The sequence below is a fragment of the Ictalurus furcatus genome, chromosome 10 (genome assembly GCF_023375685.1).
Source record: "Ictalurus furcatus strain D&B chromosome 10, Billie_1.0, whole genome shotgun sequence".
Classification (NCBI taxonomy): domain Eukaryota; kingdom Metazoa; phylum Chordata; class Actinopteri; order Siluriformes; family Ictaluridae; genus Ictalurus; species Ictalurus furcatus.
In genome coordinates, this window is record NC_071264.1 from 17,399,414 (window position 1) to 17,521,309 (window position 121,896).

The window sequence follows — 121,896 nt, forward strand, 5'->3', positions numbered from 1 at the left end:
GTGTACTCACTTTTGTTGCCAGCAGTTTAGACATTAATGGCTGTGTGTTGAGTTATTTTGAGGGGACAGCAAATTTACACTGTTATACAAGCTGTACACTCACTACATTACATTGTAGCAAAGTGTCATTTCTTGAGTGTTGTCACATTAAAAGATACAATCAAATATTTACAAAAATGTGAGGGGTGTACTCACATTTGTGAGATACTGTATATATATACACAGGTTTGTACTATAACCACCAGGCATTTGGGGAAAAAGCTGATGCTTGTCTGTTTTAGTTAAGATGGACTCCCAGCTTCACTGGGATTCAAACTCACAATGTCCAGAGAATAGGGCAAACACATTTCTGTTGTGCCACTCAGGAGAATATTTTTGATTGATAATCATAGCAGCATACAGCAATGTTAAAATGTGGCGCCTATATGCAGAATGTACAAAGGTTTATCAGGTCTGGTTTAGTCCAGTGCTATGCTATGTTTATCTCAGAGCTGGATTGTTAAGCTCTACTGAGACAGAATTAATATTATTACAATTCCCTCTCATGTTCATCATGATGACCGGTATTCTGAGCAGCTTTATTTATCTTTGAATACGCAAATCATCTAGTTATATGGGGGGGAAACACGCCCTTGGGGGGCCTATTTAGATTTCAACATAGATCAAAACCCGTGGAAATGGACTGCACAGTTCAGGAAATGCAGATATTTACTTTGTTTACTTATTTACTAGTGAGATGATGAGTAAGGTTTACTGACACACTTCCTCTAAACAAAAACATTTTAACCCCTTACACATCAGGCTTATTATTCAATTGTTTGTATTAAAGCATATTTAGTAGCCATTATTAATTTTTATTTAATAACAATCAGAGGAAAGGTGTGCAGTTGCAAGAGTGAGAAGTTTGGACTTGCTGGCAGCTCCCGGGAGGTTAAGGTTTTAAAGTTAGCATATTTCTTTAAAGAAACTTACATATATGGGAATATAGAAAGGATACAGAAATTAAGTACCAGGGTGGGAAAATCCACTCCTCAAAACTTTTTCCCTTTAGGGGGGAGCCATTAAAGCTTCTATGTAGAAGTTTACACCAGAGGAAGCCCACACCCTTTTGGAAGCTAAGTACCCTCAATTATCCAGCAAACCCTTAAGAATCCCCTGAAGAACTATTGTATTTTAAGGACATATCACAACATTAAATGTCACAATAAATAGATAAAATGTATGACTTGCCATTCTTTAATAATTAAAAACAAATTGTAATTGTTAGCAAATTACTGTGGTGTAAGAGGAATAAACACTTTGGCAATTGTTGTTATAGGAAAATAATCAACTAAACGGTCACTCTACAAACTAGCAGTCACTCTAACCTGCATTGGGCTGGATCACACCACCCTACTGTTGATTATTTCCAGTAACATGCCTAGTTATGCTGAGGCATGTCTAGATACATGCCTCAAAAGTTTTATTCCTTACTTAGTGAATAATGTTAAAAAGTATCATAATGTAATTAACAAAACATGAGTCATGATATCTGACAATGGAAACATACTTGACTAAGAGAATGTGTACCTTTTCAATTTTTCTCAAGTGTCCTGAAATTCTACTTAAATATGAAACAATGAAATCTAATACTGCAATTACTATACACTTCTGCTGAGTACAATGCAAAAGCAAATGGCTCCTCTCTCCTTAGTCTGAGATTTCATTGGAGCATTATTAAGCTTCTTAGTGCATATTTCAGGTGTTGCACTTGCACACACAGTCTATTCAAATATGTGGCCCTGATAAAACTTTCTCCAGTGTTTTAGTGTATGTGTATGTGTGCATGCATGTTCAGTTACATAATACTTCTGTTGGTATGCAGTCAAAATGGTGAATGGTCAGAGTAGAAAAACCTCACATGCTCATATAACAACACCCCCACCTCACAGAGGGCCTTGGTCATGGTGGGGTTAAAATGTCTCAACTCTGCAGTGTGCCTATGCTCTGCTCACCACTGTCCAGCCAATCAGCTTCAGTGTTTTCTCACACACCCATTGACCTGCACCCCAAACTCAGAAACTAAGTTCTATTACATTCTATCTCTAAGTTCCGAGATCAAAACAAGCTCCTCACTACGGTTCAGCCCCCACACTGCAGTCACCCTCACTGTCACTGCCCCTGCTGGGAAATGCTGGTGCTTTTCTTCTTTTACACAAGTCAAAATGTCACATGATTAATGAAATAAACAGTGTGGAACCTGGAAAAACACCTGGTGTGAGATTTTTTTTTTTTTTTATAGATTATTTAGATTTAGTATGCATTTAGTAGTCTAAACTACTTGAATAAACAGGACTGATTTTACTCATGCTGATTCATTCATCCATATATTTATATGTTAATGTTTGTGAAGCACAAATGATATTATAGCATTGTAATAATGTAGCTCTTTATGAATACACACACACACACACATATATATATATATATATATATATATATATATATACATTAAAACAGAGTGCTGCCATGTACTGTGTTCATTTCATTTTTAATTTATACATAATTTTAAAAAAAACAAAAAAACATTACTTATGTAAGTCAGATTGATTAAAAAGCATATAATTAAACTAAATATTCACTGATTATTTATTATTATTATTATTATTATTATTATTATTATTATTATTACATTAAAAATGTGACTATTCAGTTAACAAAAATAGAGTGCATTCTTGCTGCAGTGTCCAGTGATCATTTTTAGAAGAAAGAATAATCTTAATCTTAAAATATTCTTTATGTACAACAGATCTTTTCATATAAAATATCCGTCTTCGTGTTTATTTAATTAGTTAAACGAAAAAGTTTCAAAGATTACACGCCTCCTAATAGTGAACGATAAAAAGACTGATGGTGGTGAGCGTCGAGGCTTTTGCTGCTTTTGCCCCGCCCATCTCCGCCAACAGGGCCAATAATTTTACATCTTATTTGCATATGGACCAATAGAAAGGGAATGATTTGCATATGAGGTCCATAAAAACACGCGTCTAACGGCGACTCTTTCAAACTAGTGGACGTGCTCAACTCACTCAGGGCTTTCACCAGGACTAAACTAAACTTTAGTTTGCAATTATTATTTTATAAAACCTGAATAAATATTTAGCACTTGTCCTTAAGCGAATATGGGAAGAGAAAACACTGTTTTGCTCATCATCTGGATGTATTTTTTGAGTCTTTCTTCCAGTTTTTCAACCACAATTGCTCCAACAGTGGAAACAAGCGCATTCAGTAAGTAGAAATGGTTCTAATTTTATTATTGTATTACATTATATATAATTTCCTTCAGATTGGAGTAACATTGGTTTGGAGTGGAGGTTGTGCCCTCTTTCTTGCAGCTGTTAGTGTAAACTGAGTGAAATGAAGGGAGTTGCTCAGCTTAAACTAAACAGATTGTGGAGCCCTCAGTGCTGAATCAGTGTGCTGGGGCCCTGCACAGACTCTCTGATTTTGCACAAATGCAAGAAAGAATATAAATCTATAAGCTTTATTATTATTATTATTATTATTATTATTATTATTATTATTATTATTATTATTATTATTGGCTCAATTTATGCAAATAAAATTCATGCATGAACTAAAAGCATTTGCATTACAGACTTTTAGAATGTAATGCAACCCTGTGTGTATTGTGTTCTGTTTTTATTTTGCTTTTCTCTCAGCTTTTCTGTCTAAATTTTTTGTATTGCGTCATTAGCTAGTTTTTTAAAATAGTAAGTCTGTAGGTTTTCAGGCGCCACATGCTACTATTTTTCCAATTCTAGTTTTAAATTGCAAGGGTTGCAAGAACTCAAGCATTTAACGAAGGTTTAAGGAAATATGTGTATTTGACCATTTAAAAGTGCACTGCTGCATTAAACAGTTTGTCAACTTGTGTTTAAGTAGGCAACATCACAACCAACTCTACAGACTGGATGGTGGACTTCAGCGACATTGAGTCCAAATTTGCTCTGAGAACAATCGAGGAACCAGAGGAAGATCTATGCTACATCGCTCCTGGCCAGCAGGACACCATTAAAGAGTGCAATTTCAATCCAGACACCAAGACTTTTATAGTCATTCATGGCTGGACAGTAAGTCCATAAATTCAAAAAGTGTGTTACAGCAAAGTGAGTGTGAACATGTTTCCCACAGACTGATCACCTGATCTGTGTACAGGTTACTGGCATGTATGAGAGCTGGGTTTCCAAACTGGTGACGGCGCTGTTTGAACGCGAGCCAACGGCCAACGTTATTGTGGTGGACTGGCTGGTCCGGGCACAGCAACATTACCCAACCTCAGCTGCCTACACCAAGCCGGTGGGCCGGGACGTGGCCAAGTTTGTCAACTGGCTACAGGTCAGAAACTAAGCTCAGACTCCCAAGAGCTGTCACTGTATTTAGATTTGAATATGTGCATCTGCAAAGTGGCAGCATATTATGTTAAACATATAGTTTAGAGCCAATAATATCAATACAAAAGTTTGCATCTCCCTTTCTAAATGTTGCAGAAATCTTCTCTAATAACATTTATGTCCTGCCTTTGCCTTTATAACCACCTACAAACTTTTTCACATCCTCTGAAGAGCTCTTGGGGCTTCCTAGTTGTAATAGTAATAATATATATATAAACTACTCTTGTATAAAAATTCATTTCAAAATCATTTTCTAATGGTTGTACTAGGAGCTGGTGATATTAAAAAAATATAATCTAAAAGGCACTTCTACGATACACAAAAATGTATCTGAATATATGTAAATATATATAGAAACAATTAAAGTTGAAAAGGAGAAAAATATTTCACAAAAAAACTACATTGTTTTTAACATTTTAACAAGTACACAATTTAAATATTAAATCAGATACTGTCTGACATTGTAATTACATTTATCTAAACATTTGTATTAGTATTTGTATTTTTTTTTTTTTTTTTACAATTTTATAAAAAAGACATTATGATATCCATGAAACTGTATTGTGACATAATATATCACAGTTTAGAAATTGCTCAGCCCTAGATTGTGCCTTGTGTTTTGAGTTTTGAATCTTGTTGCAAAATTCACCCACATTTTGTTTTTACCATGCTGACATTGTACATTCTCTGAAAAGAGGATACTAGGAAAGACTAGGGAAGTTTTTTTTTCTGAAAGTGGAGACATATTTTCCTATTTTTCTATTAAAAAGCTACAGGTAGTGCAAATATTTGCACCATATAATTTAAGGTTAAATAGAAATAGCTATTCCTCTATAACACCCATATAAACCATTTGTAATTAAAGCATCTTCCCTGTGAATAAAGGTCTTGCTTTGCTCATTTCCTGATGACAGGCCGAGCTGGAGTATCCATGGGAGAAGCTTCACTTCCTGGGCTACAGTTTGGGTGCTCATGTAGCTGGCATCGCAGGACTCCTCACAAAGAACAAAGTCAGCAGGATCACAGGTAACCCCATCAACATTCATCTGTCCTGCTGGACTAAATTGAAGTTTTAATTCTGCTGGTTTGGTTACGCCTCTATTAAAGTCATTATTAGATTACAGAGAACCCATGATTGTCTTTAGGAGGACAGATTAGAACTGTTAATCCTTCAGAGGACTTCTGCATTTTTACATGCAGTTTTCTTTTTCTTGTGATTTAACTTCTTAAACACCCAGGAGCTGGTAGTGGGTTCAGATATACATTCTTTACTCTCATAACTGCTTACATTTTCTGTTATTTTCACTGTAGTTACTAAACATTATGCTGTGCTTTAGGATGAATATTTGAATAATAAACTGTGAGTTTTGCAATGTAAATTATTAACATTAAGAAATATGTTTTGTATATAATTATGTAAATTTTCAAGTCAAAAAGTGTACATAGTTTGTGATTAGTGGTTAAGGTTTAATTTGCTCATATCAAAGATGTCGTAACTGTCAGTTATGACACATCAAATGGCAAGAATTCTTCAGAGGATTGACATTGGTGCTGCACAATATATCATTTATTAACTGATATCACAGACCACAGGTTATTATTATACCCTGTGAAGGTTCCAGATAGATTTTATAGGTGTTTTGATAAACGACCAAAAAGTGAAAGTCGTACATGCTGATATAATTTAGCCAGTTTTATAGTGATAGTTATATGCATTAATGGTTTGATTATCATTAGTTTTCAAGCATTTTTCATTTCTGTTGCTCCAGGCATGGATCCAGCTGGCCCAAGCTTTGAGTATGCTGACGCCCAGAGCACGCTGTCCCCAGATGATGCCCAGTTTGTTGACGTACTCCACACCAACACACGTGGCTCTCCAGACCGCAGCATCGGCATCCAGAGGCCCGTGGGCCACGTGGACATCTACCCCAACGGAGGGACGTTCCAGCCAGGGTGTGATCTGCAGAACACCATGATGATGGTGGCTACTTCAGGGTTGAGAAGTGCGTTCTCCTCATTATACAACAAGCAATTTACAGAACCAAAACATGAAAACAATTACGTCATCCTAAGACGCGTTCTATGACCTAGATTAGAGTGTTAAATACAAAAGCTATTTAAAAAAGTTAATAGTATGCTTAGATATGTAGCTTATCTTATTCTTGCTGAAGAAATGGACCTCCACTTCCAATTTTTAAGAAAATTTTCTTATACAAATATATTTGGCATAAATAGAATGTCAACATTACATGCACTCACAGTAGAGGTGTGCATTGAGACTGAGATTTCATTGGGCCCAACAAAATGTCAGAGAGTTGGACAGATTTATTGCCATGCAGACAGCAGTGGGTGGTCAGATATGAAAGTTGCAGGACAAAAAAGTTCACTTCCATTAACATAGGTGCATACTGAGTACTTTGTGTGTCACAATTACCACATTCGTTCATCCTTAGTATCTGCTTTATCCTGGTCAATAAACTACTAATTTGTGGAATTTTTGGAAACAGAACCAGTTTCATTAGAAAATATCTTGAGCAGATACAAACAACAATAAAAAAAAAATCTGTAGGACTGGGTGGGATTGGTCAAACTTGCTCAAGGTGTAGACGGGATTGGTCAAACTGGCACCAGGATTGGGTGGGATTGGTCAGACTTTCTGTGGGAGTGGGTGGGATTGGTCAGATGTTCTGTGGGAGCGGGTGGGATTGGTCAACTTTTTGTATGAGTGGGTGGGATTGATCAAATTTTCTGTTGGATTTGGCAGGATTGCTAAACTTTTTGTGGAAGTGGGTGGGATTGGTCAAAAGTTCTGCAGGATTGGGTGGGAGCGGTCAGATGTCCCTTCGGAGAGGGAGGATGTGGAATTAAAATTCTCAGAATACCTGTCTAGTTCACAGCATACATAGAAATACATCAAAGTACAGAAAATATCAAATCTGAGCCAAAATTGTAGGCCAGAATAGGTCAAATTACAATACGTAGTGCATTCATAGTAAGAATGAGGGGCCGTTAACAGGTAGCACCTTACCACTGTTAGCATTTTACACTAGTAACTAGTAACAGAACTTGTTACAGATCTTGTTCGTTGTCTTCACTAGACATGGACCAGATTGTGAAATGTTCCCATGAGCGCTCCATCCACCTCTTCATTGACTCCCTGGTCAACATGAAACAGCAAAGCATGGCGTACCGCTGTAGCTCCAAGGAGACCTTCAATAAGGGTGTATGTCTGAGCTGCCGCAAGAACCGCTGCAACAAGGTGGGCTACGAAGTCAACAAGGTGCGCAGCCGCCGCAGCAGCAAGATGTATATGAAGACCAGAGAGATGATGCCCTACAAAGGTAAAACATTAGACTTGTAGCTTTAGTGCAAAACTAAAATGTCTTTTATGCAAGAGGAAACAATTGCTGCATTTCTTATTGTAATTATAGTTATGAAATTAATTTTAGTGTAGGTTGCGCTTTTTAGGCCAAGTCTTGGGCCAAAAATTGCATAAGAAATTGTTTGGTTTTAAATGTTGATTGTAAAGTTACATATTGAAGACTTGAGATCATTTTTAGAGCTTTGTTTTGTGCTGTTATTTATAAAATGACAAACAATTGGTTGTAATGAGGTTGTAATTACTATGTTTGTGACATTAAAAGGTTAGTTTTACAACAGAGGCGCCTACAACACTACAATAATGGCTGTAAGCCAGCAGGTGTTTCCTTTCAAGATAATTCTGATTACTTCCTGTCTCTACATGGCAGGATTTTATGTCTATTTCTGTTCCTCAGAATTATTTATTTATTTATTTTTACTCCTATACAGTTTTCCACTACCAAGTTAAAGTCCACTTCTTCAGCAACACCAAAATAAGCTATACAGATCAGCCCATGAAGATTTCCCTGTATGGCTATTCTGGGGAGAAGGAGAACATCCCCTACATTATGTAAGTTGGTTTCAGTTTCTCAGGTCAAATACAAAGCATGAACACTTGTCGATGGTGGTGCATTTCATGGTGTGTGTGTTGGATGTGACCCTGCAGGCCTGCTTTGAAAACCAACACCACCATCTCCTTCTTACTCACCACGGATGTAGACATCGGTGAGCTGCTGATGGTGAAGCTGCTCTGGGAGAAGGACACCATCCTCAGTTGGCCCTGGTGGAATCCAGACACTTTCCACATTCGCAAGCTGCGCGTAAAATCTGGGGAAACACAGTCCAGGTGATTAAAATGGGAATAGTAGGGGTGGAGCATAATTAATATGTATGATACAGTTGTATGTAGTTATGAAACAGTGTGTATTGGGTAAATGTTGGAAGACAATTAAGACTTAAATGGAGCATGCAGGATGTGCCTGTCAGTTCCATGGAAGGAGGCATGGCCTCACATTCAAAATGATAAAAATCTAACAGTGATAAAAAAACAAACAAATGATGCAGTACTGACTCACGATGTAATGCATCATAATGTATTGTTAATCAGATTGTTGATTACATGTTAAGATGTGTAACTCAGGAAAAGTTACAAGCTTGCACATTTTTGGCTCTGTGCTGCCATACATCATTTCTCTACCCACCTCTGGTGGGTGTCTTTACATGGATTTGGTTAAGTTGAAAAAATACCCTTTGTGTTGATGTGCCATTTTAGAGCTATACACACCACTCATATTTTGCAATATGTTTGCATAATTTCAGAGTGATCTTCATTGCCAAGGAAGGTGAGTTTGCCTACCTCACCCGTGGAGGGGAAGCTTCCATGTTTGTGAAAGACAAAGAAGCTCAGTCAAGCCACAAAAATAAAAGGTAGCATTTTGATTTATTTCCCAACTTACTGAAACACAGTAGCATCACAAAAGAGTCCTGCATTTACTACCAAGAATGTTTCATCATGTAACAAGGCTAAGATAAAATGTTATTAGTTGACACTTTGTATATTGTATAGATATATATCAGTAGTTTGTTTGACTATGTCTTTGACTTTGACAGATTGCACAAGTTGAAGATACACGGCAGCTCATTCAAAAATACTGCCATAGATGCTTAGAGATGCCCTCGCACTGCCACCATTTTGCCGGAAACTGAGAGGAACCTGCTGAAACCAGCCTGGGAGAGAGACGGTGCAGTTTCTGTACATTCTGATCCGAGCAAGTTAGCTCAGATAGTAGCATTTATGTGACCTTCACCCATAAGCACATCCTGTAAGGAATTCTACTTGTGATAACCTTTAACTGCTGAGCAGTTTAAATAAAAACGCCTAACTTCTGATTACCACTCAGTATTATCGATTAGTTGAACTTTATCTGAGGTCACTGGCGCTCAGAGTAGAGCCAGAACTTGATGTGACTGGAGCCTAACCACTTCTCATTGGCTGTAAATAGGCATGTGACTATGATAAAATTGGACCATTCAACAAATATCATGAAGGAAATGCTGCTGAGGTTTGTTTATAGTTGACAAAGCTGACCAATGAGACCAGCAAAGATGTTAGTGATGGGCAATAATGATAGGAAAATCATGCACATGCCTAGATGCTTAATATTTCTTTAAATGAAAGATAAGAAGTCCTTTATTGTTATGCAATATATATGTGCGTATATGTAAGTAAACTCTTACACTGTTATAATGTGTGTATTGAATTTCTGTCAGCGTTGGTCAAACCGAAGCGAAAGGAATAAACAATGTAGGGCAAAGTGGGCGTTATATGGGATTGTATTCAGCTCACAGGGGCATCGTATGCCTAACTGACTGACTCACTGAGTCACTGACTGACTGATTGACCCATTGACTGACTGATTGACTTAATGAGTCACTGACTGACTGATTGACTCAGTGAGCGACTGACTGACTGATTGACTCACTGACTGACTGGCCAATTGATTTGCTGACTGACTGATTAACTTACTGATTGATTCACCGAGTCACTGTCCGATTGACTCACTGCGTCACTGACTGACTCACTGACTGACTAGCTCTGAAGGTGAAACCACCTGATGAAGGGAAATCAAATATGTTTATGTCCCTGTTTATCTGCCTACATAACAATCAACCACTGAGTGTCCTTGATCACAGTGACGTGCTTGACATTGCCATGTTCAGGTAGTTTATAATGCCGTGACACTAGGCTTTGTGTATAAGATGTCATGGTGAAATTTTATAGAGTATAAAAGATGCACAACACTCAAAATCTCTTTCAAACACTGAAGCCAACTAAAACCTATTCATTACCTATCAGATACACTTAATGGTGTAGGCATGTTGACCACTTGCTAGCATGGGACCAAATATTCTCTTAGCTGAATCTATATACAGAAATGATCAGTGTAAATATGTTTAATTGTTCTATATTCGGAGATGTGCAAGTTTAAGTTGTTTTTGTGTCCGTGTTTGAGTTACTGTGTTTGGCACAGGTCACTTTATAGGCTTGGATTAGTTTCCTGTTTGATCCATTCATCACTTAATGTCACAATCAGATGTTTTCATTCATTTGATCACTTGTTCACAATTCAATCAAAAGATCACTCAAGACCTAAAATGTATTTATCTAAACTGTTTGAGGCATGCAAAAGTTTAGGTTTTGATTGATTAATCATACACTTAATATTGCCTCATAATGTGATCATCTGCCAGATTGTTGAGAATTAAAGGAATTCTGAACATGCTTCTGAACACTTCCTGATTGTGACTTAAATAGGTAAACTATACAGAATTCATTATCTGTGCTGTTATAGTTCCCAGCATGCACCAGAAACCTAGTCCTGAGGAAATCATAAATTAAATAGACCTCATGAAGATGAATTTCCTCCATAAGAGCTATAAATACAACAGGATTATTTATTAAATGTATATATTTGTACATTAGCCTTGTATAAACAATGTATACCCTTGAGATCATTCATCATATTAATATGCAATGCACTGCATAAGTATATTTTAATAAAGAGTATGTTGCATTATAACTGGCTAAATCTGTCTTTCTTTATGAGTTTTAAGCAGAAATTTTAAAATACTTTATGATTTGGTCTGAATCAAAGACAAACATAATTTGATGGAAACTAGCAGCTGCCTGACCTTGTCTGCTATTTTGATACAGATCAAAACAGTTGATTAAAGAGATGATAAGTTATGTGTAGGATTCATGACCACTGACAAAAACTGGAATGAATTTAAATGCACAGAAATTACTTAGAATATTGTGATAAATTTTATTTTAATGGCTGTTTAATCCTCTGAGGTCTGTTATATATATATATATATATATATATATATATATATATATATATATATATATATATATATATACACACACATACTGGTGTTCAGACATAACAAAACATATGTTTGGTCCAAAAGTTCTGTTTGAAATCTGTCCTTCTGTTTATAGGGCATCTGAAATCAAACATCAAATAAAACTTATTTGAGTCCTATCTGTCCTCTTCTACATATAAGAGCTAACAGATGCCCACGATTGGTTAGTGTCATTGTGACTGACAGGGGAAAGAGTGTATGCCGCTCCCACTCCGACAGCAAAGAAAACGCTGCTCTCTTGGTCTCCCAGTTTCAAATGGCTGTAGCATCAACAGTATTCAGTATCTCAGTGTTAAAGCCAGCACCTTTTTCTTTTGCACCATTCTGAATCCCCCAATTTTTAAAAACAAACCATCACTAGTTCTTCACATCACTTATGTGGATCCTCTGTTTCAGTTGATCCAATCACATGCATTTAAGTAAATGGTGTAGCTTTCATAGATTTTTAAAAAATTTTCGTTTACCCTCTCTGGTCTGATTACCGAAGTGATTACGTGACTTGTTAAAAATAAAACCAGCCACGAAAACCGGATGTTTACAGATGATTGGACAGAGAAGTGTTTATTCTCTACTTCTAAACAAATGTTTCATCTGTTTCAGAGTCTGTGTTGTTAGTCGAAAGTGGTCATTTGAAGCGCCACAATGAAATAAATCAAACACTTCACATTGTCTTTGGAAACAAGAACTTCTTAAATTTGAGTTGAATACCTTTGCTTTAAAGTTTAGAAAATAGTTTAATAAACAAGCCTGCATTTATTTAAATGAGGCCATTGACCAGCATTTGCCAGGGCAGGTCTATGACCACAAGGTTGTAAGTTCCCAGGACAGCCAGAGAGCCAGTCCTTAATCCTTAACTCCTCAGCGTGTTTGGACTGTGTTCACTCTCTGAATAAAAAGCATCTGCTTAATGAGCTGATGTAAAATATAAATGTCCTAAAGAGGACATTCAAATGCTTCTGCTTTAAATAACTTTGTTATTTCAGTACAGCATGTTTACTACCAACATCTACCAGGTTTAATCTTGAGGCTACAGCTTGTGTTAATAAATCATTTATGTGACATCAATTACTTAATCGCATTCCCTAATCTATAGCGTCTTTCAGTTTTACTGACATTTCTTTGTTAAATAGGCATTGTTTCCTGCAATTATGGGGACATTTGGTCTCTGATAAAGACAGTAAACAAAACACACATCTATATGGTCTTGTGAAATTTGCTTTTAATTTATCCCCAATCCTTCAGTCCTAATGGTGAAAACAACAGTTTCCTCAAAAACAGGAGGTGATTCTTGGCGCAGATCCGCGTCATGTGCCTTTTATTGGACTCTCCAAATGGAATTCCTGGAAAGTCAAGGAGAGTTTTGGACTCGTCTCAGGTCCTGGCAAGACTTGATGTTCGGACTGGAAACAAAAACTCTCAGAAGGCCACTTGCTGTATTTCTGCACTTGCACACACACACACACACACACACACACACACACACACCAATGCATACCCACCTCACAACAACCACAACAACAGCATCAACACTGTGACTCAACTGCATGTGATGTAAACACAGTGGTAATTATGTAGAGATTTCTCAGGACATGTTCTTCCATGCTCTGGGTTGCTTTTCGAGGAAAAGAGGAAGCTTGTCTTAGTAATGAATAGAGTCTATTGAAGCCTGTTAAGGTGAAGTTCAATTCAGAGTACAATTCCTTGATGCGCATGGTTTAAAAGGAAATTGAGCATTCAATAGAACTGCCAGGACTATCATAGAACCAATGTTGGGCACTTGAGCCAGACACTAAACCCTAACCCTTGGATTGGATTGATTTCATCCTCTAACTTACTTACTTTAAAAAAAGTTCTGTAAAAATAAAATACGATTTAGACTATTTTCCTCTCACACCTAATGTAACTACTGATTAAATGACCAGCCCAGACATACTGTATTTGGTATCTGACATTTAAGTCTTTCATTTCTTAATCATCATAATCACGAGAACTATGATTCTAAAGTAACTAACAGTGTAACATACTAGGAGGAAAACACTAGCCACCTTCTTCTGTATACAAAGTTCTATCCACTCTTTGGCATACAAAGTGCTATCCACCCTCTTCTGCATACAAAGCGATATTCACCCTATTCTCCATACAAAGTGCTATCCACCTTCTTCTGTATAGCTCACACTCACACACAATTGGCTAGTGTCACTGTGCACTGTGACTGACAGGAGCGAGAGAGAGAGAGAGAGAGAGAGAGAATGTCACCCAGACAGCATGACCAATATGGCTCCATTGCCTCCTGGTTACGGATAGCAGTAGCATCATCAGGATTCAAACTTGCGATCTCCGGATGATATTTTCTGCTGCATCACTTTATGGAAGGAGTCTGCAGTGTCAGTGCCTTGTAAGACTCAGAGGTAAAGCTGCAACTTTAAGTTTTCCAACACTGGAAAGTCTTCGGGACAAAGAAGCACAGAGCAGCATGACACCAAATGTTTTATTCCTTACTTATTATTAAATAATAAGTAATGATTAATAATTATTAAATATAAAATATTTTACATAACTGCTATTGCTGCAATATTCATGTTATTTCCCCCCTCAATGTTCTATGCTTGGACCCTTTGTCTTATGGAGCATGTAGTATTGTTTTTGCAGGTGACACTAGCCTCCATCCTCAAAACAATGTACATTGTCCAAAAACTATTTCAATGATGAAACGTTTCTTGTTACAGTGCTACAGAATACATTTGTCATTACGGCTCCACCGGGCACTGGCATGCTGACTCTCACAGAGGATTTGATGTCCTAAAAACCTCCTGTTATGTATTTAAAGCCTGCAGTCTAGGAATGTCACTTCTATACTTGTAAGTGTGTTAAGCTGACATTTCTGAAAGCCAGAGAAGCTCACCCTCTTGATCTGGGGAGAATGTGTGCTTCTCTGGCTTTTAGAAATGTCTGATTTATTGTCCTCTTTATGTCACATTACTGATCCAGACTTCTGAATTGCAGCTGAGTGTGCATGATGTCACAGGTCATGTGAGGGACAACAATAAGCACTTTCCAGGCTGTTCTTCAATGCCCAGGTTGACCCCTTGAAATGTTTTTTAATCACTTCACAGTGTTTATTGTAAAATGTCTTGAAACAGGACAAAGGCCAATAACTCTGCTGACTACAACACACATTTTACTTAGATAAAAGACTGTGTTTGAATCCTTTACTGGTTATTGATGGATTATACCCGAGTGGACTAACGCAGAGAATAACATTTTTTATATGGTCTGGCTTGTTCTTTGATTTGCTCTGTATGTGTAAATTTCTACAAAGATGTGATAGTGCTAATGAATCATAAAAGAGCTATTTGGAAACAATTAGCATCGTGAATGTAAGACAAAAGCATCCTATACCAAAATCCAACCCTTGGGCCCCTGCTGTTATAGGAAAATAATGAACAACAAGGTGGAAGTGGTGTTATTATTTTCCAAAGTGTTTTATTCCTCTGATACCCCAGCAATTTTTTCTTTAACTGATTAAATAATGACACATTATACTTTTTATGTTTGTAAATACATATACATTGATCAGCCATAACATTAAAACCACCTCCATAATATAGTGTAGGTCCCACTTGTGCTGCCAAAACAGCTTTGATTTGTCAAGACATTGACTCCACAAGACCTCTGAAGGTGTGCTATGGTATATGGCTACAAGACATTAGCAGCAGATCTTTTAAGTCCTGTAAGTTATGAGGGGGGGCCTCCATGGATCGGACTTGTGTGTCCAGCACATCCAACAGATGCTTGATCGATTGAGATCTGGGGAATTTGGAGGCCAAGTCAACACCTTGAACTCTTTGTCATGTTCCTCAAACCATTCCTGAACAATTTTTGCAATGTGGCACAGGTTGTCTTTCCTTGGACCACTTTTGTTAGGTACTAAACACTGCATACCGGGAACATCCGACCAGACCTGCCATTTTGAAGATGCTCTGACCCAGTTGTCTAGCCATCACAATTTGGCCCTTGTCAAAGTCGCTCAGATCCTTACACTTACCCATTTTTCCTGCTTCCAACACATCAACTGTGAGAACTAACTGTTCACTTGCTGCCTAATATATCCCACTCAGTGACAGGTGCCAACATAATGAGATAATCAATGTTATTCACTTCACCTGTCAGTGGTTTTAATGTTATGGCTTAGTTACATGTTGTGGAATGTCTATGAAACAAGTAGTCCCTGTTATCACTTACATTTTAGCAGCTATTAACAGTCACACTCTCACTTTGTCTTGACGTGAATAAGAAAAAAATGCAGCCATTCATGTTACTGAGAAACTACAAAGTGTAAACTCCTCTGTCCTGAAGACTTTACTGTGTCAGAAAACTTAAAGTTATAACTTTACATCTGACTGTTACAAAACCCTTACAGTGGAGATTCTTTCCAAAGATGGTAAAAAACATCTCTTCACAGAAAACAATGAACACGAGCTCAGGGGTAAATGCCATTTAATAATATAACATTACTTTTCCAATAACTTAGCTGAATTTAAAAACAGGAGCAATTGTGACTATACTACTTTCTCTAATAGCTTTGACAGAAACGATAGCTTAGACACAGGCCGATAATTATTAAAGCAACCTTCATCCAAACCCTGTTTCTTAAGCAAAGGTTGAACAATAGCATGCTTAAAACAATTTGGGACCACCCCAGCATCCAAAGGTGAATTTATCAACACCTGTATATTGGGGCCAATTTCAGAAAAAGTTGCTTTCATAATCACAGACGGAACAACATCAAGTGCCGTGGCCGTTATTTTCATCTGGTTAACCAGATCATACAGTTCCTTTAGAGAAACATGTTGAAATTGATCAAAGGAAACCGGTATAACCAGAGAATTCAGGGACTGGTTTGAGAGCTGCGAAGTGAAGGAAGAACGAATGGTAATTACTTTATCAGCAAAAAACTTTAAAAACTTCTCAAAGAGTTCAGAAGAGGGTTCCCCATGGAATTGCCAACTCGGATTAATAAATGAATTTATCGTGGGGAATAAAATCTTAAGTCTATGACATTGTGTAGTAATTAAATCAGAGAAATACCTAGACCTAGCTGACTTTGCTGCGTTCTGAAACTTAAACAAACAGTCTTTAAAAATCAGAAAGGACACAGTTAAATGATCATGCTTCCATCTACGCTCGGCTTTATGACAAGCCTGTCTGAGAGAACAAGTATTATCATCCAGCCAGTAATAAAATTTATGCTTTGTTTGTTTCAGCTTAAAAGGTGCAATGGAATCTAAAATATTAGAGCAAAATGTGTAAAATAAGGCAATCAAATCATGAGGCCCAGAAAAAGACTGCAGCATCCAAGATAGATTTTTCAACAGCATTAGTTTGATAACTTTCACTGAACTGAGAGGCAGTGAAAGAATTAATAAAACGGGAGTAATAACCTGAAGGCCTAGTCACAAGGGCAGAGCCGGCAGCAGGGACAGTAAAAACAATGGGCTTGTGATCAGAGAAGGAAGCATTGTCAATATTAACATTATCAACAGTAGTTCCATATGACAATATAAGGTTTAGACTATGACCAAGGACATGTGTTGCCTGATTTATATGTTGAATAAGACCAAAGGAATCCAAGATATTACAAAATTCAGTAACCAAGGGTCGACCAAGGCAGCAGACATGCACATTAAAATCACCCAATAATTACATACGATCATACAACGGAACAATAGAAGTAAAAAAAAATCACTTAAAAAAGCAGTGTCCAGGTTACCTGGCCTATAGATCAAAGCACAGAAAAGCGTGGAAGAGGTCGACTCTAACACAACACACTGTACCTCAAACGACGAGTAACTCCCAACAGAAACTGTCCGTATGTTAAGTGACTGTTTAAAAACCATAGCAACCCCACCGCCCTTGCCAGAAGGCCTTGGAGTACTAATAAAACAACAGTTCGCCGGACAGAGTTCCTCGAAGACTGTTGACTCACCAGGACTAACCCAGGTCTCCATCAGGAATAAAATATCCAAGTTATGTCTGGCAGAAAAGTCATTTCAAATGAAAGTTTTGTTGTACACGGACCTAGCATTAACTAGGGCCATATTCAGAGGAGACTGAGATAACAAGGTCAGATCCAGTAAAACAAATTCCAGTTGGCGAAGATTTAAACAGTTCACTCTTCTCTGACGAATCCGTAATCGTGGAGGAGCAGAGCAATTAAATGAGTATAGGAAGTCCGGGAAAATAGGCAGATGAAAAACATATCTGTAATCCCATGACCATTGCGTCAAGTGACCTCCAGGTTCTTCAGTTTCTTCCCACCAACCTAGCAGGTGGATTGGCTAGGATAAATTACCCCTAGGAGTGAGTAAGCATGTGAATGTGTGTACATCTGATCGCAGATGGATCAGCAAACCAAAACAATGTAGTCTAGGCTTAAGTATTGTGTTCAGCAATCTTTCAAATCCCACACATAGTACACACACATAGTATCGTGGGTTTATTGGTTACAACTACAATACATTCCATTTAGGGTCAGAATAGTTCACAAAAAACAGTAAAGGTATTCAGCAATGATTAAGCCTACATTAAGGTTCTGGTATACTTAGGGTTTTTTTTTTTACGTGTACGCTAGCATACACGCACAGTCTTATGCATAGCCTTTCAATGTATATGCCATTTGACATGTACACGTACACAGGCTGTCGACGCATGCGCATTACAACAACTTGCACAACCCCTCCTGGCCTACAAGAGACAGTACAGAGCAGTAAATCAGGTCTTTTATTATGAAGAACGACAACGAAGAAGAACCACAAGAACACAAAGAACAATGCTCTCGCCACGATTAGCACCCATATACAAATCCTTATACTCTTTAAGGTTAGAATTATACAAATGTGGGTAGTTTCTAACCTGCACCCGTTTCCGTCTCTTCCGTTTATTCCATTTTTTTCTTCGACTACGTTGAGAATCAACGGCCCTGGATCACTGTTGCCACCTTGTGGAACAACTAAATAGTGTAAAAGAATTAAATGCGCATGTATGGCCTATGCATACAAAGTTTTATAAAATTACCAAATTCTTAGAAACATCGGGAGGCAAGCATATAGTACACGTGAACTCTGCTGATGTCAAAATTTGCGTCACGCGTACTGTACACTGTTCCTAGCGTACGTGTAAACAGTGAAGTATACTTTCTACTTTAGACCAAAACTCAACAGTGCAGTATTAAAAACTACAAACAGATAACTTAAAAACCCAGTGACAGTTCCAACCTGTTATGTTATCTGACCTAAACAATCAGACAGTTTGATTGAACTGAAGGAACTCATTAAACACATTCAAATGGGGGAAAGTTTTTCAAATGAGATCAATGCATTACTGAACCAGGTTATAGGCTACACAACAAACGCAATTTAGGCTATTTAAAACTTAATCTTCTTCACCTTTTCTTTGGTAAATCTGGCGACTACCTTGTCCTTGTCAATGTCAATGTCAATTTCCCTTTCGATGTAGAGCAGTGCTAAATTTGACAGCCGTGACTCACCTATGCTTGACCGCAAGTAACTTCTGGTGAGTTTCAGACGGCTAAGTCCTCTCTGCCTGTTATTGTTCTAAAGGGAAATGACACATGTGTAAACAAATTGCAATGCACAATTTAGTAGCCAGCGACTACCAACCCATTTTGTAATAAAATGATTTGGAATGGACATTTGATCTATGTTTTGTTACTAAAAAAGAAAATAAATGTAATAAATAAATAAATAAATATTCGTGGTCAGTAGGGGCCCCCATAGAAGGCAGGCCCTGGGTTATTCGTGCCCCTGTATAACCCCCAACCCCCCCCCCCCAAAATTCTTACCTTACCTTATCTTATCTTAAACCTCTTGCTGTAATGAACATAATATCCTGTTCTCTTAACTGGATTTTAACCCCGAGAAAATTACTAAAATAAATTCAATATCCAACCAAAAGATTTTGACATACAGTACATACAATAAAGGTGAGAAACAAACTCAAGCCCCAAACAAATCCTGAGCTTAGGGTTAAAAAAAAACACCAAAAAACAAAAAAAAACACACACACACACACAGACAGAGTGTAAAACTGACCTGGGATCAGCATGAAATAATTCATGTGAAATTCAGAACAGTAGGCTACTGGAACAGTACATTGTTTTTTTAATCTTAGTCCATATAGTGCAGAAATGTAAACATATAATATAATCTTACTCAGAGGTTCTCATACATTTTGCAACCAGGGACCCCTTCCAGAGTAAAACCATTTCCAAGGAACAACAGTCCAAATGTACTATCATATTCATTTATTCGAGACATTAGAGATTTTCAGCTTTTTTAGAACTATATACTCATTCAGATGTAGAATTGAAACACTGTATCATATTAACATCACTGCCTGGTTTAAAAATTGCAGCTGGATTAAAGTTAACATTATTTATATTGTATTATAGGTGAGCTTTAGATCAACCCCTTTCATTTCAAGTGACCAGTCAATTAGGATTACAAATATAACAATTAAATAATAACCATAACATAACATAACCTTTAGGGACTCCCTTGGTACAGTATACTGTACATGATGGACGTCTGGGGGTCAGTGATCCCCAATTTGAGAACCATGGCTCAAATCAATTCCTAAACATTTTATTCTATCCTGTGAACATACTGACCAATCTCAGATACTCCAAATGATATTCTCTGAGGGTTTTGGGTGGTTTTAGTGTCTGTTACGGCTACATGAAGTGGACAAAAATAACATATTGTGATTACTACACACTATTGTGATATGCCTTGCAATATATACAAACAACTCTTTATTAAATTTATCAAAATTATTATTATTATTATTATTATTATTATTATTATTATTATTATTATTATAGTTTTGTTATAGTCCACAAATAGAAAGGACTTCATCATGGGTGAAGAATTCCTTGGACTAGTTGCACATTTCTATACAACTCTTCAGTTGTGCATGTAGTTTTTTGCAAAACGGGAGACTTTGTTCTTATTCTTGTTCCTCCATTCCGTTCAACGACATCAACAATTTGATCATCAGTTATATCTGGTGTGAGATGACTCCTCCTGCAGGAGAGCCTCCAAGCAACACACCTTTTCACCTGAGAAGATTTTAAGTCTGTTAGGAGATGTGCATTAGTTGAACTAATTAAATTATTTGACACTTGACACTATGCCCTAAATTTTGAACTGTTTGCTACTTCTAAACTCATTAATTCATTCAAGTTCAATAAGTGCTTTATCCTGGTCAGAGACCCAGTGGATTAGGAGCCTATAATGGGAAAACTGGATGCAATTTAGAAATCCACACTGAATGGGATGCCAGTTCATCAGAGGGCATTGTCCACTCAGTCACACCTAGAGTCACCAATACACCTACTGGCATGTTTTGGGAGGTGGGAGGAAACACACATGGGGAGAAGAGTAAAGGTTAAGGATTGAGCTCAGGACCCTAGAGCTGTAACGCAGCAATGCTACCCTCTGAGCCACAGCCCTACTTCTGAACGTCTTCCCAAATAAAAGCTTGTTATCTGAAAGATAAGCACTCAAAGTGGTGGCCGCTACGCCAGGGGGTCAACAATTTGGTGTGAAAAATAAATTCTCATTCTCAGACAACCACACACACACAATCAATTCCTAATGTAATGTAATGTAAAGATGTAAGATGTAATTATTAATAATAAAAAAAAGGGGGGATATATTCAGAAGTTTGTACTTTTAATGTGTTTTAAAGATGTTTTAAAAATGTTAATGCCATTTGGGGGGCCTTGCCCTGAAAAGTTTGGGAACCCCTGCCTTATGGTCTTAGAAGCCTTGTGGATACTTGCAAATGAAGGCCACATGACGCCATTTGGACATCCGAGTCACTCCCATTATCCTCAGCAAGTCCTCATGTCACCAGACTAACTCAGGACCTGTTTACACTAGTGTGTTTTCATTTTAAAACGGCATTTTAAAATGAAAACGATCCTCGTCCACACTGGCATTTCCGCTGTGTTACAGAAACGATCTCCGTCCACACTACACGACCGAACATGCATGTCACAAGACCATTCATGCACACTGGGCAAAGCCACGCCTTCGTTTTCAAAAGTCTTTGTTTTGGTCTGCTTACACTGAAACGCGTGCCCGGGGTTTTCAAACTAAAACGGGGTCTTCGCGTTTCCAAAAGTCTCCATTTTCAAGGGTCAAAAACGCCAGATTAGTATAGATTACAGGTGTAACATAGCAAAAGTTATGCATTTTAAAATGAAAACACACTCATGTACACAGGGCCTGAGACGTATCAATTCAGAACAATCGACTTCTAACAAAGCACACCTGTACACACACACTCCCATTAAATAACCCAGACTTTCATTTAGCATGTAACTGTGACATTTCTGTGCTGTTTACATTCCCCTTCTAGTCTGACTGTTTGTTTCTGGATTTCTCTTTTGATAATTGCCTTATTCCTTTGGTGTGTCTACTTTGGAGGGCTGAATCTACACCTGCATCCTTCTGTCTGCCCTTCACAGAGTGCTGGATCTTTCTCAATCTCTTTTTTTCTCTCCATTATATTCAGGTTCATCGCTATGTCTAGCAGTTTTCTGATTCATAATCTCCAGGAGCAACCTCATGATTCTAAGTGTCTGATTTATGAGTTCTGAGGGGACCATAACTTCTAACATTGTAATTGTGAATAAAGGTAGCTGACTTATTAAAATGTATCTTTTAGAGATTGATCCAGATATTGAATTAGACGTTCTTGAATAGTCAACTGTCGATTTGGTGTGGTTGTTGCCAAAAACACCTAGTTTTTAAGGATGGTCTGTTGATATGGTCTCTTCCTGTTGACTTGAAAGAATAGATAAGAAGGGCTTTCCTAGATTGCCCAGATTTGTCTTCGCCAATCACTTGAACAGCAGTTAAATCCAATTATATATTACAAATCCAAAAAATCTCAATCAGTTGGCATGTTTGTCATTCTATCACTTCATTGCTCATGTTGTATCCTCTATGAATTTGTGTCTGTCCTTTTTGTCTTTTTCAATTGTTTTACCCAATTGTCTTCCATAGTTACCACAACCATGTTGTCTGTCTACTTGTGTGCGTGTTTGAGTGAGGGTGGGAGGATGGAGCAGAGGTAGTCTTGTTATTTGTTTTTCTGATTTACTGAAATATAAAATTGTACATGTTGACATATAGCTTAACAAATAAAATACATTATATATTAAAATGACTACATTCAGTCAGTGCAAGAGACACATTTTTCCCGACCCAGATTTTGACAAAGTTGGATAAGTGTAATTTTAGAAATACAAATTATTTATTACATTGTCCAACACATCTGAGGGAAATGTTGATGTTATTGATTAGTCTGTTTTTTCCTCTATTACCATTTTGTATTTACATTGTATGTTTAAAAGATTTAATAGCTAAGTATTAGCCTATGTAATAGCAAAATATTAGCCTAAGTATTAGCCAACTGCCTAGCAACAGTGTTCTCACAGTGATCATGTTGGAAGAGGTTAATAAGTTTGTGATGTGATTTTTGCTTTAAAAAAAAAAAAAAATTACTTCTTTTTTTTTCTTTCACCAGGATGGTATTTTGTTCAAAGGATCTCCAAAATACAAATCTGCTTAATGAGGTGATTTTTGTGGAATGCAAAAACATGTGGAGGAGATCGTCTATGAGGTACAGTAAGATTTCCACCATTAATTCATATGCAATCTGTAGCATAAATTATTTTATTTATTCAAAATACTGATACAAATCTTTAGATATTTTTTTTTTCAAACTCTGCAGGTGCAAGTATAAAAGCCAATGAGAAAACAAAATGCAGCCCACTGGTATGAAGCACTTGAATTATTATTTATTCTGATCTTATTTATTTACTCTAGTATTTGCATTTGACCTTACTGTAATGTACATACTTTATAGTATTGTATTGTATTATTGTAATGCATTCAAACCATTCTTCTTCTTCTACTTCTCTTCTTCTTCACAAGCACTTCAATTTGAACTCATGGTTGTTTGATGCATAATGAAAAGGTACACATTTAGTAAAGGCCAAAGACTGGATGCTAGCATGTTAAACAGCAGTGCTGTGCTCTGCTCCTGAACCTAGCACTCAGAGAAACTTAGTCTCAAACCACGTGTGCCAGAGCTGATGAACCAAACCTTAGAAGACTGAACTGAATAGTGGATTCAGTTAGAATAGATATTAGGTTAAATTATATTATTAGAGATTAAATTCGATATTGGGATAGATTTGATTATATATTATATTAGATTACATTAGATATTAGATTAGACATTTGTTTATATAAGATTAGATATCAGATTAGATATTAGGTTACTTTAGGAACAATTTACATTGTTAGAAACCTACACGCTCCACATAAATGGACTAAAATATATGTGTAATCATTGATAATGGTGAAGTTTTCTGAGAGGATATGTTTATTTAATGTTTGTGGAAGGAATGTCCAGTGTCAGTGCCATGCAAGTCATAAGAGTAAGTAACTTGAATTATTCAAAAAATTGTTAGCCTGCTTTTAACACATACACACACGCGCACACACACACACACACACACACACACACACACACACACACACACACACACACAAAGTGGAGGGAAGTAGAAACACAGAAATAAAATGTGAGCTGCATGCATAGGCTAAATTTAGTCAACGCATAGTCAGAGTTACGAAGATTAAAAATCAGTGCCTATAATGAGCGTGAGCACAGTGCACAGAAACTCAGATATACTGTCAAATATATAACATATATACAGTACATGTGCATGTATTAGTGTTTGTATTGTCCAACAGACATATTTCCAGCTCAGTTAATGTGTCGTCTTTTCTCTGTTGACACTCTCAAGTGTGTGTCCAAACAGACAGACAGTGCCAGCCATTACTGCCGAGACTCCCAGGACGCCCAGCAGGATTGCCCACCAGTGGGCCTGTCAAACACAGCACAAAAGGAAGGTATTAATATAGAGCAAGGATGATTGGCTAACCTGAGTGACAACTGGCTAACAATACAAATTCACAATTTTATTATTGACATCTGTACATTTTTAACTTTACTTAATTTTTCTTTCATCTAATACATTGCAACATTGCAAAAGAAACCTTTCTACTCACTACATTTTCAAATATCTCTACATTTCTCTATATATTTGTAAAGTCCAAAGGTGACTTTTAGCATCAGACCACTTTAATGATTGAAATTCCTAACAAATCTTAACCTTGAAAGTAAGAATGACATCTAGTACTCATCTCTGAAATCTCTACACTGTTACATGCACTTCGTTTTTATCACAGCAGTTTGTATTATGACAGATAACGATTGGCATTCAGTGAATTGTCACTGTCACAGTCAGAGATATTATAATGCTAGCTAAAATTTGAGAGATTAGAAATAAAGTTGTTAGTTAGCCCATGTTTCTTGGTTCCTTGATGAAAGAACTAAATTTTTCATCAGGAACTAAAATCAGTTATTTTAAATTTCTTGTACTTTTACTTTCATACATTGAACTTTATGAATTGAAGTTTCTAATTTTCTACTTTAACTTGACTGAAGAATTTGAATCTGTACTTCAACTTATTTTCTTGTCATTCATTTATTGAATAAATGAATTTCTTAACATATGTAAATATTTGTATGAACATAAGATTCAACAACTGAGACATAAACTGAACAAGTTTCACAGACATTTGACCAACTGAAATGGAATAATGAGTCCCTGAACAAAGAGTGGGGTTGGGGGTCAATATTAAATGACTCCAGTTGTCCAAAATGGCCACCTGCATAATGCCCAGCTACACTGTGAAGTTTTTTTCTTGTTTTTAGATAACAGTGGATCCCACTGTCTCTCAAACCACATCAGGAAGTACTGGATGTGGTTTGGGGCAAATATTTATTTAGAGAAAAAAAGATTTTGAGTAACCTAACTTTAGAGTAGCTCCACTGTAGCTGTAGTACATTGTAGTTGCAATGCTGAGGACTGAAACAAGCTTCTAAAACATGTCAAACCTTCATCCAGTCTGCTACGTCATCGAACTCGCGCAGGTTCAGGAAGGAGTTTTTCAGTCTGGCGATGGGGCCGTCTGCATCCAACACACGACATGTCTGGAAATGATCGCAGTAGCCCTGGTTTTTGTAGCATGGAGATCCAGGCACCAACGCCACCCGCTGTCCCTTAAAGTACATTGAGAGCACTGAGGAAGTGGTGCTTGCACATGTGTTGGGGTTTCCTAATCACAAAGATTATTGATTAGCCTGATTAGTAATGAGAGACAGTAAGATTATTATTAATAATCAGGGGTAGGGGAAAAAATGAGTAAATGTACTTCTTCAAAATACTTAAGTATCGTGTACATTTTTTAGAGATATGTAATAGTAAAACTTATACAGAAGTTGTACTTTGAGCTTTAAGAGCATAATTTATTGTCCAATGTTAAGTCATTGATTGTCTATACACAAGCATATAGACATCAGTTACGAGCAAGATGAAAATAACTATGCAACAACAACAAACAAAAACAGATGCTGGTGTTCATAAAGTTGGTTGCAAGAAATACTATAAGTTTAATGTTTCGCAGTGTTAACCTCTCTGTTGGCAGCACAAGTGACATCTTTCTTTCTTGTTCTCCCCCGGGCAGTCACACTGCTCCAGGCCGTGTAGCACACACAGGGAGCCTGTACATTCCTGCGCAACACATGCAAAAACAGCAATAAAAAAATCACAAATGCCAGATTTGCTATGACCTTTCCAACTTTTTCAACAGCTCCATATTATATAATTCCCATTCGTATTTCTCAGGCCATTAGACCCCCACTCTAAAGAGTCATATGTTCATATATTCACACTCTCTTACAGGCCCATATTTCTCACATAGCCAATATTTACTACTTTCCTTGCCACTCTTTTGGATTAATTTTTTTTTAAATACAACAACAAAGACAACAACAGGATATTGGTGATTTAAGGACACATTGTGTATATTAAACACACAGTCTGAGACATGAGATAATGTTGGACACACCCCGTTAAGACAAACCCGTGTGCCCAGACTGCACACTGTCATGTTTGGCTTGGCAGCAGGTTGAGGACATGTGGCAGAGGTTCCTGTGCATACGCTTTTCATCCGACACTCAGAGTATTCCTCACACAGCAGTCCAGAGGTTTTAAAGACACAACCAGAGCTGCAGCACAGACCCTGACTAGGACTGAGGGATGGGGAAAAAAAAACAGAAAGACATAAATCACTGTTAAATGAGAGTCTTGAACATTTCTCTGTTCACTTATATCTATTTCTTCTATTTCTGATTTTCTAATACTAGAGTATTTATCCAAGCCAAAATGTTAATAAAAAAAAAACACTTTTGACTAGCAGTATCTATGGTACTGTATAGCAACTTTCAGATATCCATTGCTAAGCTGGTATGGAGAAAACCTGAGCTAAGAACCATCTAAAAGGAATCCTGAATGAAATGCTAAATGAAGGCTATGTGTGGACCGACCAATGAGACGGAATACCAGCCTGCATTGTTTGTTCGGTTTTAGCCGACATTGAATTCCTATTGGCTCTCTTGAACTGTAGCAACACGGATCACTTGCATTGAATCCTACATCACATTCCTCTCCTTTCTCCACGATCCGGTTTCCACAGATTGGTTGATCGCTGACTGGTGGGTTACAACACACACACACACACACACACACACACACAGTTCATGTGAGTTCTTTTCAAGTCAATCATTTGTAGAGATTTCATTTGCAGATTTCTGTGTAACAGCAAAACACAAAGACAAACAAAAAAGCAACAGCAAATCAGAAAACAAAAATGAAAACACAACAGCAAATTAAGGAACACATCAGAATGAACATCAGAATGTTTTGGACATGGCATATATATGAGTATCACAAGGAGAAAAATAAAAATAACTTTTCGGTTATCTAGTTAGCCTAAAAAAAAAAGATTCAATGCGATGTTACTTATGTTATTATAGTGAGGACTAATTCTTTCTTCTGACTAAAATGGCTTGGTTTTTTTTCTTTTTTTTTTGGTTTTGCTGTTGCGTTTTCTGATTTACGGCCCTGTTTCCAAAATAACTGTACAGTTTCTGAATTTGCTGTCCTGTTTTGTAATTTGCCATCATGATTAAGAATTTGAATTATGTTAGGTAATGTTTCCAAATTTGCTATTGGGTTTCAGAACTGGCTTTCATGTTTCCAAATGTACTTTTTTGCTTGTTGTATTCTTGATTTGTCTTATTGTTGTTGTTGTTTTCACATAAAGGCCAACTTCCAGATTGTAAACTGAGACATGTTCAGACAAATGATCAAGATCAGGAACGGGCCGTACAGAGGTTTGACTCATTGTTTAATTGACAGATTTGTCTAACGAGTTTGAATCAAGTGTGGTAGATTATTGATACACAGAAATATGCAGCGATGTGGCACTCCAGGTGTGCATGAGCCAGCCCATCCCTAATCTAGCAGCTTCTTCTGACTTGTTGAGTTTGATGTCTCACCCACAAAGCATTTGTCCTTATTGATCTTCAGCAATCGGCTCATGTGCCGGAGGCTGCACAGTGAGAAACGTTCGCTGTTCTCCTTCACCTCGTCTGCAGCATGTGGGAACATCAGGAAGTGTCCTTTACCTTCAGTGATTCCCAGATCACCACAGTCTGCACCTTCATCATGCTAACATGCAAACATAGAGACAGTGACCTTGACACTGAGTGTGGGTTTACTCGGGTTATTAATTGAATCAGGGTATTAATTTTATATAACAACAGCTCTGACCATAATGCAGCTTCAAATCACAGGTTTATATTAGTGTACTTGTTCTAATATAAGTTAAATAGTTATATATAATATGTAACTTAGGATGGATGGATGCTATTCAAAACAATTTTTTTCAAAAGCTGTCACTGTTTTTTATCCTTATGCTGCCAAATGTGTCAAACACTACAATAACAATTTTGCTCATCACAAACATTAGCTGTGCTTGTTAGTGCACAGGTTCTGAAGTTCTCTGCTCAGTTAAAATTTGGCAATGATAGGTTCGTGCTGTGGAGTCTATTTTGTGAGATCATTAATTGCGCTTCCCAAACCAGTTTCATACAAAATAGTAGGAGAATCTTTAAAAAAAAATAAATAAATAAAATAGAAATGTCACACCCCCTTTAAATGTCATACATTTTGTAGTATTACAACCTGGAACTGAAATGGACTTAACTTGTATATAAATTTTATATCATGAATCTACACAAAATAGCCCATAATATTAAAGTGAAATTAAAAATGTGTATAGTTTGCAATTATTATTTATTTATTTATTACAAACAAAACATAAAAGATGACTGCATAAGTATCCACCCCCTAAATTAGTTCTGCAACCACGTACCATCAGAACTCAAATAATTGTTGAATGGTGTCGACCTGTGTGCAATTAATGCAATCTTAATATAAATACACCTTTTCCTGCACCCCGAGTTTATTAGAGAACAAGCCTAAACAAACAGCATCATGAAGATCCAGAAGATATCAAAACAAAGCTGTAACAAAGTTCTGGAAAAGTATCAAACAAGGTTTGGTTAGGGAATAAAACTCCTGGTGAATAATTATGTAAGGCACTTTAATTGCAATCATGAACAGCATCCAGAAGAACTAACCATTTAAAAACGTTTTTGAGTATTATTTTTAGATGAATATATTTATTTTGCTGAAAAACTTAGAAAAGACTTCACAGAAAGGAATAAGAGAACTGGGACACAGAAAAACAGCTGGACACAGTTGTGCATCAGTGCCTTCTAACTACTGACACAAGTAGCTTAATTTATATGGGACCCCGAGAAGGCAGGGTAAGATCAGGCAAAGTCATGGAAGGAATCTTCAGTCAGCACTGGTGTTGATGACGCAGGTACAGTAGAAAAGCGTTTAAACAGCTCGGGGATAGGTCACATCACAGAACAGTGGACAAACAAAAGGCACATGACAAAGCACCCAAATGACCTTTAACAAAAAACTTTCAAAGTACAGGACAGTTTGCCAACATTACTATGGAACTGTATTTTTTCTTCCCTTCCCCGCCCCCTTTTTCCCCTTTGTTTTCCACCAAAACTGTACCAGAGGTTCCAGCTGTATGTCGTTTGGTACCAGCTCAAAATTGCCTCCAAGTACTTGAGGACCATGTTGTGCAAGATTAATACCCCAAATAAGTAAGCAACAACAATCTTATTTTCACCAAATCAGCAGAAATTTAAATACTTTTTAGTTTTATGTAGGCTTTTTTTAACTTGTCATTTTTCAAGGAACATCTTTTATTAAACATTCTGAACTGATCTGTTAACTTGTTTTTAAACATGACATAGACTATGAAAAAACTAAACAAAAACAAACAACAACAAAAAAAAAACACCTAAGTTTTCCTTAAGGCCATGGTTCTCAAAGTGGCGTCCATGAAGCATTTAGCTGCATCACTCTCTTAAATTAAGAAATCTTACTTTAATCCTCAGAATTTAGTTCATGTGTTAATGTTAATGTGAGTAATGTGTTTTCTGTTTATGAGACCAGTTACTGTGAAACAATTTGTTGAAATGGAGAGAATAAGCTTTTTATTTGCATTTCTTTCAGAATTGTGGAATTAATTATTATGAATTTAAAAGAAAGTATAAAAGGCAGAACCACCAAACTATCAGTATTGGTATCGGCCGATATCACTCTGAATATTCGGTTATCGTATCAGCTGAGAAATTTAGTATCTGTGCATCTCTAATTATTATATTTTTGATTTATATTCATTATTGATTTAATATAGGTGACTTGAATAGGTTTAATCCAAACCTCAATAAATAAATAAAAAACAACACAGTTTTTATTAAAATTACTTAAGATTCAACTACATATTATTTATAAACTGTGTTCTGTTACTGAAACCTCTATGGCTTCAATGAATACCCAGAATAGTATTGCACACATTTCAATAATAAGCTTATTTAATCTTATTTAATAACAGCATGGCTGCAAAAAGTTTGGAAACCACTGTCCTAAGGAACCATAAAATTCTGGTCATCTCATCGTTTGATAGTGAGAAGATGTTGGACTCACAGGAGCTCCCACGCTGTGGCCAAGCTCATGAGCGAAGGTCAGTTGGACGAACTTTGGCAGAAGGTAACGTCCAAAGTTCTTGAGGGTGATCATACCAGTGTTCAGGCTGGATGTCTGACCATCCATAGTGTGTATGGGTTTGGAACAGATCCCACCCCAGTTATCTACAGAGGACAGAGAAAAATGAAAGGAGGTATGAAGCTGCTGAATTGCAATTCCCATTCCTTCATGCATGACAGCCACAGTTACAGTTAAACACTCAAGTTGCACTGGCTGACACAGCTTGCTATATTGTGCAAAAACAACAACTGTGTGTGCAGAACTGTAAGAATATTTTTATGGGATTGCTCTTTCACCATTTTTTGGCCATGTTCTTAACAAATCCTTTTGGTGTAATTCAGCTGGAGAATTGTGACTCTCTGTCCAAGAAACAGATCAGTTGCATTTCCAAGAAACAGATCTGGCATTTCTTCTCTCACAAGCAATTCTAATGTATTTTAAATAATACCTAATATATAAAGCCATCCAGAAATCCACCATAAATCACTAACAGATGGGCTTTTTTTCTTTTCTCCACAGCACCATTCAATGATGTCATCCATCCTGGGGGAGGGGGAGCTTGGGTTCAATCAGTCTCTCTAAACTGGAGTCACAGTTATTGATCTGTTTTTTGATAATGAATGCTAATGGCTACACTGATCTACATACGCTGGGGGTCAGATAAGTCTGTAATCATGGACTACTTCCATTATTATTTTACAGATTTGAGCCAGCTAAATAATGCAATCAATCAGGGTTGCCAGATCTTCAAGACCAAAGATATCCCCACAAAATTAACTATGCCAACAAACCCAGTCCAATTCCAACCCAAAATCGCATAATACAATTTTAATGAAGCAATGTTTATTAAAACTATGTATATTTTCTAAAGAGTTCTTTTAACCAAATCGTAATATGGTCCCAAAAGTACCAAAAGTTCACAGTTCACAGTCTATTTTTTTTATTCCACAACACTGTTGAATTCTCAATTGGTTTGAAGCTGTGGTCTACTCTTCAACAAAAGCAGCTCTAACAGTAGTGTAGCTGCAAATCACAAGCTTATATTAATATGCTCCTTCTAATGCATTATCATTTCTATAGTTACAGCTTGCACAGAAACATGTATGATAGACCATCCACATAAACAAATGAGAAAGTGTATGATAGTACACATAGTATTGTGAAGTTTTCCATGAAGAGACATTTAACATTTAACATTTTTGGAAGGAGTCCCCAGTGTCAGAACTTTGTAAGAGTCAGAAGTAAAACTGTAATTTTAAGCTTTCCAGCACAGGGAACTCTTCAGGACAGAGAGCCTAGCGAATTCTCTGTAACATGACAAGTTGAATGATTTTGTCTTATCACCTCCAAAAAATGGGGGGAAAAGAGAGAGGCTGGTGAGGGTACAACTGTTTAAAGCTGCTATAATGTACTATAACATAGTGTAATTGTACATTTTAATGATACATAAGTAACAGACCAAGCATTACATGGCATCGGCAGTTTAATACAACAGGGAAAGTGTGGATCTGGCAACCTTTTCACTGATAGTTCTTAATTATAAAGCCAGGTGTGCTGGAGCTAAACTCTGTGGGATTGAATGTCTCCTAGTATGTCGTTCGGCTTCCGAATGAACCCTTCAGAAGATTTTGCAAATTTTTACAGCATATTTGTTTCCACAACGTAGCTCTATCATGTTGATTTGAGTAAACAGATGTACATTAGCCACAGTTATGGAAAGTACCTACTTAGTATACTTCCGTTTTATTTTGGTGTATTTGTACTATACCAGAGAATTGTTGAAAATGAGTACTTGTACTCTTACTTAATCAATTTCCAATGAAAAAAAATTAATACTCATTACCATTTTTATTTAGACCTTAAAAATACTAATTACAAATCTCAAAGGTCTCTTCTTGTCTTATCCAGCCAGTGACTATGTGTTATTTATCAGTCGAATGAGCTCCCTAGATGACAAACTCTGTCTAATTTGAAAAAAAACATGATGGAAGTTTTGATAATTTGCTTGTATTTGCTAATGCCAGGTTAGACTAGCATTGATTCCAGTAGCCAACATAATCAGCTAGGCAGCAAGTTAAATTCTAGCTAATGGTAAATATTGCTGACTTACAGGATATTTGACTTCTGATTAATTCATTAGCAAACTATGTAGTCTTAGTCATGCATATGAGCAGCAAACTTACAGAGACTGAATCATGCTTTCAGACAAAATGGCATAGTTGCTTTAAAATGAAAATCATCTTCTAAAAGTTTTAAATAAGTATTGAAAGTTACTTTTTGCATGAAAAAAATTACATTAACTTAATTTAATCAGTAAAAGAAAGATTTTGCTTTTTACTCTTTAAGACTTGAGTACATTTAAAAATAACAACTTTTTACTTTCACTTGAGTAAAGTTTTTTTTGCTGGATATTTCCTAGTAAAATTTCTCCATACTTTTTCCACCCTTATCATCAAATAATTATCTTGCTCATGTGTTTGACATTTTAAATTAAGCTACTTGTCTCAGATGACTATTTCATACCAATAAATACTGGGATATACATCAAAATTCAAATAACATCCATATGGCTACAAAATAATAAGTACTTCAACTACAAGAAAGTTCATTTGAGGTATTGAAGGTTGAATGCATCTTTCCCATGGCCAGGTTTACCCCCTTTCTCTACCCCCTTGGCAAGCTTTTCGAAAGCATTCATGTATCTTTGTACCAGTTGCCTAAGAGAACAACTGGGCAGCTTGTGGACACTCTTCTGTACCAACAATTTCTTTCTCTCATCCCCTTTACCAAGCCAAGATGCACTAAACAAGATGGATAATTTCTTCACTTTTACATAAAATGTCTACAGATTCATAGGAAAGTGTGTTCATTAGAAAGGGAGCTGATGGCAGGCTGACAGAATTGAAAGGGGTACAAATCAGGACATCTATATTCCTGCCCAAATTTCTTTTCCTCCATTTTAAATGAGACCTCAACTCATTAAGGAAGTAAATTTAACATGAGATGACAGGAGAATAGTGTGTGGCCTGGGTCAGGGATTCAGCAAGACAAGGGTCGTACTGTTACAGGAAAATAATTAACTGTGTGTTGTGCTGAAACAGAGTTACTAGGACTACCCCACTGTTGATTACTTTTCAATAAATGTGTGTCTTGAAGGGTTTTATTCCTCTTATACCCTTTTAACAATAAAGAAAATAATTTATAACCATTTATTAAACAATGGCATGTCATATGTTTTATATACTTATAGTTATATTTAATGTTGTGGAACCTCTGTTAGTTCCAGCTTTCACCTACATTTTAGCGGCTATATACAGTAATTCCCTTGACAGCCTGTCTGCTTGTTCTCTCTTAAACTTTATAGGACAAATAAATGCAGCTTGTCAGGAGATCAAAAAGTGTCAACTCCTTTGTCCTGAAGACGTTTCCAAGCCAGAAAATGTGCCAGTTACAGCTATACCTCTGACTGTTACACTGGAGACTCCTCCCATAAATGTTAAATAAACATCTCCTTACAGAAAACTTCACCAAGGATTACACACATTTTTATCTGTTTATGTGGAGCATCTGTTATACAAGTCCCTGTGTAAGCGGTTACTACAGAAACAATAACATATACAAGTAATTGAACAATAACATAAGAACGAGTGCATTAATATAAACCTGTGATTTGTAGCTGCACTACTATCGAAATTAGAAATTAATCAGAAATTAATCAACACCTTAAGACAAATCAGATTTGAGGATTCAAAAGTGCTGTGGTATAAAAACCATTATCATGCTTTTGATGCTTTTAGGACATTATGAGGCATAACTTACAGCCTAGCCTTCAGCGAACCTTTTGAGTAGTTACAGAATGTTGCAACAACATTCTCTTTTAGCTGTGAAGGGCCACACTAGAACAGGTTTGGTGATGTTTGATGAAATAAATAAATAAATAAATAAATCCTAAGAGACTTTTAGGATTCAGTGACTTTTCAAGGGCATTACCACTGTAGGAGGGAAGAAATCACAAGCTGTGCAGCTTTCCATCATTTTCTTTTAAGGGCATGCTAGGATAGAAAAAATCCACAAGGTGCCACATTCCAGCTATATGAGTCAACGATGCGTGAGGTATAGCTGCTCCAAAATGGTTGGTGGGAAAACAAAGTGTTTCCACTGGGATTCAGAGTTATATCTCAGCTACATGGTATCTATGTAATGTATCTTGCGAGATGGTTTGCCGATAATTAGTTTGTTGTATGTTGTCTCTTAAGGGTGTTCATTTGTCTGCATTTATCTAAATGGTATCTTCTCAGTGCTCAGAATGAACATAGATACACTAGATAGATGGGTCTGACTTTGTATCACTCAAGATTGTTTTAAAAATTCGAACTGAATAAGGAACACAACAAAAACTTCCGGCTATCTCAAACAATCCTGGTTTCCAGAGTGACGTTATAAACTAGTTGTTGGTGTGTGGGTGCTAAGCATTATATACAACCCCATCATGTTAGTCAGCGTGATATGGCAAAGTATAAATAAGTCCCGTTGCTCATACCAAAGCCATGAAGGTCCTTTGTTGTGGTAGAACATGGGATTGTTCATGGGAGGTCTGTGGGTTTACTTTTCAGTACCAAACCCAGATTAATCCAGTTTATTCATCCAAAATGCAAAACACAACAATTCTGCCATGCCGATATGAGAATCACGTTTGATCATTTAACCAGTCTGGAAAAAGTCATGACAAAGGCAGTGGATGGAAATAAGTTTACTGCAGGTTTTGTGCATAAACCTGTCCATGTGAGCCTCTCACCATGGAGACTAATCTGTCGTGAGGAATGCGGTCATTCCTTGTTTCTTGTTTCTGATTCAAATTTGGGAATGAGGGAGGCAGGGATGGTAGGTCAGGCCGCATACCTTTCTCAACACTTCAACATTTGTGACGGCTCACGCCCCTGTTTTCGACCAATCACGTCTTGTGTAGGGGACAATGATAGTCTAAGTAGAGTATAACCTCCTGCTGAGATGACAAGAACAAAACAGCTAGCATTGTCACCAAGCCATAACAGAACAAAATCTAATCTGTAATCAGGATCAAAATATTAGTGAGGTCCACACTGCAGAAATGCAGAAGTGCATACTACATCAACTGCTAAATTGTAATCTCCATTATATTATGCTTCCATTCTTCCATAAACTGCTCACTCCTTGACATCATATTAAACGTACATAGAGTACAGTATAAGAGGTCCATTGAAATAATTTTTTCTACTTATTGAAACCTTGATTTTTTTTTTCAAAATTGAAGATATACTGTATCTCTATTCCTTACTTTATTTTTCCTTGCATATTTCTATTTTAAAGAACAATAGAGTAGAGATCTTACTATTAATACATCGTCTATTCTATCTTATAGATAGAACTGAGTTCATTGTTTTGTAAGAAATAGATTTTTCATTTAACAAACTTGTACAATATGAACAATATATTCCAGGAAAAAGATTACATATAGCAATTACTAGGAAACAAATAAACAAAGCTTCAAGAGGCTTAATTTCCTCAAACACTGACCAAGTGATAAAAGCACAAAGCACAATCTAAAGCCCAAAGAACAAATCAGTAATTGAAAAAGAACACACAAAAATTCACATCACGCATTTTCGTCTCTGTAGAAAGCCATTAAAAGTTAAGTGTTGTAGAATGTCCCGTCCCTGACAGCACACAAACCCCATCTGTAGATAAAAAAAATGCTCAAGATTCACAGTGCCAAAGCACAAATCATAACTAAAAATATAACAACTCATTGACTTGGATGGACCAACCATTCTCTGTTGTTGACTTATATTATGACATTTCATTTCTTTTCTATCACCACTATAATCAAGTTTATGTGATATTTATGGCCTTGAGGATCTAATGGGCAGATCAGATGATACAGTGGTGCTTGAAAGTTTGTGAAACCTTTTTCTATATGTCTTCATAAATATTGCCTAAAACATCATAAATTTCCTAAAAGTAGATAAAGAGAACCAAATTAAACAAATGAGATACAAATATTATACTCGGTCATTTACTTATTTATTGAGGGAATTGATCCAGTATTACATATCTGTGAGTGGCAAAAGTATGTGAACCTTTGCTTTCAGTATCTGGTGAGACCCCCTTGTGCAGCAATAACTGCAACTAAACATTTCCAGTAACTGTTGATCAGTCCTGCACATCGGCTTGGAGGAATTTCAGCCCATTCCTCAGTATAGAACAGCTTTGACTCTGGGATGTTGGTGGATTTCCTCACATGACCTGCTTGCTTCAGGTCCATCCACAACATTTCAATTGAATGAAGGTCAGGACTTTGAATTGACCATTCCAAAACATTAACTTTATTCTTCTTTAACCATTCTTTGGTAGAACGACTTGTGTGCTTAGGGTCATTGTCTTGCTACATGACCCACTTTTTCTTGAGTATAATTCAGAATTCATAGTTCCATCAATGACGGCAAGTCACGCTGTCTCAAATGCAGCAACAGGTTCAAAAACGATACTATCACCACCATGTTTCACACATGGGATAAGGTTCTGATGCTGGAATGCAGTGTTTTCTTTTCTCCAAAAATGCTTCTCACTTTTATTTTGGTATCATCAATCCACAAAATATTGTTCCAGTAGCATTCTGGCTTGTCCACGTGATCTTCATCAAACTGCAGATGGGCAGCAATGTTCTTTTTGGGAAGCAGTGGCTTTCTCCTTTCAAGCCTTCCTGGCACACCGTTGTTGTTCAGTGTTCACCTGATGGTGGACCCATAAACATTAACATTAGCCAATGTGAGAGAGGCCTTTAGTTGCTTAGAGGTTACCCTGGCTTCCTTAGTGACCTTGCAGACTATTACACTTCATTTTGGAGTGACCTTTGTTGGTCGACCACTCCTGGGGAGGGTAACAATGGTCTTAAATTTCCTCCATTTGTACACAATCTGTCTAACTGTGGATTGGTAGAGTCCAAAATCTTGACAGCCTGATGAGCAACAACAACTATTTTTCTGAGGTCCTCAGAAATCTCATTGCCATGATACACTTCCATATATATGTTGTGAAGATTAGACTTTGATAGATCCTTGTTCTTGAAATAAAACAGAGCACTCACTTACTCCTGATCATCACACTGTTTGATAAACACCTGACACTAATTTCATCTTCAAATTAACTGCTAATCCTAGAGATTCACATACTTTTGCCACTCATGGATATGTAATATTGGATCATTTTCCTCAATAAATAAATGATCAAGTATAATATTTTTTATCTGTTTTTATTTGTTTAATTGGGTTCTCTTTGTCTTTTAGGATTTGTGTGAATATTTTATGATGCTTGAGGTAATATTTATGCAGATATATGGAAAATTCTAATGGGTTCACAAACTTTCAAGCACCACTATATGTGGATGCATGAAATAACGTATGAGATGGTATAAGGTATAGGTATTAGATTAATATAATAAAAGCACATAAAGGAATTTCTGACAAAGGCTTGACTTCAACAGTAGAATGTGAAAAGGACCTGAGGATGTCAAGTCCTGGCATGTCGTTAATGAGGAATGTTAATAAGGGTGACTGGCTCCAAAGTACAAAAACGGCCCACAATGAACACTCATAAAGACTTTGTCTGAACTGTGAGAAGGCAGACAATGATCAGATCACAGTGAATGTAAATAGACCAGGGCTTATATGGAACATCTGGTTAACTTGTTTAATGATGTTGCATGTGCAGGATAGTTCCGTAATTAGTTACATAAGAAGTCTATATGGGTTGTTTCTTTGAACTTTACATTATGCCTGCTTTTATCATAGAAAGTCCCTTATCACACCAGTTTGCAGGAGGAACTATCTGAAGGTGGATGATGTTATCAGCTTGCATTCTTTCCAATATAATGTTGCCTCAGGAACAACTGCAGACAAAAGGAACATTCCAGAAACTTTTCCACATTGAACTCTAATTAGGATCTGAAAGCAGGAGCACAGTTTGTAATTCGCCCACAATCCTCGTCTGGAGAAATTTCCCACAGTTATCATAAATCAGAATGTTATTGATAGAAAATGTTAATGATAGAAAATCATTAATTTTTCACACACCAGGGAAAATGTCATTTCTTAGATTTGATATTCACACTCATTGTCTGCATTGAATATTGCAGCTAAGCAATGTGATTACATTCAGTACTGCATGCATATTCATATAGTTATACTAACAATGCATGAACATTTGATGTTACAGGGAAAGAAGTAATAAGTGCTAGAAATGTGATGATGGGGACGTATGATGAGGTCAACTTTAGGATGAGTTTCATGTTTGTCCAGAAAATTTTATTGTATTTCAAACCACAGATGAATAGCTACATGTAGATACACCCTAATAATCTGACTGATAGCTCAGTCAGAATAGAGTAAACTAATTGAGGTCAATGAAAAAGATATTTCTCATTTCTAATCAAACAAGCTGGATAATCCTATAAAAAAAAAACTGTTGAGATAAATAATAGCTGTATAAGACTTTGTGCCTGATTACTTTCACTACCTGTGCATGTGTCTATGTGTGTGTCTATCTGTGCATGGCTTTTAGTGTTGATAGAAAATGAGTAAAATCATTATACCAATGGATAAGGTGTGCATTTTGTGTTATTTTCAACAACCAGAGCATCCTTGCTTGGGCAAATATGAAATTGTCAAGCAACTTTGTGGTAGCCACAAACCCTTCTTCTCGCTGTCCATTCAATAAACTTTGTTGACATTATGCTGAACCAGAATTAATTCAATCTTGTTAAAAACAGAAGCCATTAACAGCTGCTACTCACTCCTTGTTTTTATGATAAAATTGACACTAAAGCTTGCTCCCTGTACCTGCATAGCTTTGGATTGGATTACATGTACCATGCATATAAACAGAGATCTACACACTGCCAAGTTTAGGATCCATATAAACCAGGGGTCTTCAAACTCATCTGCAAAGGGCTGGCTGGCAGCATTCATACCAGCCAAACACACTTGATAGTTGATGGAAGACCAAGCCGAACTGATTAAACAAGAGGAATCAGCTGTGGTTCCTGCCTGGTTGGAGTGACAGCCTGCAACCATTCCAGCCCTTTGTGGATAAGATTGAAGTCAAATTTCAGATTTAATTTCCTGCTGCTCTTTCCTACTCAAATGCCATATGCAAAAAAATTTATGTGACACGTGTGTGAATAAATTTGCATATGATCATAAGCTAATGATACTTGTGAGGAACTGAACACAATCATCTCACCAGGTTTCCCCTCCCAGGCCAGGCCGAGGACGCCGCTGAAGTCACGGCTGGTCAGCAGGTAGGATAGGCAGTAGTTTCCCCAGTTCATCTCTGAATAAAGACTCAGTAGCTTCTCAGGGCCGATGAAAGTCTCTTGCATTGGGTCAGCTGGGTTTTTTTCTGAAACAAACTGAAAACAACACTCTGTATGCTTCCATTTGTTGCTATGACAGTGGAATTTTCAAAACATTTGTTGTTACAGGAACTGAACAAAGCAACTTAGGTGAATGTTTGTGAAATAAGCAAAATAAGAATAGATCTTACACTCATCGATTTCACCTTGAAGTCAATTACTTCAATCCCATCAAACTCAGCCTTGTGAAATATATTGTTTACTGCTTTCATGTATGAGGCGACCTGTGAAAAGGCATGGAGTTCAAATATAGGCATAGAAATATATAAATATACAGTACAGTACACTATAAGAGCACTAAAAGCCTGCTCATGAAGAACTATATAATCTCTTATTTTTTATTATCTTTATGTATTTATTTATTTTTTTTGTTAGAAGATTTACTATGTCAACTTTATCAGTGATAGTAAAGCCAATGAGCAAGACTGAAATTTTACAAGATGTAAATTATTTCCACACCACAGTGTAATAATGATAATAATCTTTATTTATGTAGCACTTTTTGTTTTGATTCAAAAGCTCAGAGTGCTTTACATAAAAGATTAAAAATTACACAAAGAATAAAATAATAAGCAATGCCTATAAGGATAGAGGAAATTAGACAACACTTTAAAATGTTTTTTACAGAACAACGCATCATACTCATGCTATATCAGCTATAAACCGTCATTCCATCTACAACCTCTCTTTTTTTCTTGTGAAGTTTAAAAGGAGAAAAATGCAGCTTGCAGCATAACTGAGAAACAGCAAAAAATAAATGTAATACTTTCCACCTCTGTCCCCAATAAAAGCCTGTCCACTGGGATTCAAGTGAATTGCAAAAAAAAAAAAAAAAAATTTATGATTGCAGTAGGTTTTGCTGAATGGTTTGTGTCACAGTATAACCCAATTCTCCTCACAGTAAAGGCTAATTGATGGCCTGATTAGTATGACTGCAAAAATTATGGTCAGTCGCTGTTATCAAAAAGGGTGTTAATGTTACCAAACAAGTAAGGTATATGAGGACATCTTTCTCCAACTTCAAAGGGTAGCAGATGAGCTACAACCAGTAGTACACTTAAAAAGTGTCATACAATATACAATAGATGTGTCTAATAATGTAGATAGGTATACTTAATAAACTGATAACTGAGTCAAAAACTGACAGTAGATAGTTAACAAAAACTGCAGTCACTTTTATCAGGTCATTTGGTAAAATGTAAGAGTAATTATATGAATGAAAGCTCTGTTGTTGTAACAGACCTGTGACGGAGGTAAACAAACTACTGGAGTACAGAGTGAGCCAGCGAGTGGGCGCTGAGCCCATGAATGAACTTTTATCTGATATTATTAGGATAGCAATATCCTTACATAACGCCCAAACCAAAAATAATACACGGATAAGTGACCTCATGTGGTTTGGAAGCGATTAAAGGGACGCGAATGCAACATTCCTAATCACCATGGAGCACACCTGTCTTATCTTAAGCATACAAACATCGCTTGATGTCCGATTTTTATGTGATTTAGTGGAGACAACACTGGGTTCCCAGAATCACAAGGACGTGGGGGGTAATGAACTTGGCAGAACTTGAAAGAGAAATTGAGAGACCTTTATGTTCTACACCAACCATTTCCATGAATCCTCCATTTAACCATTATGGAAAGCATTTTTATATAATGCAAGGCGAGGATAAATATACACAGGCATATATAAATACTATAAAGTACTTAGTTTTAACTGAAAGAACGGTTTATGGTTAGCACCCTGAGGTCATGATATCAAGGTTGCATTTGGGTTGAATGACCAGTGTGTACTGGATTTTTGATTTCACCTGGGCAACGACGGCCTCGATGCTGCCAAACCTCTGATAAAACAAATAGTCCACGTGCAGATGGAGGAGACAGCTTGTCTTGGACTGGTCTACTGTACGTTTTGACCTGGGCACTGGTTCATCCTGTGGGTTGCAGGACACACAAATATAAGTGTCCAATTTTTTGCAGAGGAGTTACTATAAGACAAGTAGGACAAGGGAATTGTCCACATCTGTTTAGACCATATTTACAAAGGATCACAAATACAGTGGAATTTACAGGTCGCCAGACAAGAGGGTTTGTTATTGTCATTAAAATACCCCAGAAACAATGGCTTTTAAATACTGGAACGACTTCATAGCCCATTTATGAACAATAACTACTGTTAAAGTCATTAGCATCTGACATAAAAAAAAAAAAACCTTCAGTTAAGGGATTGCATGAAGGTGTGACAATATATTATAATGGAAATCTGGAAATGTTAATAAACAACTAAATGTGAAGAATACATTCAAAAAGATAAAGATGCCAACTAAACTCATTTCCTAATTCTACCTAATGCTATATATTTGCCTACATTTGTTTGGCCTTGCAATTATTCAAGCACAGATTGGAAAAGTAATTTTAAAAATTGTTGCTGTGTACAACAAACTGAGAAAGCGTGTAGCTTGCTAGAGTTTCACAAACCAGATTTTTAAAGACTAGGATGCAGTGAACCTCATGAAACATTTGGATTCAAATAATGAACCAAAACATGGCTACAGCAGGATCCTTGCTCAGGTATGAAAGGCTGATCACACTTGAGGGGAAGGCTTCGAAGTTTAAAGAGAGGTTAAAGGTCACATCCCGTAAAACCACTGGACGATGTATATGAACCCTCTTTGAAGGGGTCTCATCTCGTTACTTGCATGAAAGAAACAGGAAGCTCAGACTTTGGTAGAATTTGTTATTTTGACAGGTGGATAAAATATCTATTTAGCTTGGGTTTTAGAGTGTCTTCAGCATGAGAGTAAAAGCTTAAACATTAACTAAGGTGCAGTTTTTGAGCTTACATTGATGTAAGATATGTTTGGAGAGGAATCTGACCTAGCAGAAAGGTTACACACACATAATTTTGAAGCCTAATAATAATTTACAGGATAGTCCAATTTAGCTAAAGTATTCATTTTACATGGTTAAAGCAGCTGTCTAATGTAGCTATGGCCATCAAGAGTTAGATTTAAACAAAAAGAAAAAGGATTTTATATATATATATATATATATATATATATATATATATATGTGTGTGTGTGTGTGTGTGTGTGTGTGTGTTTGTGTGTGTGTGTGTACATATTTTTTGGGGGGGGGGGCTGACATAATTATTAGTTAAATCAAATTGGGTCACATAATGGTAATAAACATCGATCAGAGAAAATGGGAGAAGACTGGGCCACAGACACAACTCTCTACACACCCTTCATGTGCTGAAAAGCTGACAAAAAGTGTGCATACAGAAATACACAAAGTGTCCAGCTAGTTTAACAAATACAAGATACCCTGGATATGCCCAAGGTTCATGAGAGAAGCTTCTGAGTTTATGTCCTGATTAAAGAATTACTTCTTGATGAAACTGTTTGCTGTTTGTAGCTATTAACGCACACAGGATGGGAGTAGAGTCAGTGGAATGAAACAGAGTCTGTATATAGTGTGTGTGTGTGTGTGTGTGTGTGACAATGACATCATGTCTGACCTGTCTGAGGCTTTGTATGAGACTCTGCAGCCGGCCCGTCCCACAGAATCCAGCACGGCTGCCTTCCATGGGAAAGTCATCTGCAAACACACACATGCATGAGATGATGAGAACATGATCACAACATTTTCTCTACAACTTTGCTCTCTTGATTTTACTACAGCAGCATTTTTACAGCCCCTTCAGTTTTAGTTATAAATTGGGTAAGTGTGAGGTAGAAACCCAAACTTCCAGTTAACTATGTGTAAGAAAATAGTAAGTACCAGGGTAGTCTAAATAAATTTCACTAAAGTTTCTGACCGGTTCTTCCAATTAAGAAAAAATGCATATAACAAATTCCCCACTAGGGTTGTAACGCAACATCACTATCTGTGTCTGTGTTTGTTTAGTGCATCAAATTTCTGTGTCTCTAATCGGATTTGAAATGGAAGTGGATGTGGTCTCTACCAGATGTCATCAGAAACTTTCTGGAAAGCTTTCTACTTAATGTAACTGAATAAGCTAGCTAACTATCTTTCAAAACAAAAACATTGTTCCCAGATCAGGAAACAACAATAGCAAACTAGTAATATTTTATGAGATTTTATAAGATTTAAGAGATTTCTGGGGTTGTCACATTCTGCAAAGATTAGAAAACTTCACTGGACATGCTAACATAATCTACTACAAAACTAGGATGCAGTGCTTCTGCTCTTCAAAATGTAAAATTCCTTTACTGTAAGTAAATTTCATTATAAATACCTGTATGATTTTCTGGGAAGATTTTCTTTTATTAATGATGGAAAACATTCATTCTGAACAAGCATTAAAATTAATATGCTTAAAATTATTTAAAAGGTGTTTTTTGGAGAACTCAGAAGAGAGATGCTGCCCTGTGTACAGTTTGAGGTCTACATGGGCTATGTGGAGCTGTGGCTCTATGAATAAACCATATTTCTTTGATGAATTTCAGGCCAGTTTGTATAGAAATACACTATATGGCCAAAAGTTTGTGTACACCTGACCATGACACCCATATGTGCTTTTGAACATCCCATACCAGATTTAATCCCCATGTGCTGATAACCTCAAGTTACCACTGACGATAGAACAAAAAATTTAATAGTGCCTTCTCTTTGAATCCATTTTGAATGTACTATCTGTTATATCCCTATCTCTACAGTATATCCCACAGACTAATCTGGCTAAAAGCTCTTGGCTGACATTCCAGTGTTCTTTATTTAAAATATCTGGGTATTTATTATTTTACCTTGCCAATATGTCAAACTTAGATTACTGTATGCTCATTACACCATAAAGGTACAAATTAAATAGAACAATATTACACAATGTACTAAAACATGTTATAGTGTTATGATTGGGTTTGTATTCAGACAGCAGAAGATCCCATGCCAAATATACTCAAGTTTAGAGACATCAGGGTTATTATGGAAATGGCAAGTGTATTGTCTGAACATGGCTCAATTTTAAGCAGACACATTTATAGTTTTCATGGCATTTTGAACCAAAAAAATTGCCAATATGTAACCAGCCATATCTAATATGTGTTTCATTTTAAGGCCCTTTACTAACCCAACTGTATCTTCGGTCCATGTCATGCCTAAGATTTTGCTAAAGCAGCTTTGTTCTGGCAGCTAGATTCTGCTGGATGAAAGTTGAAAGCATGATTCAGCACTCATTTGCTATCTGGGGTTTCTCAATTGTATCACAAAGGCCTCAATGCACATTGGCAAAAGTCTTTGGGCTTTTTGAGAAATGTTCCAGCTCTGATTGCAGGGATACAGAATGAACTTCAGTCCTGGAATGTTGCGTAATTGGAATTTGTTGCTTTGAAAAATGTTGCTTTTACTTAAAACAGATCATTGTAGATAATAGATCAATTGATATTGGCCCTAACTTACACTGATAACAAAAATTTTAATGGACTTTCATCAACCTGTTATATATTATCTAATACTACATCAGTGCTCATACACACTGAGAAATTAATGGTTATAAAAGACGTATATCAATAGCCCACAAGCAGACCCGGCAACAGTTTCTCTCCTGAGGCAGTCAGATTACTCAACACCCTGCTGCCTCCTAATGCTCACCTGTGCTAGTCAAACACCTAACCCAGTAGAGCACATACCACTGCACATGCACTAACCCAGTAAGACTCTGTACTACTGCACACTGCACTTTAGCTGCATCAGTCACTTTATATTATAGAACTGCCAGTATTGGTGCTATACTGCTACATTACACAATAGCTTACTGTTTACAGTCCATGTCCTGTGTATTAATTGTCTTGTGTATTTACTGTACTGTGTATTTATTATTTTGTTCTGTGTATTTATTGTTTTGCACTCAACTCACACTGTTGTGTATTTGCAGTTTATGTAGTCTTGCATACTGTTCTGTGTTGCACTATGATCCTGAATAAACGTAATTTCATTCCAATGTATATAAGCGTAGGTGTTAGAGCGAGTTGTCCACCAATCATAGGGTTGGTGGTTCGATTCCCGGCCCACGAGTCCACACTCCAAGTGTCCTTGGGCAAGACATTGAACCCCAAGTTGCTTCCAATGGCAAGCTAGCATGGCAGCTCTGCTACCATTGGTGTGAGTGTGTGTGTGTGTGTGTGTGAGAATGGGTGAATGAGAAACAGTGCAGAACCGCTAAGGTTAAAAAAGCACTATATAAGTGCAGACCGCTTAAATATGGTTAATGGAGATCTACTGTCGATTATCTTTTGAAGTAAATTATAGCAGTAGTTGGTAGTCATAAATCCTTGTTGAAACCACTTTATATCTTTAAAGCCTCCTAATACATTACAGCAGTAATCTGGTAAAGGTCTGACAGACTAGAAGTTGGCAGAACAGCAATGTCATGATGCTCCTCTCATAACTGACCATTCAAATAGAGAACAGGTCTGAACAGATCATGCCACCCCAGTGTACAGCAACCAGCCAAAATAAATCTATTCATACTAATGTGGCAGGACTGAGTGAAATGGAACAGAAGGGGCTGTACCTTGATCTGGAAAGTGAGCCAAAGAACATGAGGGTTACTCTCAGCCACTGACCCATTTATAAAAATGACTTCCAGACTGTGGATTGAAGCAGCATGCCTTTGCAAGATGGGACCTAACTATTTGCCTGAGCAGGGAACACTGGAAATGGGGGGGGGGGGGGGGGGGCTTACATCCATAATCATAAAATGAAACTGTTGGCTAGTAAAGATGGCCCTTCCATTTTAAGTATTGACAGCATAATTTGTGTTCTGAACCAAAATGCTAATGTGGCTATTAATGATACAAGACTATTATGGTATTGTTTGAAGCAAATAAGAGAGGTCATTCTCATGAAGCAATATGAAGATAGAAAGAAAAAAGAAAGAAACAAAGAAACAAGAAAACAAAAAAAGACGTTAATGAATAGAAAGAAATAAAAATATAGACATGGAGAAAATCTCAAAAAGATGAAAAGTATGGGTCTGCAAGAACAGATTGACTCAGAGAAGAATAAAGCAGTGATGTTAAACCACTGTAAACATCTGTAATTTAATGAACCCATGTTATATATACATATATGTATATGTATATATACAGTATCTCACAAAAGTGAGTACACCCGTCACATTTTTGTAAATATTTGATTATATCTTTTCATGTGACAACACTGAAGAAATGACGCTTTGCTACAACGTAGTGAGTGTACAGCTTGTGTAACAGTGTAAATTTGCTGTCCCCTCAAAATAACTCAACACAGCCATTAATGTCTAAACTGCTGGCAACAAGAGTGAGTACACCCCTAAGTGAAAATATCCAAATTGAGCCCAATTAGCCATTTTCCCTCCCTGGTGTCACGTGACTTGTTAGTGTTACAAGGTCTCAGGTGTGTTAAATTTGGTATCATCGCTCTCACACTTCCTCATACTGGTCACTGGAAGTTCAACATGGCACCTCATGGCATAGAATATATATATATATATACACACACACACACACACACACACACGTATAGAATAAAGCAGTGATGTTAAACCACTGTAAACATAACATAATTTAATGAACCCAATGAACCCATGTTATCATATATATCATATATTACAGTCTGAGACAAAGTGGTAAAGCAGAGAGGAGGAATATGATTAGAGTCTCACTGAACCTGCTGACCTGGTGTCTCTGAGCCACCAGTGTGTCAAACAGCAGCCCGTGTGATCGAGTTGTGTTCCTTCCACATGTGACAGAAACCTGGCAAGTTTTTCCATCCGGAGATTTCAAGGATGTGTATACATTAGAGCAAGTCTGTTCAAGGGCATTTGTACATTTAATAAAGAATCATGTGCTCTTAAAGTGAATAGGTTTATAAAGTTATACATTAAACTATAGGCTTTATAGGGACTCTTTATGGACAGGAGCCAGAAGCTGAGATGATTAAAAGGGTCTCATGGGTGTTTATGTAATGTATAAGTCACTAGAGCCAGAGCCTGAGAAATGCTCGAGATAAACCTGCATGAACTGGTGGTGGTGTGACTGCAGTCACATGACTGAGTATGACCATCACGTCTCACACACTCCAGTCATTGTTTACTTTCAGCTATACAGTATTACAGAGTTAAATTTCAGCACACACAACACACACACTTATTACCCTTGTGGGGATCTTCCACTGACATAATTATTATTAATTAAATAACAACATGAATAAAACAATCTACAAATATCAACTATAAACTCATAGATTTATCACAGTCACAAATTTTACTAACAGAAACCTTATATAAGTCAGTTGGAATCAAACCACCAATCCTAAAGGTGTGAGGCAAATGTGCTAACCACTAAGCCACTGTGCACCCAACACTGGCTCTCTGACAGTAGTTACATTTGAACAACAAATCAATAGTCCAAAACCTAAACTGCGGAGCTATGATGCTTGTGTGTGCAAAGTGATAACATGTACACAATTATTCATTTGCACTAGGTGTAGTAAATCAACCAAAATACTGTCTGAATTTTGTTTCTTCAGTTTTGAAATTGAGCCATGAGCTATGAGGCTAAAGATTTTCAAAAGAAGACTGAAAACCAGTGTGGTCAACATGAATCAGGGGAAGGTAGCTAATGCATGCACAAAAATTTTTCACTGGGTACAATGGTGAAAAGTGATTGGTCGTTAGGAACAATGGTAATCAGGGATTGGTTTTTGGGAAAATGGTGATCAGTGATTGGTCATTGCAAACAATGGCGAACACAGTAAGCCTTTCATTTTGCTAGCTAATGAATTTATAATGTCCCCCGCTGTGCAGTGCAAAACTCAAGTAAACAGCCAACACCAACCATGTTTTGGCTGAACACCATAATTTTATCTGAAGCAAGAAATAAACTCATCACTTACCAATATCATCCTCGTGGTAGATTACAGAGTGATTATCTGTTGACTCAGATGTGTATCTCTGCATGGATTCGATGTAGAATGTCCCATTGGAGGTTTTGATGGAGCCTTCAAACTGGCCATTGAGGACTGACCCCTGGCATGAAGATCCGACCTCATCTATGTGTTAAAGCAGAAAAGTGTTTTTTTGGGCTTCAGACATTAGGATGATTGTAGGATTTCAACAAATTTAGGTCAGGTTTTTAAAAAATGCAAGGAATTCCAGGGGGGCAATAAAAGGAGAAGACTAAGCATGTAATTTTATTAATTAAACAGTATGTGTAAAGGTGCAGAGAATCTGTCAGCCCCCTCTATTCCATCCATCAATGGTAATGGCAACATGTATCTGATTAACCCTACTTTCACACTAGCAAGCAACAAGTCGCTTGTGCCATTTATAGTTTGTCTCTTGTTGGTGTCTATAAGCCATTACTAGACCTTCTAAAGCTCAGTTGTTAAACCCAAATTAAATAATGCACTAATCAGTATGAACATTGTTTTTTTATTTTTTTTATTTAGGTTTCATGCTCAGCTTTGTTCTAGCTTTGTTGCCAGATTATCACAACAAGCTGACTGTACTGACGGCGGCTGTGGCTCAGGTGGTAGAGTGGGTTGTCCATTAATCTTTGGTGGTTCGAGCAACAGGCCACATGCCTCCTCCACATGCCTTGGGCAAGACACTGAACCCCAAGTTGCTCCCAATGGCAGGCTAGCACCTTACATGTGAGTGTGTGTGTGGATGGGTGAATGAAAAAGAGTTTAAAGTTCTTTGAAGAACTGCTAAGGTTAAAAAGTGCTATATAAATGCAGACCATTTACCATTTACTAGCTATGTACAATCACCAGAAGCACCAATGCTCTCTGCTAATTCCTTCCAAGCTTTATTTTTCTTCATAATGTCTCTATACACAATTAGTGAAAGGTCATATATGACAGGATCAGACGAAACCACATCTATCTACCATTTTCACTCATCATATAGTAAATGGGGACTCATTGCTGGTAGAACTGAAGAAACATTGGACTACATGCGCCATAGAATTGGTCATGCCTAATTTGTATAGAACTGAAAAATATCATTCAAATGTCTCTTGTTGCTGAAATTGTGGCTCGATGTCGCAGATGTTCCTAGAAAATTAATGGTCAGCTGTCGCTTGCTAGTGTGAACGTCAGCTGAAGCATTATTACAACTTTGACTACTTATTCCATTGTGAAAAACGCTCATGTATCCTTTGCTGTACCTTCCAGCACTCCTGAATATATGTGAGAGAGGTCGCCTCTCCTTGACTGGTTGCTGGATAGGACCTTGAAATCTTCTGCAAATCCTTCAAAGTCTGGCTTGAGTCGTAAACGGAAAACCCTAAGATAAACAGCCACTTTATGAAGCATCTTCATTAACGATGAATGGATATGGTGGTGTCATGGGAAAGAGTACCTACTTCTGAAAAGCTTCAAAGTCCAGACAAAGCACCTGGGTTTCTGGATCGAGATGGCGCCTTACTCGCTGATGCTGCTGCAGTAACATGGTTCTGTCATAAGAGAGGCTCTCATAGTACCTTAGGAACTGCCGGATATCTCTGAAGTTCTCTGGAATTGCGAATTACCATTGTGTTTTCAATTAAAACAAACATGTGTGTGAATAAATAGTCTGGAAAGTTTCAGTGAAATTAAACAAGGTTAAACATAGTGCATATGGAACTAATTCTTGCATGACAAATCAAAGACATACCAAAGCAATGGCATCGAAATATACCATATGTTAATGCTGAGTTACTGTTACCACCCTGAAGCTGATTATTTTCTTTTAAAAGCAGTGTTTTTTCTCCTTATACCGCACTGATTTGTCAACAGTTTAAATTTTGTACTTATTAAAAAAACAACATATCTTACTTTTTATCAGTGTGTACTTGCATTTAACATTGTGGAATGTCTGCAAAACAAGTTCCTGTTATCACTCACATTATAACAGCTACACTTATATAGTCAAAAGTATGTGGTTCTTCCCCAAATTGTTGCCACAAAGTTGGAAGCACACAATTGTATATGAAGACGTCATTCCCTTCACTGGAACTAAGGGGCCCAAACCCGTTTCATCATGACAATACCCCTGTGCACAAAGCGAGGTCCATGAAGACATGGTTTGCCAAGGTTGGTGTAGAAGAACTCAAGTGGCCTGCACAGAGCCCTGACCTCAATCCCACTGAACATTTTTGGGAAGAACTGGAATGCCACAGGCATTCTCATTCAACATCAGTGCCTGACCTCATTAGTGCTCTTGTGGCTGAATGGATAAATCCGGTCTGATGGTCATGCATCCACAATTTTTGGCTATATAGTGTATAAACCTTCATTTCCTTAAAAGCCTTTTTTCCCCTCTCTTGTCATGTGTCACTTGTCATGTGACTTAAAACATAAACTGTCCTAAAGACTTTCCCATGTTAGAAAAATTACTAACTGTTACAAAGCACTGACACTGACTCATTCCATAATTGTCATATAAACATCTCCTTACAGAAAACTTCACACTATCAATGATTTATGTTTTACTTTGATAAATAACAATATTTTTAAAAAATCGATTTATATGGAGTGTCTGCCATAGAAGTCTCTGTGTAAGTTGTTACTATGGACAATAGTACATTAGAATGAGTGCATTAATATACTCAGCAAAAAAAGAAACATCCTCTCACATTCAACTGCTTTTGTTCCCAGCAAATTTCTTAACATGTGTAATATTTGTATTAACATAAAAATATTCAACAACGGAGACATAAACTAAACAAGTTTCACAGACATTTGATGAACAAAAATGGAATAATGAGTCCCTGAACAAAGGGGGGGGGGGCAATATTAAAAGTAACAGTCAGTATCTGGTGTCCTCCAGCTGCTTTAAGTACTACAGTGCATCTCATCCTCATGGACTGCACCAGATTTGTCAGTTCTTGCTGTGAGATGTTACTCCACTCTTCCACACATGGTTACACATAATTTTACACTGCAAGGATGATCAGCTGTCCTTCCTGTCTCCCTGTAGCACTGTCTTAGGCGTCTTAAATTACAGACATTGCAGTTTATTTCTCTGGCCACACCTGTAGTCCTCATGCCTCCCTGCAGCAGGCCTATGGCATCTTTCTTCTGGTGTTTTTCAGAGTCAGTAGAAAGGTCTCTTTAGTGTCCTAACTTATTGTAACTGTGACCTTAATTGCCTACTGCCTGTAAACTGTTCGTGTCTTAAGGACTGTTCCACAGGTGCATGTGCAATAATTGTTCATGGTTCATTGTACAAGCATGAAAAACATTGTTTAAACCCGTTACGATAAAGATCTGTAAAGCTTATTTGGATTTTACAAAATTATCTTTAAAATACTTTATTTAATACAATTTATTTGCTGAGTATATAAACCTGTGATTTGAATTACAGTTTGAACTAGAAAAGTAATCACATTCTGACCAGTCAGACTCAAGAATTCAACAGCACTGTGGTACAAATATGTACTATATAATACAAATAATGTAAGAACATATAACTACAGAAAGCATATCTGTGGAAGGCGTGCTTACCCTGTGCTAACCGCTTTCAGTTGGCCCAATCCCAGCATCCGTAAAATCAGTATCATGTGTGAATATGACAACAAAGACAAGCCGTCATACCTGCACAATGTCCTGTTAAAGCCAGGCAAATTATCAGCATACAGATCTTCAGAGTGAACAGAGCTTCAGTGGCCATGTTGACTTCGCAGTTTTGAGTGATTTCCTGCGAATGCGAGGGGAAAGAATGCATATATTTCTACAAGCCTAAGCAACACACAGGCAGATTCAGACATGCTGATGAAATCATGGCAGGGTTTTATCCTGGAGTTCCAAATATCTCATTAAACCATTTTGGAGATGACACTTTTATCCAAAGAGATTGAAAAAAAAATTAAAGCAGTCAGGTGTTAAGTTCATAACAGGACAAGTTCAGACTCTTAACCTCTGAGCTACCATTAGAATTGATAATAATTCTTTTATAATTCTACTAATATGCCAAACACATGCACTAGTTAGGCAATCTTCAACTCAGTTCTTGCTTAGGAAGTTCTTACCCTTTACACCTTTCTTCCCACATGTGATTAAGCGAGTAATATGTGATCAAGTGAAAAATATGTGAAGGGGCACTTCAGTATGTTATGCCCTGAAATTACATGTGTGAACTCTAGAAAATACATCGTAATGTCATGAAAAACATCTAAATACTTGTAATATTTTATATATGACTCCACTATCAGAAAGACATTGGGGAAAAATGGCTCCATGGAAGAGTGACGAGCTGAAAGCCACTGCTAACACAGAACAATATTAAGGTTCAACTAAATTTTGTGAAAACACACCATGATGATCCTCAAACCTTTTGGGAGAATGTTCTGTGGACTGATGAGTCGAAAGTGGAACTGTTTGGAAGACAGGGGTCCCGTTATATCTGGTGTAAACCAAACACAGAATTCCACAAAAAGAACATCATACCTATGGTCAAGCATGGTGGTGGAAGTGTGATGGTGTGGGGATGCTTTGCTGCTTCAGGGCCTGGGCATCTTGCAGTAATTGAGGGAAACATGCATTCTGCTCTCTACCAGAAAATCCTAAAGAAGAATATCCAGTCTTCAGTCTGTAAGTTGAAACTCAAACGCAATTAGATTATGCAGCAAGACAATGATCCAAAACATATTAGTAAATCCTAGCCCTAGAAGTAAGTGAAAGACTGATCTCCAGTTATTGGAAGCTTTTGGTTGCAGTTATTGCTGATAAAGGTGGGACAACAAGATTTTAAGATTAAGGGGGCAATTAATTATTCACATTGGTGATAGGTGTTGATAACTTTTTTTTTTTGCTTCAATAAAAAAAATAAAAATAAAAACTATTGTGTGTTTACTCAGGTTGCCTTTGTTTTATGTTGTATTTCATTTGAAGATCTACAACTATTTAGTATGAGATATACACAAAAACAGAAGAATCAGGGCTAGGGTTAGATACTTTTTCACAGCACTGTACCTAGGTAAAATTTATACAATATATGTTTCACTTATTCACATAATCAGCCCTGCCATCATGGGGGACAACTGGGGAAGCTGTCCCAGGCCCAGGAGGGTTTAGGAGTACATTCAAATGCAGGATAAAACTATTAAAATATGTTCATTTGATCAAATTACAATGGTTAAAAAAATTAAGTTCATATTTCCAACTTTGCAAAAGCTGCTTTTTTGTGTTAAGAGCTTCCACACCCACTCAAACTTTGGCTAATTACAGACATTTTCTTAACTACAGGGTCTCTAGCTCTTAGTTACTTTCCTTCATACAAGTTTGCTAAGATGTTACCTAACCACACACAAAAAAAGAAAAGGAAAAAAGGGAAGAAGGATGGATTCACTAAAGGGAGTGTTTAGCAAAGCTCTTAAAGTAAAACAGAATTTCACATTAGGAAGAGTTACAGTTTGATTATGCATTACCGCTGTTTATATTTCACAGGTTGTGCATGTATGTTTTCTTTCCATCATAATGATAGAAAAAAACTTGACATGAATGTTCAAGTAAAAGTGTCCTTTAAACCCTAGAGTAAGAATATAATTATGTACAGCCATAGGAATGTAAACCTGATCTTGGCTCCACCTCCATAATATCCTGCTTCACTCTGATTGGTCCACAAGAAACAGCCTGATCTTGAAGCATGACGATCAAACCAGCCCTCCCGTTACCCAAGGTTACTCAGGCCTTCCACACAGCCCGCTGGATAATGAGTTCCAGTCGCAAGGTCAGGAAGAGACAACCTGAAAACTTGCAGAGCTGAAATCTCTCCTCAGCCTTGAGCAAGAGTAGGCTTCAGAATGCCTTACTCAACCATCCTCCACTGTGCAACAGGATCATTTTTCATTCTTAATCTAAGAACTTGTCAGATTGCTGCACAACTGACCCAAGTGACAAATATCTCATGTCCGAAAGTGGAGGAAAGACATGATAAAGGGCTTCTTACTTTCTTACCTTCCAAGTCTGTTTGAGAATTAGTGAGAGAATCAATAGCAGAAATTAAAAGTGGTATCAGAACACTGTTTATAATGTTTTGTGTTCATTCATTCATCTTCAGTAAGCACTTTATCCTGTAAGGGATGCAGTGAGCACAAAGCCAATCCCAGGAACACTGGGCATGTATACACTCAGGATAGCACATCAGTCTTTCACAGGGCACCATAAACACATTCACACTTTAGGGCAATTTAGCGTTTTGGGAGGTGGGAGGAAACCAGAGAACTCAAAGGAAACCCACATGGCCATGAGGTAAGCATGACAAATTCAACACAGACAGTAACCTGAGCTCAGGGTCAAATAAGGGACCCCAAAGCTATAAGGCAACATCACTACCCGCTGCACCACCCCGGTATCATACATCCCGTTCAAATTGACATGTTGATAAATACTTCGTTATATTCTTTGGGAAAAGAGATTTTACCTTTTTTCTTCAGCATAAAGGTACTATGGGAAACTTTTTCGATCATCTCCTGACAAAAGCAATCCAAAAGTTAGCATTGGCCAAGTTCAAAATCCAGAACATTAGAATATAGATGACATCTACAATGACATGTAAGAGAAGTGACACTTCACATGACCATAAAATAAGAGACCTTCTAATGAGAAGGCACAAACAAAAACAAGCACATGTGTATATTATATATATATATATATATATATATATATATATATATATATATATATATATATATATATATATACATACACACACACACATACATATATATATATATACACACACATATATATATATACACACACATATATATATATACACATACATATATATATATATATAAATAAAAAACTCAAGCAAGACCATCAAATAAATACGATTATTTGCTCATTTACTGGTTTTGAAAGTAATAGGAAATAGTTAACTATTAAACTGAGTGTGATGAACATGTAATAATAATCTCTTCCAAGAATGTGGCAGATAAAGCCAAATGCAGCTGCACCTACAAATTGGAGGTCATATGAGAATTTTTCTATTTGCCTTGCACAATGTGCGTCAGTCCAGAGAGGGCAGCTAATCAAAAACACCGAGCCCAAGGTCATACGAAGCAGTAAGGATTTGCACGTGTACACAATATTAACCCTTTACTCATTAACGTGTCAAAATAATGCCTTAAGAAATTCTCTGGGATAAACTGGCTCCTTATAACCCAAGGAAAGCTATTGAAATAAAAAAAAAAAATTCAAATGGTGAAAGCCGACTCATTACGCACACCATAGATATGCAAGCTTTCCATGCAAAATAATAAGAAATCCATGTTCACACACACAAAATGGACTAGGACAGATCGTGCATGTTTTATGAAACAACTTTATTCACTCATCAACCAGAGGGAGAAAATGCTGAGCATGCACACTGTCATGACTGTAAGAAGTGTTACGGTTGTCGTAAGGAAATAAGAACACTACAACAGCGCCATCTGTCAACACCACAAACGCAATTCACTTCACTACAAAGGCTGAGGAACAATTCCACATAACCTGAACTAAAAGAAAAATCACGTTCGGCATGTCATTTAAATAAAACAAAAATGTGAAGACTTCACTGAAACTTGTCTTTTCTGCAACATGATTTCAGCTTTGCACAACATTCCTGAGCATTAGAAAAAAAAACAAGACATTCTAAAAATCGTGAATTTGAGGGGGGAAAACAAAACAAAAAACATAAAAAACATGACATATTGTACTTTGTAATAGTTTAATCAGTCTTTATAAGGTCAACAGAAAGCATCTTTAAAAAGCTGAACAAATTTACAAAGCTTTAGATGCTATATACAAGCTGCAAGATCACAATTAAGAAGTAAAAAAAAAGGCTGACAAAGGAGGAAAAGTGGATCAGTAACGCCGGCCGAAGGCTCCGGCCCCCTGCATACCAGTACCACCCCCCTGCATCATCTGGTTCGGTCGGTTCATGGTTCCGGATAGAGACTGGGACGTCCCCGTCTGCATGTATCCACCCCGGCTGAGTACAGATATAGAAGTGTTAATATTTACACTGCTAGCAACAACCGACTTTTTTTTTTTTTTTTTTGCAAGGTACTATTTTTGCTAATTTGTAGAAAACATAAGATTTACAACTAACCCAGACCTGCCAAAAGTCCCACCAGGGGGTCAGGGCCTTTCACAAATGGCTTGTTTAAGCTAGAAACAGGAGTGAGAGTATATACGGGGTTTTATGTTAACTACCAGCTGCTTAGGGGAAAAACTGCCGCTCGTCTGTTTTACACTACTAGAAAAGTTTACATTTTACATACTAACATACGTTCACACTTTCTTCTCCAGGAAAAAGTGCGCATGTAAACTTTACAATGTTTATATTTCAGCTAAAACAAATGAGCAGCAGCCATTTTCCCCTGAAGCGCCTGGTGGTTACCATAAAACCCCCAATATACACACACTCCAGATTCTACTACAACTGCTTTGAGCATGCTGTTTGAATGCATCTGTACTCCATCTAATCTTTTATATCTGGGGGGGTTGGAGTGACTGGGAATATTGTTGACTGATAATTCATACAAGCATACAAAGAAAGTCGAGCTCCTACACAAAATGTGTAAAGATTAGCAGGTATGCTAACCTCACACAAAATAACAAAAGTAGACCGCTGAGGACTTCTTCACAAACAGGAAGCCATGAAGATGTCTCTCACCTGGCCATTCCTCCTCGGGCCATGTGACTCTGGCCTGGCATGCCCCGGTCTGCTCCTGGAAGAAGTGAGACGTTATATTAAAAGAGATCCCGTATCATCCTTACATAGGTTTCAAGTGTAAATGAAGCTGCGTGTACCTTGCCAGGGTCTGTCTCCATCCATCTTACGTCCGGGCTCCCAGTCTCGGCCGTCTCTGTGCCAATAAGAAAGCGATTTACAGCAGGCTCTAATCTGAATCTAGCAGTTAAAATCTAATATGTATTGCATTTATCCGTCACTGTACTCATTATTAACAATTCTTTTAAAAAATGTGATTGGTCCATCACTTTGCATTACGCAAAAGATCTCAGTGAGGTGCTCTTTTTTTTTTTTTTACCTGCCAGGGACCGGCCTTGGGGCATTCATTGGCCGCTTGTCATAACCACCTCCACTCCAGTTATCCCGAGAGTCTCTGTTGTGCCGGTCCCGATCAGAGAAGTGCTGCAGAGAGAGAGGCAGAGAGAGAGAGGACACCATTTTCACACAAACTTACACTCCATGTATTTAGTGCTCTAACTAAAATGTGCATGTACTTAATTATTTACTGATTTCATTATAACATTCCAAATGTTCTTAAATTTTCGGGTCCCATGTCCTAATTTAGCCACCCAGTGTAAATCTGGCAAATCACACAATCCTGTCAATGTAAGAAAAAGGCTCTGAGGAAATTCACATCACTTATGATGTAATTAATGTAAAAATGCATTGTGTAATAAATCTGTCAGCCCTGCAGTGTCACCTATAGTCTGTGCTAGGATATTAACAATCGCATATTAATAATCCTATATTTAATAGGAGAACATTTTTACCTGGCCGTCTCGGTCTCCAGGCATGCCTCCTCTGGGACCATCTCTCCTAAAGCAAACACAATAACATCCAGATCAACAACAAGTCACTGATGTTTGTATTGATTATATATTAAGTAAAGAATAAAACATTTGGAGATGTGCTGTTATGAGAAAATCATCTTAAATCATCTGTGATTAGTTGATTAACTTTCTGTAAAAGCATGTTATTTTTTATTAATTAAGTTACCATATCTGCACCAGCCGCTCATCAGTAGTGTGTCAACGCCTTAGTGGTAGTTTTAAAAAATAATAATAAAAATGTATAAGACCACACACACAGTAAGACCTACCTGTCCATAAACATGTCATCCTGGTAGCGGCTGCGATCTCTGTGATCAAAATCTTGGTAGCGTTCCTGACGACCAAATTCTGAGCGTCCATATCGGTCATCCATTGCCATCCGCTTTACCGGCCAATCATCTTTCCTATGAGCAGCACAACACACCAAAAGACCATTTACTGCTTCAGATATTAGTATTAAGCATTATCAGATATACAAATGTACATGTATACAAGATTGAGGTTTTAAAAACAAAAAAAAAAAAAAAAAAAAAAAAACACATGCTTTACTATAATACAGCTACTCAAAGCATTTATTAAATAGTAATCTGAATGCTGCCGTCCTAACCTGCCATCCATGTCGTAGGGTCTCTTGATGGGGCGGCGCTCCTGTTCGAAGCGAAGCTGCTCCTGCTGTCGACGCAGCTCCTCACGTTCTCTGTGAATTCGCTCCTGCTCACGTCTGCGCTCGTACTCCACTCGCAAGCGTTCACGCTCCAGGAACTCGCGCTCCATACGATCAGCGTCCAGCCGCTGCTTCTCCACCTCCAGCCAATTACGCTTACGCATCAGTCTCTCGCGCTCCTCACGCTCACGGAACAGACGGATGCGCTCCCGCTCGCTGCGACCATCACGGTCATTGCTGCACAACAACGATATGCAAAAGGTTACAAACTAACAGCCTTTCAGACACAAACATGACACTGGTGTTTGTGCGTGTATGGGGATGCATACCCAGAGTGCCTACGTCTCTCCACCTCTCTGATCTCTCTCTCGCGTTGCCTCTGCCTCTCACGCTCTCGCTGCTCTTTGATTTGATCAAATGACAGGATGTCCTTCCTCTCTCGGCTAGACGACTTGCGGTCACGGCTCTTGGAGCTCTACAAAATACATAAATGTTCTTATTTGGAAGAGTAACCAAGAACAAATATAAAAATCCTTTAATGACCTTATAACAACATTCAAGACAAACACATCCAACAAGTCATAATACAGCAATGTTCAACACTGACACCCAGCGAATAATTTTATACACTGCAGTTCTGTTGTTTACATAGTGGTTTTCTTTAATCCGCTGCAGAGCTTAACAATGTGAACATGAAAATCCTAACCGAGAGAGAGATTTCTATCACAAAATCCTCTATCATGTCAGCGGATGAGACATCTAATAGTTTTTTAGTTGTGCATCATGTAACAGTAAGGGAAAAAAAAGTGAGACAAAGTCTAAACACTACTTAATAACGAGCAGCTACTGCATTCTTTTAAGTGACCAAAGTGAACACAGCCCCAACCCCTTGTTTCATACTGGCTCACAACATGAAAGCTTGTGAATTCACCTAGATAAAATCGGCTTAAAATAAATCTCAACGCAAAACATCTCCGGTGTATTTTCCCTTTCCGTTGGGCGAATTTAACTGCCCCCCCCCCCTTCATGAGGCTCCTGTACCACCACAACAAAAGGTCAAAAATCATTAATACTATGTAGATAAACCAAAGATGATGGCACATCAATAATGCTAATTACAGTTACAATCACTATGGTAGGGTTCATGCTTAAAAAAAAGTCAATTGCTCTAAAAATAAACAAAAAACAACAAAGGCAATCTTGTGATTTAAGAAAAAACTTGGCTAAACACTGAGCAACATAACAGTTAAATAAGTAAATTATATATATATATATATATATATATATATATATATATATATATATATATATATATATGAACATAGGACTGCTAGTTAATAATTACCTAAAATCTGCTCACAATTCCTTCAGAATTAATCATCAAAGTAACATCAACTTTTCTCGTTCCTGCATTGTTTCCTATTTTTTGGCTTTTTTTTCTCTCAACATAAATCGCGGTTACATTTGGCATTCGTGCTCCTTGCCTGTAAATTTACTTATTTATTGTTCTTTTAATACCATGTCAGCATCAATGGCTATTTTCAAGACAAGATGAAGGTAGCCTTTCCTATGAAACTTTCATTATTTGTTAATGCAAAACCATCAAGTGGTGATGCCGCTTCACTATACCTAACCTGCTGTAGAACATATAGCCTAGAAATCTGGTCACTGCTCTTCCTGTGCCATCTTCCCTAATTCAGCAGGAGAACGTTAGAAAAAATGTCTCAGAAACACAAAGGAGCCATTTACCCGCTCCTTGCTCTTGGTTTTGACGCTGATAACAGGCTCTCCTTTTGATTTGTCCATGACGACGGTCCTCTCTCCAGCAGCTGAGATACAAAAACAGCCACTATTATACCCAAATACACTAATTTCACCTCAAATCTTTAGAGGGTTGAGAAATTAACTGGTATAATTAGCTGACTTTTCTACTCACTTTTATCATCTGAGCCTTCAGTTTTTTCATCCTTGCCATCAGATCTATAAAAGACAAAACATCATGGTAAAACTCTGCTCATTCATCCTACACCACTTCAATGAAATGAAAACACATCTCACTTTTCAGTCTTGGACTCTGAGGAGTGTCTCCTGTCGCTGCTGGTCTTTTTGGCATCGCTTTTGTCTGTAGGTTTCTTCCCAGCCGGCTCGTTCTTGGCCTACGTGGGAAAAAGTTATAATAACCTTTATTTCTATAGCACTTTTCATACATTTAAAAGAGAAATAAGGAAAGAAAAGATAATCAAAATGAAATGGTAACGTATACAAATAAAAATGCAATAAAGACCACCAGTGGCAGAAAGCAGGAAATAATACAAAATATAAACAACAAATATAAATAAATCGGGAGGAAAGAATAAAACAAGATATAAAAAACATAGTACAATTAAAATAATAGTAATATAACAATTATTTGTTAGTGAATGTAGGGTAAGTAAAGTAGCCAAATGATAAAAGTGAAAAATATTATATTTAGCTGCACATATTTTAAATCACTGATATTTGGAGCCTGACAAAGGTTTACTGGAAATGTGTCCCATATCTTCAGCAAAAATTTGAAAATTCAATTAAAAAAAAGTTGTTCAGTTATCAAACACTGACAATGACTAATAGAACAGTGCCAAGTGCTAAGGTGCACTCCTAAACGCGCACACACACCGCTTGTACTCTGAATGCAATAGTTTAAATTCACTGATAAGGCGGCAGGCCAAAAAGAATTATTAAAAGCATGAACATTTGAATAATTATTAGTGACATTAGGCTACATTTAGCTGACAGGACACGGGCTGAATGGTGATGTATGGTGGCCCATTAGGAGGTAGTTTATAACATTGCAATGCGTTAGTATCGTTAACAAATAACTGGCTATCGCAAACATTACATGGAGCATAACCTTAGCTGGTTTCACGGCCACAATGCCAGCTGCCTCAAGCAATCATAATATAGGACCGTCTTATAGGTGCTTCACCAAATTCCAGGTGTTTCCTCGCATCATTTGAAATGAACAATAGCATCGGTTACACATCGTCAACCGATGCTACCTTTCCTCTCTCTCTTCCCCTCAACGAGTCGGGGCGGAGCAAAACTTGCTTAAGCTAAGCTAATGTTCTGTAGTTTTTCCCGTGTGCTTGTAAGCATTCTTCTTCTTCTTCTTCTTCACCACTTGTGGACCAACTAAAACACTTACGTATATTTGCTTACGTATATTTGCTTCAGTTTCGGAAGAATTGCAACCTTGGTACCTAGCTACTACCGAAAAACAAAAACGTTGGTACTGACATGGTACCGAAGAATCAGTTTTCGTAACATCGCTATGTACAAGTGCACTTACCCTCTCTACAGAGATCATGCGGCCATGCAGCTCGGTCCGGTGCAGGTGGTCAATGCACTTGGTGGCCTCCTCTGTTGAGCACATAGTCACGAAACCGTAACAACGAGCTCCTGGGCTCCGAGCGTTCGTCACCACTTTAGCACCCACAACCTGCAAATTCACAAGAAAATCAAATCAGTGCAGAGAAATTAAATGCCACCCACCATCTATGCTCATTCATGAAATATCCATAACTCTCCAGTGGGACCCACAGACTCCGTTGTTGCCAACAGTAACTAATAGCTGATTGGAGGTTAAAATACACTATTTTATACACCAGAGCTGTTGAATTCTGGATTCTGATTGGTCAGAAGTTGCTGATTAATTTCTATAATAGCGGCTCTGACAGAACTGTAGATGAAAATCACAAGTTTATATTAATGCACTCATTCTAACAATATTAATCCTACAGTAATGTAAAGTTTTCTGTAAAGAAACATTTATTTAGCATTTATGCAAAGGAGTCTAAAGTGTCTGTGCTGTCTAGGTTTTTACACAGGAAAGCATTCATGCCAGAGGATTTTACGCCTTGCAGCTTCTTGTTAACATGACAAGCTATGTTTTTTGTCTTATTAACTTAAAAAGTGAAAAAAAATGAGACTTGTGAGTGAACGAATTATAGTTGGTATGACACAAGTCATAACACTAACATGTTTTGCAGTCATTCCACATCATTAAGTGCAACTATAAACTGATAAAAATGAGTTTGAATCCTGAGAATGCCACAGCCTTCCAAAGTCCAAGAAAGTAAAGTTTTCAATACTCTCTGGGTGGGAGGGATGGCGTTATTCCCTCTCATATTACAGTGGCACTAGCCAATATAAATTCTTTATACCACCCAATCATATATGTAGTCTCACCGGGCAAAAAAAACCTCATTTCAAATGTTACAGCGTTATATTTTTGTCATGTCGCCCATGCCTACCATTTAATTAATGAGATAAAAGAACATACTTAATCACAATGATTAAGTGATAAAACACAAACCTTGCCGTATTTGCTGAACAGATTCTTCAGATCAGTCGCTCTTGTGGTTGACGAGAGGCCGCTGACCCACAGGTTCCTTCCGCTACTCGTAGCACCACCTACTCGCATTTAACAAAGCACACCATCATTTCATCAAATATAAGTTAATTAAGGGGTATATTTCTCCGAATTCAATATATTTACCTTTGTCATCTTTTGAGTCGGTCTTACTTGATTTTTCATCACTGCTGGAAAAAAGAAAAGGGAAAAAAATGAAACATTTCAAAAAGGTAATGCATGCGAAAACACTGGAGCTTAACAAAAATACCTACCTGGTCAAAGACACAGCCTCAGGTAGTGAACAAAATACTTAAATGTGGACTCTACGACTTGAGAAAATTTCTCTAAGCATGCCACTAAGGCGTCTTAGATGGCAATCAAACCGTTAAAACAGTTAACAAGAGGGAAAAGGGGGGAATGGGGGGTGACAAAAACAAAATGAAGGACGAAATGCGCAGTCCATTACACCTCCCCAAGAGCACCCAAACTTGTTAACAAAGGAGCCAAAGTAACAAGATTCTAACAGCCATTTTTGTTCTAGTAGACAGAAAACAACAAACCTCTTTTTCTGATCACCACCCTCTACTGAGGACTCTTTCACTTCTGATGATTCTGCAGCACTCTCTTCAGTCTTCGTGTCTTCCTTGGTCCCCTCGGCCTTCGCCACGCTTTCTGAATCGGCGCTTTCGATTTTGTGCAAGCCCGTTTCATTTGCGTTAGCTGCCTGAGCGGAGGCGCTCTCGGCACCCGGCGAATTGTCCTTAACGCCTTGTTGGTCCTCACATGGCGGTTGGACTTCGCTATGCTCTGAGGCGTCAATGTCTCCTTCCACATTGCCGGCCTCCTCAGCTTTACCGAGGTCGGACACATTGTCCTCCTCTTCCTTGCGAGAACCATCCCACAGTGAAGCGTTCTCCTCTTCAGTCAGCTCCTCGTTAAGTGGCTCTGATATACAACACCCGGCTACTTTCTCACTTTCTACGGATGTAACAGGAATAGAATGGCACAGAGTTTAATCACTTCTGAGACATTGCATTGGTTAGCGTGGAACTGGACTACGACGCCACCCACTGCTTCACATAAGACAGTTAGTTAAGCCTAGAAAGAGACTGGAAAAACCAGAGAGTCAAAAAGTAAAACCCGTTTCCTGGCTAAAAGTCGGCTCTTGTTAAGTTTCACCTGATGCCAAGCGTGTGGAAAGCCACATGGGCAGCACACAGATCCCGAGTGTCCATCGTCGGTGATTTGGTTTGCAGTTCAAGAGTCCGTGATAGAGAAGATGGAGACTTTTGTGCTGCCTTTAAAAAGCCTTTTTTTTCTTTTGAATCAAGCAATTGGTCCATTTAGTGAATCTCCATAAAACAAACTGAGTCCTATATGTGATTTTGCTTCAATGTGATCCGTGTCTTCATTTTCTCTTCTGAAGTCTTCTTTAGGCAGAAACTGAACTGCACCTGCAAAAGCTAGCAAGACATTGCTTGACTAACTAACCACTAACCGTTACTGGCTCTGCGCATAAGCTTGTTTAGCAAAAAGCATTTTCTGAGTACTCAATTTGTTCCTAAGACACAGGGAATGGTGTTAACTTGCACACAAAGCCAGTAACCTCTGGATTTCCAGTCTCTGTCAAAATTAGGAGGAATTATTAACTGCTAATCGAGTTGTAAAATTCACCCTGAAATTAAGGTGCTAAACACCTCCATACTGTCAGTACCTGTCATGTCTTCATGTTCCTCCAGTGGCTCAGAACCCTACAAAATAAAACAGAATCGATACGTATTAGGGCCTGTTCACACCGGGAAATTTTTCGCAGCGCGTTAAACGATCTGTTTTTCTGTGTTCACACCCAGGCATTAAATGCTGGCGACACGCTGAATAAAGTGTAAATTCACTCCCTGACAGTAGATGGCACTTATTGAAAAGCAGAAATACCCCAGTACACAAGGCGGCGCTGCACATCATCTCGTTTCTGACACCGGCTTATCACTGAAGAACAAGAGAACCAGTAAGAACAAGAGAACCAGTAAGAACAAGAGAACCGGTATTTAAGTCTTTATGCCGTTCACACACACTTTTTGCAAACTCGCTAAAGCACTTGTGCGAAATGTAAAGTATTTAGTGATTTGGCCTCTGCAATAAACACTTCTTTAAAAGCTAAATCCTTAAAGTTCTCCTTTTAAACAATATACTCTCTTTAAATAAGTTAAATAAATAGCCACAACATCATAAATACACTTATATAATATTTAGTGTGCAATTTTTAATCTGGTGCTTTCAAAGGACACCTGATATATGTGTGTAGGCAGAAGGATTTATTAGCAGTGAGCATTTTATTTCAGTTATGTCACTTATGCACTCTCACTAAAATGGTGGGTGCTGTCATCATCTTCTATTTCAGCATCTTTTTTGTTGATAAGACAGTTCTGTACTTGAGTGCCATCAAGTCGTACTTTTATGTAACTTCAGCGGCTCTGGGCACGTGAACAAAAGTGTGACTCTCATTCATCGGCTAGTTTTTGACGCAGTGCATCACAAAAGGAGGGGGGGACCCCTCGACGGTAAAAAAATTTGACGCTTTGACGCCACGCGTTTTATGTCTGGGTGTGAACAATCATTGACAGCCACATGGGCGTTAAACGGACCATTTTTCGCACTGTGAAAATCTTCCTGCATGAACAGGGCTTTAAGCAGTAACAACACGCACACAGCATTCACACATGTTTCAACAGAACCCTATATGCAGTTCTTTAGGCAGGTGAGAGGCTGAGTGAGGTGGTCTCCGTTTCAGCATTCTTAAAGATTCTTCATTATGGACTTTTAAGGACTTTTCAAGCACTATTTCTTTTGTTTTAAAGGACTATACAAGAGGTGTCCATCCATCCATTTTCTGTACCGTTTATCCTACACAGGGTCGTGGGGAACCTGGAGCCTATCCCAGGGGACTCAGGGCACGAAGCGGGGGCACACCCTGGACAGGGTGCCAACGTATAGCAGGGCACAATTACACATAAATTCATACGCTACAGACAATTTATAGATGCCAATCAGCCTACAATGCATCTGTTTGGACTGGGGGAGGAAACCGGAGTACCCGGAGGGAACCCCCGAAGCACTGGGAGAACAGGCAAACTCCACACACAGGGCGGCGGCAGGACTCTAACCACCAACCCTGGAGGTGTGAGGCAAACGTGCCACTGTGCCCCCCACAAGAGCTGTCATTCAAACAGTATTTTTTCTTTTTAAATTCCAAAAAATAAAATCAATCAAATAAATAGCGTATTTTCCAGCCATGCTGGACTAAACTGGCATTTCCCAAGCACTGCTTCGTCTTCACCATAACGTCAGTAGACGCCAGGTGAGTGACAGAAGCCCTGATGCCAACAACCTTCAGTGGAAAAATCGCTAAATGCCGCTAGATGATGTCATGTAGTAATTATTTCGTATTTATTGACTTTTTAATAATTCAAGCACTTTTTAAGCACCACTACATAAAAAATGGCTATTTTCAAGGTTTTCTGGTACTTAAATTTTAAAAAGTCAAATGCAAGCACTTCAAGCACCTTGCTGTCTGCTCCCAAGTGAACTCGACTGCAGTGAGAACGTGAAATACAGAGATATACGTGATTCGACTCAACAGCAGAAAGTGAATCGAGCACGCCGTGTGTTTTGAGTAACTGCACCAAAAGACAGAGCTGTAGTGCTACAGAAATGCCTTGCGTTCTGGAGATTTAGATAGAGAGAAAAAAAAAAACAGTGGATGAGGCACACAAAATTTATTTATATAATTATCTAATAATATCTTCATGGGTAGATCATTTAGATTTATGTATTTGTGATTCCAAACACACTTAGCAAAGGTTTGCTTGTTCTGTTACAGTGTTTGTGACTGACTAATAAAAAAAAGGTTTTATGAGGATGTTTTCATTTTCTTTTTAGTTTGTTTAATTGTGTGCAGCATGAAGCAAAATAAAAACAACATAAAAACAGCAAAAGAACTAAAAGAATCAATTTTCCTGACTCAGACAAGGGACTAATAGATGTGAAAGCACCCTTAGAGTTGATATGCCACTTCTTTAGTACCTGAGTATCCTGTTTCTGGTGATGGTCTGAGTCTGCATCTTTAGTTTCCATTTCCTAAAACAAGAACATCAAGTCAGTCAATTTTTATTTAGAACTCAAGCATCTTTGGTGAAATCGTACCCACAGCCTTATCCTAAACACTCACCTCCTCCGACTCAGACTTAAGTGCATCAGAATCACCAAATTCATCTGCATTGTTGTCATTCGAAAACGTGTTCAGAAGATCAGTCCCATAATATTCGTCGTCTTCAGCCATCATGCTGTTATCAATATCGGCTTCATCCAGAACATTCATGTCCATGATGTCCATGTCATGAACGCTCTCTCCGTGCGCATCACCATCATCCTGGAGGACAGAAAGTCGGCCCATGTTAGTTGCTCGTCAAACAACGTGAGATTTTCACTTTTGTTAAGTTATATTAAAGACGTGCACTAAAAAGCACCTGGCCATCGACAGATTCCTCTTCCAGTGCACAGTCCTCTGATTCATCTGCTTCTGCTCTCTTTCCTATATAAAAAAGTGGTGTAATAAGTAAACACTAATCTCAGCTAAATCAACCTTTTATTACTACAAACAAAACAAATGGCCAATTTTACCTTTAGGAGTTCTCCTGGGGGTTTTCTTAGGAGTGATTTCAAGCTGAACCACTATTTCATCAGGATTACCTCCTTCCTCCTCAATGGCCTGCAACCAAAAAAATTACCTTTATTTCTTCAGTAGACAGCAAGAAACCAAATTTTAACAAATTTTCATTGTACAACAAATCAAAACAACTATCAGGCCAGTGCAGCTAACAAGTAAATGAAGTCTAAGTCACCAAGAACTTCTGCAGAATGACTACCATTTGCTTCGGCGTTTTGCTCACGGGTCCATCACTGACACTATGGACTCAGTAACTTCCGGCCAACTCATTAAAACATCATAAAATATCCTAAATAAAGGCTGTACCAGCACAAGCATGAATGTAAAGGTATGCCATTTAAAAGCTATATTTAAGAGAGAACATGAAGGCAAACAATCTGAGCACGCATCAGTGCAACGTCACGTGTGAACGAGACCGCTTTTCTGTGAGAAGTGAAGACAGACATACACACTTCCTTTCCCCTAACTCACCAGGGTCTACATACTGCACATAATTCAAGTTCATTTTTGAGACTTCGAGGCATGGATGAGACATATGGCTACGATTGGGCACTACCAATCTACCCTCTTTCTCCTAGAAGCACAGACCACGCTCTCATTCAGTGTAAAATTCCTAAAATGGCACCAAGATACGTATTAAACTCCAATGTAAGGTCTTGTAAATAGCAAGTGAATTACTGTTATAACTCAGGACAGAAAAATGCAATAATGTCAAACCAGCAATTTTTAACAAAATATGTAGATAGACTGAAGAAAACGCACAAAAATGTATTTCCCCACAGGATAACTGTCTTGGATAATGTCAGCTCAAATGGGCTTGATACACACACACACACACACACACACACACACACACACACACACTACCTGGGCTTATTTCTACGGCTTGTTTTTATAGAAGGTAAAATACGGTGTAATCTTTCCAGAAGTGTGTATGTACAGTACATAAAAAATGACTTACATGACAGTTGTACAGGATTAAAATCCCAGAGATACTCTGGTAATAATTTCATCACCTCCTCATATAAAACTAACTCTGCCTGAATAGGGCTCAAGATAGCTCATGTTGGTAATAACATGCAACTTGGAATGAAGTGTTAACATATTTCACGCGGATAAAGGAGTAGGAAATGTTCTTAGGTTTTGTAATAATTTTCTATACTCAAAGTATCAACAAAAATACCTAAATAAAACATGACTTTCTTTCCCCAAAATAAATACAGCAATGTTGTACGATGTAAATATTTTAGTATAGCGCATGAGACAATTTGGAAATAAACAAATCTTTACGACAAAACTGTAACTGGATTTGTTTTTAAATCTAAGAGACCATAACTATCAACGCATCAAAGAAAACACGGGAAGTTAGCACGCGTCGCCAGCCAATGTGACTACTAGCTACTAACATCAGAGCATTCATATTCATATTATCAACCAGTGGTTCTAATTTCCATATGTTTCAGCATCCAAGTCATTACTTTTAACGTTTAAATAAAGCTAATAGGTGCACTTACAATAATGCATCCCGGCACAATAGAAACCAAAAACGACACGGGCCTTTGCTAATGCTAACGCTAACAGCGCGAGGACGTGTTAGCCCGCCTAGCTAGCACACTATCTTGCTAGCAAGCTGTTGAGCATGCTTTGCAATGTAAAACCAACAAACAGAAAGCAGAAACGACACATAACGTAAAATAAATGCATTAAAAATCGAACAAAGTGCAAATGGCAAAACGAGTCGCAGTCGACACGCACGCGTGCAGAAGAAACCCAGCTGAACTAAACGAAGATTTCGATTCGTTATTGGTTATCAAAGCCAAATGTAAGTAAATATTTATAAGTTGCCATTTGACTTCGTATGCACCATCTGCTTTGTGAGTTTTACCTTTTTAAGCCGCTCTGACAGTATGCTCTTGTTCCCACTGATGTCCAGGTTTCGTTTTTTCAGCTCGGCCCTCAGATCGATGACTCTCAGCTCCGATAATTTTCGTACCCCGGCGCTTTCAAAAGCCTCTCCGGCCCCCGAATCTACTGCCGACGTGTTTTCAGACATTATTGAGCACTTCAGGGATAAACCGCGCTGTCTAATTCAACGTTTTAACGACTCAGACTGGTTTTTGCGCCAGCACTCAGCCTACTCTCTCCAAATTTTCTTGCACGCGACAAAATGGCGTCGGTGACTAGAGCTGCGCATGCGCCAAGATTCAGTCGCAAGACGTCCCCTCGATTCTCCTTATGGTGCGACCTGGAAATGTAATACTCTAAATGTTTTGTTTCTGTTCAGTTCTTACACTCTAATCACTAAATATGCTTACTACACTCAGACTCAGTCTTCCATTGCTTAAAATATGCGCCCTCCAATCAACCCACTACTCACAATTTATTCAGTCCCTATCCTCTCATCACTATACATTTCCTATACTGTAACCTAAATATGCTCCCTTCACTTATCACCATCTTATACCTGTACCATATGGCATCTTGCCTAAAAACTGTGCCAACACATGCACCCTCCACTTAATCCACTAATCTTCTTGCACACAGTCCCTGTCTTCTATTATGTATTAGTTTGTTATTGCAAGCAAGGGATATGCAACCAAATATTGTGTTATTTAATTTACTTCAAGACTGTCTGTTCCAATACTTTTGCTCACCTAAAAATTGGGTGCTCTGCCACCGATGGTGCCATATTCTAACTTATTTAACACATCTAGATGTAAATATCAAGAAACCTAAGCTGAAATTCTGATCTATCATCTCATATTGATCTATTGATCTCAAACCCAAATGTCTTCAGTGTAGAGCAAAAACAAAAGAATTAGCCTTGCCATTCCAATACTTTTGGAGGGGACTGTAATTATTTTCCTTCATACAACCGCTATCCATTAATGACTTATTACGCAGAATTACACAGAATTCATACCTACACATGCTCCCTCAACTCAAACTCTACCAACTAATCCCTAAATATGCGCTCTATATTCAGCTCATACTCATCACAGCTCTCATCACTAAATGTCTCCTACCCTCAGTCCCCTACCTTCTATTGTCTAATATGCTCCCTCACTCAACCCCTATCCAACTAATCCTTACATTTCCTCCAAGCAAACCCCTACTGACTAATCCTTAAATCCACTCAACCCCTACCCACTCAATCCTAAATATGTTTCTCTCACTCAACCCTTACCCACTTAACCCTAAACATGCTCCCCTCAACCCCTACTGCCGACCCCTAAATACATTCTCTCCACTCAACCCCTTCCCATTAATCCCTACACACTCCCTCCACTCAGCCCCTAACCTCTGATCCCTAAATTCACTCCCTCAACTCAAGCTGTAACCACTAATCTTTAAATATGCACCCTCCACTCAACCCCCACCCATTAATCCCTAAATACATTCCCTCCACCAACCCTATCCAACAATCCTTATACGCTACCTCAACTCAACCCCCACCCATTAATCCCCAAATACATTCCCTCCAATACACTTCCTACATACCTACCCACCACTCAGACCCTACCCTTTTATCACTATACTTGCTCCTTTAACTTCATACCCTTTTCTTGCATCTCCATATGCTTAGATTTAATTTTAAACTTAATGTTACAATTCTGAATATCACAAACCCTAAAAAGTCACAAAAATGATTAATTAGTGACTATAAAAAAACTTTCAAAAAGCTAAATAATGCTACGTGTTGACAAATAATCAGTGGTTTTACATAGGCTACAGGGCCGGTTTATCCAATGGGCATAGGACCAGGGGCCCATGCGCACCAAACAATTATTTCTCTTTTCTTTTTTTACATTGCCGAAAACGGAGGGAAATGTCTGGTTGGGCCACACAAGATTAAAAAAGACGAGCACTACTTAACGTCTACAATGGCATTGGCCGTAGGGAGCGCTGCATAGCAGCTTTTGAAGTGTTCGACCCGCGTTCGAATCCGGACCGAACTTTGACCGAACTCGCCCTTATGTGAAAGTACAATGGTGTGTGCTGCTTCCGCACCACGGAGTACTGGCATTGGCGTACCGCACCACACCGCTGCGCTCCTGTAACGCACTACAGAACCGCACCGCTGCGCTCCTGTAACGCACAGCAGAACCACACCGCAGCGCTCCTGTAACACACTGCAGAACCGCACCGCTCCGCTGCGCTCCTGTAACGCACTGGCCGCGCTGCATCCATATGCAGTGTGAATGCTCTGTTAACATGGGCACGGATAAAAATACGGACAGCATACGCACTGCAAACGGAGTATGTGTGAACCTGGCCTAACGCCTAGAGGAGAGAGACAGACAAAGAGAGGCAGCCCCTGGAGAGCCGAGGTGAAGAGGACCAAAAGAACATCTGGAGACAGGAGAGGAGGAGAGAGACGGTCAGCTAGAGAGCCCCTGAGAGACAGAGCTGAGGAGGAGAGAGACAGACAGAAAGGAAACATTAACAGGTATGTGAATTTGTTTGTGTGCAAGTTACACTACACATGTCTTGATATTGTTGCTGCTGCTCCAGAAAAGTATTGTTGCAACAATCATGTGGTGTAAATCCTGTATGATGGAGAATATCTACAGGTGTCCTTCTTACTGTGATCATAAAAACAGCCCATGGTATAAAATTCCTTGTGTAGATAGTTGATACAGCTGTATTACATATTACATAGCCTGACAGTATTACAACTCAAAATGAATAATTAAAAAATAGTTAGTCCTTTGTAGATGCTTCATTCCTTGTGCATGGTGCCTTTAATGGTAAAGCAGTGTTTTAGCCTGCTTTTTTAAAATTGAGTTGTTTGTTTATATACGAAAACAAATATATTAATAACTCTGTTGTAACAATAGTTTATAAGATCTCCTACTTAAGACCTCTTCAATTAATTCTCCTATTTCACAAACATTTTATGGTTTTTCATCTGTTCCTAACATAACTTCCTCTAAGTATGTAGTGCTTTTACATTAAAAAAAAATTAAACATGCTTACTATGGCTACCATTTTCCCCTTTCACTTTGACATTTGATGAGTGTTGCAATTTGCTTGGATGGGTAACCTCGAAACACTTTACATTTTTACTCATAATAGTACATTACACTCATACATTTTTCAACATGTGTGAGTCACTATTATTCTACCACAATGACAAATTTTCCTGAATGACAAAGTTTACCCCTGTATTTCCTCCCTGTTAGGTTAAAACACACAGGAAATCAATAACCTATCATCATTTTTAAATATATAAGATACAACTATTTCAAAATACGTTCAAGGTAAACTATTATTGTACCACAATGACTTTTTCGTCTTTGTATATCCACCTTGTTATGTTCCACCCTTTTAGGTTCAAATACACAGGAAATAAACAACATTTCATAATTTTTTAAATACATATCAAAGATATAGTTATTTAAAAATATGTTTAAGTTCAAATAATAGTCTACCATTTTGCTGAATTTTGCCTCTGTATGTCCACCCTCTTCTGTTCCACCCTTTTAGGCAGGGAGACATTTATACACAACTTGTATATTCTTTTGAAAAACAGATGATTAATCTATATATAATACACTTTCAGGTTAAGTGCTTGCACCATAAAGATGTTATGTTTTTTTTTTAAATGCCTTGAGGCCTAAAAGACATCACATATAAGGAATGACCCAGAGCTAAACAACACTGAACAACTGGCACCATTTTGAGATAAATATTAACAGAAAAAGGAGCTGAGATCATCTTGCACACGTTTCCACTAGAAGGAATGAAAGTTGCTGAATTTGAAAGGTTTGTTAGCACTAGCGTAAGTGAAACTTTTGGACACTCTGGGTTCCTCTGACGTGAAGAACTCAGGGCTGATGTTCTCCTCAGGTTCGTTTATCCTCTTCAGATCAGAAGCAGAAGAGAATCCAGCATGTCTGTAGAAGTAGGACTCGGTCGATTCAGTGAAGGAAGCACTGGCATCGAAGGAAGGCAAACTGGCCTGCAAATCCTGAGCAAAAGACGAGTATTGTGGCATACTGGTAGACTGAAGATCAGTAGAGAATGACGCTGATGAAGTGTGGAGTTTCCGTGGCTCGTGCAGGTTAAGTTTGGAAACCAGAGGTTTGCCCACGATTACCGTTCGCCATTCCTGCACCTCCTCATCGAGTTTAACGTACTGATAGTGTAGACAGACAGTGAATGACAGCTCGTTCTGTACAGGAAATAAATACACAAGTATTAAATCAGTAGCTATGTTTACATGCAGCTCAGCGCAGTAATCTGACAGAGCTCAATTGGAATAAAAAATAATTTTAAAAAAACCCTCAATCACAATAGAGTAAGCTGATCCAAAAGTAAACCAATCCAAAAGAAATTTATATCTGATCAAAAGAAATGGGAGATCAGAATCCGCATGTGTGAGCAATAAAATGATAATGTAAAAACAAAAACACACAATTCATGTTACAGATGCTATAATCTGTTTATAATAATTGTGAGGTCGTATGGGTGGTAGAATGGGTGTCAATTTAACATCATGAGGCAGATGCAGGATGTGAGCAGTCCTTAATAAAGTCATCTCAGTATTTGATATTTGCCAATGATGAAGCAGAAGTTGTACACAGTAAAAGAGAAAGGAGGAAAACTGTGATCAACAAATTATTTCTTGTGTTATTCCCAAACAACGGCCTTTGATGTGACTGTTATTAGAAAATAAGATAAGATAATACTTTATTAATCCCCAGATGGAGAAATTAGGGATAAATGTCAGGGGAGAGCGCGACTCCCCCACTATCAGAAATTATGCAGTCGAGATTCCCACATCTGGAGAATTCGCAAAGGTCAGCACAGCCTGAGTGCAATGACCTCACCTTCTTGATCATGGTATTGCCCCTGCCAGGTAAGTATCAAATAAGTAAGTAAAGACATTATACTAATGGGTAATATGTGTATTTATTTTTTTTTTATCATTTTCAACAAGCAGTGTGTCCAATGTGTGTTTCTGAATGTCTTGAAACTTCACTGTGGTCACAAACTTTTCTTCTCGCATGGATGATGTTAAAAAGATGATAAAAAAATTCAACGTTAAAAGCAAAATTAAAAAGCTGAATGCCCTGACCAGACTCTGGTGGTTGCTATGGTAATATTGGCACTAAACCTCACCCCTACTTTGGATTGGATTACATATAGCATACATATAAGCAGAAACTAATATGTCTGCAGAGTGTGCAGTTTAGCATCCATATGAACAGTTCATGTAAACAGAAATCTGCAATCGGTATGAATTCATTCAGACTGGTAAAAAATCTTTGCATGTAAATACATTCACTGAAGCAGACACATGCATTTAAACATTCCTGAGACTGAAAAGGCAAAAACAATAATGACCTTGAGTCTTTGCAGTGCACAAAGACGAGTGAAGAGTCGGGGCTGCTCTGGTGGTAGACGTTCATCCATGACTAACAGTAAACTCCCAGCATCTCGGAGACTTGCTTGATTGGTACGCTTAAGGTCGATCTCTGGGCCCTAAAATAATATTACATACAACAGAAGTCAATATGTCTATATAATGCAGGTGTGTTTACTTTTGTTACCTGCTTGTGAGATTGATCTCCCCGTTTCCTCATGGTTCTCTTTGTACACACTTCTGTCTCATTCCAAATGACACGTCTGAAGTTTGCTTTACATGTCATTACACAGAAGCTACATTGCTAGTGCTAACGGAAACAACACTTCCTCTGAGCAGCTACACACTCAGAATAAGCAGAAAATCTGACTCTCTGTTTTAATATTTCTGTTTAACTGTTTTAATGACCACTATTAAAACAAGGCAATAGTATTATTTATGTAAGGAATAAAATACGATGGGGTGTGCTGAAAAAAAATTAACAACGGGGACATAAACACTACAATTAAGTTGACTATTTTCCTATAGCACATCCTGAAGTATTTTGTTACTTTTATACCACAGCAACTGGCCGATGCAAATGATTTATTATGGCACATCATATTTCTTATCCATTTAGAGTTAATTTTAACATTGTGGACCATCCACGAAGCAAGAGCTTGTTATCAATTATGTTACAGCAGCTATAAACATTCATTCCCTCACCAGCCTATCCCTTTCTCTCTCTCTTGAAATTTAAATATAAGATTGTGTCCACCAAATTAATAGAACTTTCTGCTTTAGCTTGTAAGGTTTGAAATATAGACACTGAATGTACCTCAGTGAATTCAGACAGCTGGGCGGAGCAGGTACTGATGTCTGTGGGAGTCTCCAGTATCCGTGTGTAGATGATCATGATGTTGGAAAACTCTGCTGCAAAACCCAGCTGCACTTTCACGCCACAGTCGAACTGAAGCACACGACTCTCTGGCAGAGCTGTCACACCGAAAAGACAGCAATTCTTCAGTGTCAGTGGGTTTTTCTAATTTTGTTGTATTTAAAATATTTTCTGGCAAACTCTGAAGAAATGTGTGACCATCTTCCTAATTTACAGATGGTGCATTTGATGATAATGCAACTGTAAAAGCTTTTATATTGTTTTTAATACACTACATTCAGGAATGACAAACATGTGAATCAATAAATATGTAGAGATTTACATCACACTCATTGTCTCAATCTTTATTAGTAAATAATCTATTCATTGTCTAGCTCATCTTTATAACATGTGCTATTCACTTTAAGGCCAAAAGTATGTGGACAACTGACCATCACAACCATATGTGGGCCTTCCCCAAAGATTTGTCACAAAGTGTGAAGCACATAAAATGTCTAGAATGCTGGTAAGAGTTCCCTTAGCTGGATCTATGGGACCCAAACCTGTTCCAGCATGACAATGCACAAAGAAAGGGCCATAAAGACATGGTGTGTCAAGGTAGGTGCAAAAGAACTGAAGTGGCCTGCACAGCGCCCTGACCTCAACCCGAGTGAATACCTTTGGGATGAACTGGAATGGCAACTTCATGACAGTCCTCCTCACCCACCAATTTTTCCTGCTTAAAAACATCAGATGATCAGGGCCGATTATATCCTGTCAATCAAAAGCGGGCGGGAAAACAGATCGGATTCGTGCTGTGTGTAACGATGATGTCTCTTGTGTGGAATTACTTTGAATTGGGTGACAATGACGACAAAAATGCAGTTTGTAAGCTCTACACTACTAAAATTTTACACTGTATGCTGCAGCAGAGCAGGAGCAGTGCGTATTTTTTTCGGTGTGCATGTTAATGAATGAGTGCTTTTACACCGGACGCTGCAGCAGTGAAGTGGGAGTTTCGGCATTGAGTCTAATTTTATTTTTTGCCGCGCTGCTCGAGCTGAATTAAAGCGCCAGATGAGTTGACAAAAAAGGTATATTTTATATATATATATAAAAATATATTTGTAGTGTAGTATGTTTCATATCCAGTTAATGTTAATATGAGTTAATATAATTAAAAAATGTATATTTTATATATTACCAGTTTGATGTTCAGTGATGAAGTACAAATGCTTTTGTTTGTGGTGAGTGAATGTGAGCCTAACAGGAAGTTTTTTAGAATTCAGTCAATGTTAATATGAATTAATAACATTCAATAAGTTAAGAAATCTTACTGTAATCTTCAGAATTTAGTTCATGTGGTAATGTTAATTTGAGTAATGTGTTTTCTGTTTACGAGACCAGTTACTGTGGAACAACTTGTTGAAATGGAGAAAATAAAGTTTTTATTTGCATGTCCTCCAGAATTTTGGAATTAATTATTATCAAGTTAAAAGAAGGTATAAAAGGCAGAACCACCAAACTATCGGTATCGGCACTGGCTGATATCACTCTGAATAATCGGCCATTGGTATCAGCTGAGAAATTTAGTATCAGTGCATCTCTAATAATAAGGAACTGTGCAAATGTGCCTTCTCTATATTTTAGCACTATGGAGTAGCCCCATTTGAGAAACACCGTTGTACTGTAACCATATCAGACTAATATGAGCTCACCATGTGCTATAGACCACTGCAGGTTGCGTGTTGATGCCATAACAGGACACTCTGGAGCCTGAATGCGATCCGTCAGAGTGCGGCGCTCAGAAAGGTTACTGCGTAACTCCAGGGCCTGCCGACCACGGGTCAATTCACACCTGCCCATATCTGTAATCATAAACAGATCATTTCTATCACACTCTTAAAACAGCCACCGGACATGTACTGTTATCTGCAGTTCCAAACAACACTAAAAATAACCAAGGTGTCAGAATAGAGTTCAAACCACAGAAGTGTGAAGATTCTCAAGAAAAGAAATATAATGCTCTGTTCAGAACTGTCTCATTTGCCCAGGTTAAATCTTTAGAGTGGATAGCAAAACAACTGCTCCAACTTCCATCTCATTACATTAAATCTTTTGGGGGAGTGCTGTTATAGGGTGACAATCAACAATGGAGTGGTGTGATGAAGCAAAGTTACTGTTACCATCATGAAGTTGATTATTTTGATATAACAGGAATATTTCATGTTCCTCTTATTTCATATTCCTCTCATTTCATATTCCTCTTATAATTCTTAATTTTTTTATTTGTACTTATGTCTCCTTACAGAAGACCTAACCATATCAAAAATTATTTTTAAAAATGTTGTTTGTTAAATAACAAAAATCTGTTTAATGTGTTCAATACATTTACAGTGCTGTGAAACTGATTTCTTCTGGTTTTGTGTATATCTCATACTAAATTGTTTCAGAAATTAAAACAAAATCTAAGATAAAACAAAGGCAATCTGAGTAAACACAAAATACAGTTTTTAAATGATAATGTTATTTATTGAAGCAGAAAAGTTATCCAATACCAACTGGGTCTGTGTGAAAATGTATTTCCCCTGTAGTTACTAATTCCCCAAATCTATGAAACTACATTCATAATGGGGTTCAGCTGGACTTGACGCAACCAGGCCTGAATACTGCAAACCCTGTTCAATCAAATCAACACTTAAATAGAACTTTTTCAACAGCATGACGTTGGTTAAAAGGTCTCACACAGTAATACACTATGCTAAAGTTGAAATAAATTCCAGAAATCATGAAGAAAAATGTGCTTGAAATACATCAGTCTGGGAAGGGTTACAAAGCTATTTCAAAGGCTCTGAGACTCCAAAGAACCACAGTGAGAGCCATTACCTCCAAATGGAAAAACTCGGCACAGTAGTAAACCTTCCCAGAAGTGTCCAACTTTCTACAATTCCTCCACAAGCACAGCAACTACTCATCCAGTAAGTCACAAAAGGTCAACATCAAAGGAACTACAGGCAAAAATGGCATCCATGGAAGAGTGGTGAGGTGAAAACCACTGCTAACCCAGAAGAACGTTAAGGCTCATCTGAATTTTGCCAAAACACACCTTGATGATCCTCAAACCATTTTGGGAGAATGTTCTGTAGGTTGATGAGTTCAAAGTGGAACTGTTTGGAAGACAGTGGTCCAGTTACATCTGGCGTAAACCAAACACGGAATTCCACAAAAACAATATCATACCTATGGTCAAGCATGGTGGTGGAAGTGTGATGGTGTGGGGATGCTTTGCTGCTTCAGGGCCTGGGCAACTTAGAATTTGAAACATGAATTCTGCTCTTCACCAGAAAATCCTAAAGGAGAATATCCGGTCTTCAGTCCCTAAGTTGAAACTCAAGCGCAACTGTCTTATGCAGCAAGACAATGATCCATAACATATGAGTAAGTCTAACTCTGAATGGCTAAAAACCCCCCAAAAAACTAAAACTATTTAGTATGAGATATACACAAAAACAAAAGAAATCAGATACTTTTTCACACATTGTATGTGGAGCGGCAGCCAAACTAGTCCATGTGTAAGTTGTTACTATAGCACCGATATGACTGAGAATGAGTGCATTTATATTTCCTGTTATTTGCAGCTACTTTCAGAGCTACTTTTATAAAACATTCATCACAAATATCTGACCAATCAGAATCAACAGTTCAGCTGCAGTATGGTAACTTATTATTAACAATGTTTTAACACTGTAAAATGTTTTAAAATGGTCATCTTTGTAGTTTAAAAATCATTTGTCATGTTCATTGAACCAGAAGTTGAACCAAATGTAAGGTTTTAAATTAATATCCTTGTAGATTCAAACTACAACATTTCTGGGCAAGAGAATAGATAATTTTGACTCAAACTATAATTATAAGTTTATAATTTATAATATAAGATTATAAGTGTTATAAGGTAAAGCCCAGAACCTTCAGCCACTCTGTCCAGCATGACGGTGACCTTCTCCTGCTCCATCAGTCTCTTCTTCAGGAAGCTCATGAAGATACCATTGGACAGGTCATCTTTGTTCACCTCAAAAGCCTCAGCATCAACGCATCTGCATGCAGAAACACAGACGTTTAGTTGCACCTGATTTTCATGATTTAATAACCGGCATATGAACCAAGTTAGTAAGACTCACGTTGCATAGCCAAACACGATGTTGGCTGTGACTTTCAGTGGTCCAGGCTGCTGGATGATATCATCATTCAGGTTTCTGTAACAGTAATGCACAGACACAGAGACTGAACAGACTTCTACTATAGTATAGTTTAACAACATAGAATTGAGAAGTTAATTGACATTATGATATCTTCTTGTTATATCAATTATCGATTCTGATTGGTCAGAAGGTGTTTCTATAATAGCAGCTCTGACAGTTGTACAGCTCCAAAAGTTTATTTTAATGTGCTTATTCTAATATGTTATTGTTTCTATGGCAACTTACAGAGGGACTTTTATGGTAGACATGCCACATTATCAAAGGCTAAAAAAAAAAGTTTTATTTTAAGAAAGAAAAACACAAACAGATATGTTTTAAGTTTTATGGAAGGAGTCTCCAGTGTCAGTGCTTCGTAACAGTCAATAAGTTTTCAGACACGGGGAAGTCTTCAAGACAGAGGAGTTATTTTATGCTATGTGCAGGGACGTAACCTGGCGTGGATGCTAGATCAAACCGTCAGTTAGTGTGAAGGAAAATGGATATACGCAGTTTTCTTTTTACCAGTAAAGTGGTTGAAACTGAAACTTTAACATCCTCTCATGCTGAGCAGGAAAACAAGGTGTGTAAATGTCTATATGAGTTCAAAGTTATGTGAACATGATGTGAGCAGACCATAAAGACAGCTAAAAAACTCTGCATGACACTGTAGCAGCTAAACCCATACAGTGACAGCTTAGTTGTGCCTCTTCTTGGCTAGAGACACCAAACTAGCCTAGTCTCATTTTAGATAGATGGATTAGATTTTGATGGAGAAGAATCTGGGTTCAGCCCCGGATGATTAATAGTCCAGCTGAGGTCCCTGGCCATATGGTTTCACAGTAACATGACAAGCTGCGTTTTTTTTTTTTTTGGGGGGGTCTTATTAAATTTAAGACAAAGAAAAAAAAAAGAGGCTCAAAGTAAGAACAGGGGCTAGCTTTGTTTCATGGGGATTCTACAATATTAAATGTAATGATAATTGAATAATATGTATGATGCGTCATTCTTTAATAAATAAAAACTGTAATTGTTGGCAAATTGCTGTGGTATAAGAGGAATCGAACGCTTTGGAGAGTGCTTCATCACTTACAATGCTTAAGATGAACTCCAACACTGACAACATTAGAGGATGTTATAAAACTTACCGCTTACGACACATGTCGAGTAAGAAGACGTTGAGGCCAGTCTGACGCTCCTGCATGCGCTGTAGAACGTCCTGCACCCAGAGACAGTGATCCGACGTGTACGAGGCCGGAGCATCTATAGGCACCATGAAGCTGTTCCCGTAATTCTCATAGCCGTGTCCAGCGTAGTAAAGCAGCCCTGCACCATACAGGCATATAAGACAGAATCAGCCATGAAGGCACAACAGTTACATCTAGATTAAAGTAAAATCCTAAGGTCATTAGCTGAAATATAGATGCCTATCTCTGTAAATTTCGTGTATAGAACTGGTCTAGCAAAAAAAAGCAGAAAATTTTGACAAAGTTGACACACTCAAGACTAACGTACGGTTGCTGTACACTGGTCCAAGACTAATGTAGCTCACAAGTAATGAAAGTGTATGGGAACAACATCCTGTCATTAAATAGTGTCATGCAGACTTTATAATGTTATTTAAGATCTTTATGTTATTCTGCAGTTTGGTCCTGGCCTTCAAAGTCTGAAGGAAAGCTGAAAGATATTATATCAATAATACAATTGTCACATCTCCATCTGCAACCCACGAAAACACCAACTCCAATTTCAACTCATCAGGACTCCAGTTCAAGATTCATCACATGATTCATATTGCTGTCCACAATCACTGGACTCCTGATCAACCTAATCTGGTCACAATCACACCTGCTCCCGAAGTCTCACTCCTTAGCCAGGCTTATTCTGTGTTTGCATTCCTACCTTTTGGTTACCAATTTTGTCACTGCCTAGTCTAGTCTAACAAATATTAGCATTATATAGCCAAGCTGCCAAGTGGGTTACTGGGTAAAACTCAATAGCTAGCAATATTGACCATAAGATACTACAGATTCATATTATAGATAGGTGTCTGCACTCTGTAACTACTTACTAGTTCACGCTCTGTATGATGGATTTTCAATAAGGCTAAATGTTTATCTTAGTAAACTGTTAACTAAGCATCCTGTCATAGCAATTTCCATTACAGTCTCTCTTTGCAGAGTGAGGTCTGTAAAAGAAAAATGATTAATGATATAAAATTAATAAATATTAAAAAAAATTGGGGTTGAGGTTAAAGCCCTCTAAAACTAGCCTAGCCATGTCTCAGTTCATATGCATCCTTCAGGTCATCCAATTATGGTGGAACAAACCCAATAAGGTTTCAACCTTCTACACATTCAACCTACTCGCTGAGGAAGAAGTAGTGATGCTGATGACCACGAATCATACGAAAACCTGCTCTTCTCTAGACAATCTCCTGTAGCCTTGCATCATATGTGACCACTATAATCAATACATCTCTATCAAGTGATCTGCCTCCTTCCATCTTCAAGTCTGCCCACGTTACACACTGACTGTAGAAACCCATGCCTGATACCATTAATTCTGTTAAACAAGCTATATCTGCTATATCCAAGACCCAGTTCACACACAGCCATATTCAAATCTTCAACTAAATGACCTGGAAGCCAATCTGTCTTATTTCAAAGCCATGCCTTCTAAGAGATCTATCAAATTAATAAATTTGTCAAGTCATTGCACATGGACATTGCACCTCCTCACCTGTAGAGGGGCCAATACACCAAATACTAGGACACTTTTTACATTGTCTCACCACTTTCTGTTCACAGACTATCATACACACACTACAAAGTCTTCCATTTACCGCTGTTCTGAGCCTTTGTATTGTGTTTGCTTTGGTATTTGATATCTGCCCCTTGTCTTGCTCTTTCAACCTCGACTTTGGATTTGACCTTTGGTGTATCGGACATGGATTTGAAATTGTTATTACATCTCTTGCAAATTAATTCACACAATTTTCTTGAGTCCTGTTTGTTACAAAAGAATTCCTAAAAACTCACTCAACATCCCCAAAATAAGTGCTATATTACCACCATCTTTTTGCTGTGAGAATGAGCAGAGATGTACCGTAGACTCCGCGGCCGAGCAGCAGCAGGAACTCGCTGACGGCTCGGTGCATCTCGTGCCGGTTTAGGTCGAGCAGCGAGACCACCTTGAAGTCGAGCTGCCGCAGGAGGTTGCTCAGCTCATACACATCAGCCATGGGGGCTCTGAGCTCCCTGTGGTGCGCGTAATTCATATTCCCCATCAGCAGTGCGACCTTGTCTGTGGCTAAAAACATACAAGAAATGTCATCTTAATGCCTTAAAAACATGAATAATAAGCAATTCCTGGTAGTGTGCTCATAACTACAGAACTTGAGTGAAATTCAAGTTTAAGCTCTATTTATGAAATTTAACTGTACATACCATATAAATCTCCCATCTGTCGTGGAAGTAAACTGGTTTTCTCTGAAAAGTAAGTGCACCCATGAGTGGCTTAAGCTAATATAAATGCAACTCTAAGTAGATATGATTTAAAAAAAATCTTTAATTCCGCATACGTCCATCATCTGTTTCCCAGTAGGCTTCAGTGCTGGACCCAGGACCTGAATGAAAACAGTGTCATGCAATTCATTTGTTTACATAAAAGCTTAGTGTTTTATTTTCACTGTGACAAATTAACGGAAAAACAAACCAATGGCTTTTTTTATGCTGTAGGGGGCATTTATTTATTTTTGCTGCATGGTTTAACTGCACATACTGCAAAATATCTCTTTTGAGGGAACCATTGCTGCAAATCAAAACAAAGTTCTTCTGACTGATCACCTTATCCTAAGATAAACCATTTCCATCTTCCAGGATGACCCCACCCCCATCCACAGGGCACAAGGGTCACTGAATGGATCGATGTGGTTGAAAATGATGTAACTCATAATCAGTGATTATGCCTACGCACTTACCAGATCTCAGCCTAACTGAATACCTATGGGAGATTTTGGAGCACCAAGTTAGGAATTCCTTTCAACCACTGTGATCACAGAAACACCAAATGAGGGAAAATCAATTTTAAGAACGGTGTTCATAGTTCACCAGTACAGTTCCTGAAACTTGTAGAATTGATGCCAAGGAGCACTGAAGCTGTTTTGGCATCTCTTATTGGACCATTTCACTTTACAAAGACATCTTTTGGTTGGTTTTTCCTTTAATTTGTCACCTGTCTGTATGTTATATAACATTTCCTACCAATTTCTACTTTCACGTTGTCACTCCACATCTCATGATAAAGATTGTACACTCTGCAGCTGTAGATGCCTCGGTCTGCTGTGGTTACACATGGAATCTGAAAACATCACACACACACAATAGATAGATAGTATAAGAGGAATAAAACACCTGTGGACCTGCTAATAGCTAGATAGCTAGATAGATAGACAGATAGATAGATAGATAGATAGAGTAGATCTACATATAAGTGACACCTTTATGAACTGTTTGATGGCCTTCAGTAGAGGTTGCTGGTTGTGGTACCACTGAAACTGGGGCAGCGGGTTGGACTGGGCAACACATTCCAGATGTAAGGTATCACCCTCGGACAGCACCTGAGCTTTGGGCTGCTGTGTTATACACAACTCATTCCCTGACTGAGGGAAGCTCACATCAGAGCCTGCGATACAATCAGAAACAAATACACTCAGTCTGAGCCTCATGGACATGTGTAATATAAAACAAGCTTTGATTGATGGATTAAACAGGTCACCTGAATCAACGGAGCGGAGCAGCCGGATGTGGGCCCACTCACTGAACACATACTTCTCCCCGGCATTGACGCGACAAGTGTAGGGGCCTTCCTGAGCCGGGTTCAGAATCAGCTCTGGCGCACTCCCACCGGGCACCTATACAACAAACACACCATTTCATTTTAGATCATTTAAAATCACATTAAATTCAAATAATTTCAAATAAAATGTCTAAAAAATGTCATTTTATTAACTGCATTTGCTACGTCTGAGTAGTTTATTTGTGCGTGTGTGTGTGAGAGAGAGAGAACTATACTTCATGTACTGTCCTACTTTCTGAACACATCCTGTTTGGCTCTTTAGTTCAGACTAAGGATGTAACCGAATACAAATACATTATTTGGAAAGAATAGCTCTTCTAAATACAGATATGAATAGGAGGCACATTATACATTTTTTGTGCATCCAGACTGTGATCCCACAGGACACAACAATGTTGTGCAAAAGGGAGGTTTCTATTTTCATGTCAGATATTCTGGTTAGCATGATATCTCAAGAACAAGTGGTTAAATGTTTGCAGTAGTTATTGGGAGTTGTATCATTGAAACCAGCAGATGAACAGATCAGATTTTGGAATTAATCCAAACAGGGTAAAAGTCACAGCAAGATCGAATGTCTGAAATAGGTTTTCCTCAATAGCGTCCTTCTTCTTTTCAAAATATTTTGTAACTATTTCAGACATTCAAATGAGTAACAAGCAGGACTAGACTTGTTGGCAGCAAAGACATCCCTACTCATTTTGGAACTAAATTCATGGGCAGGTACAAACAAAAATGATAACTGTGTGTGCTGGGATAAAAAATGAACTACACTGTATGTAGCTATGTAGTCACGTAGCTGAGGTTGAGGAACTGTCAGAGCCACAATTCACACACCATGCTGACACTGATGACATTTCTACATCTGGGGATTTTTCTAGTATTTCTAGGGGCACAGTGGCAGGGTTCATATTTAAAGGGACAAAATAAGGAATATGTATACAGATACAGATGTTTGGTGCACTAAACAGAGGCGGCTATGATCCGATTATTTAAAGCTCTAAACAGATACACATATGGATACGGATACACATACTGTACTTACATCCCTCATAATGAATCTTTATTAGTCACATATACATTGCAGCACAGTAAGATTTTTTTTTTTTTGCATACCCCAGCATGTTAAGAAGGCTGGGTCAGAGCACAGGGTCAACCATAATACAGTGCCCCTGGAGCAGAGAGGGTTAAGGGCCTTGCTCAAGGGCCCAATAGTGACAGCTTGGCAGTGCTGGGGCTTGAACCCCCGACCTTCACCATCAAGCCACCACTACCAATGTTAACAGATAAAGACATTGAGTTACACCCCTAGTTCAGACCTCATCTCCTCTCCTGAACCACTGGTAGCTGAGTCCCGGTGGGCCAACGGCTCGGCAGCTGAGTGTTACTGCACTGCCCTTTGGCACTTGCACATCTTGAGGATGAGTTGTTATCTCTATTGGTTCCACTGTAAGTAAAACACCACACACACAAACACACACACAAACACACACACAAACACACACACAAACACACACACAAACACACACACAAACACACACACACTCAATTTCTAGAGTCTTTTATGCTTTTCTTTTTGTGAAAAACTATTTGAATTGGTGAAATTGCAATTGCACGAAATTGTTTCACGGTCTTTCACAGTGATGTTTGTTTGTAAATGAGACCTTTTAGCTGTACGCATGTTCGACACACGTGAATCGAATGTTTAGGCTGAATGTTTATTGTGATGGCGTCTCATGACAGGTCTTGTCCCAAATCTATGGAAAATCTGGTCATTTAAAAAAATTTAAATTCCTCCAAATATTGCGTTTCTTGCTTGATTTTGCACGAAATCATGAAATCCTGGAGGGACTGTTCACTTTTACTGATTACAAGGTTAGAGTTAGATTTACGTGTAGCATAGCATTGTTTAGCTGCATTAATATTTATGCCTGTGGAAGGTCCTCACAAGGATAGTAAGACAAACAATGTGAGTATGTAAATACCGCATGCAGTGAGGAAACTGGCAGCCCCATGGTGTTCGATCTTTTTAAGGCATTGCAGCAAGAAGGCCAGCGAGCACTTCCTGTCAGTGAGCAGAGCCAGCAGGTATCGGCCAGGACTGCCACGAGCACTGAGCACCTGCAGAGAGCAGCTGGTCATCTCCTTCTCACTGCACGCAGGGAGAAATGTGGACACCAAGAAAACACGGAAAGCAAACATGTCTTAGCTGGTCAACTATACATTGTAGACAGTGTACATTAGATTCTTCTTCAAACTACTCCTTTTTATTTCTGTCACCATACTAAAATCTAAAACCTATCAATACCTTGACAAACCGAGTCCTTTTGTGTAAGTCTACCTACTTTTAGTTTCTCTTCCAAAGGCATTTTCATTTAAAAAAAAAAAAAAAAAAAAAAAAAAAAAAAAGCATGATTACACCTGCAGCTGCATTTCATGTGTGCCTTCTCAATCACTCTTGATGATATGTGGCTATACGGCCGTTAAACACATAGGTAATCAGCCATTGTGTTGCCATCATATGCTCTGGCATTTGTTGTATGATCCTGATGTTTTCTTTTTGTCCGCTTCTCCCCTCTATGTCTGTGATTGTTTTGATGGTTAATATGTATGGTGTTGTTATGTTTCTGTTTTTCTATGCACCCACAGTGTAAACAATTTTCCTCTTTGAGGACAAGAAAATAAATGATCTGTCTATTTTATCTATCTATGTTGCGAATGTGTCAGCAAAGCAAATGGAGGTCAAATATAAGGGGCGTGTCACCCTCTGTAAATCACCCGACATGACTGTTACTGATAGTCTGTATGAATCTACAGTCTGGGCTAGAAAGGAATCAACTCTAACTTTACTTCTCACGTCCTCGGATCATTCTGTGTATTTTTTTTTTTTTGGTGATACTTAAAATGATTTTTTACATTTATTTTAAATCCACTGTAAAACATTTGTTAACGGCAAATACTCTGACACAGGGGGAGCCTGTGTGGTAGGACGTTTATACCAATCAGATTTGAGTAGGACTACAGCACTTCAGTAAAACATCCCCAAATAGTGTGACAGACCAGAAACAAGTGACGTAGAAAACTACTACAAGATTATACCTGTAGCAGAATTGCGGCTGCTCTTTAACTGCTGCTGCCAACTGCCTCCAGCCGCGGTTTGAGTTGTCCAGCATCTCTGCGAGTCTGCTCAACGCCACCTCGCTCAGGGTCTCCAAGCCCAAATTCCAGTTAGCCATACCTCAGAAATAGTCCCTCAGAGTCCCAGCAACTGCAGAATCAAAATCAGAATTTCTGTATCACAACAATTTGAAATACATCAAAATATATTGTATATACACCACATACCTATAATAATATGATTTTACAAAACAAAGAGTGAAATCGATAAACATCAAAACTGCATTATAAAACCGTATTACAGTGACTGGATGAATGTAACAAAACAAGTCAACTGAGTTTTTATTATCATAACTCCATGTGTTGCACCATGGTTTCATCAGGACCATGAACACAGAACAAAACACAGGACTACATAAAGTGCAAATACACAACAGTGTAACAAAATGAATACACAGGACAAGCAATATACAGAACATTGGCTGTAAACTGCTGTGTAGTGTAGCACAAGTATCATAGCAAAATGTGGTAATTAGCATGGGAACTGTCCTACTGCATATTGCAAGAGAAACTTCTACTTATAATCTAAGAAAACATTTTCCCACTCACAAATGCATTAACCTATCTCAGGCAAACATAGCTCACTTTTGTACAAGGTTAAGTTGCTGATACTAGCTGCATTTCACTCCTAGATAAGTAACAGGGTTGAGGGTTGTTTTTTTGTTGTTGTTTTTTTAGCATTTAATTAGCAAATACACAAAATGTGGTTAATGACATGGGGACATTAAGGCCTTGTAATTACTTAAAATTCTGCTTTTTAAATAAATCATTTGTTTTCGATCTATAATCTAGGTAAAAGGCCTTTCAAAGTGACATCGTCTATCAATATCATCATCATCAAAGACGGAGAATAAAGAATGAGAAAGTTTTTTTTCTTCGGAAAATTCAGATGTTGCAACTTCCTGTTGAAAAGTGGCTTGAACATGTTGAATAGTCCAAGTATTTCATAGGGCTGAAGGCGTTCAGGTAACAGGATCGAGTGAAACTAAAATATATATTTTAATAATAAGATAATTAATGACTGTATTTTAAGTGTAGTTAGCTGTTTTCTAATTGCTGTAGAGGTTTTTATAACTTTTATGTTATTTATCTTTAAATATGCACATAGGTTGTTTAAAAATGTCTTTTACCTTTATGTACAGACTTGTGAATTTAATATTGCTGAGAAACAAATCAATCATGGAATCACCCAACTAACAAGGAAGTGAGTGAGAATTATGGGCTAATCATTCCCAAAATCATGCTCATATAGCAGACTCATATACAGTAGTCTCCTAAACATGAGATTAACCCCTTATAGTATCTTATGTACATGTACAGTTTTTTAAAGAATATTTCCATTTTCACTTTAATTTACACTTATACAGTCCCATCTAAAACTATTGGAACAGCAAGGCCAATTCTTTTTTCTTTCTTTCTTTCTTTTTGCTGTAGACTGAAGACATTTCAGATCAACAAATGAACATGAGAATAGAGTTTAGATTTTCATTTGCTTTTATTTACTGGTATATAGATTTAGATTTGTTAAACGACATAGAACTCAGCACATTTTGTATCAGTCACACCCAATTTCTAGGCGAGCAAAAATACTGGAACATACAACTGACAGGTGTTTCTTGTTACCCAGGTGTGTCCTGTTTGATTGTTTAAACAATAAATAGCTCTGAACATCTACTCTTGGTTTAGCCTTCAGTTTCAACATGCAGCTCATAGATCTGTCTATGGGAGAAATGCAAGCCATTTTGAAAGCTGTGAAAAGAGGGAGAGTCAGTCAGAGGCATTGGACAAACATTGGGCATAGTCAATACAACAATTTGGAATGTCCTGAAAAAGATAGAAACCACTGGTGTTCTGAGCAACAGACACTGAATGGGTCGACCAACAGCAGCTGATGACAGAAACATTGTGAGAGCTGTGTAGAAAACCCCAAAAACAACAGTCAGTGACATCACCAACAACCTCCACAGGACAGGGGTGAAGGTGTCACAATCCACTATTCGAAGAAGACTTCAAGAGCAGAAATTTAAGAATCGGAAAGCCAGATTTGAATGCCCAAAAAAATACAGAGATGAGACACAAAACTTCTGGAATCAAGACTAACCTCTATCAAAGTGATGGAAAGGCCAAAATGTGTCAAAAGAATCTGCACATGATCTAAAACATACAAGCTCATTTGTGAAACATGGTGGGAGGTACTGTTATGGCTTGGGCTTTCACCTCCTGAAGAGGAGACTGAAGGGAGAAACGCCTCAAAACAACCAACAACTGAAAGAGGCTGCAGTAAAAGCTTGGAAAAGCAACAAACAGAAGAAAGCAACAGTTTGGTGATGTCAGTGGGTCACAGGCTTGATGCAGTTATTGCAAGCAAGGGATAGGCAACCAAATATTAAGTGTTATTTACTTTACTTCATGACTGATGTGGTCCTATGCTTTTGCTCACCTGAAATGTGGGTGGTCTGATACAAAAGGTTCTATGTTTTATGTAGTTTAACATAAAATTCATATCCATCATTTGATCTCAACCCCAAATGTCTTTGGTGTATAGTACATACACATGAATTGGCCTTGCTGTTCCAATAGTTTCAGAGTGGACTGTATTTATACTCATATCTCTATTATTTTTATTTACACTGTCAAGTTGGTAATTTGTTTTGCACATGTACAGCTTTAAAGAATATTTCCATTTTAATTTTATTGCTAGTATGGTCTTATCTACATTTTGCCACATAATAAGACAATGTCAAGTTTGAAATTAGTAAATGAATAATCTTTTAATATAATAATCTCATCATTAGGAAATATTAGATCAATTTGTATTTATTCAAGGTGTTTTCATTTGCCAAGATACAATTGTTTGGAGAGAGAAAAAAAACCCCAGAAAGGATGTGAAAGTTCTTAACATCCCTCACCAACCCCACCTTGTATATACCGAGTCATTCTGAGTGAGTCACGTCTCATCTGAACTCTGTAGTGTAAGTAGCAGTAAGCAGAGTGATTAGCATTGTAGTGAGCAAACTGTAAACATGCACATAGCTTATCTATTGTGAACTACCATTTACTTAACTAGCATATATAATGTGAACAGGTTCTATGATATGGATCCTTAGTTCGAAACCCAATCTCAGTGAGCAGCTATTGAGTCTTTGAGCTCGTTCTTTAACCACAACTGCTCAGCTTTACGTTTGTATCATTTGTTGGTTGTTTTGGATAAATGCAGCTAATACGAATTATTACCTTATACTCGTTATGATTTCATATTACTACATAGTCTCTTCTTTTTGAATTCATAAAAAATGGCAACATCAAAATTACTCTGAAACGTGTGTGCATGCTAAAATGATTCTAATATCCCATAGTATAGCCAATGAATTCTGACATCTCATAGAAAAAACTCAGTGGTCACTATAATGAAATGAAGTACTTGAACATTATTTCATATCCTGTGCTCAGTTTCATCTGTTAAACAATGCACTGATAGCAGTTATTCTAAAATTGTGGTGACCCCACATGACACATAAGGTGCATCACAACTACTAGAGCATAAAGTTATCAAAGATGAAAACTTAATCACAAGCACAGTGACTTTTCCCCCCAACTGCAGTCAAGCAGTAACACACTCCGACATCAACAGGAAACACATGACTTTGAATAAAACTCCACCTTGAAAAAGTGATTCTCGTGCTAATTTGTTGATTGTTGCTGTATTGTCATTATTCCTGTGAGAAGTTATCAGTTGTGTGCTGCTCTGATGTCACAGGGTGACATCGTTATTGTTAGAAGAGTTAAAATGGTGTTTAATAAGAGAAACAATTTCAAAAATCTCAAACATAAGGGATATGGATCAGGTTTCACTGTAAGCTCCTAAAAATAAAAGAGCTTCTTTTCTCAGTCAATGTGCAATGTCACATTAATGAGAAATATAGCATAGAAGTAGTGGAGATGTTGGAGCAAATGCTGGATTCAAAGTCCGAGCATGCAATGCAGCTATACAATGCTGCATTATGGTACAGCAGAGATTTGACACTTCTAGTTAGCAATCTACGAGATGAGTGGTGTGATGGTGTTGACTGCTGTATTAGCATGAAAGTTGAATCTTTGTAAGCTGATTTACTTGAGCAGAGTGTACAGACGAGGAGATGAAAGAGCTGGATAGACTAAAGCACTCCTGTATTGCAGTGCTAGGTAGAGATGAAGCGAGGGCTAAATGCCACTGCACCATTATGAGCAGGTAGTCGAATAGAATTGTGGATAAGGATATAGGAAACCAACACTCTCAGCTTCGACCACACCAAAACTCTTCAGCCACACCAGTCATCTCAAACAGAACCACACCAACACTCTCAGCTCCAACAACACCAACACTCTCAGCTCCAACAACACCAACACTCACAGCTTCAGCCACACCAACACTCACAGCTCCAACAACACCAACACTCTCAGCTCCAGCCACACCAACACTCTCAGCTCCAACCACACCAACACTCTCAGCTCCAACCACACCAACACTCTCAGCTCCAACCACACCACCACACCAACACTCTCAGCTCCAACCACACCAACACTCTCAGCTCCAACAACACCAACACTCTCAGCTTCAGCCACACCAACACTCTCAGCTCCAACAACACCAACACTCTCAGCTTCAGCCACACCAACACTCACAGCTTCAGCCACACCAACACTCACAGCTTCAGCCACACCAACACTCACAGCTTCAGCCACACCAACACTCTCAGCTCCAACCACACCAACACTCTCAGCTCCAACAACACCAACACTGTCAGCTCCAACAACACCAACACTGTCAGCTCCAACAACACCAACACTGTCAGCTCCAACAACACCAACACTCACAGCTTCAGCCACACCAACACTCACAGCTTCAGCCACACCAACACTCTCAGCTCCAACCACACCAACGCTCTCAGCTCCAACCACACCAACACTCACAGCTCCAACCACACCAACACTCACAGCTCCAACAACACCAACACTCTCAGCTTCAGCCACACCAACACTCAGAGCTTCAGCCACACCAAGACTTTCAGCTTCAGCCACACTAACACACACAGCTTCAGCCACACCAACACTTTCAGCTCCAACAACACCAATACTCTCAGCTTCAGCCACACCAACCTTCTATCCCAGAACCATACCAATATGAAAATTAGTTAAATGAAACTAGACCAACATGTTGAAAGAATTCAACTAAACTAAAATAAAAAAAGTAAATTTGGAATTTCATTACAGAATGTGTCTTCGATAGGGATCAGTTTAATATGCAAGTAGTTCAGGATGGATTTTTGCTTTAAGCAAGCTAAGCAGCTAGAATTAATCACATTTCAGCAGTAGACAAATAATCAAATGTAAATTAATTTACAAAAAAGTGTTCTCAAAGTATGTAACTCTGTATGTTTTATATGCGCTTAATCTGTTATCTTTCTGGATATGTTCAAACTTGTTTTTGTGCAACAAATTTCACAGCAATTTAGCCACCAAAAATAGCACAGTGCAGTGAAGCAACTGATAACCTGCATTTGATTAGTCTGAGCAACAGAGAAAGGTAAAATTACATCAATTCTCAAAATTAGGGGAAATGTTTTTGATGTACATTAACTATACTCGAAGATCTCATTTTGACCATTGGGGAACATTTTGCGTTAGCCTCTCTGCAATGTATTAATTAGGTGCTATAAAGTGAGCTAATATTGTAGTGTATGCTAGCATGCTTTGGCATATTTTTTCAGTTGGCTTTACATCCACTAATCTCTATCCATTCCTACACTTTCAGTTCTAACCACACCAACACACACACCCACACACACACTATTTGCAGCCTCACCCGGGAATTTACATAATTCCCATCATTATCATGTTCTTCCTCTATTAGAGGTACTTTCCGTGTCAAAACACTGTTAGTATTCTATCTAAAATCACACTGGAATTTTAATATAATAACTAATAAACACAAATTCTAACATCACTGCTTCTTTAAGCCTGTAGCTTTGTAAAAGTCGTCAATTTAGTTACAAATGAGCTCAGGTATGATGTCATAAGCCCCTTTTTGAAGGGATAGCCCTCCTTATAATGTACAGTGCTGTGAAAAAATAATTGCCCCCACCCTGATCTCTTCTGTTTTTGTAGATATCTCATACTAAACTGTTTTAGATCAAATAAAATGTAACATAACACAAAGGCAACCTGAGTAAACACACAATGCAGTTTTTATGAAGTTTTTTTTTTTACTGAAACAAAAAAAAGTTCTCCAACACCCATCACCAATGTGAAAAAGTAATTGCCCTCTTAAACTTAAAATCTGGTTGTGCCACCTTAATAAGTAATAACTGCAACCAAACACTTCCGATAACTGGAGATCAGTCTTTCACTTACTTCTAGGACTAGGATTTACTCCTATGTTATGGATCATTGTCTTGCTGAATAATCCAGTTGCGCTTGAGTTTCAATTTACGTACTGAAGACCGGACATTCTCCTTTAGGATTTTCTGGCAGAGAGCAGAATTTGTGTTTCCCTCAATAACTGCAAGTTGCCCAGGCCCTGAAGCAGCAAAGTATCCCCACACCATCACACTTCCACCACCATGCCTGACCGTAGGTATGATGTTCTTTTTGTGGAATTCTGTGTTTGGTTTACACCAGATGTAACAGGACCACTGTCTTACCCGTTTACTCAGGCTGCTATTGTTTTAACTTCTGAAACAATTTAGTCTGAGATATACAAAAAAAAAGCAGAAGAAATTGTTGTTTGGATCAAGAGGCCATTTGATTACACATAATCTTTTTGTTTACAGTAATAATCATTATCCTTAGGTGACTTAATTGTGGCACCAAGTACACCAGGCACACTGGTAATAAAAGCACTTTTGACTAAATATTTTTTTTGCATGTTTTTGCCTGGCTGTGACAGGAAGAGTGTGTACAGTAACTGTTGACGTGTTTCTTACATAATGACAATATACATCTTACTTCTGAACTTATTATTCAATAAAGATTAGACTGGATTTTACAGGAAGGAATGTCTGAATGTAAATGATTGTGTATCTCAACATTAATCATTACTTAGTTGTGGAGAACTTTGGCTACATTCACAAGTTTAGATTTTTTGCTCATATAAGCTCACATTCACAAATGATCCATGTATCACTTTAATGTTAATGTACCTGTTCACATCAATATCAATGTGTATGTGCACATCAATATTAATATTGCATGATTCAGCAAAAAATATTTTATTTATGAGAGGGTTCCACACAGTACAACAAGAATTGGATGTGCTAGTAGCCCAGGTCTGCATCACAATGTGCTCTGGAGGCTGGCAAACACCTCCTCAGCAGTACATGTTCAGATTGAAAAAAAGGCTTGATGACTAGCTTTCGCAGCTATAGCTGATGTTAAGGGTATGGTAAAGAGGCCAACAACAGGTGAGCTTATCACCCAAAATGCACTCGAGTTATTCATAAAAGGGGCATGTTGAGTGACCATGGCGGCTACGCTGATTTGGGTCTCCTGCCTGCTTGAATTTAGCCTTAAGCCTCTTTATTTTTCTTTGACATTGAGGCCATTTTCTTTTGTGCCAACGCTTTTCCATTTCATGGGTAACTGTTTTGAACTCTGCTCATTTTGATAGTTTCCATGTAGTTCTGTTTCCCAAATATCTAGTAAATCACTCAAAATGAAATAAATGTTACAGTTGTACTGCTACAGTATAAAGCCTGAAAAGATGACTGTAGACAATGGGACACCACATTACTATGCCGTGAGTAGAATACAGTGTTCAACTGGTCACACTGGATAAAGGTCGTTTAGTGAAATTATGTCTGATGGCATCATACAGTTACAACAAATTCAAGTATGAAAAACAGGAACTCGTGGGAAGTACTATACAGGAGCAGAAGTAAAAGTGCTGCAATGGCTAGGATGAACACATTATAGGACACATTATAGATTTAATGTAAAAGCTTCATTACTGCATATATGGTAAAATATCATACATAATGAAGTGTATTACAATATTTTTGTTTGCTAACAGAGCACTTTCAAAAAAGTAGTCCCACATTTAAAAAAAAAAAAAGACAGAGAAAATGAGTTCAACAATACCTTCATTAATGTCTACAAAAAAATTGAAATGAAACATTTTTGTATAAAAATATATTTTAATAATTGATCAGCTACTTCTAATTATAGTACTGTTCAGTCTTATAAAACTACTGACAGCTTGTCCTAGGATTATAGGAATCTTTTAGGATTCTCAAAATTTTTCTCAGACGACCAAGTCATGGCCAAAATCGTACAGCGTGAACCTGGCTTTAGGCATGATGGTATAAGGCTGAAAGATGACCCGGGTAACCCCAATGGCAACAGAGGAAGTGAGCAGGCAGTAATGCCATATCAGGTCAACATCTACCTGTGTAATTAAAGTAATAACAGGAACTACGTTGTTCCACTGCTGTTCCTACAACAATTAACTGTTAAAATACATTTTAAGGAATAAACAATTGTAATAATTGGAAAATTGCTGAGGTAAAAGGAATAAAACACTTCAGGATGCACTGCTCTAGGAAAATAATCCACTTTGTGGTGGCAACAGTGAGTGTGCCTTATTATCATTTGTTATTCCCATGACAGCACATCACACACACATTAGTGTTTCATGCCTTACATGTTAGAACCTGTTACTGCTCCCAGTCATCAGCATCTGACTGTAATTCAAATGAGCAGCTCCATAAACCTCTCATCTGCATGACTGAAAGTGAATGAAACGAGCAAACCCGTGAGCTGCGTACGCACTGTGTGACAGGTGTATTTATAGGACTCTACCAATCAACTAGCCATGAACGCAATCAGAGTGAATATTAACTCTTACATGAATCAGCCGTTAATGAAATGAAAGGTACCTGTGGTGTTGTAGCGGAGTTTCCCGGAAGCGTCTTCACTCGCAGGCCTTTAAAGTGTTTTTGGTGTTTCTTCTCACAAATAATCAGGCTTTAAAAATCTAGCGCCGTGAACAGGAAGAGATCCATCAGTTTCCTTTCGGTGTCGGATCCACTCGTGTAAGTTTGATTATCAGCACAAAGCTTTTACTCTAATGTAGAAAGTGAAGATCCTGAATCCTGAAGCTTGATCAACTTCTGTAAAGAACTTCTCTTTGCTCCCGGGCCGGCAGTTCCTCTTTCTAACACGCATTTGCATGGCCCCTTCACACTGCAGCTCCGTGTGTGTGTGTGTGTGTGTGTGTGTGTGAGAGAGAGAGAGAGAGAGAGAGAGAGGCACTTTCGCTTACTCCGCACGCAACAGCGCAATCCATCTCTCTCTCTCTCTCTCTCTCTCTCTCTCTCTCTCTCTCAGCGCGCGCGCGCGCACGCACACACACACACACACACACACATCGCTAATTACTCGGAAAAGAGGAAGAATATCATCACAGTGCGAGTAAATAACACCTACGATACATTTAATCGTTTATGCCACAGAGCTGTTGAATTCTTGATTCTGATTGGCCAGAAGGTGTTGATTAACTTTCTATAACAGCAGTTCTGATAGTAGAAAAAAGCGCGCGTGCACGAACAACTCGCCCCCGAGATGCTGTGCTCGTACCACTGAGGTACTAAACCCTAAGGCAAAAAAAAACGTTTTTGAATGACTTTTACCTGTACAATATTGTATTCCAGAAGTGAAAGGTACATTTCATGACTGTCGAGTTCTATTTTCAAAATGTGGTAATAGAACTTCTGTTTGTTGCGGGGTTTTGTTTGTTTGTTTGTTTGTTTGTTTGCACAAACACAGTTTTCATTTTGAATATTGTAGACTTCTGGAAGAAATGTGTGCTCACTCACATATAACTGTGATTTTTCTAGGCTAAATATTTGACTGTTCTCAAAAGGCACAATACCTGGATCAATTTTCTCCCTTTTCCTGCTTATTACCATTTTTTTTATGAATTGTTTTAGAAATACCGTTGTGTGATTTGACCACAAGAGAGTTCCACTTTAGTTCAGCTGTTTAGGGTAAACTAAATCTGATGGTTTTCTGTCCCAACAAGTACACTTTCAGTGCAATTTACTGAGGAAAATGTCAAAAGAAATGGAAGATTTAACAAAATCATACACGTTTGAGCTTTTATCTTTGTCTTAACACCACCTCCATCATAGCAAATTTGTCCATAATAGCAGGGGGAGTGCATCCCAACACCTGAGAATGGTACTGTCAGATTCTGTTCAATAAGAAAAAAAGCTCATACATCTTTCAAATTCACACTGCTGACTTGTTTACTCACAACAGGTAAGTCCTGTGTTTTATTTCAGCCTGCTATCCCTATATTTGCCCACCAAAGTGTGGGGAACGCATCCCAACAGCTGAGAATGGTACTGTCAGATACGCTTCCCCCTGCGTTCAATAGGAAAGAAAGCTCATGCATCTTTCAAATTCACACTGTTGACTTGTTTACTCACAACAGGTAAGTCCTGTGGGTGCATTCATTGGAGGTTCCATTTGCAGTGTCATGTAAAATTATTCAACAATGCCTGTTTTACCCATTTACTCATGTAAGTGGCAGTATTTCAGTTTCCATTAAGATTTCTTCATGAATTACAAGCCATACTCCGTGTTGAGAGCATTTCATAGAACAATTTTTTTCAGACATATGTTTATAAATTTTGACATGCATTACTGTTACTTTACTTTATGATCTTTCAATAAATTTCCCTTCTGACTGAATTACAGTCAGATGCTGATGACTGGGAGCAGTAACAGGTTCTATAAGGTATTGAATGATTTTTGGTAAGTGCTTGTGAATTGAAGAGCTCAGATAAAGCTACTAAATGTGCATTTGTATCAAAATTATCACTCATCCATTCCTAAAGTCAGGAACTGACTCTTTTGTGTGAGATTTAAAATACCAGTTACAAATAACGAGTGTATGTACTTACTCTATGTACATTGTTATTGACACAACAGTTTATGTACTGGCAGCTTAATGCACCCATGGGTATTTTATAGCAAATGACTTGGGGATATCACTGTTGTACCCTAAAAAGGAATTAACATTGATGTTTACATTATGAAGCAATTGTTAAAATGTTTTTGCACTACAGATATCCTGTGAGGTCTGTGGAAGGTGGTTCCATCATATTTGTGTAGGAACCCCAAAGACAGATGAGAAATCTTCTGTGTGGAGCATGCTGAATCTCAGTGTGAAAAAAGAAAGGGACAAAAAGACCAAAAACAGACAGAAAATTTATAAAGTTTTTTTAAACTGTTATTTTTTTGAAGGTAATTGTCATGGGTGCGTACGGGAAACAATACTTTTTGATGTATTTGTTATCATATGAAGTGCTCAACAGTAATATCAGAAATTGAAATGTGACTAAAACACAATTTGGCACACTTTAATGTGTCAAGAAAGAACTGGGCTATGATGATTTTTTATATATATATATATATATATATATATATATATATATATCTGTACTACTACATTATGGTTGTAAATGAATTTTTTTTTTTACTACAATACACAAAAATACAAGTCCAACTAGAACTACAGTTGGAGGACACATTAAAAAAACAAAACACATAAATGGCTTGGCAATTGGACTTCTTTGAGAGAACAAATCATCACTGAAATCGATACAAACTTCTTCTGACTTTTATTCTACAATGAAAAATTTCTATCCTGATGGGAGCAGTCTCTGCCAGGATGACCCTGCCCATGTCACTGAATGGGTTGACGAGGAAAACTGATATAAATCACATTCATCAGATCTCAATCCAATAGACAGCCACCATCATCCCCAGTAAATAAATAAATAAATAATAAAAAAAAAACAACTGAGGGAAAATTGCTTAGGAAGAACAGTTGTCACTTTATTTACATATAAAAACATTAAATTGTTGAATAAAGACATACTTGTCATTTTTAGACAAAAGTGTCAGTGATGTGAGTTCCAACATTTCCCTGTACACTCTGTAATAGTCGCTCCTGAGGCAGTGTGATAAATAAACACAGTAGTCGGTGCAAGTGTTGACCGACACAAACGAGTACCGCAGACCCACACAGCTCACGTGATTAACAGATCAGCTGTGTGGAAAGTTGATCGTAATCTGAACTGCATCAATCCGACACCTTCACTTTCTCACCTAAATGAGACTGTATCAAAGTTCCTCAATCCTAAATAAGTGGGTCAGATTTTCTCAGATTTTCTTTCCTTTATGCAGTTTATTGAAACGCCAGATGTGCTCCTTCCTCAGTTGCTTCCAGTATTCATGGCTCTCTGTATCCAGTTCCTGGAGTTTTTTGGGGGGACCAAGATCCAACTCGAACAACCTGGAGACAGCCACAAATGTCACTTTAGACAAAAAGATATCACCAGCTCTAGATATACTGGCACATGTGGTTAGAGTTCACTCATATTTTCAGTGAAGGTTTAAGCTAATTAACCCAATATCTTTACTAAAGGTGCCAATAATTCTGGAGCTGACTGTGTAAAATAGTCATGTGAAAAAATAAGTACACCCCACAGAAATTGTTGGCTTTATTGTTAAATTACAACAAGCAAACATTTCATATTACAGCCTAAAGATCATTAATATTTTGTAATATACTTTCTAAAATATGCAGCCCTTTTTTCTTCAAATTTAATCTTCAAGTCTTGCAGATTTCAAAATTTCCCACATTTCTGATGCACACATCAGCCAGTGTAAATGATTTCATTATGTCATGGTATGAGTTACCATGCTGGATATTCCTCTTGGGGTTTCAGTGGTGGATCTTCTCCTTGTTTGTAGATGTTTACTCCCACAGCGTGTGAGGTCAGCCTCACCGGGTCCTTACACACCTCTGGGCCCTTTAGCACATCCTTCACCATGCCTTTTCCTTTTCCTTTAGCAGCTGGGGAAACATGATCAAACAAAAATACATCCCTAAGGACAACTGGAGAAAATGCTGTGTGTTATGCATGCACCTCTTATGGATATCCTTGTCATTATCATTTATTACATTTCTTATTAAATTGTTAACAGTCAAGTTCATTACCAAATCAACAAAATGCATCTGTAGTGGTTTATATAACATGCATTACTTAATTACTTGCTTCTTATGTATTGTCTGCGAGCCAAGGTCAGGTCTAAGCTATGCACTTGTACCAGGACTTTAGCTAGTTGCCTAATTACCTTGAACATCCGCATAAAAATACTTTTAAAAAATCATACCGGCTTTTTTAGCATATCCGCGAATCTGTACGGATTTGTTCACTAAAGCGCAAACACTAAGTCGGGCGTGTGAACTAAACAGATGGAGATTAACTCCGGTTAATCGCTTCAGAACGTTACTGACAGCCATTTTCCTGCACCATGCTGTAAAACACGGACACTCCTTCTTCTTTTGTTTTAATGGCGGTTGGCAAACCAACTTAAGGTGCATTACCGCCACCTACTGGACTGGAGTGTGGGCAGCAGATTGGCAGGGGAAGGAAAATAAAATAAAAAATAAATAAAATTAAAAAATAAATAAATACACATACTAGATATTCATACTAAGTTACAAAAGTCACTTATCCCAGTATTTTAGATAGTTTATTAGGGGGCGGTGCATTTTCCCAGATGTTTTTCCCAGCAAGTTCTCTAGTGTCATGTTTTGCTTTCCAATTTGCATCTCTAGTTCAGTTCTTTCCTCCTCATATCTTTTGCAGTCTAACAGAATGTGTTTTACCATCTCTTGTGTATTGCAGTGTGTGCAGAGTCCACTGGGGTGTTTTCCTATTCTGTTTAATGCCAGATTTAAGCCAAGATGACCTTTTCTAAGACGCATAATTATCATCTTGATAAAACATCAGCATGATGTTTTCCCAGACTGTATATTTGATAGTGCAGATAGACTGTCAGAAGCTATAGCGACATCTTGGTTCTGATGATTTTTTTTCCAACCACTGCAGTGCCAATAGGACTCCTAATAGTTCTATAGTGTACACTGATAAATGATTGGCTGCTCTTTTTTTGACTGCTACTTCATTTGACTGCTACTTCATAACGAGGAACGAAAAAAGCTGCACCAGTGTGGCCTGTCTCAGGCTGTTTTGACTCATCTGTATATATGAGTAATTTATCCTGATACTGGTCCATATAGTTTTGAATTATTATCCCCTGTGGTGCTATTTTAGAATTCTCTTTTAAAATTTGTTGTAATCTTGTATCTACAGATAGTTTTATGAATCTCCAGGGTGGTACAGATGGTATCGCCAGAATGGGGCTTACTTGTAGCTGACTGAGACCTGCATTTTGTGCCTTTGCATTTCCCAACCATCCAAAACTGTTAAAGTTAGTCCTATAAAACTCTGAGCATTCTTGTACGATGGCTTTCATGGGGTGCACCCTGCTATGACCTTGTAGATTTACCCAATATGCTAGCATGATCTTGACCCTCCTGATACACAACGGCATCTCTCCTGTCTCAACCTGTAATGCAGTCACTGGTGATGATTTAAATGCTCTAGTACAGATCCAGAGTGCTTGTGCTTGTTATACATAGAGCTTTTTAAGATTTGATTGTGATGACGACATATATGCTAGGCAACCATAATCAAAGGCGGCTCTCATAAGCGCCTGATAGATATTTATGAGCGATGCCCTACTTGCTCCCCTGACAGACATCTCAGAACATTATTAATCTTTTTACATTTGTTCTTAATTTTATCAATATGCAGACACCAGGTCAGCTTCTCATCAAAAAGTACTCCTAAAAATCTCACAGCCTTGACCTGTTCAAGATCTAGCTCAAATAATTTAAGTGGTACTGTTTTATGACGTTTAGAAACACATATACCTTGTGATTTTGAAATTGATAGTTTAAATCCCCAGTCATTCACCCACTTTTCTACTTTCCCTATTGCATGCTGCATTTTCTTTCTTAAATATTCTATATTTCGACCCCTAACCCAGAGTGCCCCATCATCCGCATAAAGCAACTTACCTATATTTTCTCCAACCTGATCGAGTATGTCATTAATCATAATATTAAACAGTATTGGGCTACATACACTGCCTTGTGGGGTACCATTTTCCACTGCATATCTATTTGAATACTCTGCTATTCTGCTACTTCTATTGTTCTTCTGTTCAGGAAGTCTAATACCCAATTATATATCTTACCATTTATTCCTAATTTATCAAGTTTAATTAGAAGTCCATCCTTCCAAAGCATATTATATGCTTTTTCAACATCAAAAAATACAGCAATTACACTTTCTTTGTTAGTTTGAGCTTTCCTAACTTCTGACTCTAGGCATAATACAGAATCCACTGTCCCCCTCCCTTTTATGAAATCCTAACTGATACGGTGAAAGAAGCCCTTTACTTTCTATATAGTGATCTAATCTATCTGTTACCATCCTCTCCATAGTTTTGCCTAACTGTGACGTTAATGCTATGGGTCTGTAGCTTGCTGGGTCTGACGGGTCTTTGCCAGGTTTGAGTATTGGCACTATAACTGCCTGTTTCCATGTTAATGGGATTTTTCCTGTATTCCATACCATATTGAACAGTCTTAATACTACATCAAGTGTGATGTCTCTCATGTGGCCTAACATGTTATAGCATATACTATCTTTCCCTGGTGCCGTTTGCCGTGAATTTGATATGGCTCTTTTCAATTCAAATAGAGTAAATGGCAAGTCCAGCTCTCACCCTGATGTAGTCCTTCTTTCTACTATCCCTGGATTTCTTCTTCTTCGTTCTTCTTTTTGTTTTTAATGGCGGTTGGCAAACCACTAAAGGTGCATTACCGCCACCTACTGGACTGGAGTGTGGGAAGTAGATTTATCCCTGGATTTTGGGCAAGTGTCTGATCTCTATACTGCTTGGCTGTTGAGGATAGATTTTCAGTACTGTGGATCTTCACAAAAGTTTTTACCAAAAGTTCTGCGTTTTCTGCATTGCTAATCGCATTTTTATTATTGCTGCTTAACACTGGTATTTCTACACTGTTTCTTATTCCGCTCATTTTCCTAATTGTTCTCCAAATGTCTGATAGCTGGGTTTCTCTTCCAATTTTATTGCAGAATTGTCTCCAATATACACTGTCGTGGAAATTAGACAACACTCGCAGACTCGTCCTCTTAAGGTAAAAAGTTTTATTACAGAAAGATGGTCAATACAGGATAGAATAATGAGAGCACTGTAAAGAGCTTGTGCTGAACCACTACCATATATATGAAACGCAGAGCATGACACACTTCTGTGTACCAATAAGAAGCAGTTTGAGGCAGTTCAAACAGGCTTTGTTTTAGGGACTTAGAAGATTTGCAGACGAACCTTGAACAGAAGAACATGTTTGTGTCTCTGTAAGCAGATCAACTTTCTGTACTGATCTCAGTGACATGACATGGCCTTCTTAGGTGTTATCTTCAGATGAACATGAGCAGAAAAAAAATTATTACAAAGTAAAAATTAATAATTTCCCTCACATTTCTCCCATTTTATCATTACAAAATATGATAACTAAAATTAACAGAGAAATTACTACGCTGTGAATACATCAGAACTTCAGAATCCTTTCACAGTTCAACTGAATTAATCATGAAACAGACATAATGAAGGCGCTAAGGCTGTTTTTGCGGATATAAAGTATCCTGTAGTCAAGCAAGCTTATTTTATGGTGAAATGAGAATCGTCATGGTCAAAGGAATATTTACAATAGGTGTGAAATGGATGTCAGTGGGTCGTCATCGTCGGTGTCACTGGGAGAATCTGATACCCAGTCAGGTTTAGAATACAAGTCAGGTTGGTCATCATAGGGATCGTACTCAGTCTTTGTCAACATCAGCGTTTGGTCATTAGTGATTTCAACGAGCGTGAGAAACTGCTCCGAACGAGAGAAACAATAAAAGGCAAAATGAGCAAGACAAGAAGAATGATTGCACCTTGTAGACAGACAGTTAATATCCACAAGCCCTATCCCCCGAGTACTGAGTTTGGAGTGTTGCGTATGCAGACCGCATGTGCTCAATGATAGAATACCCATTATGTGTCTGCGTGACGTTGTGCGGGTAGCACTGTTGGCAATGATTCTTCTGGCGAAAGGCGATACAGAACGATTTACAGAGGCGGCCAATATCTTGGCATACAGGCTTTAACTACTAATTGTCGTCCAATCTGCAGCAATAGTCTGTCACTATCTGTTTCCTTTGTGTTAGACTTTCTCTTTTCCTTTTTCCCCCCCCGTTTTCTCGATCGTACGGTGTTCCATACACTCCTGTCTCTCCCGCCATCTTCTTCAAATCCCTCCTTGTCACTTCCTTCTGCCGTCTCCCAAACTCGCCAAAAACATGGACACGTGACCAGAGCACTTCCGTAATCGGGATGCACAGTGTTAAAGTCGCTAAAGTGGATTGGCTAATATAACTGTTAATGTGTATGATACTGAAGTCTAGATAGAGTACATGATATAAACTTATTTTCTGTATAGCACTATCAAAATACAAATTATTTAAAGAGGAAATTACTAGCACGTCACACTCCTTCCGCTAAGGATACAAACTTCCGGCTTGTTTTGTTTTGTTTCTAGAAAAGTCAGCAAGATGGCGGAATATTCGGCTGTTCAGAAAGGGTCATTAAAACTCAAAGGAATTGGAAATATTTCAGCTGGTAAAAAGTACGTATTTTGTTTCACTGTCTAAATAAAATAATGAAAAATGTGATTTTGTTTGTTTAACTAGCCAGGCTCTTGGCCTTGTTGCTAATGAGCTACGTGTTAAGCTGATAGCTTAGCTAACCTAGCTAAATCCTAATTCTTTCTTATTAATTTGTTATATAAGTGAACTATATAAATTATAATGGATTTTTAAGCTTGTATACACTCAAGGTGTAGCGTTTTTAAGATGGGAGCCCTTTTGATGCGGTCAGCTAACTCTGCTAACGCAGTGTTGTTTTTAGCCGGAATTAGCTAGACGTTACTGTTAGTTATGTGAGGAATAACACACTCTGTGTCGTGCTGTTATAGGAAAATAATTAACGTCAGGGTAGTGTGATGAAGTGGAGTAACTGTTAACACCCCGAAGTTGATTATTATTCCCCAACAGCGCGTCCTGCAGTGTTTTATTCCTCTTACACCACGGGAATTTGTCAACGATTAAAAAAATGTATTAAGGAATGACACGTCATAATTTTTATCCGTTTATAGTTACATGTAATGTTATGCAATGTCTTTAAGCCAAGTTAATTCCTGTTTTCACTTACATTATAACAGCTATAAAAACAGTGGCCTGTTTTTTGCAGTTTTGAAGATAAAACATGTAGCTTGTCATGTTACTGAGAAACCGCAGAAGGAAAATCCTCTGTTCTCATTCTTTTCTTTGGTGAAAAACTGTTTCCCAACCTGGGAAAGTGTTCATGATAGAAGAGTGTACAAACTACATTTTTTTTGTCTTTTAAACTTCGAGAGGCTGGTGAAAATAACCGGTAATAACTGCTGTATGTGATTACAGGATCTTCTTTCATGGACACACTACTAGCTCTGCAACAACTAATCGATAAAATGGATACTAATCGATTATGAAAATCGTTGTCAACGAATCTCATTATCGATTAGTTGGTCTGCGCGCGGCACGGTGTGCGTTTACTCATTACGTTACTTCTGTTCCGAAAACACGCTTTGGAGAGTAAATACTAAAATTGTGTCCCAAATGAAGTACAACACACTTACACAATTCTAAACTTCACACATGTACTCTACCGTCTAGTGTGTGAAGTTTAGAAAGGTAATATGGTCTCAAAAGGAACACAAGTGTTTTTTGTTTTTTTTACTAAACGGAAGTATAAGCCGCTTCCTAGTCGACGGTGCATGACGTCATGCGCACGTAACGTGATGCCGCTAGCTTTAGCAGATACCCAGAGTCACCGACGGTGACTTTCTTCAGTTTACTGTTTGTCAGTGTTAATTTTTATAAAAAGTAATGCGTAAATACTATTATAGAATATATCGATGAATCGAAAAATAAGCGGCCAACTAATCGATTATGAAAATAATCATTAGCTGCAGCCTTACACTCTACAACATTACATGTAACTAAAATCCGATAAAATGAATGGCCTGTGCTTTGTTAATAAATTAAAAAAAAAAAAAAAAAACTTGTCATCACTGGCATTGCAATAATCATTAATAAACTTTAGAGTGGTAATAGTAACTCAACTTCATCACACCACCCGGCCTCTGATTTTATTATCTATACCAGCATGACCTCAAGTGTTCTATTCCTGACTTAGTATAACGTATTTTTTTCTGTCATTTAAACAGGAAGAAGAAGAAGGACAAGGAGACAAAGCGTTTGGAAAAACAGGTGCTGACCACTTCAACAGAGGAGGAAACGACCAAGAAGGCTTATGTTGATAAAAGAACACCAGCTCAAATCGCCTTTGACAAAATCCAGGAGAAAAGAGTATGTACATTTTTGTGTGGACTTTTTAAACATTGTAAATAGCCATATACTTTGTGGTGTTTTTTAAAAGAAAAACAGATGTAGTTGGTCTCATAATGTGGTGCTGGGCTAAATCTCAAATTACTCCATGCTCCCTGTTGCAGTGCACTATCTAGGGTGCAATTGTGTGATCTGGGGCTGCAACAACTAATGGACATAATCAATAGAATTCAGTAGTAAAAATAGTAGCTCATGATATTCCATTAGTTACAGCACCATGTTGTTCCACACTGTTTGGTGAAAAAGCACTGAAACTCTTAGTGTCTCATTGGATGAGTGCTAAAATGAGAACTTGCAGTACTACTAGCCCTTTTAGTTATGTTTGGACACCTTCTCAAGAAAATGCTGTTGTTTTAATAATATGTAATTAATATTATGAACCAGCTGTTTTTTTAATTCTCTTTTCTTCCCTGCTCACTTTTTCAGCAAATCGAAAGAATTTTGAACAAAGCTTCCAAGACACACAAGCGCAGAGTTGAGGTAAGAGTTTGTTCTTATTGTCTATATTCCTCTGTTACATCCACTCTCCTGCATTTCTTCTGTCTACATGCTCTGTCTGCTTTGAATTGCCTGCATGTCGTAGTCAAATATGTCCTGAACAGTGTTGCCACCTTTATTGCTTGATTTGGCAATCATTTTATTGACAAATCTAGTGACTTTGTGAGTAGATGTTAGCGAATGACCTGCACTAGATACAGCTCTCCAGCTTACATCACAGCTGCTCGGTTATATGAGTTGAGATAATGGGTTCACTCAACTCACCACCAGTGTGTAAAACCAATGACTGATCGCTGATTGCCACTGTTCACCGTAACAGTTTCCTCCTTGTCAATTTCCTGACTCGTCACTAGCACTGCTTTATTTTGTCTGCATTCTTGACAGAATCATAGAATTTTGTAAATATATAAATAGTTGCTAGATTTGGCGATCCTTTAGTGACGGATCTAGTGACTTTCTGAGTAGATGGTAGAGACTGACCCGCACTAAATGCGGCTCTCCAGCTTACAGCACAGCTGTTGGATATACGAATTAACAGGTTCACTCGACTTACCACCAGTGTGTAAAGCCAACAACCAATCACTGATCACCATTGTTCTCATCGACCAATGATGTCTGAAATGGAGTGTTAATCAAGCTAATCATGTCAGTGTAACTTAGTTTGCTTATAACGCCTATCTTTTTCTCTAGGAGTTCAACAGACATCTGGACACACTGACGGAGCATTATGATATTCCTAAAGTCAGCTGGACCAAATAACACAGAAGTCCTGTGGCCCATCAGCAGGATGATGACGTTCAGTTTTTGCGTATTTGACACAGTCTCTGACCTACCATTTTAAATCAACTGATATTTATTTAGCATCTGTAGACTTTGTAGATCTACTGAGCTTTAAATGTGTGGATTTACTGTCCTCTGTGTTCACTCAGAAGTCATTTGGAGGTTTTTTTCCCCCTTCTCCTGCAAGAGATGCATTATTTATGTAATTTTTTAAAAAAAATGTAGGTTTCATTTTGAAATCTACATTTAAAAAAAAAAATCTAAGTAATGCATCTCTTGCAGGAAAAAAAATATCTGCACATCTGTACATATCTGCACTGATGTTCAGTATAATGGAAGAAACTATTAGTCCAGAAATGAAACTTTTCACTTTTCCCTGTAGAAGTACAGATTGATTTGACATGTCTTATGTCTATTTTTTTTTTTTATATAAAGTTTTGCACCAAAGCTACCAGTCTAATGTGGTACTCAAACACCAATTGTACATTAACAGATTAATAAAACATAAGTCATAGCCCAGCTCTGTTGAATTTTTGAATCTGATTGATTATCGTTTCTATAGTAACAGCTCATTCACAAGGATTTGTACAGCGGATGCTCTACATAAACTGATTATAATGGTGATGTTTTCTGTAGGTAGTCTTCATGTAACATTTATGGAAGATGTCTCCAATGTTAGTGCTTTGTAACAGTCAGAGTTTTCCAATATCTTCATGATAGAAGAGCTTACACTTTGTTTTTCTTTTTTGTCTTATTAACGTCAAGAGAAAAAAGTGAGAGTCATGAGAGAGGACTGTTTATAACTGCTATAACATAAGTGAGAACAGGAACTAACCTGTTTTGAGGATATTCCACAATATTAAATGTAACTATTACAGGAAAAAGGTATGACGTGTCATTGTTGAATAAATGAGAAATTGTGATTGTAGGCAAACTGCTGTGGTATAAGAGGTATAAAACACTTCAAGATGTGATGTTATAGTAAAATAATACAAATTAGGGTGGTAACACACTTACTGTTCCAACACTCCACTACACCCAGTTGTGGATTATTTTCCTAGAACAGCACAACACCCAGTGTTTCATAGCTTACTTTATATACACAGCTGCTCTGGTATCCTGAAAGAAGTCATTAGACATTGTACTTCACTGTGAATGTAATGTGCATCTATTGTACGCTAGATTTACGGTGTATTATGGGTAAAAATGTAGTACACTATACAGGGAATATAATTAGAATTTGGACTGCACCAAAATAGTGCAGTATCAGGGCTGGAAGGTGTCATGGCTGCAAGTGAACACCAGGTGGTGCTGTTGGATCGTTGCTTAAAGACAAATTAGGCTTTACATCAGCAGGAGTGTGTGGTAATGCCTGTTTCATGTTCACAGAGATGGCAAAACAGCTGGTGTTCATCATCCCTGTGCTTAGATAGTAGGAATCTGTAATTAGGGATGGGTGATATGACAAAAATATCACATCATGAAGCTATTTTTACACTACACAATATGTATCACGACAAATAGGTTTGATAACCAACTGCCACTAAAAATGTTAATGCTGTCATAGAGAGGTGTATTTGTCAAGAAAAATAACACAACAGTGAGGGAATTACTCAAGATTAATTTATTCAAGTAATAAAGAAGCTAGAAAATAGGCTAACTTACCAGATGAAGATGTTTTACCAGTTTGACCAGGTTGGACTGTGAGCTGATCAGACCAAGCTGGATTTTTCAGCAGTACTGACCACCACATTCTGTACAAAAGTTAGCACAAAAGATAAATATAAAATAAAATAAAAAGCCATGATATATATTTTTTACTCATTTGGCAGATGCCTTTATCCAGAGCAACTTACATTTATCTCTTTTATACAATTGAGCAGTTGAGGGTTAGAGGCCTTGCTCAAGGGCCCAGCAGTGACAGCTTAGCAGTGCTGGGATGTGAACTTATGACCTTCCGATCAGTAGTCCAACATCTTAACCACTGAGTTACCACTGCCACAAATGATAAAAGCATTCATCAAACATAAAACATGATATTTGATAAACAAGGATCAAAACCCTTGTTTTTTTGGGCTGTGGTTCAGTTGTCTGGTGCGCTGTCAAAAAGAATCAAACAAAAAAAAGTCTGATAGATCCACACTAACAAGGCAGGTGTAAAAGCAACATAAAAATAGTTCATCATCAATGAATGGTTATGCGGTCTAATGAGTGGGGCAACAGAAAATCGTGTACCCTGCTCAGGAGACTGCACGTTAAAATCATGACAATGCCATAGCCATCCGTGGCTGCAAGCCAAGGTAGCAAAATTGGCCATGCTGCCTTGGTGGGAGGGTCATACTCTCTCCCCTGTCAATCAGAGCATCACTAACCAATCATGGGAGTCTGAGCTCATGTTTGCAGAAGAGGGCAGACAGCACTCAGTGTGTTATGGTGTCCTGTGACACAGCATGAGCAGCAGTTTGAAAATATGCAGTTCATTGATTTAATGTGCCTCGGAGGAAGCACATGTTCGCCTTCATCCTACCCAATTGGTAACTGTTGTATGATAGTGATGAGCTGGGTGGTGCGTCGGAATTGGCAAATAACCAAATTGAGCAGAAAATTGGGGGTTGTGGGGTTGGGGGGTGTTGGGGAAGTGTTGGGGTGTTGTTGATAGAATAGAAAGACTCTTAGCTGGCTACAAAAGGCATTTGCAAGCTGTGATATCTGTCAAATTGTTGCTGACCATGTGCACTACTTGATGGCTACAATTTTCCAATCTGATAATGGTTACTTCCAGCACCATGTCACAAAGCATCTCAGCCTGATTCCATGAGCATGACACAGAGTTCAGTGAACTTCATTGGCCTCTCCAGCCTCCAGATCTGAATCCAGTAGAGCACCTTTGGGATGTATTAGAACAGAAGATTCACAGCATGAATGTGCAGCTGAAAACTTTGCAGCAGTTATATGATGCAATCAAGTCAACATGGAGCAGAATCTCAAAGGAACATATTGTGCAAACCATGCTATAAAGAACTGATGCTGTTCTAAGTGCAAAGGAGTATTAGTATGGTGTTCCTAATAAAGTGGATGGTGAGTGTATATACACGTACAATCTACCGTTATTACCCCTATGTTGTTTTAAACTTTCAGACCATTCAGAAAGAAGTGGAGATGGAGCCTGAACACACCGTGACCCCCAGCACTTTGATTTAATGAGTCCTCTGAAAGCCAGAGAGCGTTTCATGATCATTCAAACAGGTACTTGTGTCTTCAGAAAGGTGAAGTCGTCCCATAAGGCAATGCACCTGGTCTGAGTGATGTCCTAAAAGCCCTGTTGCTTTAATTATGGCCTGGTTGTAAATTATTTCAGAGCAGTTTGCCCTGCTGAGAAGATGAACACTGAGCGTGACTCTGACTCACGGTCATTTTTGCCATATGGTTCTAATGATGACAGTAAGTTTGTGATGTTATCAGAATTGCTGAATTACTTTTTCATGCATATTTCTGTTATCTCAAAGATTTACAACACAAGTTGCAATTTAAGCTTTTGAAGATCTGCATTCAAAATCAAAGCACTCTGTAGATGGTCAAGAGATCTGAGAGCTCAAGTTTATCTCAATTTCTCAATGTTTTTTGACAAGTAAAAGCACAGACATGCTTTAATCCTACAACAGTGCCTTGCATACAGTAAGTATACTTCACCCAACCATGAACTTTGTTACATTTTGTAGTGAAAAAACTGACCTTGTAATGACCTGGAACTGAAATTAATTGGGATTATATGTAATGAATCTACATAAAATAACCATTAAAATTGAAGTGGAAGAAATCAAAATACATGGTGTCCCAAAAGTCTCCTTACATAGGGGACTATGTTTGCCAGCACCACGTCGTTGTGTCTTCATCAGTGGATGTTTGTGGACGTCCACTTCTCGGTTGGTCCACAACACGTCCATACTTTTTGAATTTGTTAATAAATTTGGCACCAGTGTCACGTTTGAAGTGCTTGCCATGGTTCCTGTTAAAGACCATCACAACCTTTTGACAGCTTCCCGAACCAGCCATTAGAAGGATTTCAATATGTTCTTCGTTTGTTATTCTTAAAGGCTATCTGAGAAAAATATATATATATATAACCTAAGTATGAAAAATTTTTGTAAGGCATTTTGCTAAAAAGTGTTTATTTTTCCTATGTATGTAGAATTTTGGGACACCATGTAGCTGCTAGATTATAGCATATATATAAAACATATAAACCATGAAATATTTGATTATTTGTTGTTATAATAAATTTTTATGGATATTTATGTCTTTTGGCACCTTCCTGAAATGCACACAACTAGTTCAAAATAAAGAATGAATTGAAATAGAGCAGAAAAAAACATAATTTTATAATGATTACTATAATTATTTTTATACACTCAAAACACTATACACTCATTTATGTAAAGAATAAAAAACAACATGTTGTGCTATTATAGGAAAATAATCAGTGACTGGCTGGTGTGGTGAAGCGGCGTTATTGTTATCACCCCAAAGTTGATCTTTACCTGTAATGGCATATCCCGAAAATGCTTTATTTCTCTTAAACCTCAGCAAATTAACCATTAGATTTTTTAAATTTATTAAAAAATGACACGTCATACTTTTTAAAATCTTTATATAATTACATTTAATGGTGTGGAACAACAAATCAAGACTGAAAAACTAATCAGTTCCTGTTATCACTTACATTACATTACATCTTGTCACATTACCAAGAAAGTGGAAAGCGGAAACCCCTCTGTTACAAAGTGCTGACACTGGACATTCCTTCCAAAAAATGTTAATAAACATCTGCTTCAACATCTTATTAGATTAGATTGTGTGGAGTGTCTGACATATAAATCCACATTACATGTTTCTATAGTAACAATGAACTGTTAATTCAATAACACTGTGGAATATAAGAATTAAGCTACATCACTATGACCAGTAAATTTCCTGTCACTCTTCTCTCTCTCTCTCTCGCTCTCTCTCTCTCGCTCTCTCTCTCTCGCTCGCTCACTCGCTCTACTATAAAGCTCCAGATGTTCATCCTAAACGTGACGTCTGACCTCCCACCAGCCGGGACATATCACTGCTCACACACGGCCTCTAATCAGCAGCTCTGAGCCACAAACATATAAAATTTTTGCATCTGCAATCACAGAACAGTGGCTGGTGAAAAACAGGGTTTTGTCTACATCAGAAAACATCATCCTCGAGTCAGGATCTTTCTCATACCTGTTTATGTGATGCAGCGTTCTGATAAAACTCTCCATGTTGACTAGATTAACAGATCAGATAACACCAGTAGGAACATCGAGACCTGCCAGGGTGCAGACGAGTGCCAGACGAAAGCATTTCAATGAAGGAACACACCATTAAAGGAATAGATTTTCAAGAAATCAAATTCACACAATTTTCCACATCAACCAAATAAGTCAGTTAGCTAAGACGTCTTCGGTTGTGCAATGGAGATGCACAGTTAATGTAGCTGATAAGTAATAGAACTCCCTTAAGCCACCCAAAATCTTTTTTTTGTATAAATCGCAACGATATCACACATACTTGGTGATGTAGAACATACTGTTATTTGAAGCCTTCTCCACATAAATAAAGATTTTTCTGAAAATAGCTATTACGCCTCTGTTTAAAAAATAAAAAGGAATTCCACACGGAGAGCATTTTCGAGAATATCTCTGCCCAAACTAAAAGCGAAAATGATTTGAAAACGCAGAGGGAAAATGACATTTTCAAAAATATCCATATACTGTACGTGTGGACACGGCCCTACTGTTTTCTATAAATAAGAACAAATCATCACAGTGTAGAACATTACTGGGCAGCCATCTTGGACAACCGGACTCACTTTTTTCCTCACAGAAGTTTGCCATCAATCTGCCATCTAGCTCCCACCTCCCAAGTGATGGTTATATAGTTTTTGTTTTTTAAATCTCTTAATTCATGTATTTAAAATTGGGATTTTGTAGCGTAATGGTGTTGATTAAATGAAGTACATGAAGATTTAGGCTTGCTACCATTACTACATTATTCTTTAGCCATGTAGCTGCAGTGCAAAAAACAACAACAAAAAGCAACTATCAGATGCTAAACATGTCTTCACTGAGTACACTTGGGGTAAGTGGGAAATTGTAATTGTATATCTGTTGTTGTTTTTTGTCAAAGTTTTCCTTTAAAGCTTATCATATATCCACACTGAAGCAAATTGAGATAAAGACACACCACTGATTTACTAACTATGAAAACTAAGGAATGAGCCGATACACGTGGCTCACGTTATGCATGGAAAGACAAAATATGTCCTTCACTTGTAGACACGTGCCTCTCATTACTGCCTGCTGATAAAACTAATTTGTGTGGAATTCCCCCCACATGATAAACATTGATTTAACAGACCAGACAGGAAGTCCTAATGAAATCCAGACATAATTTATGACCGCACTTTAGTTGACATTGACCCTGTAAAATGGCGGGAAAAAACAGGTTCAGATTACAAATTAGACCAAAGGAGTTTTGCTTTGTTAGAGGAAAGTAAAACGTCTGAAAGACGTAAGGTAGATGTCTAAATGCACATGCACCAATGTTATCTCTAACAGGGAGCGTGAAGTTAAGAGAACAATAGAGGGAAACAGAGAAAGTGCAGAGGAGCATTGAGTGATCTGGTGTCAGCCTGACTCTGTGAAGGGAAGAGCCATGGTGCTGCCTGCCAACGACTCTGACCTGTACAGGGCTGGGTCAGGGGTCACAGGGTCAGCCGATGACGAACGTGCATCACCCAGTGGTATTCTGAACCTGCCTCGGCACTTCACACTGTTTATGTTTCAGTTCTACGCCTTTGGGTCTCTGCCATTAGCAAAATGTTTGACAAATTATCCATTACAGACACACATTACATAAGGCAAAAACACATAACAGACATTATACAATTCACTACAAGCATTAATATTCCTCAAAGTAAAGACCAAAAAAGACATTTTCACCTCAGATATAATAAATCAGCCAAGGCTAGTTTGCTTTTTTTAATTTTGCACTGGAGTTATGTGGCTAATGTTGCTAACAAGTAACAAGCTAAAAGAAATCAGCAGCCCCACAAATCTGATAAAGGAGATGCCACTGTGATTATTTATATTACAATGCAAACATATAAACCATAAGCTTCCAATAATGGTTAGCAACATTAGCCTCAGAGATCCAGTACAAAACTAAAGAAATAACCTTCAGACAACAAACATGTCTTGGCTGGTCAGCTACATGTGGAGTTATGGAGAACATCCTACTTCAAAAAAAAAAAAAAAGGTTATCACTATCAATCGCTAGTGGTAACTAGACATTGTGTGCACATTCTGTGCCAGAGAACCTGTGTGCTAAGGTAGCTAGCTAACTAACCTTGCAAATATTAGTGATTAGCAGTAGTTTTGTATATGTTGTGGCAGATTTGAACATGTATGGCTGCTGTTTAATAAATCAGTGAGAAAATGAGACTCAGATACTGAAATTCCACTCATGTCAACCTAAGATGAATGTAAATGACCTTTGCTGCAGTTACCTAGCTAGCTAGCTGAGATAGCTGGCAGGAGGATATTTAGGCTTTTTCGATTTGCAAGTATGTATATTCATAGAATGTTGCATTTTCATTAATGCTGGTGGAATGTTTCTATGCCATTTCTGTTGTTTTTGGACATTATGATATTTTATTGTTACACATTGAGCTAGTTTATAGGGCTTTACCTAGTCAGCTAGCTAATTTGGATGGCAGGACGATATGAATGTTTGTTTTTTAATTGCATATTCATCTATAATCTAGAGTAGATTCATATGTCAGTTCGATGTATTTTAATGTTACAAATTTAGCTAGTTTATTAGCATTTTCCTAGCCAGAAATCTAAGTGAGCTAATTAGCCTAATTTGTCTGGCAGGATGATATGGAGGCTTTTTAGATTTGCATATTATTGTATAGACCTTTGAATTTATAATGGTGTACAAAAGTCACTCATTGATTGGTCATTATAATGGTATTTTACAGTTACAAACTTAGTTAGATTATTAGCAGTTACCTAGTCAGCTACTTACCTTAGCTAATTATGCTATTTGGGATGGCAGACTTTTTCCAGTTTGCATGTTACATTTTCCACAATAGTATTTCCTGGATCTATTGATTTTCTGTTATTTTGTGCACTATTTCTTTCATTGCACAGCAACATTTGCCTCAAGCCAGTAAACAGTAATGATGCATCTCATTTACAGTGCTGTGAAAAACAGATTTCTTCTGGTTTTGTGCCCCTGTATTTACTAATTCCCCAAATCTATGAAACTGCATTCATAATGGGGTTCAGCTGGACTTGATGCAAGCAGGCCTGAATACTGCAAACCCTGTTCAATCAAATCAACACTTAAATAGAACTTTTTCAACAGCATGAAGTTGGTTAAAAGGTCTTACCCAATAACACACTATGCTAAAGATGAAATAAATTCCAGAAATCATGAAGAAGAATGTGCTTGAAAGCCATCAGTCTTTACCTTCCCAATTTCCTACAAGAACACAGCAACTACTCATGCAACAAGTCACAAAAGAGCCAAGGACAACATCTAAGGAACTACAGGCCTCTCTTGCATCAATAAAGGTCACTGTTCATGACTCCACTATCAGAAAGACACTGGACAAAAATGGCATCCATGGAAGAGTGGTGAGGTGAAAACCACTGCTAACCCAGTAGAACATTAAGGCCCATCTTAATTTTGCCAAAACACACCATGATGATCCTCAAACCTTTTGGGAGAATGTTCTGCGGGTTGATGAGTCGAAAGTGGAACTGTTTGGAAGAAAGGGGTCCCGTTATATCTGGCGTAAACCAAACACAGTATTCCACAAAAACAACATCATACCTACAGTAAAGCATGGTGGTGGAAGTGTGATGGTGTGGGGATGCTTTGCTGCTTCAGGGCCTGGGCAACTTGCAATAATTGATGGGAACACGAATTCTACTCTCTAACAGAAATCCTAAAGGAGAATGTCCGGTCTTCAGTCCATAAATTTAAATTCAAGCGCAACTGGATTATGCAGCAAGACAATGATCCAAAGCATAGGAGTAAATCCACATCTGAATGGTTAAAAAAAAGAGCTAAATTAAAGTTTTGGAGTGGCCTAGTCAAAGTCCTGACTTGAACCAATTGAGATGCTGTTGCAGGACCTTAAACAGGCAGTTCATGCTCAAAAACCCTGCAGTGTGGCTGAACTAAAGCAGTTCTGCAAAGAAGAGTGGGCCAAAATTCCACCACAGCACTGTGAAAGACTGATCTCCAGTTATCGGAAGCGTTTGGTTGCCGTTATTGCTGGCAGAAACAATTAGTTTTTTACATTAGTGATAGATGTTGGATAACTTTTTTGCTTCAGTAAAATAAATAAATAAAAACTCCACTGTGTGTTTACTCAGGTTGCCTTTGTTTAATGCTGTACTTCGTTTGAAGATCTAAAACTATTTAGCACAAGATATACACAAAACCAGAAGAAATCAGGATGGGGCAAATACTTTTTAACAGCACTGTACCTACACCTCTTTAATTACAGCTCGCCGTTAATCAAGGAACACTACCGTATACAACATCCAGATATCAAACACAGCCGGAAATCATAACAGCACTAATTGCCACCTACGATGCACACATCAAGACAGGGGGAAAAAAGCCATTACATGTGCTCAGATGTGTTTGATATATTTACCCACAGCGCAGGAAGGCGAGCACTTTGATGATGCTCTGTCAGTCGAATGCATTTGCATTTTGGTCTGATCTCATATCAGCAGGGACTGTGGTTTGTAACTGCTATGGGATCTCTGTAATCTTTGTCAGGCTCGGTTTATATAATGGTCTCATAGTCTTAACACACAAAGATGCTGAGGTGTGATCATGCAATTAAAAAAAAATCCTTTTCGATCTATGGGACGCAACAGTTTGATTTGCATAAAATCCAGAATATATATAAGTTGTATGTTGTGAGTTGTATGTGTGTGTAATGGATCTCTGATGTACCTCTCTCTGTGTGTATGATGAGTGGTGGTGATGGTGGTGGGGCCGAAACAGGACCAAATTATAGCTCTTCCACTGACAGCTAGTCAAAGCAGGCAGACTATCAATTACTCACACACACAAGCCTTAAACATTAAGCTCTGCTCTTTTTACCCTTTTAATGTTCCTGTCTAACAGCTCCCACCGGTAGCCTCGTGCGTGTTTGATGCTTCAGAGGACGGTCATTTTACAGGATCCTTTAGCACACCGGAAACAGCTATTTAGATCCATTGTCTAGACTAGGGGCTGCCTGGAGCATGATAAAAATGTTAGGGTGAGTTTGAATCTGACACATGTCAGCTGCATGCTGAGGCCGAAAAATGGTAACACATAAAGTAACATCAAAAATGAAACAACATCAACCTCAAATGACAGAACCTTATCAGAACTTAACTTACAACAAAATATCACAGCGCTGTTCAATTCTCCATCCTGACTGGTCAGAAGGTAATGAACAAATCTGTATAACAGCAGCTGTGGCAGTAACGCAACTGTGAAACAAATCGCATATATCTTTTTATACCTTTATCGTTTCCTTAGTAACAACGTCATTCATAGTGTGAAGTTTTCTGTGAGGAGATGTTTGTTTAACATTTATGGAAGGAGTCTCCAGTGTCATGCTTTGAAACACTCAAAAGTAAAGCTTTAATATTTCTGACACAGGAAAGACTTCAGGACATTTTATTACCTTCAAGGGAAAGTGAGAAATTAACTGGTATAGCATAAGTGATTACAGGAAATAACTAGTTTTATAGATGTTCCACAACATTACTTGTGACTATAAATGGATAAATAAGTATGACGTATCTTTCTTTAATAGCTGTAACTGTCAAGCAGCTGTGTTATAAGAGGAATAAAACACTCTGGAATGTGCTGTTTTTGCAAAATAATCCACTTGTAGAGTGGTAACAGTAACTCTACTTCATCACACCACAATGATTATGTTCCTATAACAGCATGACACAGAGTGGTTTATTCCTTACTTTGTCCCAGTAATATTATAAAAACTTCTACAAGAAAAATGTTTTGCTTCACAAGTTGCTCATTGATGTTAGACCAAAAACTAACTTTCCGACTAACTGTCTGCTAAGCTAATGTCCGCTAAGCTAACTGTATTAATTAAAAGAGACTTTGGTAAATACATTTTTACAAATGTCATTTTACAATAAAAGATATGTAAAAGTATGTGTCTCTTTTCGCACTCGGTAGAGATTCCACCTTTAATATCATAATGTTTCATGGCTAGCTAAATGCCATACATTAGTAATGGAATGATTTGACAAAAAAAAAAAAAAAAAAAAAAATCAGATTTATGCAATTTTCTCTTTACCACAGATGTTGTAAACATATCCAGTAAGGAATAAAACACTCTGTGGTTTGGTATTGGATCGGAGTTACTGTTACCACCCTGAAGTTGATTATTTTCCTATAATTGCATGTCCCAAAGTGTTTTATTCCTCTTAAACCACTGCATTTTTTTGGTTATTAAAGAAAATGTTGTTGTTCTTTTTTTAAAAAATCAGTTTATAGTTACTTTTGTTGTTGTGGAATGTCTGCAAAACAATTTCAGTATCTAATTTTTTGCTTCTTTAGTTTTGTACTGGAGTGATAATGCTTCAGACAGTATTCTAGACTACATAATCTCTTTTTTTATATTTTGTAAAATAGCAGGAATCTTTTGTATTTACACACAATTTACACACAAAATTGAGTCATAATCATATTGCTGCACTGTGAATAAACATAGAGCCCTAAATACCAAACTTCAATGCTGAAACACTCTGCCCTAATGCTAATGTAACCACAAATGTTAT

The 121,896-nt window shown here is 37.8% G+C and overlaps 6 protein-coding genes, 1 long non-coding RNA gene and 1 pseudogene across 11 annotated transcripts; 2 read left to right on the top strand and 6 right to left on the bottom strand.

The window, feature by feature from the left end:
- The first annotated feature begins 2,893 nt into the window (after positions 1–2,893).
- lpl (lipoprotein lipase) lies at positions 2,894–11,374 on the top strand. Of its 2 annotated transcripts, none has more exons than XM_053635135.1 (10): positions 2,894–3,267; positions 3,925–4,112; positions 4,198–4,377; positions 5,348–5,459; positions 6,203–6,436; positions 7,532–7,774; positions 8,244–8,364; positions 8,461–8,640; positions 9,114–9,221; positions 9,405–11,374. In XM_053635135.1, exons 1-10 carry the CDS (start codon positions 3,162–3,164, stop codon positions 9,460–9,462), a joined length of 1,530 nt encoding a protein of 509 aa, XP_053491110.1. In that variant the 5' UTR covers positions 2,894–3,161; the 3' UTR covers positions 9,463–11,374. The 2 variants fall into 2 exon arrangements, with proteins under 2 accessions (XP_053491110.1, XP_053491109.1); XM_053635134.1 differs by having other exon boundaries at positions 2,897–3,267; positions 3,922–4,112.
- A 12,939-nt stretch (positions 11,375–24,313) lies between these two features.
- Positions 24,314–55,953, bottom strand: si:ch1073-396h14.1 (disintegrin and metalloproteinase domain-containing protein 10). Of its 2 annotated transcripts, XM_053635092.1 has the most exons (16): positions 53,825–55,953; positions 52,973–53,075; positions 50,761–50,908; positions 50,563–50,681; positions 49,286–49,441; positions 43,908–43,987; positions 42,199–42,321; positions 40,516–40,608; positions 40,213–40,381; positions 30,877–31,040; positions 28,296–28,467; positions 27,302–27,446; positions 26,804–26,987; positions 26,367–26,466; positions 25,791–26,011; positions 24,314–24,714 (listed from the first exon to the last, which is right to left on the bottom strand). In XM_053635092.1, exons 2-16 carry the CDS (start codon positions 53,046–53,048, stop codon positions 24,598–24,600), a joined length of 2,067 nt encoding a protein of 688 aa, XP_053491067.1. In that variant the 5' UTR covers positions 53,049–53,075; positions 53,825–55,953; the 3' UTR covers positions 24,314–24,597. The 2 variants fall into 2 exon arrangements, with proteins under 2 accessions (XP_053491067.1, XP_053491068.1); XM_053635093.1 differs by having other exon boundaries at positions 52,883–55,953.
- Positions 55,954–56,687: 734 nt separating this feature from the next.
- On the bottom strand, positions 56,688–70,921 carry safb (scaffold attachment factor B). 3 transcript variants are annotated; one of them, XM_053634905.1, is made up of 21 exons: positions 70,617–70,920; positions 68,686–68,773; positions 68,532–68,596; positions 68,234–68,434; positions 68,089–68,142; positions 65,723–65,759; positions 64,569–64,986; positions 64,153–64,193; positions 63,970–64,067; positions 62,944–63,093; positions 61,674–61,771; positions 61,552–61,595; positions 61,365–61,444; positions 59,945–60,090; positions 59,559–59,852; positions 59,221–59,355; positions 58,892–58,937; positions 58,420–58,523; positions 58,181–58,236; positions 58,044–58,098; positions 56,688–57,356 (listed from the first exon to the last, which is right to left on the bottom strand). In XM_053634905.1, exons 1-21 carry the CDS (start codon positions 70,782–70,784, stop codon positions 57,230–57,232), a joined length of 2,505 nt encoding a protein of 834 aa, XP_053490880.1. In that variant the 5' UTR covers positions 70,785–70,920; the 3' UTR covers positions 56,688–57,229. The 3 variants fall into 3 exon arrangements, 2 of the variants coding, with proteins under 2 accessions (XP_053490880.1, XP_053490879.1); XM_053634904.1 differs by having other exon boundaries at positions 64,153–64,196; XR_008386945.1 differs by having other exon boundaries at positions 57,226–57,356; positions 57,972–58,098; positions 64,153–64,196; positions 70,617–70,921.
- A 2,111-nt stretch (positions 70,922–73,032) lies between these two features.
- On the bottom strand, positions 73,033–98,506 carry malt2 (MALT paracaspase 2). Its single transcript, XM_053635131.1, has 17 exons — positions 98,141–98,506; positions 89,151–89,319; positions 88,037–88,203; positions 87,371–87,498; positions 85,974–86,109; positions 85,696–85,880; positions 85,460–85,556; positions 84,778–84,822; positions 84,644–84,685; positions 84,303–84,506; positions 82,343–82,520; positions 81,138–81,212; positions 80,926–81,053; positions 78,678–78,827; positions 76,921–77,078; positions 76,085–76,222; positions 73,033–74,909 (listed from the first exon to the last, which is right to left on the bottom strand). Exons 2-17 carry the CDS (start codon positions 89,285–89,287, stop codon positions 74,469–74,471), a joined length of 2,409 nt encoding a protein of 802 aa, XP_053491106.1. The 5' UTR covers positions 89,288–89,319; positions 98,141–98,506; the 3' UTR covers positions 73,033–74,468.
- Positions 75,465–75,604, bottom strand: LOC128614289 (uncharacterized; annotated as a pseudogene).
- A 2,746-nt stretch (positions 98,507–101,252) lies between the features above and the next one.
- Positions 101,253–102,989, bottom strand: mrpl54 (mitochondrial ribosomal protein L54). Its single transcript, XM_053635646.1, has 3 exons — positions 102,453–102,989; positions 101,976–102,132; positions 101,253–101,568 (listed from the first exon to the last, which is right to left on the bottom strand). Exons 1-3 carry the CDS (start codon positions 102,661–102,663, stop codon positions 101,436–101,438), a joined length of 501 nt encoding a protein of 166 aa, XP_053491621.1. The 5' UTR covers positions 102,664–102,989; the 3' UTR covers positions 101,253–101,435.
- Positions 102,990–106,615: 3,626 nt separating this feature from the next.
- On the top strand, positions 106,616–110,506 carry fam32a (family with sequence similarity 32 member A). Its single transcript, XM_053635519.1, has 4 exons — positions 106,616–106,887; positions 108,529–108,670; positions 109,136–109,189; positions 109,898–110,506. Exons 1-4 carry the CDS (start codon positions 106,814–106,816, stop codon positions 109,964–109,966), a joined length of 339 nt encoding a protein of 112 aa, XP_053491494.1. The 5' UTR covers positions 106,616–106,813; the 3' UTR covers positions 109,967–110,506.
- Positions 110,507–114,462: 3,956 nt separating this feature from the next.
- LOC128614126 (uncharacterized) lies at positions 114,463–116,207 on the bottom strand. Its single transcript, XR_008386996.1, has 4 exons — positions 115,869–116,207; positions 115,568–115,645; positions 115,241–115,325; positions 114,463–115,154 (listed from the first exon to the last, which is right to left on the bottom strand). It is a non-coding gene; the product is annotated as an uncharacterized LOC128614126 (long non-coding RNA).
- Positions 116,208–121,896: the final 5,689 nt, after the last annotated feature.

What these genes read in the sequence shown, in the direction of transcription:
- si:ch1073-396h14.1 (XM_053635092.1), bottom strand. Translation starts at nt 53,048, where the DNA reads ATGGCCACTGAAGCTCTGTTCACTCTGAAGATCTGTATGCTGATAATT. An exon ending in GACTTTGAAGCTTTTCAGAA is followed by an intron (nt 50,682 to 50,760) that starts GTAGGTACTCTT and finishes TGTTTATCTTAG; the next exon opens with GGTTTTCCGTTTACGACTCA. An exon ending in ATATTCAGGAGTGCTGGAAG is followed by an intron (nt 49,442 to 50,562) that starts GTACAGCAAAGG and finishes TTTAACACATAG; the next exon opens with ATGAGGTCGGATCTTCATGC.
- fam32a (XM_053635519.1), top strand. Translation starts at nt 106,814, where the DNA reads ATGGCGGAATATTCGGCTGTTCAGAAAGGGTCATTAAAACTCAAAGGA. An exon ending in AATATTTCAGCTGGTAAAAA is followed by an intron (nt 106,888 to 108,528) that starts GTACGTATTTTG and finishes TCATTTAAACAG; the next exon opens with GAAGAAGAAGAAGGACAAGG. An exon ending in CACACAAGCGCAGAGTTGAG is followed by an intron (nt 109,190 to 109,897) that starts GTAAGAGTTTGT and finishes CTTTTTCTCTAG; the next exon opens with GAGTTCAACAGACATCTGGA.
- lpl (XM_053635134.1), top strand. Translation starts at nt 3,162, where the DNA reads ATGGGAAGAGAAAACACTGTTTTGCTCATCATCTGGATGTATTTTTTG. An exon ending in AGAGATGATGCCCTACAAAG is followed by an intron (nt 7,775 to 8,243) that starts GTAAAACATTAG and finishes ACTCCTATACAG; the next exon opens with TTTTCCACTACCAAGTTAAA. An exon ending in TCAAGCCACAAAAATAAAAG is followed by an intron (nt 9,222 to 9,404) that starts GTAGCATTTTGA and finishes TGACTTTGACAG; the next exon opens with ATTGCACAAGTTGAAGATAC.
- safb (XM_053634904.1), bottom strand. Translation starts at nt 70,784, where the DNA reads ATGTCTGAAAACACGTCGGCAGTAGATTCGGGGGCCGGAGAGGCTTTT. An exon ending in TGAAGGCTCAGATGATAAAA is followed by an intron (nt 61,445 to 61,551) that starts GTGAGTAGAAAA and finishes TTTGTATCTCAG; the next exon opens with CTGCTGGAGAGAGGACCGTC. An exon ending in CCCTACGACATGGATGGCAG is followed by an intron (nt 59,356 to 59,558) that starts GTTAGGACGGCA and finishes TGCTGCTCATAG; the next exon opens with GAAAGATGATTGGCCGGTAA.
- malt2 (XM_053635131.1), bottom strand. Translation starts at nt 89,287, where the DNA reads ATGGCTAACTGGAATTTGGGCTTGGAGACCCTGAGCGAGGTGGCGTTG. An exon ending in CAACGTGAAAGTAGAAATTG is followed by an intron (nt 84,823 to 85,459) that starts GTAGGAAATGTT and finishes GTTTTCATTCAG; the next exon opens with GTCCTGGGTCCAGCACTGAA. An exon ending in ACAGATGGGAGATTTATATG is followed by an intron (nt 84,507 to 84,643) that starts GTATGTACAGTT and finishes GTATGTTTTTAG; the next exon opens with CCACAGACAAGGTCGCACTG.
- mrpl54 (XM_053635646.1), bottom strand. Translation starts at nt 102,663, where the DNA reads ATGCACCTTAAGTTGGTTTGCCAACCGCCATTAAAACAAAAGAAGAAG. An exon ending in CGGATATGCTAAAAAAGCCG is followed by an intron (nt 102,133 to 102,452) that starts GTATGATTTTTT and finishes ATGTTTCCCCAG; the next exon opens with CTGCTAAAGGAAAAGGAAAA. An exon ending in CAAGAGGAATATCCAGCATG is followed by an intron (nt 101,569 to 101,975) that starts GTAACTCATACC and finishes GGCTGTCTCCAG; the next exon opens with GTTGTTCGAGTTGGATCTTG.